This window comes from Carettochelys insculpta, chromosome 3 (assembly GCF_033958435.1).
Source record: "Carettochelys insculpta isolate YL-2023 chromosome 3, ASM3395843v1, whole genome shotgun sequence".
NCBI classification, from domain to species: Eukaryota; Metazoa; Chordata; order Testudines; family Carettochelyidae; genus Carettochelys; species Carettochelys insculpta.
Window position 1 is genome coordinate 195983348 of NC_134139.1, and position 144179 is coordinate 196127526.

The 144179-nt window shown below is 47.4% G+C and overlaps 1 protein-coding gene across 1 annotated transcript; it reads left to right on the plus strand.

Moving 5' to 3' along the window:
* Positions 1-42756: 42756 nt before the first annotated feature.
* Positions 42757-106694, plus strand: LOC142010739 (adhesion G protein-coupled receptor F5-like). The gene is made up of 17 exons (XM_074989152.1): positions 42757-42765; positions 44219-44282; positions 46411-46526; positions 51724-51782; positions 52264-52412; positions 53060-53272; positions 56237-56452; positions 59620-59784; positions 59893-60040; positions 60457-60655; positions 71625-71804; positions 73497-74900; positions 84298-84339; positions 84439-84498; positions 85542-85626; positions 105012-106042; positions 106128-106694. The coding sequence occupies exons 1-17, from the start codon at positions 42757-42759 to the stop codon at positions 106692-106694; spliced, it is 4707 nt and encodes a 1568-aa protein (XP_074845253.1).
* The last annotated feature ends 37485 nt before the right edge of the window (positions 106695-144179 follow it).

Genomic DNA, 144179 nt, shown 5'->3' on the forward strand with positions numbered 1-144179 from the left:
CGAAATAGGCGCAGCGAGGGAACGTCTACACGTCAAAGTAGCACACATTGAAATAGGGATGCCAGGCACAGCTGCAGACAGGGTCACAGGGCGGACTCAACAGCCAGCCGCTCCCTTAAAGGGCCCCTCCCAGACACAGTTGCACTAAAGAACACAAGATACACAGAGCTGACAACTGGTTGCAGACCCTGTGCCTGCAGCATAGATCCCCAGCTGCCGCAGAAGCAGCCAGAAGCCCTGGGCTAAGGGCTGCTGCCCACGGTGACCATAGAGCCCCGCAGGGGCTGGAGAGAGAGCATCTCTCAACCCCCCAGCTGATGGCCGCCATGGAGGACCCAGCAATTTCAACGTTGCGGGACGCGGATCGTCTACATGGTCCCTACTTCGACGTTGAACGTCGAAGTAGGGCGCTATTCCTATCTCCTCATGAGGTTAGCGACTTCGACGTCTCGCCGCCTAACGTCGAAGTTAACTTCGAAATAGCGCCCGATGCGTGTAGACGCGACGGGCGCTATTTCAAAGTTGGTGCCGCTACTTCGAAGTAGCGTGCACGTGTAGACGCAGCTAAGGGGATGTACAGGTGCATGAGCCCCTGATGGTGGACTGATGTGGTTAGGTCCAGTGAGTGTCTCTAGTACAGATATGTGGACAGAGTGGGCAACCGGGTTTATTATAAGGATAGGTTCCTGGTTTAGTATTTCTAACTCCATTGCCCCTTAATCTTTCTTATGTGGCCGAGCATAACAGAGATGACACCTCTGGGCTCTCTTGGGCTCTCTTATTAGAGTCTGTATTACATTTATTTTTAAAACCTTCTCTCCTTTTAAAATTGGCAAGAAGTATGCTTACTCTTCCCAGAGGAACTACACACTTCCTGAACCCTGTTTTCAGTATCCACAATTTATGTGGTACATAAGACAGGTTCAGGCTTTCTATCACAGGCAGCTGCTTTAAAGGGACAAAGTCCAAAAGTATTCCACAGTTCTTAAATCCAGTAGTTTTTCAAAACCCCCATGTGCTTTTTTTCTCCTACAACCCACTTTTTAACAAAACCTATTAGCTTATGAGCACATTCGACAAGAGTACAATCATTACACAGTTTACGTTTTCTAAACTTAGCTCAATAAGATTCAGGAAGGAACTTAAATTGCTCATTTTTAAACAGCACATAATCTAAGGCTTCTTGTTGCTTTAATTCTTGAAATTCTTCCCTGGCTTTTCCAGTCAAGGTGCTCAACAGCATAGACATCTGCTGCTTGTCTGGGACACCATCCATAGTGCATACACATTCAAAGATAGACAGAAATGCCTCTGCAGCCTCAGTATCTTCATAGATGGGGCACACCCTTTCCCAATTTTCTTTTATTTGCTGGGGGGAAAGCAGAGTTCCAGGTGGCAGTGCTGAGTAACACCTGGAGCTGACATTTGGCATGTTCCTTTTTTATCTTGGCTACGTCTACACGTGCACCCAACTTCGAAATAGCTTATTTCGATGTTGCGACATCGAAATAGGCTATTTCGATGAATAACGTCTACACGTCCTCCAGGGCTGGCAACGTCGATGTTCAACTTCGACGTTGCTCAGCCCAACATCGAAATAGGCACAGCGAGGGAACGTCTACACGGCAAAGTAGCACACATCGAAATAAGGGAGCCAGGCACAGCTGCAGACAGGGTCACGGGGCGGACTCAACAGCAAGTCGCTCCCTTAAAGGGCCCCTCCCAGACACACTTTCATTAAACAGTGCAAGATACACAGAGCCAACAACTAGTTGCAGACCCTGTATATGCAGCACGGACCCCCAGCTGCAGCAGCAGCAGCCAGAAGCCCTGGGCTAAGGGCTGCTGCCCACGGTGACCACAGAGCCCCGCAAGGGCTGGAGAGAGAGTATCTCTCAACCCCCCAGCTGATGGCCGCCATGGAGGACCCCGCTATTTCGATGTTGCGGGACGCGGATCGTCTACACGTCCCTACTTCGATGTTGAACGTCGAAGTAGGGCGCTATTCCCATCCCCTCATGGGGTTAGCGACTTCGACGTCTCGCCGCCTAACGTCGATTTCAACTTCGAAATAGCGCCCGACGCGTGTAGACGTGACGGGCGCTATTTCGAAGTTAGTGCCGCTACTTCGAAGTAACGTGCACGTGTAGACGCAGCTCTTGTGAACCCAGTCCCGCTGCTTCTGAGCTGTCTTCACATCATCTAGATGTCCATGTGCCTCATAAAGACTCCTTTCTCTCTTTCCCTGGTTTCCTTCCCACATCAGCTACTTTCTGCTTTTCCAGTAAATTAAAGTCTTCAAGTTTCTCCTCAAGTTCAGTCTGTTGCTTGAATGCCACCATTTGCATTCCAGACGCTTCATTAGTAGCAGGTAGGGACTGTGCCGCTGCTTGCTGGTCACTGGCCACTAGAAAGCCTTCCAGTTCTTGTTTTGGGTCTTTCTTTCTCAACGTTAGCTTCTGTTGTGAACGCTAATCTTCCAGGGTTTTTCTGTCAAGACCCTCATATCATGTGCACTCATTGTAACAAATCATAGCCTTGAAACTCTCTAATATCGAAATTAACTTTTGACAAGAGTGTGGTTCTGATCCAAAACCCCAGTTAACCTGAGGTAATTTGTATCCTATCCAGACTACACTACTGGGATCAGGGTCCCAGGGGAACCTCCTGAGGTCAGTCTACTAGGGTGAATTGCAAAGAATGGGACAGCCATGCTCCAAAACTGGTAGTTATACTAATACTTAGATTTATCACACCAGCACAGAACAGTCTCTGCTATATGTGCTAGTTACCCAGAAGCCAACTGTATCCTTTCCTCAAAGCAACCCAGCCTTAGGCCTTGACTGAAACACCTAACAAATAAAATTATCCTAATTCCAAAGGATTGGACATATTACCACCCCAGGCCATGCATATTTTAAAACTTATCCCCAATCCACACTTACAGTCAATTCTTATTAAATAAAGTAACATTTATCAAAAATGAAGTGAGAGAGAGCACTACCTAAAAGATCAATATACATGCAGATGTGAGAACCATTTGAAAATCAGATTCACAGTACAGAGGGCAAGCTCTGTAGTTACAAAAGCTGCGTATACACTACAGAGAACACGTCCACATCTAATACAGGCTCCCTCTGTTGACTCCTTCTGTTGACAGAGAGTGCCCAGACTCCCTGACTGCTCTGTCAACAGAGTAGGCTCCAATGACCTGGAATGCAGGGTTACATGGACACCGAGCCCTCCCTCAGCAACAGCCCAGCCCACCTTTAAAGGGTATCCCCGGGCCACATTCCCTGCCCATGCTGAGGCTTGCATACCTCTTGGAGGGATAGCAAAGCTAGTGCAGGGCTTCCTGGCTTACTGAGAGACACTTTGGTCTTTCCAGTTAACTATGCCACCAGAGCAGACCCCGGGCTTGCTCTGGCCACACCCATGGCTGCTGCAGCTTCTGTGGCACATCATCTCTGCCGTCCTTCTCCTCCTCCTCTGGAGGAGGGATGAGCCTGACGTGCCATTGTTGCTGCTGTCTTGCTGCAATGGTGCCTTTGCCCCCGAGTCATCAGGCACATCTGGCACTACACCACCAGCTCAGACTGTTGGGACCAGCTGGTGATCAGCAAGTGGGATGACCAGCATGGTGTCCAGAATCTCTGCACGTGGAAGGACACCTTTCTAGAGCTATGTGCTGGGCTCACCCCCATCCTCTGCAGGGAGCACACCCACCTCTGCTCGTCATCTCCCTGGAAAAGAGGGCAGCCATCACCCCCTGGAAGCTGGCTACCCCCGACAGCTACCAATCTGTCAGGAACTGGTACAGCATGGGGAGGTCCACCATCAGCACCATCCTCATGCAACTAAGGTGCTCTGGGGCTGCAGGCTCTGCCTGTGGGGAGAGGGGTGCTGGCCCAGGGAGATTCTCAGGGAGCAGGTGCAGAGGTGTGAGGGGATGGAATGGGAGGGAGAGAAGCCCCATCCCAAAGGCACCATGCCGTCCCATTGACTCACAGCCCTGGTGCATGGGGGTGACCTCATGGGAGGGGGCCTGAAAGGGTGGTGTAGGCCAAGGGCGATGGGGAACACCCTGGGACCAAGGTCCTGACTACCCCAGTCCCTCACCTGTGTGCCCCACCTCCTTCCACCACAGGTAGTGAGGGCCATCAACTCCCTGCTGAAGCGGAGGGTCATCTGCCTGTATGATGTAGACACTGCAGTGGCTGGATTCGAGACTCTGGGGTTCCCAAACTGCTTCAGGGCTATCAACAGGACCCACATTCCTATCCATGCCCCGGACCACAGTGCAGCGTGGTTCATCAATAGGAAGGGGTACCACTCAATCGTACTGCAGGCCCTGGTGGACCATTGTGGGCACTTCATTGACATGTACGTCAGGTGGGCCAGCTGGGCACACGAGGTGAGGGTGTTCCAGAACTCCAGCCTCTTCCGGAAGATGGAGGCAGGCAACTTCATCCCCCGCTGGGAGCTGGCTCTCAGAGATGTGCACATGCCTATGTGCATGGGGGGATGCTGCCTACATACTAGTACCATGGCTCATGCAGCTCCAAACCAGACACCTGGACCCCACCCAAGACCTCTTTAACTCGTGGCTGAACTAGGCCTGTTTGCTCGTAGAGCATGCCTTTGGCCATCTGAAGGCCCCATTCCGGTGCTTACTCACCCTGGACATTGGGGGGGGCAATGTACCCCAAGTGGTGGGGGCCTGCTATGCTCTCCACAACCTTCTGGAGGGGTAGGGGAAGGCCTTGCTCCTGCTGGGGGGCCTGCCTGCTGGCCACACCTTTTAGGAGCCTGGCGCAGCCCCCATTCACCAGACCTACCAAGATGGGCTGCGCATCTGGGATACCCTGTGTGAGCAGTTCTCCCAGGGACCCCATAGCCCTCCCCTGCCTCCATGGCACCCTTGTGGGGGTCTCAGGCCCGCTGTCCCACCCTGGCCCCTCTCTTTGCCTACCCAGCCTTAAACGGCCCCTCTCCAATAACTAGAGACACAGGGGTTGTGAACAAATAAACCTTGACTTTTAACAGAGGAACGTGTGCAAAAACAAGCAAACAAAGAACTATTTATAAAGTGCAGGGGGGACAAACTATTTACAGTGAGATAGGGCCTTGGAAAGGGGAGTGCAGGCCTCACTCTAGGCAAGGGGTGGTGGGCCATAACCCCACAGGAGAGTGAGACCCCAGCAGCCCTGGCCGCAGGATCCTCTACCACCACAGGTTCAGGGTCCTTGTTAGAGCAGAGTAGGGGCTGGTGTCATGGGGAGGTGTGGGTCTGGAGGGGCTATGGCAGGGTCAGGCTCCGCTGTTGTGGTCAGGGGGGAAGGGGGTTCAGGTGTGGCTGGAGGAGTGGAGGGGTCTGAGGGGCAGGGAGTTGTCTGAGGATAGGGTCCATTGGGCAAGGGCCAGGACAGCTGAGGGGAGGTTTGGGGAGAAGGGCAGCTGGGGCCAGGGGAGTGGGAGCTTCAGGGGGAAGGAGAGCACGGGGGTGGGGGCAGTGGGGAGTGGGTGACTGTGCCAGCTGGTCCCACTAGATGACAGTGCCACTGTCCTGGAGGGACGTCAGCTGGTCCCATGCCTGAGCCTGTCATTCCCAGTCCCTTGCCCACTTGACTGGCCCTGGCTAACAGATGGGGACGTCCTGGCCTACCAATGGTCCAGCTGGAGTGGGGACAAGGAGGCGAGATGGTAATTCCTTCCCTCCACGTGGCCCCTAGGGCCTTCCCACCTCCCTGCCCCTGCACACATGAGGCTCAGGGCACGGTCCATGGGTGTGGGTGCTGCTTGTGTCCTGCAGACATGTCTGCAAGCAGAGGGTCACAGTCCCCAGTGGTGTGTCTGGGGTTTGGACCTTGCCCAAGTGTCTGTCCCACCCACAGCCATGTCAGGGCAGGCAGTCCTTGCCCCCGCCCCAGGGCCCTGTGGCCTTTTCAGCCTCCCCTGGGGCTGGGAGTAGGCCAGTGCCTGTGCCCTGCAGCTGCATGGCTGGACTGGGTGGACTATGGTTCTGTGAGCACATGTACAGGTGCTGGGTTCATAGGATGGGATCCCACCTGATCTGGCCCAGTGGTGATAGTCGCATACCCCACCCTTGCCTGCCCTCCCCGGTCCCTGGAGAGTGTGCCTCATGTGGTACTCACCATCAGGGATCTCGAAAAGGTCCAGTGAGACCCTGGAGGTGTCCTGGCTGGAGGAAGGGCCCAACTCCATGCTGACGGCCAGGGTCCCCTCAGTAACCAGAGAGGCGGTGTTGCCCTTGCCCTCGGGCTGCTGCTCCCCCAAGTGGAACTCTGGCTCCACTGGCAGCAGGGCTCCCCAGAAGTGTCCAGGAAGCTGGGTGGCGTGAAGTGTCCTCCACCCAAAGGAGCATTTGGAGCTCCCTGTTACAGTGGATATAGCCACATCCCTTTAATTTTGGCCTGGACCTACTACATGGTCCAGGCATGGTGACCCCGGTCTGCCATGGCTCTTGCGACCTGGTTGTAGCCTGGGGCATTCCTCCTCGTGGCTGCCAGGTCTAGGAGCACTGTCTCCTCCACCCAGAGGCTTATCATGTCTTGGACCTTGGGATCCATGCAGGACAGGGCACACTTTCTCCTGGCCGGAGGTGAATTCTGGAGCTCCTCTCCCTGCTCCCTGGTGGGCTGGGCTGCTGCCATGGCTTTGGAGTGGCTGCAGGGCATGGCTGTGTGCAGACTGCAGGCACACATGCTGCCTGGGCTGCTTGCGTGCTTCCTATTTCCTGGTATGGGGTTTCCAGGGCTGCTGTCCCTTTAAGGCTGGCTGGAGGAGCAGAGCACAGAGCTCTGCTTGTGGTGGAGACAGCATCTCCCAGCCCCAGATGGCTGATGCCACAAAGGACCCCTCTGTCGACAGAAGAGTGTCTATGCTACTATTCTGTTGGCAGAATCTGTCTACAGAAGTACTATGTCTCAAACTTTCCAGAAAGAACTCTGCTGGCAAAACTGCTGTGTTCTGTCAACAGGTTCTAGACAGAACACGTTTGTAGTGCGGACGGTCCCTAGTTTTGTTGACAGAAGGACTCTTCTGTTGACAAAACTTCGTAGCATAGACACAGCAATAGAGTTCTTTTAGAATTTAGTCCAAAAGTTATAACTGAATGTCCAACGTCATATTCAGGGTGTACCAGTTTAGGACTGGGATCTCAACCCTTAAGGCTTAGGTTTCCCTGAAATGAAACCATAAACAGATCAGACATGACAGGATCAGGACTCAATGACCTTCTTATACCATGAAAGCTCATACTGTGATGGGACAGACCCATCAGATGGATCTCATTTCCAATACAGACTGACATTTATCAGTACAGAGGACCAAATTTGAATTCAACACGTTAACACATGGTAGGGACAGACACATCAATTACCTCCCTCATTACAAGAATGCTTCCCTTCCTTTGATACTCATAATTATCTCGGGCAGGACAATTAACATCCCCCAAACCCTCATCCCCTGCCTATGTATTTGATTTGTCAGTTTTTATTGTAATTTTTTTGTTGGTCCTCAGTACTTATAAATACCAGTCTGTATTGGAAATGAGATTGATCTGATGAAGTGGATCAGTCCCACAAAAGCTCATCACCAAATAAATTGTGTTAGTCTTTTAATTGCTACATTTCTGCTGTTTTGTTTTGTTGGAGTGCAGACTAACACAGCTACCTCTCTGTTATTATACCATTTCCTGCCAGCCTCTTGACCATACAATCCTCAGCGAACAATAGGCTTTTGATGTAACCTTCTGTTTCCTGAACATCATGGTGTTTAACATAAGGTAATTTGTCCATTAAACTGTTTATCACAAACTTTAAAGAGACACATAACCAATGAAATTATTTCACCCAAGAGTCATTTAAATCATAGTTCCTTTGAGTTTCTATTCAACAGCTATAGTAATAGACAGGAACTGTCTGCTTACAGGGCTATCATCTAACAAGATATATAATTAAATACACACAATTACGTTTGCATTTCAAAGTTTTAACCTATCTAGCATTGAATGGCCCTTATTACCATTGACATACTTTCCTAACATGTCTTTACAAGTAAATAGTCTCAGAGGGGTAACTCTATTAGTGTGGAGCATCACGAAGAAAACAGACACAAGCAGTCCTGTAGCATCTTAAAGACTAAAAATTTAGTCTTTAAGGCACCACATAACAGCTTGGGTTTTTTATGTCTCTACAAGCTTACTCTGGGTCACTTAGCCTGCAGGATACTTAATTCTTTCTGGCCATGTGTCACACTTGGCATTAGAGTGTTGCAATTATATAACAGTGTGCTTTTATGGTCACATATTCAGCTCACAAATTCCCCCTTCCTCAGCTCATACAGCAACAGTCATAACAGCCAGAGGGCTAAATCCCAAAGTCACACTGAACCACTGTTGAGTAAGCGGAAGTAGGTTCTTTTTCTTCCCAGCTCAGCTTGTTATTCCGCTATTTCACTCCAACACATTAATTAAATGTTCCTGTTAGGGGGGACTCAAAGGTCACTTGGAATAGACAGTTCACTGCACTGTCCCTCTGGGCACTGTGTGGCACTGAAGCTATTGTGCACTGAGTGCCTGCCAATCTAGAGGTTTATGTGACCCCCTCAAGCATCACTGTATATGAGCACCCAAATACTGAGCATTGTTCCCCTGATACAGCCAGTGAGGTCGGCACATGCTATTACCCCCTTATGCCCATGGTCCCACAGGAAGGCTGCGGTGGAGCAGAGAATTGAAGAGAGATGCTCTGAACCCATCCCTGAATCTTCACTTCTGCTATCCTAGCTCCCAGCAGAGGTGACTGACACCAGCACTGAAACAACAGCTCTGCTCCTTGCCTCTTTCAAGTCCCGTTGGGCAGTAATTGGAGCCTCCGGAGGGAAGAACTGCAGGAAGATGGCTGCCCTTTTTGCAAACACTGTGGTGCTAACCTGTGTCCCAGCCATTACACTAGGGAGGGACGTGCTCACTTGGGGCTCTGAAGAAAGGTGTGGAGAGAGCAGGTCTTGCTGTATTCCTTGGAAGGTGCAAACCCACCACTTCAGCTTTGCTGCTGCCAGCTGATGTGCAGGAAAGAACAAGGACCATTTCCTTTCCCTGAGCTAGCACATTGCTCTGAGCTGGTAACCGTTGCCAGTGGCATGAGCTCGTGCCATATTGTGAGAGTACTGCATGGATGCATGTGGGATAAAGGGGACTACTGTCTGTCTTTCTTCCACTAATGTAGCTGCACCCAACTGGGCAGTGGATGGGCTGATAATGGAAGACCTGACCTTTGATTCAGGTCCAGTTTTTGCCTTTGTCCAGCTTTCCTGAGTGCCCTCGGGCCTGTCACTTCTGCTTTCTTTGCCTCGTTCTGTGACAACACAATGAAGTGTCCTCTTTCCCACACAGCTGGCTGTAGGAGATGACTGACTTCTGGTTTGGTTCCTTTGCTGGGGAAGGCTGTAGTAATACCTTCTCTACACACTAGCTCGCTGGGTGGTGTGTCTTCATTTTTTTTCTAGTTGCACCTGTAAATCAGCCTATAAAAGAGACTGGGGAATGTGCAAGTGCCAGGAATAGATCTTACTTCTCTATCTGCCACTGCTGCTAAAACTTCTTTGCTCAGGGAGTCATAAGGATCCTGCTCAACCACTCAATAGCCAGGGCCTATTTAGTGCCTTAGGAAATTCCTTGGACAAAGTTGAGCTTCCTGTCATTGTTAAAATACAAAGGAAAGGGTTCACTAGAATTCTTTCTTTAACTCATTTCTATGGCAAGAAATACAATGCTAACATTTTACAAAGCTTCCCTAAATGATTTGTTTGAGATGTTTCATACAGCTCTCCCTTGGGAAAGTCACAAATCCCTGTGAGCCTCAGTTCTCTGTCTGAGAAATGGAACCAATAGTGCTTTCTTTCCCATCCATCCCATCTTAGCTCTGGGGTCAGGATAGTTTCTGACTGTGTTTTCACAGCGTCTTATACGTTGGGGTCCTGATCTCAGTATGAAGTTTCTACATGCAGGAAAAAGTTGTGATGAGGGAAATTTATCAAAATGTCCCACTCTTAGTGATGCTGGCTCAGCTCTACCCATGTTGGAAACTATTTATTATCATTATTATTATTACTATGACACTTGGAGCCCCGGTCCTGGACCAAGGCCCATTGTGCAACATACTATGCTGACATGGAACCAGAAGATGGGCCCTTTCTCAAGGAGATTACAATCTAAGTACGAGATAGAAGACAACAGATGGTAAGCAATAGGGTACAAGGAGACCACTGGATACTATAGGTCAGCATGGGAGTCTGTATCTCAGCATATCACCAGCCTAACTGGTGCCAAGCTTTTAGAGCAAGATGTGACATTGATAAAGTGAGCGTAGCCCAGACTGTGTATGTGAGACAGTGACACAGAGTGTGTGTGCTGGCTGCTGATGGGTAAGTTTCTGAAAGTAGCCACCTTCTATCTCTTTAAGGAAATTTGTCCTGCTCTGTTGTCTCCATCATCCCCTGCTCTGCACTCCTGAGTCCATTCCTATCCATCCTCTAGACTGAAGCAGCTTTGCTGTTTTTCTCCCTTTCCCTGATCCCTGCTCTGCAGAGATGGGACACAGGAGCAGAGGAACACCCAGCAGTATCCTCTCACTTCTCCTCTGTCTCCTGCCTGGCACAGGTAGCAGGAGAATCCTAGCAGCAGCTCTGCTGCAGATGGAACAAGGTGGGAGGAGCAGCAGCTGAACACATGCCGCTGGCTGTCAGTATGCATGCTCCGCTAATCAGGTGGGCAGGCTGGAAAGAAATGCTTGGTGGGCCAAATCCAGCCCCTGAGCATGATTTTGCTCACCCCTGGGTTAGAGGGATCACAGCAAAGAAAAGATTCCAAGAGGCTTTTTGGAGGAGGAAGATAAAACACTAATATTGCAGATATGTTTGCAGAGCTTTTACTAAGCATGAGAGCCATCATGGGAGAAAGCACAATGGTGTGTGGTAGAAAATTCTTGCAGTGGATAGTAGAGGCTGGCATCATGGGCTAATCAGAGGCAGAACCTGACAAATGAATAGAGAAAAAGAGAGGACTCAGATATGGATAATTAAGGTCATGAGTAGAGTTACTTATGTCACAGAGAAATCAGAGATTTTTAGTGGGTTAGTCATAGCCTCAGTAGCAAATTTTACAAATGTGTTCCTAAAGTATATATTAAGAAGTTAATCTGCAAACATCTGGATGATAATAATATGATAGGTAACAGACAACATGGGTTTATAAAGAACAAATCATGTCCAATCAATCTGATAGCTTTTTTTGATTGGATAACAAGTCTTATGGATAAGGGGGAAGTGGTAGATGTGGTATACCTAGACTTCAGCAAAGCAATTGATATGGTCTTGCATGACCTTCTTATCAATAAACTAGGGAAAGGTAACATAGATGGGGCTACTGTAAAGCATGTGCAAACTGGCTGAATAACTGGTTTCTCCCCAGATATTTTTCCAAGACACAAGAAGTGATCCTTCCACTCTACTGATTAGGCCTTGACTGGAGTAGTGTGTCCAATTCTGGACACTGCATGTCAAGAAAGGTGTGCAGAAATTGGAGACAGTCCAGAGAAGAGCAACAAAAATTATTAAAGGTCTAGCAAATATGACCAGTGAGGGAAGACTGAAAGAACTGGATTTGTTTAGTCTGGAAAAGAGAAAACTGAGAGGTAACATATAGCAGTTTTTAAGTACCTAAAAGGGGTGCTGTAAGGAAAATTTTTCTCCTTGACCTCTAATGACAGTGTAAGAAGCAATGGGCTTAAACTGCAGAGATGGAGGTTTAGGTTGGACGTTGTGAAAAACTTTTTAACTGGAAGGCTATGTCTACACGAGCCCCTTCTTTTCGAAAGGGGCATGGTGACGAGTAAGGTCGGAAGATGCTAATGAGGCACTGCCATGAATATACATCGCCTCATTAGCATAATGACTGCCACGGCAATTTGAAATTGCCACTTTCTAATCACGCGTCGCCCGTGTAGACGGGGTCTTTTCGAAAGGACCCCCCACACTTCGAAAGCCCCTTATTCCTAAAACCAGATAGGAATAAGGAGCTTTTGAAGTCCAGGGGATCCTTTCAAAAGGCTTGCATCTACATGGGCAGCACATGATTCGAAAGCAGCACTTTCAAATTGCTGTGGCTGCCATTATGCTAATAAGGCGCTGAATATTTATGGCATTGCCTCATTAACATCTTCTGACCTTGCTCATTACCAAGCCCCTTTCAGAAACAAGGGGCTAGTGTAGACATAGCCTCAGAGTTGTTAAACACTGGAATAAATTGCCTAGGGAGGGTGTGGAATTACCATCATTGGAGATATTTAAGAACAGGTTAGATAAAGAGCTAACAGGGATGATCTTGATAGTGCCTGGTCCTGCCATGAGGGCAGGGAACTGGACTTGATGACCTCTTATGGTCCCTTCCAGTTCTAGTATCCTCTGATTCTTTCATTCTATATAGGGCCTATTACTACTATAGTTACCTTTGTAAGTCACCCTGGCTAAGGGAATCTGCTAAATCAGGAGTTCCCACATTTCTTTTGCTAAGACCCCCTTTGAAAATATTATACACTGTGACAACCCTCCCTCCCAAAGTGACATCCCTCCCCTCCTCTGCCTGCCCCTGTACTAGAGGCGGGAGCCCAGCCAATGGCCACCACTCTCTGGCCACAGCTCTGAAGGCAGCACATGAGTAAGGGTGGCAATATCGTGACCCCTCCCTCCTTACAATAGGCATGCCATCCACTTTTGGGCTAGACCCCTCCCCCATCTGAGAAACACAGTGCCCGTTAGTAGGCTTTTACCCTGTTGTATAGTACAGTGTAGGGAAACAAGTACACAAAAGACCAGATTTCAGGGAGGTGACCAGATTTCAGTCTGTAATGTGTTTTTATGGCTGTGAACTTGGCAGGGGCCTAGTCATAAGTGACCTTAAAGTGAAGACAGCTTATGACTGATGTGTCAGAGCAGGGGGAGACACTGAAGAATTGAAAATAGAAGGGTGAGCAGGTCAGAGCCATGGGCACCAGTTGGAGGCCTATTGTCAGTGGGCTACTGGCTCTCAGAACTGTTTTTATCTCCTTGCGTCCTACCCTGCTCACAGCCAGTCTGCCTGCCACCAGGCTTACAGTAGGGCCTACGGCCAGCTCTCTGTACAAGGGCTCCCAATCTCTCTAACACAGGTGGAGTCGCATCCCACTTAGCAGCAGGCAGGCTGAGCTAACGTCAGCAGAGCAGCTAGATGCACTTAACTGAAATGTCGGGTTCTGATTCACCCCTGTGTTACTCCAGTTTCACAAAAGAGTAACATCACTGACTTCTTCCATTCAGAGCTCAAGGGCCCTACTGAAGTCAAGCGCTTTAGAAAGGGCCAATGTAACACACTGGTGAGTGTGTTAGAGGTCCCCATCTGTGCTCATCCACAGGGGACATGCAGGCTGTAGCCACACTAGCCCCTCCTTTCAGAGGGGTTATGGTAATATAGCACATTGGAATATGCTAATGAGGTGCTGCTATGAATATTCAGCCCCTCGTTAGCATAATGACGGCCACCCGTGCTTCGAAACTGCCAGTATCAAGGTGCACACCACCCGTGTAACCGGGAGCCTTTTGAAATGACCCCCCTGATTTTGAAAGCCCCTTCTTCCCAAAACCAAAAGTCAAGAAGGAGCTTTCAAAATCAGGGGGGAAGTTTTGAAAGACCGCCGGCTACACGGGTGGCATGCGTTTGGAAACGGGCAGTTTTGAAGTGTGCACAGCCACTATTATGCTAATGAGGTGCTGCATATTCATAGCAGTGCCTCATTAGCATATTCCAAAGTGCCATGTTAGCATAGCCCCTCTGAAACAAGAGGCTAGTGTGGCCACAGCTGCACTGTTCTAACGGTGGGTAGACCAGAAGCAGTTCATGCCTTTAGCCCTGGCAGTGCCTACGTCAGTGGTGTGCTGGCCAAGATATGGTTTCCACACAAATATGTTGCCTGCAGTTTTAATCCACAGGAGTCCAGGAGGCTTATCTACAGGGCACAGTAGTGTGTGCTACAGGAGGTATAATTTTTTACACACTCTAACATACTAGACTCTATTAGTCCATCTAGATCCTTCTGGTGGGCACTAAAAGTTCCCTATTTATCTTCAACATTGTTCCTTCAGAAACAGTACTATATTAAAGTGATGTGGAGAGCCTATAATGCACACCAGCAGGGTCTGCATGGCCCAGCTAGAGCCCCGTATATTAATGCATGTTGGAAATCCCACCATTGCCATACCATGCAGACAAGCCCTATGTTCTAGAGCCAGGGCTATTCTCAGGGGTGTTCTCGTGGCATAGAATTAGAATACCACAGTGGTGAATCACTAACTGATCATATACTAAATGTCATAACCTGCCTCAGAAATTTCCATCCTACAATGACTAAGATAGAAACAACAGCTTATAGTATAAATAGACCATGAGACTACTAAACCCTTTGCCTAAACCATTGGAAGTGCTGTGACTGTGTTTACCATATCCAAGCTATTCTGTACAACTCCAGGCAGAAAGCGAGTACGTGGAAGGCATAAGAAGTTGTTCTGGACTTTCAATTCTGGTTGCTGGGTGTAATAGCCAACTCCTTCATGCAGGATACTTCTTCACCATCCGGAGTAGGTTATGTCAACATGAAAATAGATTAGCCACTTCCTACAAAGCTGACCATAGCCAGATGCATTTGTGTGTTTCAGCAGCTCCCATGCCATGAATAGGGAAACAATCAGAAGGTTAAAAGCTTAACAAGTTGGAAACATCCAGTCACTGGGCTTTCTAGGACTTCAACGGGTAGGAAGGAGTAGCTTGTATCTGACCGAGTGTAAGAACATGAGCCAGCAGCCATTAAAGTCAATGGAAGTTTAACTTCAAAGGATATTATTAGAGTCTGCACATGAGAAGAGAGAATAAAAAAGGTTCTCAACTTTCTTTGTGCTCATGCACATGAGCCATGATGCTCCCACTCCCAGTCTCTGCAATTCCTGAGCACAAGGACTGTGAGATACTGGGTCAGCCAACATCTTTGAACGTCCAAATTGTTACAAGGAGAGCAAGGGAAAGTTCTTGGTTGGAGTTGTCTGACCACAATAACCAGCAGAGAAATGCCTGTCTAAGGTAGGGTGATGTGCTCTTCTAGAGCGGCTCCCAAAATGTTACGCTCAGATGACATGGTGAGGGGCAACTTAGCAGAACCTAAATAACATAGAACATAAGAATGGCCATACTAGGTCAGACCAAAGGTCCATCGAGTTCAGTATCCTGTCTTCCAACACTGGGCAATGCCAATTGTCTCAGAGGAATGAGCAGAACAAATAATTATCAAGTGACTTCTCCCCTGTTACCCATTCCTACCACCTGACAAATAGAGTCTAGGGACAGCATTCCTACCCATCATGGCTAATAGCCATTGATGGACCTATTCTCCATGAATTTATATAGTTCCCTTTTCACCCCTGTTAAAGTCCTGGCATTCACAACATCCTCTGGCAAGGAGCTTCTCAGGTTGACTGCATTGCATGAAGAAATACACCTTTTCTTTGTTTTAAACCTGCTAACTATTAATTTCATTTGAAGACCACTAGTTCTTGTGTACCAAGTAAATAACTTTTCCTTATTTCCTTTCTCAGCGCCAGTCATAATTTTATACATCTCTTCCAGTTCATAGAAACATAGAATCATAGAACACTAGAAATGAAAGGGACCACGAGACGTCCTCAAATCCAGTTTCTTGACTTCACAGCAGGACCAAGCACTACCTAGACCACCCCCCCAGTAGATGTCTCTTAAATATTTGCATTGATGGAGATGCCACAACTTCCCAAGGAAATTTATTCAAGTGTTTAACCAATAAGACAATTATGAAGTTTTGCCTAATGTCCATCTTAAACCTCCCATTCTGCAGTTCAAGCCCATAGCTCTTTGTCCTATCCTCAGACACCAAGGAGAACAATTTTTCTCTGTCATCCATGTAACCCTCTTTTAGGTACTTAGGTTCCCACCTTAATCTCCTCTATTCTAAGATGGAAAGTGACAGTCCTTTTAATTTCTTCTCATATGGCAGCCATTCTAAACTCCTAATTGATTTTGTTGCCCTTTTCTGAACTTTTTCCAGTTGCAACATATATTTTTTGAGATGAGGTGACCAAATCGGTGCACAGTATTCCAGATTTGGGCATGTCATGGCTTTACATGGGGGCAATAAGATATTCTCTCTCATTCTCCATCCCTTTCAACACGATTCTTAATATTTTATTTGATTTTTTTGACTGCTGCTGCACATTGAGTGGATGTTTTCAGAGGACTATCCACAGTGCCCCCAAGATCTCTCTCCTGAGTGGTGACAGCTAATTTAGTCCCCATCAGTTTATCTGTGTATTTGGAATTATGTTTTCCAATATGCATTACTTTGCATTTATCAACATTTAAATTCATCCGCCATTTTGTTGCTCAGTCACCTAGTTTTCTGAGATCCTCTTGAAACTCTTCACACTCTACTTTGGATTCAACTATCTTGAAGAGTTAAGTATCATCTGCAAATTTTTTTACCTCCCTCTTTACCCTTTTCTTCAGATCTTTTGTGAATAGGTTGAATAGGACTGATCCCAGTACAGATTCTTGGAAGAAACCCCTCTCCAGTCTGAAAACTGACCATTTATTCCTACCCTTTTTTCTGTTTCTTCAAACTAGTAACCAATCCATGAGATGATCTTCCCTCTTATCCCACGACCGCTTCATTAAAAGCCCTTGTTGAGAGGCCTTGTCAGGCTTTCTGGAAATCTAAGTACACTCTATCCACTGGATTTCCCCTTGTCCAAATGCTTGTTGATCCCCTCAAAGAATTCTAGTACAGTAAACTCCCAACATATGTGTAATTGAGTTGCTTGTCTCAGGTTAAGGCAACTGCCACCTCTGACAGAAGCAGGAAACTGCTCCTGTCAGGGGCGCAGCCTGACTCTTGGCTGCTGTCCGTGACAGGAGTAGTTTCCCAGTCCTAGCAGTGACGGGGAGGTGTGAACCATGGGGCATGTCTCCTGGCTCCCCTCTGCTTGCAGACCTGGGAAACTGAGCAGGGCAGGAGCCCTCGTCAGTTACCTGGCTCCAAGGAGTGGAGGGGACCAGGGAGCCAGGCTGCCTCTGGTTTCTGGCTCCCCTCCACTGGCTGGAACCAGAAAACTGAACAAGGCTGCTGCCCTCGTCAGTTTTGCATCTCTGCAAGGGGAGGGGAGCTGGGAGCCAGGCTGCTGTCCCGTTCCCACCTCCCTGCTGCTGATGGGACCTGCTTGGGAAACCCAGCTCCCGACCACTTAGCTGGTCAGTTTCCTTGGTCCCCCAAGCAGCAGGGAGCTGGGAAACAAATGGCAGCCTGGTCCCCATCTGCTGTGCTTATGGCTAGTCAGTTTCCTGGGTCCCACAAGCAGCGGGGAGCTGGGAACCAGGCTGCAGCAAAAATTTGAGCTATCGGGGTGGGGAATGTTTTTGGAAAAGTAACCTCCCAGTAATTCAAGAGTTTACTGCAGATTAGTGTGGCATGATTGCCCTTCACAGAAGCCATATTGATTTTTCCCCAACAAATTATGTTCATCCACGTGTCCAACAATTTTATTCTTTGCTATTGTTTCAATTAATTTGCCCAGTACTAACATTAGACTTATTAGTTAGTAACTGCCAGGATCATCTCAAGAGCTCTTTTTAAAGAACATAAGAACGGTCATACTGAGTCAGAACAAAGGTCCATCCAGCCCAGTATCTTGTCTGCCGACAGTGGCCAGTGCCAGGTGCCCCAGAGGAGGTGAACCGAAGACAATGATCAAGCGATTTGTCTCCTGCCATCTGTCTCCAGCCTTTGACTAAAGGCTAGGGGCACCATACTTTACCCTTGGCTAATAGCCATTTATGGACCTAACCTCCAAAAATTTATCAAGCTCTTTTTTAAACTCTGTTAGAGTGCTGGCCTTCACAGCCTCCTCTGGCAAGGAGTTCCACAGGTTGACCGTGCGCTTTGTGAAGAAAAAATGTCTTTTATTAGTTTTGAACCTACTACCCATTAATTTCATTTGGTGTCCTCTAGTTCTTATATTACGGGAACAAGTAAATAACTTTTCAGTATTCACTTTCTCCACACCATTCATGATTTTATATACCTCTATCATATCGCCCCTCAATCTCCTCTTTTCTAGACTGAAAAGTCCCAGTCTCTCTAGCCTCTCCTTATATGGCACCCTTTCCAAACCCTTAATCATTTTAGTTGCCCTTTTCTGAACTTTTTCTAATGCCAGTATATCTTTTTTGAGGTGAGCAGACCACATCTGCACACAGTACTCAAGATGTGGGCGTACCATAGTTTTATATAGGGGAAGTGTGATATTCTTCATCTTATTCTCTATCCCTTTTTTAATAATTCCTAACATCCTATTTGCTTTACTGACTGCCGCGGCACACTGTGTGGATGTTTTCAGAGAACTATCCACTATAGCTGTGTCTACACGTGCACGCTACTTCGAAGTAGCGGCACTAACTTCGAAATAGCGCCCGTCGCGGCTACACGCGCCGGGCGCTATTTCGAAGTTAACTTCGACGTTAGGCGGCGAGACGTCGAAGTTGCTAACCTCATGAGGGGATCGGAATAGCGCCCTACTTCGACGTTCAACGTCGAAGTAGGGACCGTGTAGACGATCCGCGTCCCACAACGTCGAAATTGCCGGGTCCTCCATGGCGGCCATCAGCTGTGGGGTTGAGAGATGCTCTCTCTCCAGCCCCTGCGGGGCTCTATGGTCACCGTGGGCAGCAGCCCTTAGCCCAGGGCTTCTGGCTGCTGCTGCGGCAGCTGGGGATCTATGCTGCAGGCACAGGGTCTGCAACTAGTTGTCAGCTCTGTGTATCTTGTGTTCTTTAGTGCAACTGTGTCTGGGAGGGGCCCTTTAAGGGAGCGGCTTGCTGTTGAGTCCACCCTGTGACCCTGTCTGCAGCTGTGCCTGGCACCCTTATTTCGATGTGTGCTACTTTGGCGTGTAGACGTACCCTCGCAGCGCCTATTTCGATGTGGTGCCATGCAACATCGAAGTTGAACATCGACGTTGCCAGCCCTGAAGGACGTGTAGACGTTATTCATCGAAATAGCCTATTTCGATGTTGGCTTCACGTGTAGACGTAGCCTATAATTCCAAGATCCCTTTCCTGATCTGTTGCATCTAAATTTGCCCCCATCACATTGTATGTATAATTGGGGATATTTTTCCCAATGTACATTACCTTACACTTACCAACATTAAATTTCATTTGCCATTTTGCTGCCCAATCGCTTAGTTTGCTGAGATCTTTTTGAGGTTTTTCACAGTCTACTTTGGTTTTGACTATCCTGAACAGCTTGGTATCATCTCACAAACAGTGGGGTCACATTAGTGATTTTCTTGTCATTTGTTGCAGAAGATGATTTATTGGATAGGTGACAAGGTACAGTTAGTAGTTCCACAATTTCTCATTTGAAATGTCTGCCATTTCTCCTCCTATTTTTGTTTGTCTCTTTTTAACCCTGTGTCTCCTCCTTTTTTTCCCACAGACACCTACAGTAAAAAATTAGCTGAATAATAGCATTGATTGGGAATCTTTTAACGAAATGATTTTTTAATCCGAAAGTTCCTGTTTGTTAAAACCAAAATGGTCTGGGTGAAACATCAATTCTGATGAATTTTCTCTTTGGAAAAATTGAGGAAAAGAGCTTCAAACTTGCCTAAATGGAAAGCTTTCATATATTCTCAATGAAAAAGTTTTGGGTTTCACGTCAAAACTATAGTTTAGAAATTTAAAGTAAACAATTTATAGTAAATTATATTTTTTTTAAAAAAAGGTCTAAAAATGAAGTATTTTGACAGCAGAATAAAATAGTTTAATGACCCCAGTCTGCTGTTGTTTTTTTCAGTTAGTCAGATCACTAAAATATTTTTAAGATTTTGACTTTTTCACCTGATTTTGAAAGAGAATTTTTTTCAAAAATGTGGATAATCATTTCCTACCCAGCTCTATTTTCAAGTTGAAGAGAGATCTAAACCACGGATTATAGGCTGGGTTGAGAATGAAGCAAATGAGCTGCCTGTCACTTCTAAGTGACACTATGAAGATTGGCTCTGAGTCGCATTGTCAAGAGTCATTATGATGGGCTTGTCTAATGGTCATCACACATATTCTTAGAGAATTGCCACATGGTTCATGGCTATGTTTCTGACAGCATAGCTTCTCAAACTACGGCCACTGCCTAAATTGCTGATGTTCCACTGGCATAACTAACTAACAAAACCATTTATAGTTCCACAGAGTTTAAGCCCAGAAGTGACCATTAGGGCATGTAGTCTGACTTCATCAGTCATTGAATTTTGCGCAGTTACATCCCTAAAAATCCCAATTACTTCAGATAGTTAAGGCATTTCTGACTTTAGGAGATAAAAAATTGTTCTGTAGCACAGGGACACACAGGTGCTGCCAACGTCCGTGATCCCTACAAAGACTGGAAATTGATTAGGTCAGATGTGCCCACAAGGTCCCCACAGAACTACTGCAGGGAAAGGTGAAACAAAACAAACAGACCCAGGGTCTCTGACAATGTGACCTGAGGAAAATCCTTTTAGACTGTCATAACTGTTAGATCCTGAGCATGTGAGCAAGATCCAACGGCCAGACTCTACACGGAGGATTCTCTCTGCCACCACAGGGCACTGCTCCACTGCGATTCCAGCTGTGGCTATCTCTGGTGCAGGGCTGCTTCCCCACTCTGACACTCTGAGTGCAAAAATCTTAAAAACCTTAAAAGTACCTTGTCTGTAAAGTTCCTATTTAAAAAATTCCTCAAGGTGACAGATTCCTTAACCCTGGGATGGCCAACTGCCACCAGCCAAGTGAAAAAAAAAAAACTTTAACCAAGAAAGACACACTTGGGATGTCTCCCTATGGGGTACCCCAAGCTCTTAAACCTCTCTCAGGAGAGAGCTTAGACATAAAGAGCTGTAATCTGCTAGCTGACATTTCTGAGTAAGGCATGAACATACACAGACCCTTCTCAAGACACAGGAATGAGATCATTGACTTAAAAAAAAGTAATTTATTCACAAAATGAGAGAAAATAACTCAAACATACTGGTTGCGGCACAGAGAATTATTTCCCTAGGATTCAGCTGAGAAGTTACAAAGTACAGGGGAAATAAATCATTAATCAGAGCGACTCCCCACCAGGTCCCAAAATAACCAGTAACTTGATCTTATCTAACTGAACATTTCTCTTCTACTTACATATGTATGGCTGATTGTGAGATGGCCAGGATATTTACTGGATTCATTCCAGCTGCTTAGGAACAATAATTTCCCTCTGTCCCCTCTGCATCAGCCACATAAATACCCCTCAGACTGCAATTGTTGTCAGTTTAAAACAATTTCTCTTCCTCCCTTTGGCTTACCTGACCACTCCTGATTAGAGCCCTCAGTTAAGCCTTTACTGGCATGACTACCCCTCAAATTACAACAGTAGTGGACGTCAGTCTCCCTCCAAACATACCCCATGCACACACGCTGTTGAATTTCTCCCAAAAGTTGCATTAAAGCATATCATTTAATATGATATCCCAGCTCATCTTTAAGCCTCCAAGCAATGATCAGTCTACCTCCTCCCCGTTCAAACATTTAATCACTTGTGCTGCTAAGAAGTTCCCCAATTTCAAAGTTGAATGTATTTAACTTCAGCTTCCAGACACTGGATCTTGTTATGCTTTGTCAACAAAGTTGAGAAGCTCTCCTTCTCTACTCTCTCCCCTCCTTGGCCTTAAATCAGATCTCTTTTCTATGTGTAAGGACCTGCACACAGTGAAACTGCTTCTCCGGGAGGCAAGCTCCACAGCCTGTGGTCCTGTTCCTACTCCACCCCTGTTCCACCCAGGTCCTTCCTTTTCTGTGCTCAGCTCCACCCTTCTCCCCGTGTCACTCTTCTCTTCCTTCCCCATCTGTGTTCATCCCTTCAAGCCAAATCCCCAAATCCAAATATAGCAAATATTTGAAAAAAAAGCCTTTCAATTTTGTTTCTAAAGAAAGTGGAGCATACCTTTCACTGCATGCCAGATTGTGAAGGCCAGACATGCAGATTGAGCCTAATTAAAAGCACAAAATTGGAAATAAAAATGTCAATTGCATGTTTTTTCACATACCTTGAAGTCTGTCAAAGATTTATTTGGAAAAACTTCATAGTAAGGGCAAGTCAGCTGTCTTGCTGAATACAACATTCAATATTATAGAATACGTAATGCAGCTCCTCTCTTTTTTACATTTTCTTAAGCAATATTTTGAAGCTGATTTTGTATTTTAAATGTACTCTTAAGCCTTCATAAAGTAACCATTCCAGATAACCACATATTTAACGCACTGAAGAAGACATTATTTTAAAATAATCAGTCAGAGCAGTTTAGTGTGTTCACTGGAAAGTTCATTGCTTTTAGAAACAGGGAGCACAACAGTAGTCCTTTGATTTACGTGAGGTATCCTCTCCTGCGCATCCTCGCATAATCCAAATTTCGCATAAGTTGGAGGGTGGCTTTTTTCCCCAGCAGAAAGCACATTCTGTAGCTGGGGAAGCAACATGAGCACCTGGAGCTCCTTTAGAAGTCCTGAGTTGGGGGACCATTAAGCCTGGTGGTTTTTTGGGGCTGTGGGAGGGGAAAGGGGGTTTAAGCCCGGGGCAGGTTAGGGCTGCAGGGAGGCAGCAGGTGGAGCTGAGCCAGAACCACGCATGGGGGGAGTGGTTGAACTGGGGCAGGGGACACTGAGCTAGAGCCACGTGCTGGGGTGGTGAGCTGGAGCCATGCTCGGGTGGTGAGCCAGGCTGCAGGGGGTTTGAAGCTGGGCGGGGGGAAGTTGAGCTGGAGTTGTGAGTGTGGGTGGTGAGCCAGAACTCTGCTTGGGTAGTAAGCTGGCAGGGGAGTAGAACCAGTGTCGGGGGGCAAGGGGTTGAGCCGGAGGCAGGCATGGGGCTGGAGGGTGGGCTGGAGCCATGTGCCAGTGGTTAGCAGGGCTGGGAGGGGTTGAACAGGGCTGGGGGGTGGGGTTGAGCCATAGGGATTTTGGGTTGCGTTTAACTTGCATTAATAGAAGTTAAGCACAACTCAAACTCATGTATTTTGAGGGTTTAAAGTCATTTATTTTGTGTGATCTTCATAACAATTGACATGTTTATGAAAAATCACCATATATTTTTGTTAAAAATACATGTCCAGAGATTTTAGGCACAGAAAAGGATTCTATCTTGGTAAGGTACGGGTTTTGGTGGAGGCATCCCTTAGAATTAGTTCATTAAATAGTCAGAAGTAAAAAAAGGAAAACTCATTTGCCCAGCTATCTGGAAGAAAAGGAATATTGTCCCTTTAAGACAGGGGCAGGGAACCTATGGCTTGCAAACTTCTATCTGTCTGCAGGGGTGTGAGCCAGCACCAGCACTTCAGCCATGCAGGGGGTTACCATGGCTGGAGCGTAAGTGCCAACCAGCTCCACCACTACGAGGCGGGGGGCACCCCAAGCCTCATGGGCCCAATTCAGGCAATCTGTGGTTGGATCCAGATTGTGTGGAGGGAGGAGCTGGTGGTGTTCTCACTGGCAGGTGGAAGAAGCTCCTGTGTTACAGGAAAGTGCTCTGTGCAGGCACTGCCCAACCATCATACCAATTGTCTGAGTTGGCCCCCATCCAATGCCTGCATCCTGAGCTTTACTTCTCCCTTCTGCACTCTCCCTCCCAACCAGACCCCTCACGCCTATTGCTCCTGAACCCCCTTCCAGACCTCCCCAGCCCCAGCCCACACCTGCATCCTCCCTCCTGCCCAGACCCCACACCCCCACCTCAATCCACTCCCTGGCAGCCCCTCCCATGCATTGAACCCTTCATTTTTGGCCATACCCAGAGCCTAGCATGGGCCTACAAATCTACCACCTCCAGTCCTCCTAGGCCCTTGGATTGAGCTTTGTGGGTAGTGAGGTGAATACCTTTTGTGTCTGCTTCACAGTCGGGGAGTGGATCATATTTGTGTCCCTGACTGATTTTTCTTTGAGTTACTGGTCTCTGACCCAGCAAAGTTTCCCCATCACTGCTTTAAGAGCTCTCTTCAACAGGAGGGCAAAAGGAACCTCTTTGGAAGCAAGTTTTTGTAGCATAGTAATTAAAATGTGTATTTTAGACAAGGGTGCCCTTTTGAACGATTTATTTAAAAATCTATGTGTCTGAAGGTCCTAGTCTTTAAGGCTAAAGCTGAATATTCAGATTCTGCATCTAAAACTCTAGGCACAGATTTTTAACAGATCTGATTTTACTAATTTCAGTAACAAAATAATGAAATATTTAGAGCAAATTCTAAGCTATGGTCCTGTAGACATAGCAATGTGCAAGTGTTTTTGTCACTAAATTCAGGATTGGCACATGCCTGTTAAATATCTTCATTGACGTTTAAAGGTTCTTTCACAGGTTCAATGTTATACTAACAGGTCTGGCAAGCTGGAAGGCTTTTCACTTTTACATTAAGAGATTCCTTTTCGGGGGAAGAGTCACCAGTCTGCACGCTGCTACAGTCTGCTCTGGGAGCCTTCAGTCACGCTCAAAACAGGGTTAGGAACAGGTGAGTGGTTGAGCTGTTACCAGATTTGCCTGTTACTTTGGGGTATGCTCATTTATTTGGGGTTGCAGAAGGATGAGGTGAATAATTCTATCAGTGTGCTGTTTGTGACACTAGTGTTCCTAAAGGAGCTTTACTTCTCCCTTCTGCTAATTACCTCCCAATGGAGCTATTCTGCCCAACCCCAGGTCCACAGGATTAAGTTCTTCCCTTTGCTCAGGGGGCTGGGTTGCACAGCAGTGCCAATCTGTGGCCGTTATGTGCCCTTGGACTCAGTGGCTGGGTTGAACAGACTCTCAGCTGCCACCCTCATATGCCACCCGGGTGAGCAGCCCCTCCCCATCCCCACTTTCACAGCACAATCATTCTACTAGTGACCCACTCAGTGGGCAAAGCCCACTGGAGTTCTGGGCACCAAAGGGATCTTGTAGCATAGGTACAAGAAGTGTTGTTGCACAGTGAATGGGGCAACCAAAACAACACCCCTGAGGAAGAGTGAGCCAGAAAGGAAGAAAAAGAGAGAGAAGCCACCAGTGTAACAATGAAAGTGATTTATTTCTAGTTAGTGAATATATATTTAACAGTTACAATAGTATATAAACTGCTTACAAATGTTAGGGCTAGCAAACCATATAACTTATTACATAAAACAATGGTTGGAGGCTATGCCTGGACAGAGAGAGAGAGATGTCACCACTCTGTGGCGCTTCCACGGATCGAGGGTCCCAGATGTTGATGGTAGCTGGGGGTCCAGAAGGCAGAAGACAAGCAGAACCCCCAGAACAATCAGGCAGGAGATGATGAGGTCTCAATGGTACTGATGTAGGGTTTTCATCCAGGAATCAGAACAGTTTCTTAAGCAAGGACAGGTGTTTTTGTAGAGCCAGGACAATGGTTGAAGAAGAACACTGGATTCTATTGTGGGTAAACAGAGGTGAGACAATACAGACAGATCATGACTGGCTAGGGGTGATGTTCCTTAACTAGCTCACAATGCAACTAGACAGTTTCAGTATTTTGAGTATCAATGGGATCCATTATAAGAGTTGGGCTGATAATGACTAATTTGGGTGTGAGCAGGCCTGAGTTCATTAGCATCTGGAGCATAGATTTTCCATCAGGCAGTGCTCCTCTGCCCTCGGTATCCCATAGTTTAGTGTGTTCCTCCTTTGGAAGAGCTCTTCTCCATTCATTATGTTAATGGAGAGGTCTTTCTGTTCCAGCTTCAGTGCAGAGGAGATTAGTGATGTGTCCTTAAACCAATCACCCTTGGTAGGATTTAGGTGTGTCCAACTCTGCCAGGTTCAATGCTTTGTCTTTGACTCAGGCAGAGGCCTGGGGGAAGGGGATTTGTTTTCTATGGGTGTCACTACTTGGCTCCCCAAGAGCACAGAGTTGACAGATGGTCATGCTCTGGTTCCCTAAAAACAAGAGCTGGTAGGTAAAAAAGCACCGTGACCCAGGGCAGTCACTGCCTTCTCTTGTCTCTTACACCCACCACCCCTGCTGCTGCCCTGGGCCTTTTGAATGCCTGAACTCTCTCCTGTATTTCCAAATCTTTCCTGAATTCTGGATGCTATTGTTTTATCAATGTTATGTTCAGAAACAAGGTCCCTTCCTACTTCTTCTTGTTATTCCCCTTTCCGTATCTCCAAGGATCTCATTAGCCCTTTTTGCCCTGCTGGGTTGTACAGGAAGTTTACATTTTGCTGGTGTAAATCTGCAGTAACAGTAATAATTAGATCCTGTGAGCTCATTTTCAAAAACTTGGAACAGAAAAATCACAAACTACTTTTCTTACCCTCTCAATCCTTATCACCAAGAAGTTCTTGATTAATATGTGTTTATACTGTGTTTTTTTTCTCACTGAGCTGTGTTATCTGAAGTCAGTGCAGCTTCCCCCATCTGCCCTTACAACAAACTCTGTCATGAATTATTGTTTCTGGGAATGAGAGTGTGTGTCAAAATGCTGTGTTTTTGAAGCAAACAGTGTCTACTCACCAGTCATATTATGGCCCTGTTAATGGTCATGTTTTAGCAATGCATAATAGCATGGAAGCAAAGACAATCCATATTGGCAGTCAAGCAAGAACTGTGAACAGTAAGAGAAAGTGAACAATGAAAATATGGCTTTAGGCTCTGGCAATCTGATCTCTTAGAACAAATGCACAATTGATAGTTGTAGACTTAAAGACCTCAGGCTGGATCTTAGGTACCTCCAGTGATGCCAAATAAGCTATGAAGAGTTACATGAGCTATGAATTCAGTCCCTTGCTCCAACAGTAAGCTACATCAGGTTGTCGGCAACTAACTGATGTTCCAATTTGATGGTCAGACCAAAATTTTTTTTAAAAAATCAACCCCAATTTAAATTTTGTAAAATTTTCAGTGAATCAAAAAGTGGCAATTAAATTAATTTCAGCAGAACAATGAGGTTTCAGTCATCCTGAAGTGAAGCATTTAATATTGATTTCAAGTATTTTTAGTCTAAAGAAAAAAGAATAAGGAAAAGGAAATTAAGAAAAGAGGAAGTGATGCTCATGCTTTCCTTACACCCAAGACGCCAACAATTAGACCCTTCATTGGGGATGTGGGAGACAAAGGGTTAAATCCCCATTCTGAAGCGGGGACTTGAATCACTCACATCCCGGGTGACTAGTAACAGAGAGGAAGCTGTGCTAGTCTATATACTATCAAAACAAAAAAGCTGCCAAGTAGCACTTTAAAGACTAACACAATAATTTATTAGGTGAGCTCTCGTGGGACAGACCCACTTCTTCAGACCATAGCCATACCAGAACAGACTCTATTTAAGGCACAGAGAGGTCACTGACTATCAGGGGGAATCTGCTCTTCCTTCCTCTTCAGTTTTGTGAATGGCGCCAACATCCCCTTATGACACTGTCCTGGAAAATCAAAATATTTCATTTTGTAAACATGAGAATGGTTCATTCCAATATTTCCAAAGCTTTTGGTTTGTTTTCAACTGAGCCAATTCACCAAACTCAACACATTTGCATGAAATGTTGCAGTCAACCCGAATCTGCATGTTTAGGCAACAGAAAACCTTCTGCTGAAATTTTTGTACCCCTCTTGTTACAACCATTTATGTAGGACAAGCCAGATTTAACAGGTATTTAGGCAACTAAAGATTTTACTAGGCAATTAATGTGATTTATTTCAGTAGCAACCCAGAGTCTAAGTCCCACCAATTTCAATTTTTGTGAGAGGCAGGCACCAAGGCATGGTTGAAAATTCCTGTAGACATCTATCCGTGTGTTAAGTGCCTCAGAACCTTCAGAAATATGTCTTTAAGTTTCTAGCTTCTAATTCCTCTCTCCCTGCTTTTCTTTCCTTTTAGGTGCTGGTACCATAGGTCAGGTCTTCACTAGACAGTAGGTTGATTGTAGATATGCAATTTGAGCTGTCACAGTTGCATTGCTAGAATCAACTTATCTGCAATCAACCTACCTGGCTATTCTCACAGAAGTAGGTCGGCAGAAGAAGCTTAATAACTACCCAACAAGCATGCCAGCAAATAGGCACTTTGATACAAATGGTGCTTGGTATCTCAAAAAACAAATGGACAGTCTCTCTGAAATCAGAACACTGGATGTTGTTAGCACAGCTGGCATGGGCATAGATGCAGCATGCTGGTTATCCCTATGAAAGCCAATGAGAGACGAGGGCATGTTGGAATGTACTTATACATTTCAGGCTTTATTCATACAACACTGGGTCCTTTTGAATGGTGAGCAATAAAGGGTAGAGTAGGTGTTAAAAGATGGCGAGAACACTTTAGCAACCTGCTGAACAGACCATCGACCATGAATGGAGGTCCTCAATGAAATTCCACAACAACCCGTCCTGACAAATCTTGACTTTCCACGCACTATAGATGAGATTAAGAAAGCTGTTAGCCAGATGAGTTCAGGAAAAGCTCCTGGAAAAGATGGGATACCAGCAGAGATATATAAAGCGGCAGGTCCAGCAGCACTAGCAGTGTTCCATAGCGTGATCATCAGCATCTGGGAGGATGAAAACATACCACAGGACCTCCGCGATGATATTATTGTCTCCCTTTTCAAGAATAAAGGCAGCAAAGCAAAATGTGGAAACTACAGAGGCATATCCCTCTTCTCCATTGGAGGGAAGATCATCACCCGCATCATCTTGAACCGCCTAACAGCCAGTATTTCTGAGGCAAATCTACCTGAAAGTCAATGCGGTTTTTGACCTGGCCGGAGCACAGTAAACAAGGTGTTTGCTGTCAGACAAATACAAGAGAAGTGCATTGAACAGAACATGCACCTGTATGCTGTCTTCATAGATCTGACAAAGGCGTTTGATACCGTCAACAGGGAAGCCCTTTGGACCATTCTAATACGACTTGGCTGCCCAAGAAAATTTGTCCAGATTATACGCCTTTTCCATGATGGCATGACAGGTGATGTACTGTCTGATGGAGCCACATCAGTCCCCTTCAACATCACCAACAGCATGAAACAAGTTCTTTGCATTCGTCCTTAACCATGTTCTTTGCATGCGTCCTTAACCATGCAATGAGAGATCTGGACCGAGGTATATACGTGAAATACCGGCATGATAGTTCACTTTTTGACCTCCATCGCCTGAATGCAAAGACTAAGACAGTGCAGAATCTCCTTTCTGAGGCACTCTTTGCAGACAACTGTGCCCTTAGGGCTCACACTGAAAACGATCTTCAGCACATTGTCAACAAGTTTGCTGAGGCCTCGCAACTGTTCGGACTAACTATCAGCCTTGGAAAGACAGAAGTTCTCCATCTCCATCCATCATCCATTCTGGGATGCACTAACAGGTGTGTTGTGAACAAGACACGAGAAGTCATTCTTCCACTCTACTCTGCGCTGGTTAGGCCTCAGCTGGAGTATTGTGTCCAGTGCTGGGCACTGCAGTTCAAAAAAGATGCGGAGAAACTAGAGAGGGTCCAGAAAAGAGTGACAAGAATGATTAAAGGTCTAGAGAATGTGACCTATGAAAAAAGGTTGAAAGAATTGGGCTTGTTTAGTTTGGAAAAGAGAAGATTGAGGGGAGACATGATCGCAGTTTTCAGATATCTAAAAGGGAGTCATAAGGAGGAAGGAGAAAACTTGTTCTTCTTGGCCTCTGAGGATACAACAAGAGGCAATGGGCTTAAACTGCAGCAAGGGAGGTTTAGGTTGAACATTAGGAAAAAGTTCCTAACTGTCAGGGTGGTCAAACAGTGGAATAAATTGCCAAGGGAGGTTGTGGAATCTCCATCACTGGAGATATTTGAGAACAGGTTAGATAGATGTCTATTAGGGATGGTTTAGGTAGTATTTGTTCCTGCCATTGGGGCAGGGGGCTGGACTCGATGGCCTGTCAAGGTCCCTTCCAGTCCCAGTGTTCTATGATTCTATGATCAACCTGCACCTGGATCAAATGCTCCTGTCCCGAGTATCTCCATTGACAGCACTCAGCTTAAAATAGTGGAGAACTTTAAATACCTGGGTAGTGTCATATCCAGTGATGGATCACTGGATAATGAGATCAATGCGCACATATCCAAAGCAAGCCAGGCACTTGGCTGTCTGCGTGTCAAAGTTCTAAGCCAACGCAACATCCGGACGTCAACAAAACTGCTTGTGTACAGAGCTGTTGTTCTCTCATCTCTTTTGTACGGGTGTAAAACATGGACATTATATAGGCATCACATCAAGCAGCTCGAAGCATTCCACACGCACTGCCTCTGTAACATCATGAAGATCCGCTGGCAAGACAAAGTGCCCAATCTTGAGGTCCTCGAGAGATCCCAGATGACAACCATTGAAATGATGATTATGAAGTCACAACTACGTTGGACCGGTCACGTCAGCCGCATGGATACCAACAGAATCCCTCACCAGCTTCTGTATGGTGAACTTTCCCAGGGCATCCGACGTATAGGTCGTCCACGGAAACGCTACAAGGATACCATCAAGGCCAATCTGCACTACAGCAGTATCAAACCTAGGGACCTTGAGGATGCCGCCAGTGACAGAACACAGTGGCGTGCAACAGTCAGCAATATCTGCCTTGCCTTTGAGGAAGACCGCTGCCAGCGTCTACAAGAGGCACGCGAACGACGTCAGAGAGCATCAGCAATGCACAACCCACTGATTGCGAACTTCCCATGCACCATTTGTGGCAAAATGTGCACCTCTAGAATTGGCTTATGCAGTCACCAGAGGGCACACCATGAGACCAATAACAGATGATCTGCACAGATTTGTCATCATTGGATCGATGGACTACCATTAGAGGTCAGCAGGCTATGCCATCATTTTATCAGACTATGACGGCCAGTTATGGAATGTATGTGACAGGGCTCATGAAACATTCACTTGCCTTAATACCTCCATGTAAGGGCTGATCATACTTGCAGGGCTTCCATTTTGGTGGGTGCAGGGATTGCATGAAGCTAGTATGGACAGCACCACTAGACACCTGAAAGAGGACAAACAATGACCTATCTCTCCTCCATGCAAGCCAAAAGAATTGGCCAGTCATGGAGTTTGCAAAGCAAGTTGCAACTCTTAACAGTTGTAGCTGAAAGTGCTCTTCCATGCTTCTTGGGATTCTCTAGGAAGCATAATGCTTCCCACTAGGCTGTTCTGACCAGGTCCAGAGGTGACTTTATGCCAGTTACACATGTTTCTGATAGAAGCTGGCTGGAAAGCAGCTTTTCTCTGTCCCAGGAGAAACCAATATTTTGACGTTATTTTATTCCAAATCAGAACAAAATTGTAGTCACGGAAAGGCACGTTAATAGGAAATATTTTAATAGTGGTAAAGCATTTCATTTCCACTTCAGCATCTTGATTTTTCTACAATATAAAAATATAATCAATCCAAACACATTTTGTTCTAATTAAAATGTAACATTTCAATACTTTTCCAGCAAAAAAAAGGGGCAGCCTTTTATCGTTTATCCCCAGTGGAACACTGTCAATGGGAGAGATTGAGGGAACCCCACATTAGAATATTCCAGACTCTGGGGGAAATTGGGATCTGGATCCTGTCAAGAACTTTACAGCCTAGATCCTTCATAGGGAACCCTTCCAGAGGCACAGCAAATAAAGCATCACCTGGAATGCCCAATCTCACTGATTTGTGCCAGAGGAGACAAAGGAAAGCTAGGCAGGCTAACAAACAGCTAAGACTATCTTGGCATTGAAAAAAAGTTCAGAAAGGGGAAAGCAAAACAACATCTGTCTGGAACAGCTGCCATATGAGGGGCAATTGAAAGGTCTGGGACTTTTCAGCTTAGAAAAGAGGAGACAAAGGGGGGAACAGGAAGAGATCTATAAAGTCATGATTGGTGGGGAGAAAGTGAATAAGGAGAAGTTGTTTACGTGTTCCCATAATACAAGAATTAGGGGTCACCAAATGAAATTAAGAGGTAACAGGTTTAAAGCAAACAAAAGGAAGTATTTCTTCATGCAACACACAACTCCTTGTGGAACTCTTTGCCAGAGAATGTTGTAAAGACCAGGACTTTACCAGGGTTCAAAAAGAACTAGATACATTCACGGAAGTTTGGTCCATCAATGGCTATTAGCCAGGATGGGTAGGAATGGTGTCCCTAGCCTCTGTTTGTCCGAAGCTGGCAATGGGTGATAGGGGGTCGATCACTTTATGATTATGTGTTCTGTTTGTTCCCTCTGGGGCACCTGGCATTGGCCACTGTTGGAAAACAAGACATTGGGCTAGGCAGACCTCTGGTGTGAGTCAGTATGGCTGTTCTTATGTTTCTCTTTTCTTCAATAACTACCCAATAAGCAGCAACGAAGGGTCCTGTGGCACCTTATAGACGAACAGAAAAGTTTAGAGCATGAGCTTTCGTGAGTTAACTCACTTCTTCAGATGCTGGTCCTGGAAATCTCAGCATCTGAAGAAGTAAGTTAACTCACGAAAGCTCATGCTCATGCTCTAAACTTTTCTGTTAGTCTATAAGGTGCCACAGGACCCTTCGTTGCTGCTACAGATCCAGACTAACACGGCTACCCCTCTGATACCCAATAAGCATGCCAGAAAATAAGACACTTTGATGCAATGGTTTTGTGTCTTATATAAACAGTCATTCACGCTTTGCAAGCCTGAGCTAAAGCCCAGTGAAGTCAATGTGCTTGTTTCACTGAGCCTTGGAGCTGGACCAGCCTGATAAAAATCAAAGCATTTGCAGCCTCTTTCTTTCCTTCCTTTAATAGAACACAATGAATTATGTTGCACGTCAGCAAATGTCTGGGCCCAAAAACAGCAATTTGAAATCAACAAATAAAAGGATTTGGCAAATACTAGGCAAACTAGGACTGATACAGTTCCCACCCCAGGCTCTCTGATTGTGTGTAGTGCTTCTCATATCAGCCTTTGGAAGACAGAGGCTTTTTCATTCAGTTCATGCACCACACTACTTTAATTTCTCTTTCTTGTTCATGGTCAGAAAACCTGGATGGAACCAGTTTGTTAATGAGACGCCTGTCTGCTGCTGGCCAGCACTACTTTCATCAAATCACCCATTAGCTCATTCTCCCTAAATAGCTGGTGGTCCAAATTAACCTATCTAATCATCATTAATCTATCTAATGATGCCCAGAGGGGCAACAGTGAAAGTGATGGCTGGTACTTTTAAGTCCCTCAGTTAATTAGTGGTTAAAGCACAGTTGGACCCGAGTGTCTCAGAGAGACTGATTGAAGAACTGAAAGAGATATCTCCACTGAGCATCAAGAGTGAGAGCGGTATTTTGAAGGAAGAAGTAGAAAAAGCAGTGGAATGACTAAAGAACAACAAGAGCCCTGGAAATGATAAGAGCACGGGAGAGATGATCAAATACATCAGAGAAAGTATGATTCAGGAAATACACCAAGTATGTAATATAGCATGGAAAGAAGGGAAGGCGCCTAGGGAATGGACAAGATCCATGCTAATGACAATACACAAGAAAGGAAGTACGTTGCAGTGCAATAACTACAGAATGATTGCCCTAACAAGTCATCTAGGCAAGGTGCTGATGATGATACTGATGGAGAGACTAAGATCACAGATAGAAGAACATATAGCAGAGGAGCTACATATAGCAGAGGAGCTAGCAGGGTTCACGAAAGATAGAAGTACCACACAGCAAATATTGGCACTAAGACTGATAGCGGGCAAAGCTGGATGAAAGAACAAGAATGTATACACTTGTTTTTGTAGATTTTCAAAAGGCATTTGACAGTATAAATCAGAAAGTGACTTGGGCGGTGTTGGAGTCATATGGAGTAGACAGCAGACTGATATGGTTGTTGAAGGAGATCAATGACAATGCGGAGGCAGTGGTGAGAACATGCGGGGAGTTGGGAAGTTGGTTTAAAACAAGTAGAGGTACGAGACAAGGAGACCCAATATAGCCAAGTATCTTCATCGCACATCTGGAGAGAGCAATGGACAAGATCAAGGAAGAGATAGAAGGGATATCTGTGCACGAGAAAAGAATTAACAACTTGAGGTTTGCGGATGATATAGTTATCATTGAGGAAGGTGAGGAGACGCTACCAAGAATGGTGCAAGTGCTAAACAAAGAAAGGAAGCGGTACAGACTGGTTATGAACATCAATAAAACAAAAAGAATGGTATTTGGAGACAAGGAAATAGGAAGGAAGATCCGTACGGATGGTAGTGAACTATAAAATGTAGAGAAGTTCACACATCTGGGGAGCAACATAACATACGATGTAGACTAAGAAGGAAATAACGACTAGAATAGAGAAAGCAAGAGCGAGTTTGAATGTGATGGATAAGATCTGGAAAAGCAAAGCAATTAGCTTAAGAATGAAGGTGAACATCTTGAAAACGTGTATTCAGCAGCATGTTGTATGGATGTGAGACATGGGTGATAAAAAATTCGAAGAGAAGAATATTGGCATTCGTAAGGAGTTGTTATAGAAAGATTCTGAGAATAGGATGGATGCAGAAGGTCACCAATGAGGAATTATATAGAAAGATACTGCCAAAAGAGAACTTGCTGCAGAAGGTTATAAATGGAAGATGCAACTATTTGGGCATATTTGCAGAATGAATGATGAACAAAAAATCAAGACCCTGGTGCTCGGCATAATGGACGGTTCGAATAGGAGAGACAGACTCCACAGAGAATGGATAGATGATATAGTAGACTGGTGTGGAACTAGTCTGCAGAAACTAAGCCACTCCGCACTGGACAGGGAAAGATGGAAGGAAATAGTGAGAGAGGCATCAGACACCAACGGGTGCTGAGCCCACGGTTATTGATGATGATGATGAGTGCAAGCAATAGGGGCTCTGTCCCGTATATGCTGTCCAAAGGTTCATGCAGGTCTCCAGGCAACCACTTTGGCTGCCCATCTGGACCAGTTCCATAACCTCTGCTCCCCCTGGAGATGCTACAGGCCCAGTGGCCCAGTGGCCATGCTTCACTTCATCCATGCTGCTGTGACACTTTTGACTGTGCACATAGAGATGAAGGGCAGGTAACTATTGCACCAAACAGTAAAACTGACCCAGCTGTGCACAGTGGTTGAAGATGAGGCAGTCAGCAGCACTGTGTCCCAAAGGGTCTTTGAGACAAAGGGTCTTTGAGAACCAGGACGTCTGTGCCAAGACAAAGCTTCTTGTATACCATGCAATGGTTGTTCCAACACCATTGTACGCATACGAAACCTGGACAACAAACAAGCATCATCTGAAGACACTTGAACAATATCACCAATGCTGCCTCAGAAGAATCCTAAATATCTCTTGGGAGGATAGGCACCTGAACACTAGTGTCCTGGAAGAGTTGAACATTACCAGAATTGAAGCCATTATCTTTCACCAACAGCTTTCTTGGACTGGTCCCGTGGTCCATATGTCTGATCAGCAACCCTCAAAAGAGATTCTGTGTTCCAAGTTGAAGGTAGCACAAAGGAGCTTTGGGGGTCCAGAGAAAGTGATTTAAGGACAAGCTGAAGGTACACATGAAAACGTATGGCATTGGTGTCAAGACTCGGGAGAGCCTTGGCCAAGATAGTCCCCATTGGAGAAGAGTAATCCATGAGGTGGTGGAGCAATTTGAGAGGTCCAGCCACAGTGCAAATGAGGAGATGTAGTAATAACTCAAGAAGTGGGTCTGTTCCACGAAAGCTCATCACCTAATAAATTATTTTGTTAGTCTTTAAAGTGCTACTGGACAGCATATTGCACAGAGTTCTGCCCTCTGGGTTTTATTAGTATTGTTAATAAATACTCTTGTCTATGTTTTGAGGTTTTATGCATATGCCTACACTTAACAGCATATTCCTACACTTAACTGTATAGACCTAAAAGAATGTGGGAGTGCAGGCTCATAGGGTATGAATGCAGCCTACAGAGAATCTATCATTAACAATCATCTTTATGACAAAGTGGGTCTTTATCCATGCAAGCTTATGCTCGAATAAATCTGTTGGTCTATAATGTGCCACAGGACTTCTAGTTGTTTTTATGAAGAACAACAAAGTACAGGAGTTTCCAAAAGATGTGAGCTGAGTTCCACCTATTTTTTTCCATCCATAGGCAGAATACATTTTTTTATGTGCACAAAGGCATGGGTGGATGCGCATCACCTTTAGAAACATGCTGCCCACTGTGAGTGGCTGTGGGTGCTCTGCTAGTCGGCTGGGAGCTCCCTGAATCTCTTCTAGGTGCTGTCCAAGCACTCAGCTCACAGTGAACGCTGGATGTGAGTTTGTGTGGCCAGGAGCCTCACCGTGTGGTGGGCCTCGCATACTCCCAAGCCAAGCAGGTCTGGACTAATTCAATAGTGGGATGGGAAAGTCCAAACACTTCCCTAACATCTCATGAAGTGGGGCTTGCTGGTCAGCAGGGAGAACTCTGCCCTTGCAATCAGGACTGAACAGAGGTCCTGCTTTGCTGTGAAAGATGATGCTTCCAATAGTGGTATTGATGTAGCGCATGAGGCACTGGGCTGGGCTCATCTCTCATGATTTCCATAGCGTCTGCAGAGAAGGAGCCACTCAGAACAGCAGCTCCTCACCATCCATAGGACAGAATGGCAAGCACGTCTGTATAGTTGGGCATCACTGGCCCCAGCTCTGTCTTACCAAAGTAAGTGCAGAGTGAGCTGTTCCAGTGGAGTGACTCTGAATTTGTACCAATGTGACTAGCTCTCCCCCCGCACCCACTCCCTCCACACCTGCTCTCACAGAAAGCAGCAGTGCTAGCACCGTCTGACTTCCTACACTGAATTAATTCTCCTCACCTTCACTTCTGCCTTTTTCCAGCTAAGCAAGCCAGCTGCTCCCCCTTCATCCACTCTCATGCCTGCAGTCCCACCTTTGACTCGCCCCTCGAACCCTCTCTTCCTCCTGCCTCCACTTTGTGTCCACACAGGTTGTCACCAATTCCTTCCAAAAGACATGATCTGCTCCTCCCTGCCTTCCCCCTTCACCTCCTACAGCTCTCTCCTCCTTCTTCCCTGTCAGCAGCACAGACGTTTCTTAGCAGCTCTCTTCCTATCAGGGCCACTGATAGGGTGGGGCAAAGGAAGCAGCTGCCCCAAGGCCCAGAGATTCAAAAGGGCCCACGGATCCTGGTTTCCAGTGCTGCAGTGGAGGAGGCCACCACCCCAGACTCTTCAAATTGCCAGCAGAGGCTGAGTAGATGCACTCCAGTAAGTATGTAAGTATAGACATACCCTAAGTACACAAGAGTGGGAGGTGAAACAGAGGTGAGGTGAAAATAGCACTTCTCCGTGGAGTTTATGAATGATTCTCACTATATAACTCAATAGAAAAAATCCTCACCTTTTGCTGTATTTTTCATTCAGGTTCTGCAATATTGAGTGAAATGCCACCCCTGGGCATTACAGTGCCCTGTTTCCTACTTCTAATCATCACCACATCTTCCCAGGCTTGGTTGGACTTCAGTTTTCGCCCATTTATCCATTACACAGTAAGTAACCTTCCACCTTGAGGGTGATTTTTAGGTCATATACAGCAAGGCTTAACTTGTGTGGAGCACTTTTCCTTCCGTCAGTCTCAAAGGAGATCAAGATCTTATGTCTCCATCAGATCAAGCAAGAACAAGAGGAGGTGCTAAATTTCCAACATGTATAGTGAGCTAACAATGTTTGGAAATCTCTGCAAAACAGAGAGAGATAAAGCCATCTGCTCCCTAAAAGCAAAGAGGTCCAGCTCACCCCACTGTATTTTAAGTTGGCTTTCTGCAAAGGACTTGAGGCACTTTCCTTAGGGGTGAGGAGCACCAAGTGATCCTTTAGGATGCAATGCGACAGCTTGATATTTTTACCCAATTTTCAATACACCACACCTATTATTCACATAGCAACTTTAATCCAGAAGGATCCCAAAGTGCTTTAAAAACAAGCCACTTTACCAGTTCCTGAATTGCGTTCTCTTCTTGGTGCAACGTGTCAGTTGGTTAGCAGTGCCCAGCAGAAAAATGATCCTTTAGGAATGCAAGAGGTCTTTCTCCACTTCAAACTGAAAGAGGAAGTGGAGCTTACGTAATCATCAGGTAACTGTTAGAGCTGCAATGCAGCCAGGAGAAGGGAAGAATCCCTATTGGTGCAGCACAATTTGTGCTGGGAATCTTTACAATTAGCACTGATGAAATCTTAGAAGGAACAAGCTCTAATCACACTCCAGATTGTTCCTCTGTGTAAGTTGGTGTTTTAAGAGTTGCTAGGCTATTCGCCAGCTCTGTAAATAAAGGTTTTAGTTAAGTTCCACGTACTGGCAAAGATGCAAATTACCTGCTTTTGTGTCACTGCTTGTTTTTTTCACCCACCACTGAGAATGGTGCCAATACATTTTCGCGCACGAAATAAAATTAACGCATGCTGTCCTGTAAGCTCTGTGTCTCCTGTGCCATCTCACCTCTGGCTAACGTATGCTAGTGATGGCCTGTGAAATCGGTGTCTGAACTGCTACCTAAACTGAAGCAAAAAGGTTTCAACTATCTGAGATGCCAGGTGGTCCTTCACTTGTGAGGATCCAAAGAGAGCTGATAAAACCCAGTATTCCTGCCATAGGGATGGGAAAAACTGGACTCCAAGATTTAAAAAAAAAAAATCTGAGTGCCAATAGCCTTAGCTCCAGTTTCCTCTCCTGGTCCCCCACTGAGCCCCTTAAGACCTTGGTCAGTGTTCCTATTTCAGGGCATTTCTAGCTATAAATTTAAGTCAGCAGACAGCAGTCTTAATAGCTATAGCTCAGTGGTTTGAGCATTGGCCCGTTATATTGAAGGTCGTAATTTCAATCCTTGAGGGGGCCTTTTAGGGACGAGGGTAGTTTAAAAAATGGTGCTTCATCCTGCTAAAAGGGCAGGGGAATGGACCTAATGACCTGCTGAGGGCCCCTCCAGGTCTATGACATGCATATCTCTCTCTATATATATACACTGCCTTCCTTATATGTGCATCTTCACTAGCAGTGCTTGCTTCGATACAGAGAGCAGTGCACCATTGGTAGCTAGCCCACTGTGCAGCCCACCAGCATCTAGCACCAGGTGTTATAGAAAGGCTTCATGGGGGAAGAACGTAGCATGGATGTCCCATGATGCACTTTTCTCCCTCCCCTAATTTCATCCACTGCTACTTAACCTTTGTACTCTGTAGGGAATACAGGTCATTTACAAGTCTCCTCCACTTCACTCTGTCTTGGGACAAAACTTCTAGCTGACTCCAGGAGTACCCCAGCTGTCTTTCAATCTCAATAGATCTCCACTTTGCCTGAAGCCTTCCTCTTTTGTATTTTCCTTGCGGGTTCCATGTGAGAGCTTGACGGACTATGCTGGATGATGGTTTTCTGAGGGCGTGGCCTAGCCATCTCCACTTTCTTCTCTTGGTTTGAATGTTAAGTGGCTCTCATCCTGCTCTGTTCCAAAGCTCCTCATTTGTGAAAAAGTCTTGCCATTTGATGTGAAGCATGTACCTCAGGCATCTGTTTATGAATATCTCTAGCTTGTGCTTTCAAGACATTTTAATACGTCAGTTCTCGCATCCATCCAAGAACACACTCTTCACATTTGTGTTGACGATCCGCAGTTTCATATTTGCAGATATTATTTGTGAATTCCATATGGGATGGAGAGTCTTGAAGGCAGGGGAGAGATGGCTCAATGGTCTGAGCACTGACCTTGTGAGCTCAATCCTTGAGGAGGCCTTTGAGGGGTCTAGGGCAAATAGATTAAAAAAACCTGTCAGGGATGGTGCATGTTCCTGCAGAGTGGGAAGGGGAATGGACTCAGTGACCTCTCAAGGTCCTTCCCAGCTCTGTATTACCTAGAGACGTGGTTAAATCTCCATCCATAAAGGTTTTTAAGTCCTGGCTTTACAAAGTCCTGGCTGGGATGACCTAGTTGGGGTTGATCCTGCTTTTGGCAGGGACTGGACTCAAGGACCTCCTGAGATCCCTTCCAGCCCTAGAATTATATGAGTCTATTAATGCAGCTGTTGCTTTCCTTATTGTGGCATAGCTATCCTTCAGATAATTTCATCTGCGTCCCATAACATTTCCTACGTCCTATCAAAAGCATCCACCATCTCTAGACAAGAATGAGCAAGGAACTGGAAGCTGTAGAAACAAATAATGTTCAGCTGCTGTTTGCAGTCACACAGTAAATGAACATGATGGAGCACCACTTAGTTCTGAGAAATGAGCCCTGATGGGTGGAGTTGCATTGTTATGAAGGTATGGGCTGAGGAGCAGTGGCTGCAGAATTTCCATATGCACCAGGCCACTTCTCAGCAACTATGTGAGTAGCTTTCCACTAGCTCTCCAGTGCAGCAACACCTAAAGGAGAACTGCACTGATAACAGAGGAGTGAATGGTGGTTGTTGAGTGTAAGCTCTCAATACCAGAGTTCTACCATTGAGTCAGGAGTCCATTTGAAGTTGAGATATCTATCTTGGAGGAAACTATGATCTAAATCCACAGGGCCAGAAACTGCCTTCCGCTAAGGACTGTGATGCTGGGCAATATGCAGTAGACACTGGATAGTTCCTAAACTGTGGTGGGGTGATAAATGGCACACATATCCCTACTTTGGCACAAGACCGCTTTGCCACATGGTACACAGGAAGAAAAGGCTATTTTTCCATGGTGTTACACAAACTGGTGGATCACTGGGGACAGTTTCACTGACATCTACATGGAATGGGATAAGAAAGTGCTTGACCTTTAAAAACACAGTCCTGTTCAAAAAGCTGCAAGCAGAGACTTTCATTCCAGACCACAAAAATTACCACAGAAAATGTAAAAATGCCCATACTGATCCTGGGAGACCCAATCAATCCCTTGCTCCCCTGGCTCCGAAGCTGGGCACTGGACATCTGCACAGCAGGAAGAAGCATTTCAACAGGTGCAGAATGATGGTTGAAGTGCCTCTGGCCATTAGAAGGGGTGTTGGTGCAGTCTGGTTACTAATTTAGACCTCACTGAAAAAAAAATCCCACAATTATAACTGTCCACCATGTGCTTCATAGCATCTGTGAAAAAGGGAGAGAAATTTTTGCTAGCCTGGAGAGCAGAGTGGATCACCTGACTGCTGCTTTTGAGCGGTCAGATACCATGAATACAAGAAGAACTACACAGGGATCTGTACGGCTTGTGGTGCTTTGAGAGATTGTTTCAATAATGATCACCCCAGCAATGTATGTGTTTTCCTGTGTTGTTCCTCTCACTCTGTTTTTGGCACCCTTGTCTGAACTACACTGTGAGTGAATCATGGCAAATGCACTGCTTGCTATGATCTCTGAATGATATGCTCCCCAATCTCCTCCCTGCTGCCCTCCCGGAGCTAGGAGTTCAGACTCCAAGCCTTCATGCCCAGTACACTAAGTACTCCCTGGACAGAGCTAGGCAAGTCTCTGGCCCCAGCAGCATGAGCAGAGGAGGTGTGGCAGGGTTCACACTCGAGATGCTGCATGCTGATGAGCTGGAGCCTCTCTGTGCTCATTGCTGGTCTCCTCCAGCCTGACTTAGCTCTTTGGCTGCCAGTCAGCACTGTGCCAGGTCCCTCTGGTAGCTCTTCCCCCATGATCTAAGTGCTTCTAAATGTCCACATTTCTTCAGCTAGATCTGAGCTGTGCCTGCTGAGGCCCTTCTCCCCACAGGCCCAGGCCATCCACCACCTCCTGTTCTCTGTAGGAGAATGTTTGGAGCACGGGACCAGCATGCTCAGGTGGGCACTTTCTAGGTCTCCACACCAACTGAACAGGAAATGATCATTAAAAATTAGCAGTCCTGACAAGGGTGAGGGGAAACACAGATACGGTGGTGATGAGACCACATAAGATCCTTACATACATAAGTGGGGAGGATTATTGTGAAGTTCTGTAACTTTAAATGGACAGTTTTATCCTATTTTGTCCATAGGGTGTGAGTAGAGCCATCCCTGGTGTTCTGCGTTTCCAGCCGTTCCAGGTGCATGGCAGAAGATGATCTGATTTGAGCTGTAATAAAAATGAGATGGCATTCTGTGTGTCAATTGTCTGACACTGTCACTATTGTTTGCCATTGTCTGACAGGCTGGAGGCTCTCAGGTTACAAGGACAACCTGCTTGGTTGCTCATAGTTGCTAAATCCCTTTCCATCTAAACTGCACATACAACCGTGAGCCCAATGCTCCTTGCAGTAAGGCCAATAATTTTTGCTATCAAATTTAACGAGAGTGCGAGCAAACCTAGTCACACTGACCTTTCTGTACAAAACAGGTTTTTTTGTATCATAAATCTTTATGACTATAAATGATCTAAGATTTACCAACAAAAGTGGGTTACATTACCATGAGTGTACAATCAATGGAACACTAAATACTGTAGTAAGTACAGGCCCAGTATGAGGCCTTAGGCCTGAACCAGAGTAATGGTCAAGACTTTGCTAACAGAAAGCAAAGTTCAGCTGTGAGCTGAAGGAATGCATTGCTCACAGAAGTTGGCAAGAAGAGGGTTGGTGTTGCATAAACATATCTACCTAGCATATTGAAGTACGAACATGGTACCAGTACACCCAGCCCTGGAACATTCCACAGATAAGAAAGAACAGGCCGACCCATCCCAATGACAGAGGCAAAAGGGTAATATGATGGATAGAGTTGTTTTGTTCGAACCAACATGTACAAGGTGAGAGGCGGCACCTGACTACGTAGAAGGGTTGTACCTCAATACGTCAGGAGTGATGTGTAAATTGTTTGTACCTGTGTATAAGAATGTACTCCTGGGGTGTGGTCTGGGTCCGGCCAAGGGGGCAGTGGAAAATCCTACCACTGACTGAGCCAAGTCCATTGAGCGTGGGTGCTTATTTGTAGTATGCCCTGACTTAGACTAAGAAGTCTACAGGGAACTACTATTGTGTCCAATATGGCAATAAACCTGGCCGATGTGCCTTCGCACCTTACTAGACTCTGTGGTCATTGGGGGTTCTCTTCCGGTCTGCTGTGTTGGCTATCTGCAGAGCTGGGGCAGCGCACAGAGGGAACACACTCACGCAGCCGAGTGATACCAACATTGGAGAGAGCAGAGCACCACACTGGTAGCATCTGACAACAAATACAATCACATAGTGAATAACAGCATGATCTTATTATTGTAACCCTTGTTGCTCCCTGCCTCATGACCTCATGTTGCTTTTTAAATTAGGCCATAAAACTCTTTGGCTACATCTACACTACAGCAGTCCTTCGAAAGAAGTTCTTCTCAATGATCTCTTCCAAAAAACTTCTTTTGAAATAGCGCATCCACACACAAAAAAGCAGATCGAAAGATCAATCTTTTCTTTCGATAGAGAGTGACCACACAGCCCCTGCTCTTTCCAAAGAATGAGCCAGGGGTCAAATAATCCAGTGCCATGAGGACTGTTCTTTTCAAAAAGAGTCCCCCTCCCCCCGAGTGGTGTCTAGTGTCTACACTATTTTTTCCAAAAGAATCTTGCAGAAAAAAGGCACTCTTCCTCATCTGGGACAGGAAGATGGTCACAGGCAGAAGAGCCGTGTCCTTTCAATTTCAGATCAACAGAGAGCATTTGTTTGTAGATGCTCCATGATTTTTTTCAAAAGGGGCCTGGCTTTTCTGAAAAAAATCTTGCTAATATAGACAGAGCCTTTGAAAAAGTGATCATATTTGTGTATCTGTTGTATAAAGTACATAGGATGCTTTCACACTCAAAGTTCCCCAAGACCATGTGCTGAGTCTCTGTGCAGGAGTGAATTTCATCCTGAGACACACTTACGGAGAGTGTGCAAGTAATCAATTAAAATATAAGAGCATAAGCAGAAGTAAGTGTATTAGCATGAACTCACTGGTGGCTTTTTAACCCATGTAAGTGTGTACAAAACACAAAGGATCAAACTTTTAGCTGATACAAACTGGCAGAGTTCCATTGTCCTCTCAGTTTTCACCAGCTGAGGTAAAATAAACACAATAAAATAAAAGCTCAGACAACTGCTTTCTTCTTCCAGCCAGCAAGTGAAAATGGAACAGCCAAGAATGTCCCAGGAGAGCTGCACAGGCAGAAGCGAAACGGTATGTAAACACTGGTGTCACAGCAGGTTTCCTTTTGACATCTCTTGGGATGTCATTCCTAGACATAGCGAGCGGCAATGATCGAGCGAGCATGTGAATCACTGTGGTGCAAGCCTGTGGCCAGTCACAGTGGAAAGTGACTGAACTCATGGTACTACGTAGCTGCTCCCCAAAGGGATGACTTATACCTCCCGCCTTTCCTGACCTTGGTCACGTGGCATAGCTCTGCACTGCACATATGGGCAGCGGGTGAAGTGGCAGTGTGGGGAGGCTAACCCCACCCCCCATGTCCTCCCCTTCCGCCTGAAATCCCACTTCTACCTCTCCCTTTTCATCTCCTCTTGCACTCCCTGACCACAGCCCCCTGAGCCCAGACCTGGAGCACAGGGCAGAGAGTGCCATTGTAATGCCCCTGACCCCAGCCCCACACTGGGCAGTGCCATGGCAGTGCCCTCAACCCCAGCCCTGGAGCACGCAGCTGCAGCCATTCCCAGATGCAACTCTAGAGCACATAGCTACAGCCTGGGAGCACTCAGCCCCAGCCCCCCAGCCCCCAATACCAGCCCTGGAGCACACAGCCACAGCTGCCCCCTAGTCTCAGCCTGGGAGCACATAGCTGCACCTACCCTGCCCCCACCACAAGCCCAGCCCCAGAGTGCAGGACAGGGAGTGCCATCTAGCAGCATCCCCGAATCCCAGCCCTGGATCAGGCACCTGCCAGCACCACGGTCCCCAAGTCCTAGGCAGCAGGCTGCAGGCTAAGCATGGCCAGGGCCACACCAGGCTATCTGGGGGGACACGGCCTTTCCTGGCCTATGACATCTACTGCCCTTGACTGCAAACTAAGGATGTTTTTACATGGCAGCCCTGAGTTGACCTGTGTGCAGTCAACTTACAGCCACCGCAGCAAAATTCATAGAGAGCCACATTACCCTCCATCTGCTGGTGGGGCTCATCCCCCTCAGAGCATTCCACTGACTGAAGAGGGGCAGCGTTGGGGCTGCAAGCTTCATCGCAGCTCCCTGCCCAGAGCCCAGCTGCCCCTGCCTCTCACCCTCCTCCCGGGAGTGGGCAGGTTCCCCTGCCCCTGCTCCAAGCTCCTGCTCTCTCTCCACTGCTGCTTCTCAGTTGCTGCTGCTTCCATGCCACCCCTGGCTGCTGTGTCGCTGCCGTCGCTCTTTGCTGCCCCTGCTGGCTGTTGTCCCTCTGCTGCTGCTTTTCTGCTTCCCCCAACCCACTGCTCCTTGGCTACTCCTGCAATCTCAGGTTCTCAGGTTCCACCACATATCCCAGCTCCTAGAGACTGCAGCAGAGAGGGGGAAACCTCACAGCTGATACATCTTCTGTGTTGTCTTTCACTGTCCCCACAAAAAGTGTGAGACTTAGCTTTTGCACATGCTCAGTATAGACATCAGCTCTACAGGGAAAAAAAATGAAACACCGACTCTCCGTTGAGCTTGTCTGCTCTGCCACTAAATATTGAAGAGAAGCAGAACCAGGGTGACTAGACCTCCTTAGGCAGCCACTGCTCAGCCAGACAGAAACCCCTGGCCCGATTTGCTCTCCTTGTCATGAGGATCTGGTTCCCCCCAGCTCCATGCACAGATGGCATGGCTCATTTTAGGGTGTCTCTCTCTCTCTCAGTACATGCTAAGCTGAGTTTTGCTGCCCTTTCCTCATCCAATCAAGAAAAGAACATTGCGTTACCCTGCATTCAAATATAATCTTTTTTTAAAGCTAACGTTAAAATTATCCAATATTCAGGTTAAGGTAAACAAGGGTTCCATTTCAGGAGGGCAGGGGGACTGCAACCACATGTACCAGGTTGCTGCTTGCTCTGGAATAGTTTGCTTCGACGTAGGGCTACTGTGTAAGTGTAGCCTCAGTGTCCACACAAGACTTAGCTGAATAGTAGCTTTGCACCCTAGTTTGCTATGCGGTAATATCCAGTGCAGACAAGTCTGAATTTCAGACATCCCAAAGGTTCAGGTGTGTTGGATCCAGAGTTCTGTTTGGGGAAGAACTTACTTTGAAAGAATTTGGTTGCTAATGTTTTATTGTTCAAAGTAATTTTGTTTTCTTTTTTGTTTTTGTTTGTCTGTCTGTCTGTCCATTTGTTTTGCTATAGACATTTCTACCATCTCAATAAAAATGTCAGTCAGACTCAATGGCATCTTCCAGGATGATCTCAGGAATCCCTCATCTGAGCTGTACAGGAAATACAAAAAAGACTTGGAAGATGCTGTACGTCTTTGGCTTTTAAAATCAAGCTAATTTGCTAAACCATTTTCTATACAATCTGAGGGCGGTTCATGTACAAATGAGTGGAATTGCTTGTGGGATGGGAACGTTATCTTTAGTAGGAGGTAGGAAGATATAACTGCACTGGTTGGCAATAAGAGCTCTCCACATATCTGTAAGATATTAAAAAATTGGCAATGGGGGAACAAACTCTGGCTTTGGTCAATCATAGTTATAGTAAAACCTAGGCCTTATTGAATCCCTTACCTCTCTAGATCTCAGAGCTATTCACACAGTAGGTCAGCATCTTTATGGCTGCTTTACAAGTACAGAAGCTGAAGCATGCAGAGATTAAGTGGCTTTTTCAAAGTTGCATAGCAGTAGAGCCAGGAGTAGAAATCAGGTTTCCTGAAAGACCTCATCCAGTGCTCTGTTCACTAAGACACACAACCTCCACCGGGCATAGGTGAGGTGTCTGGGAATGGATGACAGTACCTTCCACAGATGATGTATTCAGCTGGGTTAGATGCTCCCTATGTCCCAATGTCACTATATCCAAATATCACTATGTCCCAACCCAGAGGAACACAAAGTTTAAAAGAATTCAGAGCCAGGGTGTTGTTCCACCCTCTTATGCACAGTAAGGCCATTTGAGACAGCTCCAAATCTGAGTTTGAATTTCTGGCATTTAATTTCAAACTCTGGCATTTAATTTCAAAAAGGGGAATTACACTAAAATGAGGAAGCTAGTTAAACAGAAACTAAAAGGTAGAGTAATTAAACTAAAATCCCTGGAAGCTGCATGGAAACTGTTTAAAGACACCGTACTAGAGGCCCAACTTAAATGTATACCCCAAATAAAAAAACACAGTAAGGCTATGTCTACACGTGAAGCCAACATCGAAATAGCTTATTTCGATGTAGCAACATTGAAATAGGCTATTTCGATGAGTAACGTCTACACGTCCTCCAGGGCTGGCAACGTCGATGTTCAACTTCGACGTTGCGCAGCACCACATTGAAATAGGCGCTGCAAGGGAACGTCTACACGCCAAAGTAGCACACATCGAAATAAGGGCGCCAGGCACAGCTGCAGACAGGGTCACAGGGTAGACTCAACAGCAAGCCGCTCCCTTAAAGGGCCCCTCCCAGACACAGTTGCACTAAACAACACAAGATACACAGAGCTGACAACTGGTTGCAGACCCTGTGCCTGCAGCATGGATCCCCAGCTGCAGCAGCAGCAGCCAGAAGCCCTGGGCTAAGGGCTGCTGCACACGGTGACCATACAGCCCCGCAGGGGCTGGAGAGAGAGCGTCTCTCAACCCCTCAGCTGATGGCCGCCATGGTGGACCCCGCTATTTCGAAGTTGCGGGACGCGCAACGACTACACGGTCCCTACTTCGACGTTGAACGTCGAAGTAGGGCGCTATTCCTATCCCCTCATGGGGTTAGCGACTTCGACGTCTCGCCGCCTAACGTCGAAGTTAACTTCGAAATAGTGCCTGGCGCGTGTAGCCGTGACGGGCGCTATTTTGAAGTTAGTGCCACTACTTCGAAGTAGCGTGCACGTGTAGACACGGCTTAAGAGACCTAACAAAGAACCACCATGGCTAAACAGCCATGTTAAAAAGGCAGTGAGAGAGAAAAGGGCAGCTTTTAAAAAGTGGAAGTCAAATCCTAGTGAGGAAAATAGAAAGGAACATAAACACTCCCATATTAAGTGTCATAATGTAGTAATAAAAGCCAAAAAAGATTTTGAGGAACAGCTAGCCAAAAATTCAAAAAACGATAGTAAAATGTTTTTTAAATACATTAGAAGCAGGAAGCCCGCTAAAAAAGCAGTGAGGCCCTTGGACGATAAAGATATAAAAGGAGCGATCAAGGAAGACAGTGCCGTTGCGGAGCGATTAAATGATTTCTTTGCTTCAGTCTTCACGGCTGAGGATGTTACAGAGGTTCCTAAATCTGAGCCAGCCTTTTTAGGTGACAAATCTGAGGAACTCACTCAGATTGAAGTGACATTAGAGGAGGTTTTGGAGTTAATTGATAAGCTGAATAGTAACAAGTCTCCAGGACCAGACGGCATTCACCCAAGGGTTCTGAAAGAACTCAAATGTGAAATTGCGGAGTTATTAACAGTGGTTTGTAACCTATCCTTTAAATCCACTTTGGTACCAAATGACTGGAAGACGGCCAATATAACACCAATATTTAAAAAAGGCTCTAGAGGAGAACCTGGCAATTATAGACCGATAAGTTTAACATCAGTACCAGGCAAATTAGTAGAAACACTAGTAAAGAATAAAATTGCCAGGCACGCAGAAGTGCACGAATTGTTGGGCAAAAGTCAGCATGGTTTCTGCAGAGGGAAGTTGTGTCTAACTAATCTATTAGAATTCTTTGAAGGGGTTAATAAACATGCGGACAAGGGGCACCCAGTGGACATAATATACCTAGATTTCCAGAAAGCCTTTGACACGGTCCCACACCAAAGGCTTTTATGTAAATTAGGTGGTCATGGGATAAGAGGAAAGATCCTTTCGAGGATCGGGAATTGGTTAAAAGACAGAAAACAAAGGGTGGGAATAAATGGTAAATTTTCACAATGGAGGAGGGTAACTAGTGGTGTTCCCCAGGGGTCAGTCCTGGGACCGATCCTGTTCAACTTGTTCATCAATGATCTAGAAAATGAGGTAAGCAGTGAGGTGGCAAAGTTTGCAGATGACACCAAGTTGTTCAGGACAGTCAAAGGCAAAAGGGATTGTGAAGAACTACAAAAAGATCTCAGCAAACTGAGTGATTGGGCAGCAAAATGGCAAATGAAATTTAATGTGGGTAAGTGTAAGGTAATGCATGTTGGAAAAAATAACCCAAATTACACGTACTACATGATGGAGTCAAGTTTAGCTACGACAGATCAGGAAAGGGATCTTGGAGTTATAGTGGATAGTTCTCTGAAGACATCCACGCAGTGTGCAGCGGCAGTTAGTAAGGCAAATAGGATGTTAGGAATTATTAAAAAAGGGATCGATAATAAGACAAAAGATATCATACTTCCCCTATATAAAACTATGGTACGCCCACATCTTGAGTACTGCGTGCAGATGTGGTCTCCTCACCTCGAAAAAGATATATTGGCATTAGAAAAGGTTCAGAAAAGGGCGACTAAGATGATTAGGCGCTTGGAACGGGTCCCATATGGGGAGAGGCTAGAGAGACTGGGACTTTTCAGTTTGGAAAAGAGGCGATTGAGGGGCGATATGATAGAGGTATATAAAATCATGAATGGTGTGGAGAAAGTGAATATAGAAACATTATTTACCTTTTCCCATAATACAAGAACTAGGGGACACCAAATGAAATTGACGGGTAGTAGGTTCAAAGCTAATAAAAGGAAATTTTTCTTCACACAGCGCACTGTCAACCTGTGGAACTCCTTGCCCGAGGAGGCTGTGAAGGCCAGGACTCTATTAGGGTTTAAAAAAGAGCTTGATAAATTTTTGCAGGTTAGGTCCATAAATGGCTATTAGCCAGGGATAAAGTATGGTGCCCTAGCCTTCAGAACAAGGGCAGGAGCTGGATGGCAGGAGATAAATCACTTGATCATTGTCTTCTGTTCTCCTTCTCTGGGGCACCTGGCATTGGCCACCGTCGGCAGATGGGATGCTGGGCTGGATGGACCTTTGGTCTGACCCAGTATGGCCATTCTTATGTTCTTATGTTCTTATGTAAACAGCCCGATGGTTTGGGTGTGTTTGGGTACATCTTTTCACTTGATGCAGGGTTGTTAAGTGGCTTACATAGGTGAGTTAAGTTCCTAGGGAGCACATCTCAGAAGTAGTATATCATTTGGCACAAAGTTCAATATATTAATTCCTTAAAACTTGATATAGTAACTATCTTTCTGGCACTCTCATCACTCCTCTGAGGTTATGTCTATGCCGCAGGCAGAGATGTGACTGCCGCTGCATTACCCCTAATTAAGTTAGCGCTGCTAAAAATAGATGTATTCATGTGGTGCCAGAGGCTTCAAAGTGGTCTCCACAAGCACATCAGAGACTCTAGATACATACCTACATTGCTAGCTCACACGGAAGCACGTGTCTTCAGCTCTATGCTGCCAGTTTGGGGCATGACAGCATGGGTAATGCTAGCAGGTGTGTGTACCCACATGACAGTTGTGTCTCAGACTGCAGCGTAGCGACATCCAAAGTCAGCAGTGTGCCAGTGCACTGGTAGGGTACTCGGAGACACTGTGCTGCTAGAGGGCCACCTCTTAGAAGAGCTCTAAATCATCTTCCGCAAGAGCAGGACTATCAATCACGTCAAATTCCAATGTTGGCCTACAGCTTCCATCAGACACCTGGCCTCCCCTTTTCCCCTGAAAAGCTTAGCAGAGAGTTGCAGGTGCCAAGTGATGGCATTTCATAGGATGCCAAGTTATTCCTACAGGGCCAGAAAACATGGTCTAGTGATTAGGATGCTATCCTGAACCTGGGGTCAAGTCTCTGCTCTTCCACAGACTTGCTGTGCGGCTTTGGGAGAGTCTCTTGGGCCCTGATTTTGCATTTTTTTTTTTGTTAAACATTTTTAAAGGCTCCTAAGCAGCTAGACAGCAGGTGTGACTTGCAGAAGCATTTAGGTGCCTACCTCCCTTTGACATCAGTGCTTTTGGAAAGACTTCTATACAAGTGCCTTTACCTTGAGGAGCCTAACTACCAGAAAAGTCTGGCCTTTGGCTTCTGTGTGCCTAAGTTTCCCATCTGTCCAGTAGCCATAATAACACTCTCTACGGCACTGTGAGGGTAAGTACATTAAAGCTACTGATTCAATAGCGATGCTGGCCAGATAAGCACATCAGATAGATAGATTCTCAGTGGGAGCAGGAACTGGCTTCCTCAACAACAAAATTTCTGTTGACCTCAATTATGCACATCTGCACTAAGTATTTCAGGATCTTTCAGGATAACAGGCACAAAAAATGTCAAATTAATTGTCCTCAAGCTAATCACCACCACGTAGTGTAAATCACAGTGTAGAAGTGAAAGGAGCCTCCTTGTCTCAGAGCCTCCATGCAAACTTTCCATTTGCTGAAATCAAATCATCTCTCCAGTTACCAATGCTAAAGCTGAATCTTACAAAAAAAAAAAAGACATACAGAGGTTTTCCATTGTGCAATATATTTCTTCCATTTCAGTTTACAGCTCAGTACAGATTTTTGCCAGGCTTCATATCAGCAACAGTCACCGGATTCAGGTAAGAAAACCCTTTGCATTGGTCTTGTTTTGCAACAGACATGAACCCTTCTTTCTTTTTGTTGTTTTTTTCCTCTTTCTGGAGACACCAAACCAAGCATAAGACTGAGAGGTCCTGTAGTTACTGTGGTTGCAATCCATACACAGCACCAAATAACAGTATGACAGGCACACTAGAATGCAAACAGATGGAATTCCCTAAAGTTAGTGTGGAAAGTGTGTGAAGTTAGGAGTCTGGGTGAAATTTATCCCTGTGGAGATGGTTAGGCAGCACTTTATCTCTGAAAATAGGACCAAACTCATCTCTATGCTTTTGCACTGACTCTCTGCACAGGAAGGAATTTCACTCAATGGGAAGCAAAGAGTAAGTAACCTCATTAGCATTTCCCAGAGAGGTTGTAGAGATTCATTAGTTAGTGGTTGTTCACTAAGTGCCAGGTATTAGTCTCAATACTCTTTTTACAATTCTTGTCTCTGTTTAGGAATGGAAATGTTACCGTGGATTATGAGGTCAAAGCTGCCCCGAAACTATTCAGCCATATTGAAGATGTTAACAGAAAAGTAGTAAACTCAATAGATGCATCATATAAGTTAGACCCTAATTCTTTTTGTTATTCAATAGAAATACCAGGTAAGATTTCAGCTCTAGTATATGTGCTATGAATTTACTTTAAAGTTTGTGAACAAACATTGGTATTACAAGCAATAATGGGAAGAATAATTAGTAGAAATGCCCAATACTATTAAGCACTTGGAATCAGACTTTCAAAGCAGCTCAGCTCCCATGGAGGAAATGAATGAGCCAGTCTTGCTAACCTGTGCAGCGCACAGCATCTGCTATTGAGAACAAGAATGCTATCATCAAAACAATGAAAACCAGCTAGCCTCTTCTAGGGAGATAAATTGAACGTTGTATTCTTCATTGCAAGAAATCATTGAGGCAAGAACTCACAACCCAATGCCTATCAGAACAGAGTCAGCTCAGCACCTTGGGCCCCAAGCACCTACCTGCTCTGTGCGCATTGCAAATTTCACCATTCTTGCTGTGTATTATACATGTGCCTAGTTGGTGGTCTGCACCCCAGAGGTGGCTGCATGTCATTGTAGATATAATTTGCGATAATATGAATAATGTATAACATACAAAAATGAATAATGAATAATATACAATATGTATAATTTGTGATCTTTCTTAGGCTTCCTTTGAGAGGGCAATTGCTAGGTACATGCCAGCAGAAGTAATAAATAAATAATTCAAGTTTCTCCTTGCTTTGCCAGGTGAAATCAGCTTACTTGAGACCTCTAAGGACATTTTCTCTGGTGACACAGTAATAATGAAATGTGAGACAAACTTGGGCCTAAGGAAAGTGTCCTGGTATCGTTCTGGACATCTCATCTTGAGTAGCAGCCGTCATTCAATACATACAACACATATAAATGAAGTTACAGAGACATATCTGAAAGTAAAATATGTTACACAGGATGATACGGGTACGGTTGGATCCCTCTTGCTAAAGCTGTATAGGCAAGTGCATTGTTTGTAATCGGCAAAGCAACAAAGAAGAACGCAATGATTCTATTTATTTAAAACAGAAGGGCAAAGGCACCTTTTCGTCCTGTATTTTCATTTTCGGTAATGAATCTGCTTCTAAATGGTGGTGCCAGCCTACTGCATTTATTATAGCATAATTAGTAACAGAGTTCCATAGCAAATTCCCTAGTTTACTGCTTGGAGAGCCCTTTGAAAATAGGTGATCTATTAGAGCGTAGTAATATGGAAGCAAAGACTGGACAGGGAATCTCTGACTCTGATCTTCTATGTCACCTTGATCAGGCTACTTCACCTCATCTGTAAAAGGAGGTGATAGTATATACTTCTTTGCAAAGGGCTTTGAGATCTATGGATGCAAACTTCTGTAAACAATTAAGTATCATTAGACAGCACTTTGTATCAGAGTGAAGCAGAGGCTGGATCTGATCTGATCAAAGATACAGGTGATGTGGATGATTTTTGTAGCAGTACATTGGCTGGTGACAGTTCAGGAAGCTGGAGAAAAAGTGGTTGAGGCAAAAGGTATGTTGGCCTGATAGAAGAAATAATAGGGGGAAGATGAAATGTAAAGAAGAAGAGGAGGAGAACTCAGTAGTATTTATTGGAAGGAAGGAGAGATGATAAGTCTGCAAGCTTGAGGGACAGAGAAAAAATTGGAATAACCAGCAATGACAGAGAAAAAAGACAGAGGGGCAGGGCTGGGAGCTCTGGTGCTACTACCACATGGGATAAGAGGCATCTGCAGTACTTCACTGTTCTCCCTAAAGTACAGGCTGAAACTCTGTAGTTCAACAGGCTCTCCTCCAGCAACATCCATAACGTTGTAACGTTGTATAAGAACAAAGGAGACAGAAGCGACTGCAACAACTACCGTGGAATCTCCCTCCTAAGCGTCAGTGGTAAACTGTTCGCTCGCGTCATCCTTGGCAGACTCCAGAAGATTGCTGAGAGGGTGTACCCCGAATCGCAGTGCGGATTCCGCGCAGAGAGGTCTACCGTTGACATGGTCTTCTCTCTAAGGCAGCTGCAGGAGAAGTGCAGGGAGCAGAGAAAGCCACTCTACATAGCCTTCGTCGACTTGACCAAGGCTTTTGACTTGGTCAGCAGGGATGGTCTGTTCAAACTGCTCCACAAGATAGGCTGTCCTCCACGGTTACTCAAGATCATCCAGTCGTTCCACGAAAACATGAGAGGAACCATCCAATATGACGGTGCATTATCGGATGCTTTCAGAATCAGGAGGGCATCAAACAAGGATGCGTGCTTGCTCCGACATTGTTTGGGATCTTCTTCGCACTCCTCCTGAAGCATGCCTTTGGATCTTCAACAGAGGGCATCTTGCTGCACACAAGATCTGATGGGAAACTGTTTAACCTTGCAAGGCTGAAAGCTAAGACTAAGGTGCGACAAGTCCTCATCAGAGACATGCTGTTCGCAGACGATGCTGCTGTAGTGTCTCACACAGAAGACCAGCTTCAAAAACTGCTGGATCGGTTCTCCAAAGCGTGCAGGGACTTTGGGCTTACCATCAGCCTAAAGAAGACAAACGTACTTGGTCAGGATGCTGCTGAATCCCCATCAATCAGCATTGACAACTATACGTTAGAGGTTGTCCACGAGTTCGTTTACCTCGGGTCCACCATCACTGACACCCTGTCATTGGACACTGAGCTAAATAGGAGGATCAGAAAAGCGGCCACAACTCTGTCCAGACTCAGCAAGAGAGTGTGGAATAACAACAAGCTGTACACTCACACCAAAATGCAAGTCTACAGAGCCTGCATCCTCAGCACCATCCTTTATGGCAGCAAGACTTGGACCCTGTATGCCCGCCAGGAAAAGAGGCTGAACGTCTTCCACTTGCGCTGCCTCAGGCGCATCCTTGGAATATCATGGAAGGATGGAGTGACCAACACCGCTGTCCTCGAGCAAGCTGGAATCCCAACCATGCACACCCTCCTCAGGCAGCGTCGACTCCGCTGGCTTGGCCACATCCACAGGATGAATGATGGAAGGATTCCAAAAGACATCCTGTATGGTGAGCTAGCCTCTGGCAAAAGACCTCCCGGACGCCCCCAGTTGCACTACAAAGATGTCTGCAAGAGAGACCTCAGAGAGGTAGACATCGAGCTGGACAACTGGGAAGAACTAGCAGACGACCGCAGCAGATGGAGGCAGGGGTTACCCAAGGGCCTTCAGCAGGGCGAGTTGAAGATCAGACAACTAGCAGAGGAGAAGCGAGCGCACAGAAAGCAGAATAAGGACTCGCCAGACACCCACTACATCTGCAAGAGATGCAGCAAGGACTGTCACTCTCGTGTGGGTCTTTATAGTCACAATAGACGCTGTAAATGAAGTCCTCAACTGAAACTTTAAAGGGCGCGATCCATAGTCTATGCAGACTGAAGGATGCCTACTACTACAGGCTGAAACTCCGTAGTTCAACAGGCTCTCCTCCAGCAACACCCATAATCCAGCATGATTTTAGTACCACCACTTATCATGTGTGTGGCCAAGTTTCCCATCATCCCATAAACATTGTTTACAGCCACCAGTTCTGGCTCTCAGTGTTCTGTGCTGTTATTTAGCTCTAATTTATCCCTTGGTGTCTTCAAAGAGCCCAGTAAGCAGTGGAAGTGTTGGTAATGTGGTACGCAATACTGACCTCCTGTGGTTCAGCAAATTCTCTCATTCAGCACCACTCTGGTCCCAAGGGAGCCAAACTAGAGAGGTTCAACCTGTACCACTGTTCCAGTGGGCGTATGGCACACAGCTCCTGAAGTGGACCCATGACACAAATCTGTAATTGAGCTGGGGGTGAATAGCTGAGCCTATTTTTTGTTGCTTTAGTGCATTAAGAAAGAAAGAGTTCTCAGCTGTAAGATACTGTATTTCCTTTGCAGGTTCTTACACTTGCATTTTGACAAGCCACACTCTGCGCTACACAGTGTCAGTTATAGCAACAAACAATATAACAGTCATGCCAATTAATATTGTGCCATCAAAGAACACTGAGGTTGTATGCAACGGTACCACAGTATCGCTGAGCTGCTGCATTAATGGGGATATACAACTCTTCACTAGAAACTGGAAACCAAATGGTGCAATAAATATTTCAGGTAAGACAGAAAATATTCAGTCCCACATACAACAGGCTGTTTCTTCTCTCAATCTCTTCTCCAAATTTGCAGCTAAATAGAGGTATCTGCACTAGATTTATACACCAAAGGGCCAGATTGTCAGGGACACCCCAAATGCTTATGGCACAAGTCAGAGGGTGCTGTACCAAGCCAAGTTTACACTCGCATTGGCTTAGTGCTGCTGTGCCCATTGCCCTGCATTGTCAGAGCACAATGAGGGATGCTCTAATTTCTGCCACCCCACAAGTGCCGAATGGGGCTAAAAAAACCTATCCCAGCATCAGCACATCATACTGTTATCTAATTGTCTTTAAGATAGGGTGTCTCCCCCTTTTACTGTGTTGGTGACAGATGGGTATAAGGTGTATAAGTCCTTGTGTTGGTTGTTCACCATTCCAGGACTACCTTTATACTGAGAGTACCCTGAGAGTACTCAGCCCTAGCAAGCAAAGTGTAGGGCACAAAACAGCAACAGCACAGCTGAAGGTCAAAGCCAAAACTTGCCTTTCCACAAGCAAGTGTGAATTGTCCAGTGCAAAATGAATCACACCTGATATTAAAGTTACATTTCAGCTGGATTTATAAATAAAGAATAGACATCTATAACATAAGTATGCAACAGACATCAGCAAAATGTGGTACAGGGTTTGCACAGAAGTAGATGGTGTTATTGGTGATTGTAAATCATAAGCTACCTATTGCCTATATGAACTCTATAATATATACAACAAAGAAGTAACCATTTATTTGAGAGATCTATTAACCATTTAATAACCTTTTATTAACAGTATATAAATGGAACTTTAATATGAGGTCTGAGTCCAAAATGAGTAACTGCAAATACACAAATATAATTGCACCTAGATCCAGGGATTTTTACATTGTGAATTACCCAGACATGGGGGTAAAATCCTACCTCCCTGGAGTCGGGAACTTTGCTTTTGACTTCAGTGAGGTCAGCATTTCACCCACGAGTTTTGCCCACCCAATAGCTGCATATTTAGATTTGGTGGGTGTGACTTACGTAGGCAGTTTTGGTAAATTTGTCGCATTATGTCCAGAGCCGTCCTTATGCATATGCAAAATATGCAGTTGTATAGAGCACTTGAGGACATGGGGCTCCACAGTGTTTTAATGTCCACCCACCTGCCTCTTCCTATCCCTGTTCTGTGACCCTACTTCCTCCAAAGAGCATCTAGTTAACTTAAAAGTGAAAAAAACTGCCAGAGCTATAAGCTATTAGCTGTTAACGAAAGAGCCATTCAAGTAGCAATGAACCCATTTAACAAGTTTGCCAAACCCTTTCAATTTCTGAATTTACTGAGACCTTAATTTAAAACAGGAGTGAGGAACCTTTTTTGGGTCCAGACAGGAGGCTCTGAGTCTCAGAAAAATCAGTCAGGGGCCCACATCCAAGTGAGAAGCAAAGTAAAACTGAAAATCCCCACCACAGCAACCAGTAGCCCATCCCAAGTGAGGAGGAGAAAACCTAAAAACCTCACAGATGTGGCTCCCACCTGAGACTCAGAAAAGACATTCACCTCACGACCAGCAGACTCCACACCAGAGTCTAGGGGGATCAGGGCTCATAGATTTTGTGGGGATGCCCTTAGGCTCTGGTGAGGGGACAAAAATGAAGGGCTCAGTACATGGGAGGGGGCTGTAGAGGAGTGGCTTGGGGTGGGGTTGTGGAGTCTAGGCAGGAAGTAGGGTGCATGGGCACATAGCTGGTGCAGCTCCAGGGGGCAGAAGGGTGCACTCATATAGCTCCATGTGGCTCTGTACCCTGCAAGGAACTAACCCCCACTGAAACACACACAGTCCCGCTACTCCCATTGGCTATGCTACAGCCAATCTGAGTGACCAGGGCAGTGCCACGAAGTGCACAGAAGTTGTTTCTCCTCCCCACCCCCTTACCAAGCAAAGCTCGCAGGCCAGAGCTGGCCACAGCTTGCCTGGATTAGTCCCATGCAGGTTGGGACTCCATGGCCCCCAACGTCAGGGTGCAGTTACTGAGGGTCCAGCCATGAAAACTCTCTCCGAAAGCAGGGTTGGAGCGGCACTGATGGCTTGCACCCCTGCAAGGTGGGAGCCCAGCCCTGAGCCTCGCAGGATGAATCAAAACAAGCTGCTCAGGCCGGATCCGGCCCACAGGCCGTAGATTCCCTACCCCAGTTTAGAAATTATTTTAAAAATGCTTCATTAGCGTGTTGCTGAAGATTTTAAAATCACATCTCTAAAAAGTCTTTCCCACCCTTGCTTCAGCAGCCATCGGGCAGGGGGCACGAGTTTAATAGTACCACATAGGGCCCATAAATCCTCAGGACAGCCCTGATTATGTCTAACCCTTCTCTCTTGACACCCAAAATAGAGCTACATGGTAAACCTTCAAAATACTAGTGTTCTGTAGGATAAGAAGATGGCTTTTATATTTGCATTGTTTCCTTGTGCTTTCCATTGCTTACTATAAGAAACACCAAAGCATTCATGTGGCACTTTAAAGACAAACCAAATAATTGATTGGGTGATGAACTTTCGTGAAGCAGACCCACTTCTTCAGATCTGGAAATAGTGCTGTACTGAAAAGAGCGTATTTCCAGATCTGAATAAGTGAGTCTGCCCCACGAAAACTCATCACCTAATTAGTCATTTTGTTAGCCTTCAAAGTGCTACGTGACGCTGTTTTGTTTTGTTAAGATACAGACTAACATTTCTACCTCTCTGTTACTATAAGAAACACCGTGAAATGGACAATACTGCGATTATCTAACTCAAAATACTTCTCTCGGGCTTGAGTCAGAAATGCTTACTAACTGTGACTTCTCCTCACTTACCCAGACAGCGCTCTTGGACTCAGGGAGTATGTGCTGCCCAAGATGAGTAAGGATTATAGAACTGGGCCAATGGGTGTCTTAGGTAATGGGCCCTTTGTCCCAATCCTGAAGTCCTTACTACACCACTATGGATTTTGCCCAAAAAAAGGCTGAGTGTAGACTTCAGGATAGTGAGTTTAAAATGTCTCCCTTTCAAAACTTGTGCCTACACCGAGAGTTTGCATGGCCAGGACAAATCCTGTATCTACAGGCTTTACTTATTGGGTTAGCCAGACAGCGGTGACAGTCCTGGAATTGTTTATTTGATTATAGGAACCACCAGCTTCACAACAAACTGCACTGTGTATACTCTCCAAGCCAATCAGTATCACTGCCCAAGTGACACGTCTGATACCAAGACAACATACACGTGTGAGCTCAGGAGACGAAATGGCACCATCACAAGTAAAAGCATCCAAGTGACCTTTTTACGAATAGGTAAGGAGCCTTTGACAAATGCTGCTAGAATCTGATTGCACACAGATGAGTGTAAGTGCCTTGGGCAAGAGATTGTGGCTCTGTTTCCTCCATATAGCACACTGCTAGTGCCAAGAAAAGAAGTAAAGCAAATGTGCTATTCACACAATTATACAGAAAGCTGCAACTCAGTGACAAATGTCACAGTATTCTGTACCGTCATGAGCCGCATTCAGGATAAGGTCGAAAGTTCATGTATGAGACTAACTGCTATAACAGATAAGAAGAAAGCTTCCTAATTACATACAGCAACTGAACGTACAAGCCTAACATATTTGCCAAACCAAAGGACATTTGCAGTATCAATGGGAGCTGCTTAAATGCAGCAGCATGTGCAGTGAGTAGAGCTGGTCAGGAATTTTCTCTGTAATGTTCTTTTTTGTAGATAAAATGGTTTTCCTAAGAAAAGGTCAATGTTGCTGAAATCTTGAAAACCGAAACAAGGTGTTTTGTTCTGGCACAGTTTGACAGTGATCTCTGATGATATATAAGCTGCCTTCATACTTCATGGAATTTTCATTCTTGTGCCTCATGCCCCTTGTATTCTGCATAGACAGGACTTGCTAGCTCTACTATATATCCCATGATGCAATTCTATTCCTTGTCATGCATTTATTTCTTTTTTTTTAATATAGAAAATAAAGATATGTGCTCAGACAGCCTTGGTGTGGGAGAGCAAGGAAGACAGATAACAAAACCATGCCCCACCTCCAAGGATGTGAGTAACCCCATCAGAGGGAACCTAACCTATGTGTGTATCAACAAAACCTGGAATCTTGCTAGTAACAGCTGCCTTTCTGAACAACTAAATACCCTGCTCAGTGATGCTGAGGTAACAACTTTGTGTTCTTTTCATGTTTTTTTTCTGTTGTGTTAAATAAAGAATAGAAGGTGCGTTCAGTTTGTTTCTATTGTTCAAGTGCGTTAGCCACGTAAAGAGACATTCAGTATTGGAGAAATGCAACTGTTCAATTAAAAGTGCTTTCAAGGACAGGTAATAAATTCTTTGTTCCATTGGCTCTGGGGAGTTATGAGTGGCATTATAATTTTGAACAACCTGATGTGGTGTGTATCAAGGCAATTGAAGGGACGAGGGTTATGAGGCAATGAAAATTCTATTACAACCTAAAGCAAAGAAAAATCTCACTCCCACACTCTCCACACAGCCTTTGCCACCAGGGCCAACTGTTTTCTGTCAGCCTCTTGAAACACACACACACAGAGGCTGAGCGCTGTTTCTGTAAACACACTTTTTTGCATTTATTTCCACAGTAAATATACCAAGATAGTACAAAACTTTTATTCCAAATACTCTGAAAACATGGAGAAATGGTGACTTAATCTGCAAGACAGTAATGTAGCACGTCCAGTTCTCTCTGAGTTGGCATAAAGGTCCTGATTCAGAAAACCATTCCCCCTCAGGACAGCAGTTAAGCACATGCGTACCTTTAGCACATATTTAAGTCTTACTGACCTTAACAAGACTTAAGCATATGGTTAAATGCCTGTTTAAGGGCTGTCCTGAATCAAGGCTTTGTCCCGTGCTAATTATCACAGTCAGTTTGCTGTACTACACAAAATCAACCTTGGGGCCACAAGCATAACCTGCTACCACTTGCCTTAAAAGTGAGTAACACTTAGCAGTTAAGTGTCGGAGGGGTAGCCATGTTAGTCTGGATCTGTAGCAGCAACAAAGGGTCCTGTGGCACCTTATAGACTAACAGAAAAGTTTAGAGCATGAGCTTTTGTGAGTTAAGTCACTTGTTCGGATGCATCTGAAGAAGTGACTTTAACTCACGAAAGCTCATGCTCTAAACTTTTCTGTTAGTCTATAAGGTGCCACAGGACCCTTCGTTGCTGCTACTTAGCAGTTAGTAAAACAAAAAAGCAGTCCAGTAGCACATTAAAAACTAACAAAATAATTTATTTGGTGATGAGCTTTTGTGGGACAGACCCACTTCTTCAGTTCATAGTCATTACCAGAACAGACTCAATATTTAAGGCACAGAGAACCAAAAATAGTAATCAAGGTTGAAAAATCAGAAAAATATTATCATGGTGAGCAAATCAGAGAGCAGAGGGGCAGAAGGGAGGTGGAGTCAAGAATTAGATTAAGCCAAGTATGCAAAAGACCCCCTATATTTAAAGTCTAGAGAATGTGACCTATGAGGAAATGTTGAAAGAATTGGGCTTGTTTAGTTTGGAAAAGAGAAGATTGAGAGGAAACATGATAGCGGTTTTCAGGTATCTAAAAGGGAGTCATAAGGAGGAAGGAGAAAACTTGTTCTTCTTGGCCTCTGAGGATAGAACAAGAGGCAATGGGCTTAAACTGCAGCAAGGGAGGTTTTGGTTGGACATTAGGAAAAAGTTCCTAACTGTCAGGGCGGTCAAACAGTGGAATAAATTGCCAAGGGAGGTTGTGGAATCTCCATTGCTGGAGATATTTAAGAACAGGTTAGATAGATCTCTATCGGGGTGGTTTAGATAGTACTTGGTCCTGCCATTGGGGCAGGGAGCTGGACTCGATGGCCTCTCAAGGTCCCTTCCAGTCCTAGTGTTCTATGATTCTATGATTCTATAATGACCTAGAAAATTCATATTCCGGTTCAAACCACGTGTTAATGTGTCAAATTTGTATATAAAAGTGAGTTCAGCAGCCGTTCTTTCCAATCTGTTGTGAAAATTCCTCTTCAGTAAGATGCAGACCTTCAGGTCATTAACAGAATGGCCAACTCCATTAAAATGCTGACTGACTGGTTTGTGGGTCAGGAGTGTTTTTACATCTGTTTCGTCCCTATTAATTCTTTGTCTAAAAGAGCTTAAAATCTGTCCAATATACAAAGTATCTGGGCATTGTTGGCACATGATGGCATACATGATGTTAGCTGAGGAACATGAGAATGTGTCTGTGATTCTGTGACTAACCTGGTTAGGTTCAGTGATGGTATCTCCAGAATAGATATGTGGCCAAAGTTGGCAACAGGCTTTGTTGCAAGGAAAAGTTCCAGGACTGGTGTTCCTGCAGTATAGACTGTGATTGTTGGTGAGAATCCTCATAAGGTTGGGAGGTAGTGTGTAGAAGAGAACAGGCCTGTCACCTAGGGCCTTCTGGAGTGTGGCATCCTGATTAAGGATAGGTTGTAGGCCTTTAATAATGCATTGCAGTGGTTTGAGTTGGGGGCTGTAGGTAATGACCAGTGGTGTTCTGTTCTTGGCTTTTCTGGGCCTATCTTGGAGTAGCTGGTCTCTGGGTATTCATCTGGCCCTGTTGATTTGTTTTTTTATTTCTCCTGGTAGATAATTCAGGTTTATGAATATTTGGTAAATATCTTGTAATTTTCGGTCCCTGTCAGTAGGATCAGAGCAAATGCGATTGTACCTAAGGGCTTGACTGTAAACAATGAATCTAGTTATGTGTGCATGATGGAAGCTAGAAGCATAGAGGTAAGTATAGTGATCAGTGGGTTTCCAGTTAAGTGTGGTACCAGTCAGGCCACCCTTGATTTGTACTGTAGTATCCAGGAAAAGTATCTCTCGTGTGGAGTAGTCGAGGCATATGTTGATGGTGGGGTACAGATTGCTAAAGTCTCTGTGGAATTCTTCTAGAGTCTCTATACCATGGGTCCAAATCATAAAGATGTCATCAATGTATCATAAGTGAGGAGGGGCAATAGGGGACAAGCACTGAGGAATCGTAGTTCCAGGTCAGCCACAAATATACAAGCATATTTTGGGCCCATGCAGGTGCCCATAGCAGTTCCACTAATCTGAAGGTATAAGTTGTCCCCAAATTGGAAATAATTGTGGGTGAGAACAAAGTTACAAAGGTCAGACACCAGATTGGATGTGGTGACATCAGAGATGGTATTCCTGATCGCTTGTAATCCGTCTTCATGTGGAATATTAGTGTAGAGAGACCCTACATCCATGGTGGCAAGAATGGTGTTGTCAGGAACTTTTCCAATGTTTTGTAATTTCCTCAGGAAGTCAGTGGTATCTCAAAGATAGCTGGGAGTGTTGGTGGCATCGGGCTTGAGGAAGGAGTCCATGTAACTGGATAGTCTGGTGGTAAGGGTGCCAATACCTGAAATAATAGGGTGTCCAGGGTTTCCAGGTTTGTGGATTTTGGGAAGTAAATAGAATAATCCAGGTTGGGGCTCAGATGGTGTGTCTCAGTGAATAAGATCTCAAGTAGCAGCAGGGAGTTCCTTAGAATCATAGAATCATAGAAGAGTAGGACTGGAAGGGACCTCGAGAGGCCATCGAGTCCAGCCCCCTGCCCTCATGGCAGGACCAAGCACTTTCTAGACCATCCCTGAAAGCCATCTATCTAACCTCTTCTTAAATATCTCCAGTGATGGAGATTCTACCACCTCCCTTGGCAATTCATTCCGGTGTTTGATCACCCTGACAGTTAGGAACTTTTTCCTAATGTCCAACCTGAACCTCCCCTGCTGCAACTTAAGTCCATTGCCTCTTGTTCTATCCTCAGAGGCAAGGAAGAACAAGTTCCCTCTCTCTGCCTTATGACACCCTTTTAGATACCTAAAGACTGCTATCATGTCCCCCCTCAATCTTCTCTTTTCCAAACTAAACAAGCCTAATTCTTTCAGCCTTTCTTCGTAGGTCATGTTCTCTAGACCTTTGATCATTCTCGTTGCTCTCCTCTGGACCCTCTCCAATTTCTCCACATCCTTCCTGAACTGTGGTGCCCAGAACTGGACACAATACTCCAGCTGAGGCCTAACCAGTGCAGAGTAGAGTGGAAGAATGACTTCTTGTGTCTTGTTCACAACACACCTGTTAATGCATCCTAGAATCATGTTTGCTTTTTTTGCAACAGCATCACACTGTTGACTCATATTTAGCTTGTGGTCCACCATAACCCCTAGATCCCTTTCTGCTGTACTCGTTCCTAGGCAGTCCTTTCCCATTCTGTATGTGTGACACTGATTGTTCCTTCCTAAGTAGAGCACTTTGCATTTGTCCTTATTAAACTTCATCCTGTTTGCCTCAGCTCATTTCTCCAGTTTATCCAGATCCTTTTGAATTATGACCCTATCCTCCAAAGAAGTTGCAACCCCTCCCAGCTTGGTATCATCTGCAAACTTGATAAGTGTACTTTCTATGTCAATATCTAAATCGTTAATGAAGATATTGAAGAGAACTGGTCCTAAAACAGACCCCTGTGGAACCTCACTAGTTATACTTTTCCAGCAGGATTGAAAACCATTAATAACTACTCTCTGGGTACGGTTATCCAGCCAGTTGTTCACTCACCTTATGGTAGCCCCATCTAAGTTGTGTTTGTGTAGTTTATTGGTAAGTATATTATGTGAGACCATGTCAAATGCTTTACTGAAGTCTAGGTATACCACACCCACTGCTTCTCCCTTATCCACAAGGCTCGTTATTCTATCAAAGAAAGCTATTAGATTGGTTTGACATGATCTGTTTTTAATAAAACCATGCTGGCTGTTCCCTATCACCTTACCACCTTCCAAATGCTCGCAGATGATTTCTTTAATTACCTGCTCCATTATCTTTCCTGGCACAGAAGTTAAGCTGACTGGCCTGTAGTTTCCCGGGTTATTCTTTTTCCCCTTTTTATAAATGGGTACTATATTTGCCCTTTTCCAGTTTTGTGGAATCTCTCCCGTCTCCCACAATTTTCCAAAAATGATTGCTAAAGGCTCAGATACCTCTTCTATCAGCTCCTTGAGGATTCTAGGATGCATTTCATCAGGCCCTGGTAATTTGCAGACATCTAATTTTTCTAAGTAAATTTTAATTTGTTCTTTTCTTATTTCAACTTCTAAACCTACCCCTTTTTCACTAGCATTCTCTATGTCAGGCATTCCTTCAGATTTCTCAGTGAAGACTGAAACAAATCGTTAAACATCCCTGCCATTTCCAAATTCCCTTTTACTGTTTCTCCCTCCTCACTGACCAATGGCCCTACCCTCTCCTTGGTCTTCCTCTTATTACCAATGTATTTGTAAAAAGCCTTCTTGTTTCCCTTTATGCTTGTAGCTAGTTTGAGCTCATTTTGTGCCTTAGCCTTTCTAATCTTGCTCCTGCATGCTCGTGTTGTTTGCCTATATTCGTCCTTTGTAATTTGTCCTAGTTTCCATTTCCACTTAAGTAGTTGTAATTTCTTTTGGCATTCCAAAGTGGGATCAGTGCCCTGATGCTTTGTATGTTGGACAGACTTCAAATTCTCTTAGACAAAGAATTAATGGCACAAAACAGACATAAAAACACTCCTGAGCCACAAACCGGTCAGCCAACATTTTAATGGGGTCGGCCATTCTGTTAATGACCTGAAGCTGTGTGTCTTACTGAAGAGGAATTTTCAGAACAGATGGGAAAGAGAGGCTGCTGAACTCTCTTTTATATTCAAATTCGACACATTAACATGTGGTTTGAACTGGGATGTGAATTTTCTAGGTCATTATAGGGGCTCTGTTATATACTTGGTTTAATCTAATTCTTGACTCTCCTCCATCCCCCTGTTCTGCCCCTCTGCTCTCTGATTTGCTCACCATGATAATATTTTTCTGATTTTTCAACCTTGATTACTATTCTTGGTTCTCTGTGTCTTAAATATGGAGTCTGTTCTGGTATGGCTATGATCTGAAGAAGTGGGTCTGTCCCACAAAAGCTCTTCACCAAATAAGTTATTTTGGTAGTCTTTAAAGTGCTAATGGGCTGCTTTTTTTTGTTGTTGACAGTATATAGACTAGCACAGCTTTCTCTCTGTTAGCAGTTAATAGTAGGACTTTTATCTTCCTTGAGTGTGTATAGCACATATACCATGACGAGCTCTGACTAGTATCTTTGGGCTAGCCATGTTCTTCTGTATCTTCAAAAACAATAAGAAGTCCTGTGGCGCTTTATAGACTAACATATTTTGGAGCATAAGCTTTCTTGGGCAAAGACCCACTTCCTCAGATGCACGAAGTGGGTCTTTGCCCATGAAAGCTTATGCTCCAAAATATCTGTTAGTCTATAAGGTGCCACAGGAGTTATTGTTTTAGCTCTGACTGGAGCATTCATGGCGCTCCATACCTAGTGAGGGCCACCACAAGACAGGACAGTCAGAGGAAGTAAGGCAGGAAATTATCACAAAGACAGACAAGATTCTCCAGGGCTGTCCCACCCTAGCAGAATGCGTGCTCCTTGCCTTTGGTTCTACTGTTGTGCTGCCTGTGAATCAGTGTGCTTTGCTGGCTTGCAACACCCATGAACATGTTCCTGTCCTCTGTTCACACTTCTGTGGCTGGATGGTCTGTCCTGTTGTGACCTTTGCACTGATCGTTAAGAGTGGCCCCTCTTTCCAGGTACGTCCGGCTACACTTCACAAGTAGCTCCAGGCTATCCCTTGCTGTCAGCTAATCCCTGTCTTGAATACTTCCCACTGCAAGGTGTCTAGCTGAGTGGTTGGTAGAAACACGCCCATTTTTGCTTTTGTTGTCATAAACAGCTCCCTATTTTGGGCAGGGGACTGGACTCGATGACCTTCTGAGATCTCTTCCAGCGCTGTCATTCTCTGATCACCTGCCCACAGAAACAACAACAGGCCTGCTGCTGCATTCTTTGTCTTCTCAGGCTGTGTCTACACTACAAGATATATTTGAATTTAACTAAGTTAGCTCAATTTTGCCACATGACTGTCTTCACCGTAAAGACCATTAGCTCAGTTTTGGTTGCACTGACCTTGAGATTACAAAATCACAGTTACCTGACAGGTATAACGTCAAGCTCGAACTCAGAAGTCTGATTAAAGGCCAGTGGGGAAGTGCCGCTTCTTAAAATCAAATTTATTAGCCTCCAGATGTGTTCCATATGTAACCTATAATGCCCCTCTCAGTGCTCTGCTCTGGCTGCTGCTCTCCAGTAACAGGAAGAGTGTGAATTTCCAAGTGCGAGCCGCGAGACTTTAGCCGTGGGCTTATGTTCGTATGACAGCCATAAGAACATAAGAATAGCCATTACTGGGTCAGACCACAGGTCCATCTAGCCCAGCATCCCTTCTCCTGACAGTGGCCAGTGCCAGGTGCTCCAGAGGGATTGGACCAAAGACAACAATCAAGCAACTTGTCTCCTGCCATCCATCTCCAGCCTCTGGCAAACAGAGGCCAGGGACACCATTCCTACCCCCAAGCCAATAGCCTTTTATGGACCTAACCTCCATGAATTTATCTAGCTCTTCTTTGAACTCTCTTATAGTCCAAGCCTTCACAGCCTCCTCTGGCAAGGAGTTCCACAGGTTGACTGTGCACTGTGTGAAAAAGAACTTTATTTCATTAGTTTTAAACCTGCTATCCATTAATTTCATTTGGTGTCCTCTAGTTCCTATATTATGGGAACAAGTAAATAACTTTTCTTTGTTCACCCTCTCCATACCACTCATGATTTTATATATCTCTATTGTATCCCTCCTCAGTCTCCTCTTTTCTAAACTGAAAAGTCCCAGTCTCTTTAACCTCTCTGCATGTGGGACCCATTCCAAACCCCTAATCATTTTTGTTGCCCTTTTCTGAACCTTTTCTAGTGCCAAAATATCTTTTTTGAGGTGAGGAGACCACATCAGTATGCAGTATTCAAGACATGGGTGTACCGTTGTTAGCCGATGGCCAAGGATCTTTGGTGAGGTGCCAGCTATGCCCGTTTTATACCATCCGTGACTTTAACCGCTAGGACGCACTGTCCCTTCGCAGCGGGCAGCCCGGGCTAGGCTGACGGATGCCACAAGGTCCTAAACACCCGTGACTTTAACTGCTAGAGCTCAGAGCCCCTTCGCAGTGGGCAGTCAACACTGACTGACAGGTGCCCCAATGGCAGCACTAAGAGCCTTTCCACACCTGTGACTTTAACTGCTAGAGCTCAGAGCCCCTTCGCAGTGGGCAGTCAGGATTGACTGACAGGCGCCCCAAGAGTTTGCCCCGTGGAGGCGGCACAACTCAACGCTAGGCTCTTAGTACTCTCACCTAATGGCCAGGCTTTATAGCCAAAACGGCTGAGGTTCTTTAATTGTGTTGGCTGCTTTACAGTAAACCAGAGAAACAAGTCAGGCTTATGCACAAACGGTTACCAAAATTTATTAAACTAGATTCTAATCATGTGGTTACAAAATTGCTAGTGCCTACTTATTTAAATGTATAGATGTTACACACACAAACAAGTTACAAAACTGAAGCCACTATCCCAAAGAAAGAAAACAAAGTATAGAGCTCTATGTCAAAATATGTGTACACTAAAGATAGGAGATCAGGTGTGGGTGCTTCTTACCCTCCTTGCATCTCTCGATTCCAGCGGTGCCAAGCCAGGATCGGTCACTCAATTCCGCGGAAAGATGAATAAGGGACAAGGCTTAGGGACCCTTTTAGCTGCAGAAGCCTTGGGAGGCTGTCACTTATCTGACCAGCAGATAGATAGTGAAAAGCACTCAAAAATCATGGTGCTGTAGGTCCCATACTTATACCTCTGTACTCCTTTATTCTCTTTCTCCTTTCTTATGCCAAATTGGGGCTGGTCTGTCTGGGCGACGCCAGCTCTCGCAAGAGTAGTTTATGCTTGCAAGGGAGAGAAACAATAAGTTTCGACTACTGGACATTCCTTTTATTAGGGTAAATATTTTCCCACCTAGGATGTTGGTGTGTGTGCATCACGTTATTTAGTAGGGGCTAAGAGCCATGTCTGTCACAGCTTCTCTGTCTGCTGTGAGCCTAATCGTTGTATATGTTCCCAGAGGCACATTGTAGCAGCACACCTGTGCTTCTCACAGCTTCAAAGGCTGTGCTGGAATTTATGTTAAGTGCCCTGTTGTTTTGGCTCCCTTGTGTTCCCAGCAATGCTGGTCTGAGAGAGGGCTGGCTGTCTGGCTACAACCGTAGTTTTATAAAGAGGCAGTCAAATATTGTGTCATATTTTCTATCCCTTTTTTAATAATTACTAACATCCTATTTGCTTTTTTGACTGCCGCTGAACACTGCGTGGATGTTTTCAGAGAACTATCCATGATAACCCCAAGATCTCTTTCCTGATTAGTTATAGCTAATGATTTTAGCCCGCATCATATTGTAAGTATACTTGGGCTTATTTTTTGCAATGTGTATTACTTATCCACATTAAATTTCATTTGCCATTTTGTTGCCCAATCACTCAGTTTGGTGAGATCTTTTTGAAGTTCTTCACAGTCTGCTTTCGTCTTGACTATTTTGAACAGTTTCGTATCATCTGCGAACTTTACCACCTCACTACTTACCCCTTTCTCTAGATCATTTATGAATAAGTTGAATAGGATTGGTCCTAGGACTGACCCTTGGGGACCACCGCTCATTACCCTTCTCCATTCAGAAAATTTACCATTTATTCCTACCCTTTGTTTCTTGTCTTTTAACCAGTTCTTAGTCCATGAAAGGGTCTTCCCTCTTATCCCGTGACAACCTAATTTACACAAGAGCCTATTGTGAGGGACTTTGTCAAAGGCTTTCTGGAAATCCAAGTAAACTATATCTACTGGATCCCCATTGTCTGCATGTTTGTTAACACCTTCAAACACTTCCAATAGTTTAGTAAGACATAATTTCCCCTTACAGAAACCATGTTGACTTTTGCCCAACAAATTATATTCTTCTATGTGTCTGACAATTTTATTCTTTATTATTGTTTCAACTAATTTGCCCGGTACTGACATTAGACTTACCAGTCTGTAATTAACAGGGTCACCTCAAGAGCCCTTTTTAAATATTGGTGTTATGTTGGCTGTCTTCCAGTCCTTGGTTACAGAAGCTGATTTAAAGAATAGGTTACAAATCAGGTTAATAATTCCACAACTTCACATTAGAGTTCTTTCAGAACCCTTGGGTGAATGCCATCCAGTCCCAGTGATTTGTTATTGTTAAGTTTTTCTATTTGTTCCTAAACCTCCTCTAATGACACTTCAATCTGGAACAGTTCCTCAGATTCATCACCCACAAAGGACAGTGCAGGCAAGGGAATCTCTCCAACATCGTCAGCCATGAAGACTGATGCAATGATATAATTTAGTCTCTCTGCAATGGCTTTATCATCCTTGATTGCTCCTTTTGTATCTCGATTGTCTAGGGGCCCCACTGGTTGTTTAGCAGGCTTCCTGCTTCTAATGTACTTAAAAAAACATTTTGCTATTACTTTTTGAGTTTTTGGCTAGCTGTTCCTAAAAATCTTTTTTGTGTTTTCTTATTACATTTTTACATTTAATTTGGCAGTGTTTATGCACCTTTCTATTTTCCTCACTAGGATTTGACAGAGGAATAGGGGGTTTCTAAATGAAGCTGCACCTACACTACAAGATAAATTTGAATTTATTCATATTCAATTTCTAATTCTAGAATTTGTAAGTTTGAATTTGACCATCCTCACTTCCCACCTGCTGGTGGGGGAGTTACACTTCTCCTATACACTCACAGTGTATCTCAACTGAAGATCAAGCCCCAGGGGCATTGCAAATATGTAACATCATGTTTAACTTCTTTTGTCTTCATAAACAGCTCCCTATTTTGGGCAGGGGACTGGACTCAATGACCTTCTGAGGTATCTTCCAGCCTACAAGTCTATGGTCACCCCCACCCCAGAAACAACAACAGAGCTGCTGCTGCATCCTTTTCTTCTCATTTAGAAATCACCTCTTCCTCTGTACATCCAGGCTGGTGGGGGAGTTACACTTCTCCTATACACTCATATTGTATCTCAACTGAGGATCAAGCCTCAGAGGAATTGCAAATATGTAACAACACGTTTAACTTCTATTCTAGTCTTTGGTGTCTGGCCCTCAAACAACAACACAGATACCGACATATCTTGAGAATCTTCGCAATGGAGCAGTGCAGGTACAACAAGAAATAAACAATTCGCCTCAAAACCTGGGGGCATTAATTACCATCCTGGATTTGGTTTCAGAGAGAGTGACAGGCACAGAACCACGCACAATGGAAGTAAGTTACATTTAAGCCTTGTAGAAGTTGGTTGGTTATTTGGTTTATGCATCAGCTGGGACTATACTCCCTGAATGGTTAATGCATGGACTAGGAAGGAGCTTGGGGAGTGATGAAGTAAAAGGCAGTAAAAACAAATGTACACATGAAGGCAAGATTATGAATGGCCTTGAAGATGAGGTCCATGAACTTCACTTTTATATGAAAAGGCTCATGAAGAGGGCGACACGGTTGAAGTAATGGGAGGGAAAAAGATTACTACCAGCTCACCATAGGAGGTTTACAGAACATAGAAGACGCTGTCTCTGTAACAGAGCTGATAAAGACAATCTTTCAATGACTATGACGAAGAGTGGAGCAAGTAGAGGAGGAGGACAGAGGTTACAATGACGTGGTCACACATTTAATCAAGACGGTTGGGTTCCCTTAAATGTATAAATCAGGAACTGGGCGATTGTTTCTTCAATAAATTATAGTGTTTATAGAGAAGTTGTATGTTACTGGGCAGAGACATGGTGCTTGAAACTGAGATGATGGAAATGCGAAAGGCAGCTGAGGTTAAGAAAATATGTGCATGGCAGATGTAGGAGAAAGCTATGGTGAGGAAGGGTACGTTAGGAGTAGGTATGGGAAAGCCGAGAATGTTAAATGTGGAGGAATCATTATCAGGTCAGGGAAAACAACTGACAATAAAAAAAGGTGAATTACGAGAGCTGAACCAGGAACGGACATGGAGTGGCGTTAGAGAGGACAGGACTGATTTTCAGTAATACAGTAAACCCTCAATTTAACAGACAAATCAGGGAGAGGGGTGTCCATTAAACCCCAAACCCCATTAACTCTGAAGATTACTCTGTATTCGCTCTACCACCCACCCACCACCACCAGACTCCCCAGGTCCTAGTCTTCCCCCACAAAAAAATGCAGGTGACTTACCAGAGCTGATGCCACTCAAGGAGCCATGGCTTGGAGCCCCGCTGGAGCTGTGGCTGGAGACTCCATTGCAGCTTGGAGAGCCACCAATGCCAGAAAGTCCACTGCTGCCGTAGCAGTGGGAGCCACTGTGGCCTCCGTGAACTCCTTCCACTAGGTCTGGGAAGTAGAGTTGAGTGCCATCTGCCTGCATACGTGCTCTGCCCCTGGTGGGAGGAGTGCATGGCAGCTCCAGGAGAAGCAGCTGTGGTATGTTGCCTGACATACGTTTTGGGGGGGTATAAAGGCTGATGGATTTAGGATTTTATGGATCCCAGTGGACTTTGGGAATGGTGGTGGAAGAGCTGGCAGATGTCAGCTTCCCAAATCCACTAAATTGGGGTCCATAAAATCGAGGGTTTACTTTATATCTACCTGGAGGGAATGTCAAGTTTCAAGAGGAGTTTTCCACAATCTGATTCCACTAGCTAAAAAGCCTGGATGTGTGAGGAAAAAGGAGACAAGTCAGAGATAAACACATAGGCTGTAAACCTGGGTGGCAGGGCTGGCGCCACGCAAAAAAGTAGCAGCATTAGAAGGAAAAGTGAACACCTGTTTCCAGTTACTCTAACTTGAGACAGGACATCCAGAGGGAACGTCTGAGGGATTAGTGGACAAAAGAAGAGGCCAGGCTAGCAAGACAGATTTCAGAACATGTCGACATTATTGTAGGAGCAGTGATCGTAAAAAACTTCATTAACACCAAACCTTATCTTACAGAATTTCCTCTCTACAGTGGACGTTATTGTCAGCAGTTCCACAATAGATTCCTGGAAAAAACTGAATAACCAGGAAATACAGAAGAGTGCCAGGTTACTGAATTCAGTGGAGAAATTTTCCCAGTCCTTCCAGCCAGTTAATAACACTATTCCTCCTATCAACAACACCAACCTTCAGCTGCAAGGTACAGTTATCACAGAAAACAACACGTCAGACTACAATCCAACCTTTGTATTCCCCAGTTCAGCAAACCTCAACGGTAGTGTGTTAATTAGTGGAAAAGAGAGTCAGAGGCTGGGAGCAAACACAACCATCATCAGTGTGGCTTTCTCAACACTCAAATACATTCTGCCCCAATCGAATGAGACAAATGTTGTGAATGGCTTGGTGATGACAACAACAGTGAACAGAAACCTCCCGCAGGACTTCCAAATCAAGCTGATCTTTGCCAAAAGCAATGCTTCCCTGGGAAATCCCAAGTGTGTGTTTTGGAACTTCTCCCTCTCAAAAGATGCAGGAGGATGGGATGACACTGGCTGTCAGTCTATGGATAACGGAAGCAGTGTCATTTGCACCTGCAATCACTTGAGTTCATTCTCAATTCTTATGTCACCCAACATGGATTCCAACTCAACTGGATATTCTAATGCAACTGAACAAGCACTAAGTTACATTACCTATATCGGTCTGTACATATCTGTGACAAGTTTGGTGGTCTGCATTTTAATTGAATCCCTGGTATGGAAATATGTGACCAAAAACAGAACCTCCTACATGCGTCATGTCTGTATCTTGAACATAGCTGTGTCTCTTCTGATTGCAGACATCTGGTTCATTGTTGCTGCCTCCACGCTAAATGGAAAGAAGACAGTGAATGAAGGTGTCTGCATAGCTGCCACCTTTTTCATCCACTTGTTCTACCTCTGTGTCTTTTTCTGGATGCTTGCCATGGGCCTCATGATCTTCTATCACCTGGTCTTCATTTTACATGACACTAGCAAGACCATCCAGAAAACTGTAGTATTCTCTTTGGGTTATGGGTGTCCTCTCATTATATCAGTCATCACCATAGCGGTCACTCAGCCACATTACACTACCAAGAGGGAACACGTTTGCTGGCTCAATTGGAAGGAAAGCAAAGCTCTCCTTGCCTTTGTTTTACCTGCACTGATCATTGTGGCTGTGAATTTGATCACTGGTGTTGTTGTCATAGTCAAAATACTTAGGCCTGTTATTGGGGACAAGCCAAGCAAGCAGGAGAGGAGCTCCTTGATTCAAGCCATCAAAAGTGTTGGCATTCTGACACCACTATTAGGCTTCACCTGGGGATTTGGACTTGCAACCATGATTGAAAAGAGCCCAGTAGTATTCCATGTACTATTTAATCTCCTCAATGCTTTCCAGGTGAGTAACATGTACGCACTGCTTTACTTTTTCAGGATCACTTAACACAGACTTATAGAAAAAGAAGACAGGGAAGACTGAAACACTCATGCTCCTGAAGACACAGGGAATTGATTATTTTTCTGACTGACAGGTTGCCGATGAAGGTGACACTCCTAATTCTAAAGTCTCTGCCAATACATTCTGCAGTAATTCTTTCCTCAAATTAGGCAAACCGCTCTACGTTGTGCACGTGAGCATGATTTGTTGTGGTTAAGGAATTACTCCAATTTATTAGGTACCAACAGACTCCACTTTCTCCAGTGCTACTTTAGGAGGTTATCACTTCCAAATAGTTAGGGACTGTAGAATGTTCGTCCAATGTTATAAGTTGATGAGAAATAGTAACAAGGACAAGCAGGCCTGCTGATGGGGGTGAGGCAAAGGGTATACTTGCCCCAGGGCCCAGTATGGGCTCTAGGGCTTTTTGAACTTCCTCAGCAGCACTGCTCTGGCTGTACAGCCTGGGGGTGATGGGAGGAGCAACACTGAAGTCTGAGTGTTGCTGACTGCTGACTGCTCTTAGCCCCAGCGCTACTGGGGCACAAAGCTGGAGCCTCCCTCACACTTTGCCCTGGGGCCTAAGGCAGCTTTTGGTGCCACTGCTGGGAAGTAAACAACTGAAATGGGCCAACCCATCTGACTATTTTCTGCCAATCATGAGATGAGATTTTTACTTGCAGTATACGTTCTAACAGTTAGGCTACATCTACACCAGCCCAAATCTTCAAAATGGCCATGCAAAGATTACTAATGCAGCACTTCAAAATTGCTGCAACTTGCTGCTGCGTGGCTCATCCAGACAGGGCTCCTTTTTGAAAGGACTCTGGGAACTTCAAAATCCCCTTATTCCTGCCAGCAGACAAATTCCTATCAGCAGATAGGAATAAGGGGATTTCGAAGTTGGCGGGGTCCTTTCGAAAAGGAGCCCCATCTGGACAAGCCACGCGCAAGCCGCAACAATTTCGAAGTGCTGTGGCCAGCATCATTCTAAAGAGGCGCTGAATATTTATTTGGGCTAGTGTAGACACAGCCTTAATGAGGTAACGTGGGTCTAGGTCCTCTTTCTGCTTTTGATTCTGCCCAGGGCTTTCTGCTCCATGGCATACTCAGCAAGCAGATTCCTCTGGAGCTGGGACCATGTTCCCATTCATGGAGCACTTTGGAGTTTTTGGTTTCTTTGAAGATGAAAAAATACCTCAAAATTTTGAAATATGAAATGCGCCAGGAAATGGAATTCTCATTCTCTACACGGCTCTGCTAACAAATAATTCAAATGTGTGAAGCACTCAGGTTCTCCTAGAGAAATGTCTTATAAAACAGAAATGGTACGTCTACACTAGCCAGCTACTTGGAAGTAGCTGGCACAATGTCAAAATAGCACTCATTGCGTCTACACGCGCCGTGCGCTATTATGACGTTGAAATCGACGTTAGGCGACGAGACGTCAAAATCGCTTTTCCTATCTAAAGACGGGAATAGCTCCCTACTTCAACATTCAATGTCAAAGTAGGACGTGTGTAGACGATCCGTGTCCCGCTCCATCAAAATAGTGGGGTCCTCCATGGCAGCCATCAGCTGAGGGGTTGAGAGATGCTCTGTCCAGCCCCTGCAGGGCTCTATGGTCACCTCATGCAGCAGCCCTTAGCCCAGGGCTTCTGGCTGCTGCTGCTGCAGCTGGGGGTCCATGCTGTGTGCACGGGGTCTGCAACCAGTTGTCAGCTCTGTGGACCTCGTGCTGTGCAGACCGAGTGTGTCTGGGAGGGGCCCTTTAAGGGACCAGCTTGCTCTTCCCCTGGAAGGGCCAGTCCAGCCTGTGACCCGACCTGCAGGCTTTGCTGGCCCCTTATTTCGATGGAGAGTGCTTGTGTGCGTGGATGCTCTGCATTTCCTTCCGGGGCGGCTCCTTTCGATGTTCCCTGTTGCTACTTCAACGTTGAACGTCGACGGCACCAGCCCCAGAGGATGTGAAGATGATACGCGTCGAAGTAGCCTATTTCGATGTTCTTACTTCGAAATAGGCTACTTCAACGTAGTGTGCTAGTGTAGACATAGCCAAAATAACATAAATAGGCATTTGAGGGAGGAGCAGAAAGGAAACTTTTGTAATAAAAATTGTGAGGGTTGTTTTTAACTTTATTTGCCTAGTATGGAAAATTTGTAAATTGTGGGAAAAATTGAAAACGGATTATTGTATGGAATATGTTTCTCTGAATGAACAATGAAATAATTTTAGAGTCATGTTTATAAAAATATTATTACTTTTGCCATTGTGGTTTGCCAAATATTTTCTAATAGTAAGTATTTAAAATGAGCAAAATATTTTTAGGCAAAAGATGCACCTAAATACCTTGGGCTGTGTCTACACTTGCATTCCTCTTTTGAATGAGGTATGCAAATGAGGGAAATAAAAATGCAACTGGGGCACAGATTTGCATATCTGACGCCTCATTTGCATATTCTTATTTTGAAAGAGCTTCTTTCAAAAGACGAAAACAGTGTAGACACTTCTCTTTCAAAAGCAAATCCCATCTTTGAAAGAATCTTTCTTCCCATAAAAAAAGGGAACAAGGATTCTTTCAAAGATGGGGTTTATTTTCAAAAGAACGGTGTCTACACTGGTTTTCTTCTTTCAAAAAAAGCTCTTTCGACATAAGAATATGCAAATGAGGTGTCAGATATGCAAATCTGCACCTTATTTGCATTTTTATTTCCCTTGTTTGCATACCCCTTTTAAAAGGGGAATGCAAGTGTAGACACAGCCTTGTTGTGCAGCTGAGACTCATCAATATTTCTACATGTATTTGTCATTATTATCTGAATAAAAACAATATAAATTATAGTTATTTATTTCATAAATATACCAAACAGTAATTTTTAGTGTGGTAACTAAGTTATACATATACAGGGGGTCCTTGTTATAAGTCACATAGCTGTAAAGCATTTCACATATACGTAATTAACTAAATCATGGAAGCAGTTTCATTATAAGTCACACCAATAGGTAGATGGGGGAGCTGAAGAAAGCCAGCAGGAACCAAAGGTGGGTTGCAAGGAGCTGGTGGGAAGTCGATGAGCTGTGGGAAGCCAGTGGGGACCTGGTGGGGAGATGGCAGGGACCAGCAGGGAACTAGCAGGGATCTGTACAGAGCCAGTGGGGAGCTGGCAAGCTGCGGGTAGAGGGTGGGGAAGAACTGTGGTGAGCCAGCGGAGGACTGTGGGGAGCTGATGGGGAGCTGCAGGGAACTGGTGGGGAAGAGCTGCAGGGATCTGGGAGAAGTCAGGGTGGAGCTGGCAGGTAGGCAGGGGGGAGTCAGCAGGGACTGGCAGGGAGCCAGCAGGGAATTGGAGGGGGCTGGTGGAAAACTAGCAGGTAGCTGGGGGTGGCCAGTAGGAAGCAGTGGGAAACCAGCAGGTGGGGGGCTGGACTGGCAGGGAGCCATGCAAAGCCAAGGGAGCTGGGGGGGAACTTTAGGGAGCCATGGGGAGCTGGCAGGGAGCCAGGGCTATGGGGAGCCAGGCTCGTGGCTGTGAACAGCTACAGGATGCCCATATCTGGGGGTAGGGGGAAGCCATGGTGGATGATGGCTGCTAGGACCCAGGAGCTGCCAGAAGCTGGGACCTGCTGCCAGGACCTTTTATCAGTCAGTAGCCAGCTGCAGGGGCTGAGGAACGATGACTTTCTCTAGCCCAAAAAATTCTCTTATCCAGCTCAGGTCAAGTCCCAAGTGCGCTGGATTAGAGTTACAACCTGTACTGTACTCCCCCATCCCATCTCCTTTCTCCTCTGTCTAACTCTGTTTAAGTGTCCCTGCTTCCATCATCAAGCACATCAAATCAATTTACAAGGTAAAAATAGTAACATACTCGTCTGATCTATTTATATTTATAGTTTTTTGTGGGTTACAGATACGTTATAGTACCACACATGTGTGAACAGTATGTGTTGGGAATGTATCTCAAGCTAATTACATTATTCGTTATGGATACTAATTCCCCTTTATAAGTCATTTCAGTATAAGTTGCATTATTTAGGAATGTAACCGGGACTTATAACAAGGAACCCCTTTACATTTTGCATTTTTACAGAACTAAATCAAATTTAATTTTAATAAGCAAGTAACTACTGCAGCTATTCTGATTTTTCAGAAAATTTAATTTTTGAAACAGAGGAGAAAAATGTATATTTTCTCATGTTTTCAAAATTTTATATCTCTATCCACTTTGCTCATTCCTTTATGTTGACAACATATTATCTACCCAGTTACATCCTGGAAAAAGAATGATAGCTGATAATGTGGAAACACTGAATGGCTACGTCTACACGTGAAGCCTATATTGAACTAGTCTATTTCGATGTTGCGACATCGAAATAGGCTATTTCAATGAATAGCATCTACACGTCCTCCAGGGCCGGCAACGTCGATGTTCAACTTCGACGTTACGCAGCCCAACTTCGAAATAGGTGCAGCGAGGGAACGTCTACACGCCAAAGTAGCACACATCGAAATAGGGCTGCCAGGCACAGCTGCAGACAGGGTCACAGGGCGGACTAGCGCTTCTGGGGCAACAGCTAGCCGCTCCCTTAAAGGGCCCCTCCCAGACACACTCAGCCTGCACAGCACGCGGTCTGAGGAGCCATAGGCACACAGACCCCGGGCGCCGCAGTCATGGACCCCCAGCAGCAGCAGCAGCAGCAGCAGCAGCTAGAGGTCCACCCAGCCCTCCCGGCAGGAGCAGGGCTTGCCCTGGCCCATGCCATGTGGGAGGCAGCTGACTACCTTCTTGCCCCAGGGGAGGAGATGCCCCCAGGGCAGCAGGGCTCAACCCCTACCCCTGCAGCACCCCGCTCCACCCCCCGCCTCACACGCCGGCGGCTGTGGAGCTACCCCACCAGCACCGACTGGTGGGAGCGGCTGGTGCTTGGGGAGTGGGACGACGACCACTGGCTCAGAAACTTCAGGATGACCCGGCAGACATTCCTGGAGCTGTGCCAGTGGCTCACCCCCGCACTCAGGCACAAGGACACTGCCATGCAGCGAGCCCTCACAGTACAGAAATGGGTCGGCATCGCTGTCTGGAAGCTGGCCACTCCGGACAGCTACCGATCCGTGGGACAGCAGTTTGGTGTCGGAAAGGCCACCGTCGGGGCTCTCTTCATGGAGGTAAGCGAACCCACGGGGGGAGGGCAGGGCAGGGCAGGGGGGCCAGAGCAGGGCAGGGGGGCCAGGGCAGGGGGGCCACAGCAGGGCAGGGCAGGGCAGGGCCACACACACCCTGCTCACCCCTCATTGGGGCTGTCCCATGTGCTTTCTCTGCAGGTTGTGCTTGCCATCAACGCCATGCTCCTGCACAGGCTTGTGAGGCTGGGGGACCCAGATGCCACCATCACCGCCTTTGCCACCCTGGGCTTCCCCAACTGCTTTGGGGCTCTGGATGGGACTCACATCCCCATCCGCGCCCCGCATCACAGTGGCGGACGATATCTCAATCACAAGGGCTACCATTCTGTCATCCTGCAGGCCTTGGTGGACAGCTGGGGACGTTTCCAGGACATTTATGTGGGCTGGCCTGGCAGCACCCACGACGCCCGGGTTTTCTGGAACTCGGGCCTGTGCCGCCGGCTGGAGGCGGGGACCTACATCCCCCAGCGGGAGATCCCTCTGGGGGACACCACCATGCCCTTCTGCGTCATCGCAGATGCGGCCTACCCCCTCCGGCCGTGGCTCATGCACCCCTACACGGGCCATCTCTCCGCTAGCCAGGAGCGCTTCAACGAGCGCCTGAACCGTGCACGCCAGGTGGTGGAGCGCTCATTTGGCTGCCTGAAGGGACGCTGGAGATGTCTCCTGACCCGCCTGGATGCGGGCCCCAACAACATCCCCCAGATTGTGGGTGCCTGCTGCGCCCTGCACAATTTGGTCGAGAGCAAGGGGGAGACCTTTCTGCAGGGCTCGGCTGTGGAGGCCGGCAGAGCACACGTCCAGCCACCTGCTGCCCCCAGTCGGCAGGTGGACCCCGAGGGGACCCGGGTCCAGGAGGCCCTGTGGGCCCACTTCGACGAACAGGTCGCGGGGTGAACTCTGCCCAGGCCCCCTACTGCCCGCCCCTTCCTCCCCCACACTCCTGCCCCAACGCCCACACCATGGAGCACCCCACCACCCCCCACCCACTTGTCCTGGACAAATGACAGCACGCACTTGTGGCTGAACGTAAATTTTTTTTTTCTTTCCGAACCTTTTTTTTTTTTGGATATAAATAAATATGTGAACCACAAACAGAAAACTAGGTACAAATGTTCAACAAAAGCAATATATACAAAAATAAAACAATCCAAAGAAACAACTGTGTGCCATAAATAATAAAAAGAAAAGCAGGGAGGAGAAAGGGGAGAACTATTTACATGGGGGGGACGGGGCAAACGGGGGGACCAAAAAAACAGGGTCCAACTATATACAAGGGGGGGGGCCACGTCCCGGGCCCCTCGCCCCTATAGCCCAGCACTGGGCGTGGCCGGCCGGGAGCCCCGCCACGCTCGCAGCCTGGTCCGTGGCTGGGTGGGAGCGCGCTGGACCGGAAGGTATGGGGGCCGGCAAGTGTCAGGTGGCTCCAGGGGTCCCTCGGTGATCTGGCCCTCGCGGGTGGGTGGCGGGGCGACGGTGGATGGGCCGGCGACGGGCGGAGCAGCTGGTGGTGGGGCTGCAGGAGCGGACAGGGCGGGCGATGGCTCGGCCGGCGCGGCATGGGGGGCCAGGTAATCAACCAGGCGGTTAAATGTCTGCATATAGGCCCCCCATGCCTCCTGGCGCCAGGCCAGCGCCCGCTCCTGCAGCTGGAGGTGCTGCTCCGCGACCTCCAGCTGCCGACGGAGGGTGGCCAGCAGCTGGGGGTCCGTCGCCGGCGGCGGTTGGAGGCGCGGGGTCCGCCGTCTAGCCCGCCGTGGGGCCGGTTGGTCTTCGGCCGAGGGGCTGCCCTGGAGTGAGGATCCCGGAGGGCTCTCCGGAACAACTGACGCCTCGCCGGCGCTCTCTTCCGGTCCTTCTGATGGTGCAGGTGCAGGACACAGGACAGGAGGGGGGGAAGAAGAATGGAGACAGGCGTTAGTGTGGGCCCCGAGCTGTGGCCTTTGTCCCCCCAGCCCTGTGCTGCAGGTTCCCCATCCCCGTCCCCGGGAGATGCTGCTGTGATAGATGGGGTTCAGGGGTCCCCCTACCCTGCACCCTGTCCCCTGGTGGGAGCGACTCTCACTTCACCCCGCAGGGTCTGAGAGCAGGAGAGCTTTCTTAGGCCACAGATGGCCAGTTTCTGGCAGGAGTGACAGCACCAGCTGTCGGAAGAGACAGTCCTTCCAACCCGTCGTGGCGAGAAGACCCCAAGGGGGGCCCCTCTGGGATGCAGATTTCCCCCTCCTCTGGCTGGCTGCCTACCAGCTCTCCCTTCCCCTAGCCTCTACCTGTGGCCCCCGCCCTCGCCCCCCAATTCCAAGCCAGCTCGGCTCCTCCCTCCTGTTTGTTCAGGGCAGAGGTGTCACCTGCCAGCTGTAGCGCCAGGATCCTCCTTTGGCCCTGGGAGCTCTTTGGCTCTTGTGGCTCATATGTAGCCTGAGTCTCCCTTTGGCACTCGCCCCACTCCATCACATGCTGCTGCTGCGGGGTGTCCCACCCCCTCCTCCCGGGGGCCCCTCGAGGTTCCGCTCCCCCCTGGCCCGGGGATGGGGCATGGCACTGTCATGAGGGGTGGAGGGGGGCAGGGGCTGATGGCTGCAGTGCTGTGAGGGCCATGGCCCTGGTGTCCTTGGGGCCATGGCCATGTGAGCATGTGGGGAGCCCTGGACACACCTCTCTTACCCCCGCCCCTCAAGCCCAGGGGTGTCCACCAGAGAGGGGTACCTACCTGTGGGTCCGTTCCCACGGTCCGGAGATCCCCAGGGGTCGGAGGCCCTGCTGCTGCTCCGGTATGGCAGGAGGAGGATCTGCAGGCTGGATTCTGCGGAGGAGGAGCCCCCCTCCTCCTCCTCCTCCTCCTTCTGCCGCGATGTCCCGGGGATGGCCTCCGGGGGGGGCCCCCGGGGTGCGGGGCTTGCCTCCGGGACGGACTCCGGCTGCAGGGCCTGCTGGGGCTCGTCAGCCGAGGTGTCAAGGGTGGCCGGAGGGGAGGAGGTGTGCCGGGAGCCCAGGATGTCCCTGAGCTCCCTGTAAAAGGGGCAAGTGATGGGGGCGGCCCCAGATCGGCTGGCCGCATCCTGGGCCCGGGCGTAACCCTGCCGCAGCTCCTTCACCTTACTCCTAACGTGGTCAGGAGTGTGGGCAGGGTGACCCCGGGCAGCCAGGCCATCGGCCAGCTGAGCAAACGCATCCACGTTCCGCCTCTTGCTCCCCATTACTTGGAGCACCTCCTCCTCGCTCCAGAGCCCCAGCAGATCCCGCAGCTCAGCCTCCGTCCAGGAGGGGCCCCGCTGCCGCTTCCCAGCCTGGCTGGCCCTCTGGCTGGGCTGGCTGCCCTGGCTCCCCTTGGGGGGGGTCCCCTGGGGGCGCTGGGGGGGCTGCTGGGCGGCCATTGCAGCTGTCAGGGGCTGAGGGTGGTGCAGGCTGGCCGCGTGTGCAGGCTGCAGCCTGCACGTTCCCTCAGCTTCCTGCAGAGGCAGGGCGGGGGAGGGGACCTTTAAGGGGCCGCTCCACGCGGCCACCAGTGAGCTGAGGGGCTGGAGAGAGCGTCTCTCAACCCCCCAGCTGATGGCCACCATGGAGGACCCGGCAATTTCGACGTTGCGGGACGCGGATCGTCTACACTGTCCCTACTTCGACGTTGAACGTCGAAGTAGGGCGCTATTCCCATCCCCTCATGGGGTTAGCGACTTCGACGTCTCGCCGCCTAACGTCGAAGTTAACTTCGAAATAGCGCCCGACGCGTGTAGCCGCGACGGGCGCTATTTCGAAGTTAGTGCCGCTACTTCAAAGTAGCGTGCACGTGTAGACACAGCTAACAAGTGCTACTGCATTATAAATTCACAATGGGATATTTAACTGAGCACCCTCTTCTCAAATGCCAGGAAAAACAAGATTATCTGAAGACTCAAGAAGCTCCACAACCTGAAAGCTACGAGTCTATATTGATCTGTGTCACTTCTGTGAGCTGAATTATTATTACTATCTACATTACAGCAGTGCCTACAGACCTCAAACCAGATTAGGAACCCATTGTGCTAGGATCTGTACCAACACATAGCAAGAAATGGTTCCTGCTATGAAGACCTTCTAGTTTAAATTATCAAGGCAGAGAAATAGTGAGAAAGGAATGCTCTAGTATGGTTAAATATGGACAAGTATATATATTTATATTTTAATATAATATTTTATAGGGACTATTCATTCTGCTGTTTGGAACACTCAGGGACAAGAAGGTAAGAATTCAACTAATGTGCTATACATGAGACAAATATGAACTTATTATTTGAATTGACTACATGAATTAACCGATTGATTCTGTTTGTAACATACAGGTACAAGAAACCTTACTGAACAAACTTTCATCTGGAAAATGGAGTGTTCAGCAAACACAGGTAAATCCTAAGAATGGATTTCAAAGTTACTTTATAATACTCTTCAGTGCCTTATTTTCTAGACATCCTCAAAAATGTAAAGTTTTGGGTATCAATTAATGATATTTGTAAAAAATCCCCTTTTAAAATTAAAAGATTTTGACCTATAGTTTATCCAAAACTATGGTTGTGGAAATTTGATCAATATTTTCCTTGTCAAAATATATTTTAAATTTGGGTGTTTTTTTTTCAGTTCAAAACATTTCACCCAACTGTATTGTTCACACAGAAAGGCCACAGAAACAAATGCAGTGCCTGAGGCTGGGAGAAGTGTCCACTGACTACAAACAGGGAGCAAAAGAATTTCACAAGCTTCAGGGAGTCAGAGAATTTCTAAGGGTCCATGTTAGTGAGCCTTGCCTAAGCACCTTACAAATAGCCTGTAGATATAGCTTTGGCTTTGCAGCTCAGGTTGGAGCTCAGGCTCTCATACCCACACCTTCCCATCCCATCCCTTCCAAACTGACAGCCTTTGCTCCAGCCTGAGTCACAAAGTATACTCAGCTAACTCAGACTCCCACTAGCACCAATCTGTGAGCATGGGCTGGGAAGCTAGCTCCCAGATGCAATGCAGATATGCCCGGACTATTCAGAGTCAGGGGGAACTTTCCCATGAAGCAGTTCTATCCCATAATTACCTACTGTGAAGTTTTCTCCTCCTCTTTCTGTAACATTTAGATACTGGACTAGATGGACTATAGAGCTAACTCATTCACCGGTTTGGTCTGACTTTGCAAGTGCTTTTTCTGTAGCCCGTTGTAAAATGAGATGTGTCTAGATGAGCTGATGGACACCAATAAGACCTCTGCCTCACCACAGGGATACATATACCCCTGAATGAGAACCACTGGTTTAAAAGGGCCTTTTGTCTATCCTGCCCCACATCCCATTTACATGTGTCTTGTGTGCCCAGCTGAACAGCAATCTAGACACACAATGTCTTTTAAAGTGTAGATAATGCAAATGATCCTGGATTTTAACTAAAACTGGTTTCCCTCTTACAGTCAGGGACGCTGGATGTTTCTGCTCCTGTGTTCTCCATGAGCTCTCTTTTCTCAGAAACACTAAACAACTTCCGTGGGAAATCAGGTATGTGACAGTGGCTACGTTCTAACAAGAACAACAGATGAGATTTTTTGTTTTCTTTCAAATCTTTTTCAAATAGTGTCTCTCTATGTAACTGCATATGGTAGTTCCACTTTCCAGTGGCTGAAAGCAGTAGAATGGCTGGATTTACAGTAGTATAACTGGGAGCTAGACCTGACTTACTAGATTTATTTAAATATTTATTAGATTACATTTTTCTAAAGAAATCCATCATCTCAAGCAGCTTATGTGCCTCAGAGACTCAATACAGGCTCTAGAGACCAGAACAGCTGAACTCTGGAGCACATGACCTATGAGGAGGAATTGAGGGGTTTGGGCTTATTTAGTTTGCAGAAGAGAAGACTGAGGGGTGATTTAACAATAGCTTTCAACTTCCTGAAGGGGTGCTCTAAAAGGGATGGTGAGAAACTGTTCTCAGTGGTGACAGATAGCAGAACAAGGGGTAATGGTCTGAAGTTACTGAAGGAGACAAGTAGGTTGGATATTAGGAAAAACTACTTCACCAGGAGAGTGGTGAAGCACTGGAATGCGTTGCCTAGGGAAGTGGTGGAATCTCCATCCCAAGAGGTTTTTAAGCCCCAGCTTGACATAGTCATGCCTGGGATGACTTAGTTGTGGTTGATCCTGCTTGGGACAGGGGGCTGGACTCGATGACCTCTGGAGGTCCCTTCCAGCTCTGTGATTCTATGATTCTATGAACTCAAGAGGCTAAGGCAACAAAGAAGTACATCTTCTTCTTGGACAGAATATGAACAGAGGGAAAGCCGTGCTAGTCTATACACTATCAAAATTTAAGGCACAGAGAACCAAAAACCGTAATCAATGTGGACAAATCAGAAAAAAAAATTATCTAGGTGAGCAAATCAGAGAGTAGAGGGGCAGTTCCAGGACTGGTGTTCCTGCAGTATAGACTGTGGCTGTTGGTGAGAATCCTCATAAGGTTGGGAGACAGCCTCCCAGTCCTGGAACTTTTCCTTGCAACAAAGCCCACTGCCAGCTTTGTCCACATATCTTTTCTGGAGATACCATCACTGGACCTAACCAGGTTATTCACAGAATCACGGGCACATTCTCATGTTCCTCAACTAACATCATAGCTGTGTCTACACGTGCACGCTACTTCGAAGTAGCGGCACTAACTTCAAAATAGCGCCCGTCACGGCTACACGCGTCGGGCGCTATTTCGAAGTTAACTTCGACGTTAGGCGGCGAGACGTCGAAGTCGCTAACCCCATGAGGAGATAGGAATAGTGCCCTACTTCGACGTTCAACGTCGAAGTAGGGACAGTGTAGACGATCCGCGTCCCGCAACGTCGAAATTGCCGGGTCCTCCATGGCGGCCATCAACTGGGGGGTTGAAAGACGCTCTCTCCAGCCCCTCAGCTCACTGGTGGCCGCGTGGAGCGGCCCCTTAAAGGTCCCCTCCCCTGCCCTGCCTCTGCAGGAAGCTGAGGCAACGTGCAGGCTGCAGCCTGCACACGCGGGCAGCCTGCAGAGCCCTCAGCCCACCACAGAGCAGCGATGGCGAGCCAGGAGCCCCCCCAGCGCCCCCAGGGGACCCCCGCCAAGGGGAGCCAGGGCAGCCAGCCCAGCCAGAGGGCCAGCCAGTCTGGGAAGCGGCAGCAGGGCCCCTCCTGGACGGAGGCCGAGCTGTGGGACCTGCTGGGGCTCTGGAGCAAGGAGGAGGTGCTCCAGGTAATGGGGAGCAAGAGGCGGAACGCAGATGCGTTCGCTCAGCTGGCCGACGGCCTGCCTGCCCGGGGTCACCCTGCCCGCACTCCTGACCATGTCCGGAGTAAGGTGAAGGAGCTGCGGCAGGGTTAAGCCCGGGCCCGGGATGCGGCCAGCCGATCTGGGGCCGCCCCCGTCACTTGCCCCTTTTACAGGGAGCTCAGGGACATCCTGGGCTCCCGGCACACCTCCTCCCCTCCGGCCACCCTTGACACCTCGGCTGACGAGCCCCAGCAGGCCCTGCAGCCAGAGTCCGACCCGGAGGCAAGCCCCACACCCCGGGGGCTCCCCCCGGAGGCCATCCCCGGGACATCGCGGCAGGAGGAGGAGGAGGAGGAGGAGGGGGGCTCCTCCTCCGCCGAATCCAGCCTGCAGATCCTCCTCCTGCCATCCCGGAGCAGCAGCAGGGCCTCCTACCCCCGGGGATCTCCGGACCGTGGGAGCGGACCCACAGGTAGGTACCCCTCTCTGCTGGACACCCCAGGGCTTGAGGGGCGGGGGTAACAGAGATGTGTCCAGGGCCCCCCACACGCTCACATGGCCATGGCCCCAAGGACACCAGGGTCATAGCCCTCACAGCACTGCAGCCATCAGCCCCTGCCCCCCACACCCTGCATGACAGTGCCATGCCCCATCCCCGGGCCAGGGGGGAGTGGAACCTCGAGGGGCCCCCGGGCGGAGGGGGTGGGACACCCCGCAGCAGCAGCATGTGATGGAGTGGGGGGAGTGCCAAAGGGAGACTCAGGCTACATATGAGCCACAGGAGCCGAGGAGCTCCCAGGGCCAAAGGAGGATCCTGGTGCTACACCTGGCAGGTGACACCTCTGCCCTCAGCAAACAGGAGGGAGGAGCCGAGCTGGCTTGGAATTGGGGGGCGAGGGCGGGGGCCACAGGTAGAGACTAGGGGAAGGGAGAACTGGTAGGCAGCCAGCCAGAGGAGGGGGAAAGCTGCATCCCAGAGGGGCCCCCCCTTGGGGTCTTCTCCCCACGACGGGTTGGAAGGACTGTCTCTTCCAACAGCTGGTGCTGTCACTCCTGCCAGAAACTGGCCATCTGTCGCCTAAGAAAGCTCTCCTGCTCTCAGACCCTGCGGGGTGAAGTGAGAGTCGCTCCCACCAGGGGACAGGGTGCAGGGCAGGGGGACCCCTGAACCCCATCCATCACAGCAGCATCTCCCGGGGACAGGGATGGGGTACCTGCAGCACAAGGCGGGAGGGACAAAGGCCACGGCTCGGGGCCCACACTAACGCCTGTCTCCATTCTTCTTTCCCTCCTCCTCTCCTGTGTCCTGCACCTGCACCTGCACCATCCGAAGGACCGGAAGAGAGCGCCGGTGAGGCCTCGGTTGTCCCGGAGAGCCCTCCGGGACCCTCGCTCCAGGGCAGCCCCTCGGCCGAGGAACGACCGGCCCCGCGGAGGGCAAGACGGCGGACCCCGCGCCTACTACCGGCGGCGGCAACGGACCCCCAGCTGCTGGCCATCCTCCGCCGGCAGCTGGAGGTGTCGGAGCAGCACCTCCAGCTGCAGGAGCGGGCGCTGGCCTGGCGCCAGGAGGCATGGGGGGCCTATATGCAGACATTCAACCGGCTGGTCGACTACCTGGCGCCCCATGCCGCGCTGGCCGAGCCATCGCCCGCCCTGCCCGCTCCTGCAGCCCCACCACCAGCTGCTCCAGCCGTCGCCGGGCCGTCCGCCATCGCCCCACCACCCACCCACGAGGGCCACAGCGCCGAGGGACCCCTGGAGCCCCCTGAGACTCGCCGGCGCCGGTACCTTCCTGTCCAGCCCGCTCCCACCCAGCCGCAGACCAGACTGCAGGCCCGGCGGGGCTCCCGGCCGGGCATGCCCAGTGCTGGGCTATAGGGGCGAGGGGCCCGGGACGTGGCCTCCCCCTTGTTGTATATAGTTTGAATGTTTGTTTTTGGTGCTCCCGTTTGCCCCGTCCCCTCCATGTAAATAGTTCTCCCCGTTCTCCTCCCTGCTTTTCTTTTTTGTTGATGGCACACACTTCTTTGCTTTGTTGTTGTATATTGTTTTATTTGTGCACATCTTGCTTTTGTTGAACGTTTGTCCCTCCTTTTTGGTTTCTGTTTCACATATTTATTTATTTACAAAAAAAAAAAAAGTTTTGTAAAGAGGAAAAAAAAGTTTACGTTCACCCACACGTTCGTGCTGTCATTTGTCCAGGACAAGTGGGCGGGGGCGGTGGGGTGCTCCATGGTGTGGGCGTTGGGGCAGGAGTGTGGGGGAGGAAGGGGCGGGCAGTAGGGGGCCTGGGCAGAGTTCACCCCGTGGCCTGTTGGTCGAAGTGGGCCCGCAGGGCCTCCCGGACCCGGGTCACCTCTGGGTCCACCTGCCGACTGGGGGCAGCAGGTGGCTGGATGTGTGCCCTGCCGGCCTCCACAGCCCAGCCCTGCAGAAAGGTCTCCCCCTTGCTCTCCACGAGGTTGTGCAGGGCGCAGCAGGCACCCACAATCTGGGGATGTTGTTGGGGCCCGCATCCAGGCGGGTCAGGAGACATCGCCAGCGTCCCTTGAGGCGGCCAAATGAGCGCTCCACCACCTGGTGCGCACGGTTCAGGCGCTCGTTGAAGCGCTCCTGGCTAGCGGAGAGATGGCCCATGTAGGGGTGCATGAGCCACAGCCGGAGGGGGTAGGCCGCATCTGCGATGACGCAGAAGGGCATGATGGTGTCCCCCAGAGGGATCTCCCGCTGGGGGATGTAGGTCCCCGCCTCCAGCCGGTGGCACAGGCCCGCGTTCCGGAAAACCCGGGCGTCGTGGGTGCTGCCAGGCCAGCCCACATAAATGTCCTGGAAACGTCCCCGGCTGTCCACCAAGGCCTGCAGGACGACAGAATGGTAGCCCTTCCGATTGAGGTATCGTCCTCCACTGTGATGCGGGGCGTGGATGGGGATGTGAGTCCCATCCAGAGCCCCGAAGCAGTTGGGGAAGCCCAGGGTGGCAAAGGCGGCGACAGTGGCATGTGGGTCCCCCAGCCTCACGAGCCTGTGCAGGAGCATGGCGTTGATGGCACGCATGACCTGCAGAGAAAGCACATGGGACAGCCCCGATGAGGGGTGAGCAGGGTGTGCGTGGCCCTGCCCTGCCCTGCCCTGGCCCCCCTGCCCTGCCCTGGCCTCCCCCTGTGGGTTCTCTTACCTCCATGAAGACAGCCCCGACGGTGGCCTTTCCCACACCAAACTGCTGCCCCATGGATCGGTAGCTGTCCGGAGTGGCCAGCTTCCAGACAGCGATGCCGACCCGTTTCTCCACAGGGAGGGCACACCGCATGGCAGTGTCCCGGTGCCTGAGTGCAGGGGTGAGCCACTGGCACAGCTCCAGGAATGTCTGCCGGGTCATCCTGAAGTTTCTGAGTCAGTGGTCGTTGTCCCACTCCCCAAGCACCAGCCGCTCCCACCAGTCGGTGCTGGTGGGGTAGCTCCACAGCCGCCGGCATGTGAGGCGGGGGGTGGAACGGGGTGCTGCAGGGGTAGGGGTTGAGCCCTGCTGCCCTGGGGGCATCTCCTCCCTTGGGGCAAGGAGGTGCTCAGCTGCCTCCCACATGGCATGGGTCAGGGCAAGCCCTGCTCCTGCTGGGAGGGCTGGGTGGACCTCTAGCTGCTGCTGCTGCTGCTGGGGGTCCATGACTGCGGCACCCGGGGTCTGTGTGCCTATGGCTCCTCAGACCGCGTGTTGTTCAGGCTGAGTGTATGTGGGAGGGGCCCTTTAAGGGAGCGGCTAGCTGTTGCCCCAGAAGCGCTAGTCCGCCCGTTGACCCTGTCTGCAGCTGTGCCTGGCATCCCTATTTCGATGTGTGCTACTTTGACGTGTAGACGTTCCCTCGCTGCTCCTATTTCGATGTTGGGCTGAGCAACGTCGAAGTTGAACATCGATGTTGCCGGCCCTGGAGGACGTGTAGACGTTATTCATCGAAATAGCCTATTTCGATGTCGCAACATCGAAATAAGCTATTTCGATGTAGGCTTCATGTGTAGACGTAGCCCATATGTGCCATCATGTGCCAACAATGCCCAGATGCTTTGTATATTAGACAGATTTCAAACTCTCTTAGACAAAAAGGTAATGGGCACAAAACAGACATAAAAACACTCCTGATCCACAAACCTGTTAGCCAGCATTTTAATGGACTGGGCCATTCTGTTAATGACTTAAGAGTTTGCACGTTACTGAAGAGGAATTTTCACAACACTCTTGAAAGAGAGGCTTCTGAACTCTCTTTTATATTCAGATTCGACACATTAACATGTGGTTTGAACGAGGATGGGAATTTTCTGGGTTACTATAGGGGCTCGTTTGTATACTTCATCATCGTCATCAATAAATGTGGGCTCAACGTCCGTTGGTGTCTGATGCCTCTCTCACTATTTCCTTCCATCTTTCCCTATCCAGTGAAGAGTGGCTTAGTTTCTGTAGACTAGCTCTGCACCAATCTACTACGTCGTCTATCCATTCTCTGTGGGGTCTGCTTTTTCTATTCAAACCATCCATTATGCCGAATACTAGGGTCTCGATTTTTTGTTCATCGTTCATTCTGCAAATATGTCCAAATAGTTGTAGCTTAAGTTTTATAACCTTCTGCAGCAGGTTCTCTTTCGGCTGTATCTTCCTATATAATTTCTCATTGGTGACCTTCTGCATCCATCCTATTCTCAGAATCTTTCTATAACAACTCGTTTCAAATGCCAATATTCTTCTTTTTGAATCTTTCGTTATCACCCATGTCTCACATCCAGACAACAAGTTGCTGAATACACATGTTTTCAAGATGCCCAACTTCATTCTTAAGCTATTGCTTTGCTTTTCCAGATTTTATCCATCGCCTTCAAACTCGTTCTTGCTTTCGCTATTCTAGTCGCTATTGCCTTCTTACAGTCCAGATCATACATTATGTTGCTCCCAAGATACGTGAACTTCTCTACATTTTCTAGTTCAATACTATCGACACTGATCTTCTTTCCTATTTCCTTATCTCCAAATACCATTGTTTTTGTTTTATCGAAGCTCATAATCAGTCCATACTGCTTTCCTTCTTCATTTAACACCCGCACCATTTTTGCTAGCTTCTCCTCATCTTCCTCAATGATAACTATATCATCTGCAACCCTCAAGTTGTTAATTCATTTGCTGTGCACAGATATCCCTTCTACCTTTTCTTTGATCTTGTCCATCGCTCTCTCCAGATGTGTGATGAAGATACTTGGCGATATTGGTTCTCTTTGTGTCCTACCTCTACTTATTTTAAACCAACTTCCCAACTCCCCACATGTTCTCACCACTGCCTCCGCATTATCATAGATATCTTTCAACAACCGTATCAGTCTGCTATCCACTCCGTATGACTCCAACACTGCCCAAGTCACTTTCTGATCTATACTGTCAAATGCCTTTTGAAAATTGACGCAGCAAGTGTATATGTTTTTGTTCTTTCGTCGAGCTTTCTCCACTATCAGTCTTAGTGCCAATATCTGCTGTATGGTTTTTCTATCTTTTCTGAACCCTGCTTGCTCATCTGCTATATGTTCTATCTGCGATCTCAATCTCTCAGTCAGTATCATCATCAGCACCTTACCTAGATGACTCATTAGGGCAATCGTTCTGTAGTTCTTGCACTCCAATGTACTTCCTTTCTTGGGTATTGTCACTAGCACAGATCTTGTCCATTCCTTAGGCGCCTTCCCTTCTTTCCATGCTATATTACATAGTCAGTGTATTTCCTGAATCATGCTTTCTCCACTGTATTTGATCATCTCTCCCATGATCTTATCATTTCCAGGGCTCTTGTTGTTCTTTAGCCATTTCACTGCTTTTTCCACTTTCTTCTTCGAAATATCGGTCTCACTGTCGATGCTCGGGGGAGATATCTCTTTCAATGCTTCAATCAATCTCTCTGAGACACTCAGGTCCAACTGTACTTTGTATAGATCGGTGCAATATCTCGTCCATCGCTTCACAATCTTCTCCCTGTTCATGAGCATTTCTTCATTCTCATCTTTGATCACCATCTGCTTCGGTTGCCATTTCCTATTAATATTCCTAATTGTCTTATATACCTCCCTGGTCTTACATTCACCATAATACCTCTTGATATCTTCACATTGCTCCTCTATCCATTTCTCCTTATCTTTTCTGTCTGCTTTCCTTACCTCATTGCATTTCATCCTATATTGCTGTTCTGTCATCTCAGAAATATCTCTTCTAATCTTCAGCACTCTTTTCTCTTGAACCAACTTCAATATCTTCTGGGTAATCCACTTCTTATTGATCTTTTCTTCTTCTGGAATAGTCTGCTCAATTGCCTCTTCTATAGTGATGACTGTCCCTGTGACTCTCTTATGTAGGTCTTTCTCTGTGTCAATATTCTTTATCTTCTGTTCAAGTGCTGTGCTGTATGCATTCCCTGTTTCTTCCTCACATAGCCTCACCACATCTCTTCTTTTATTAAACTGTGTCTTACATTTTCTTTTGAGTTTTATCTTGATGTTTGCGATCACTAGAGTGTGGTCTGAGTCTATATCCGCTCCTTGGAAAGTTCGGCACTGCTGTACTAATGTTATCTATCTTCTTCTTATCAAAATCATATCTATCATGTTCTTGGACTTCCCGTCATTTGATCACCATGTCCACTTCCTACTGTCCTTATGTTGGAATCTCGTGTTGCAAATCACCATCTCATGCTCTGTAGCAAACTCTAACAGTTTCTCACCTCGTTCATTTCTCTCTCCATATCCAAACCTTCCCATGACTCTCTCCCAACCTTCATTGTCTGTTCCAGCCTTCGCATTCCAATCTCCTCCGATGATCAACACATCTTTCTTTAGTGTCTTCTCCTCCATCTTTGTCAAGTCTTTATAGAATAGCTCAATCTCTTCCTCCATACTGTCCGACGTGGGTGCATACACCTGAATGACTGAGATGTTGAACGGTTTTGCTTCGAATCACGTGACCATCATTCTTGCACTCACCGGTTTGTATCCTAATAATTCTCTTCTAGCTGTTTTGCTAAGAAGGAATCCAACTCCTGCTTCATGCTTCGTTTGGTTGCCTGACCAAATGACTTCACAACCGCATATCTCTCCTGATTCCGTCCAACGCATCTCTGCCAGTCCAAGTATATCACATCGGTATCTCTCCATCTCCTTCTGAAGCAGCTCTAATTTTCCAGTTGCCCACAGTGTTTGGACGTTCCATGTTCCAATGGATAGCATTTGTGTTAGGTGTAATTTTCTTTCAGTAGCCAACTTATTGACCCAACTCCGATCACTTGATTGGTAGCGGACCTTGTTTATCCGGGTAACGTCCGAGCCAGCATCTTTTAATATTTAGTTGTACTGGCATCAGATTTCATTTGTGGTGTTGTTTCATGGTCAGTGTGTTGTCATTCATGTGACCAGCCCTCCTTCATCCAGGCTTGGGACTGGCATGGAGCTCTCAGCAGCATCATGGCGGAGTTCTTTGTATACTTGGCTTAAATTCTTGAATTCCCCTGCCCCCCCTTCTGCCCCTGTTAGCCGGTGGCCGGGTAATGTGCAGTGAGGTACCAACTATGCCCTTGTTACCATCCGAGTCTTTAACTGCTGGAGCACTGGGCTCCTAGCACTCTCACCTATGGCCAGGCTGTGGTAACCAAACGGTTAAAGTTCTTTTGATTGTGCCAGCTGTGTTGCAGTGACAAAGAGTAACAGCAGTCAGGTTTAGATCTTAACTAGTTACAAGTTTATTAAGCTACAATTATAAGCATGCGGTTACAAAAGACTATTGTCTACTTCTTATATGCTAGCAGAGTACAGGTGTTATTAGGTTACGTTACAATCCAATACAACAACATCTTAATACAATGACAGCTATCTATAGAGCTCTAATTCTTTAACTGTGTACACTAAAAGGAGACCTTAACGTGGGTACATCTTACCCTCCTTGCATCTCTCGATACCAGCGTAGCCAAGCCAGGATCGATCACTCAATTCCGTGGAAAGACGAATACAAGGTTGGGCATCCCCAGTTGTGGACCTGGGGAGGCAATCACCTGACCCAACCAGCAAGTAGTTGGTAGTTGGTAAAGTAGTTGGTAAAGATGCACTCAGAGAGTGCTGCTGGGCCCATCTTTATACCCCTTGGGTCACATATGCTCTTTCTTATCTATGGTGTCAGATCGTACTGGTCTGTCTTTTGTGACGCCAGTTTTTACAAGGACAATTCTTACTTAATTTGCACTTGTAAGACAGGAGATAAAGAATTTGGGAGTACAGAACATTCTTTTACAAGGGCGGAGATTTCTCTTCTGGGATAACTGTGTGGGTGCATCACTCCATTAATGCCAGCTGAGGCCCTTCGTTAATGGTTAGCCTGATAGCCCTCTATCTGTGTTTTCAGTTCCTCAGGGTCATGATGAGCCAGCACATCTGGGCCCCTTTAGGAAGGCATCAAAGACTGTGCTGTTTAACTGCTGTTCAGTGCCCTGTGTGCTCTGAGGCACCTTAGAGGGGAGGCAAAAGCTGATCTGTAGTGGGGAGGTTTTCTCTGGCTACAGCCCGTCTACTTTCAGGTTTGCTCACCTTCAGCTACACAAATTCCATACCCGAAGCTGACATACATACTACGGTGTTTTGCGTGCAGAAAGGTTGATGGGGGCTGCTCTTTTGTCAAATAACAGTTACTCTTCTCATCCTGTTAGAGTACTGTTGTTGATAGGAGCAAGCTTGGAGATTGATTTATTGTGTCTAGAGGAGATGCAATAAACTGACAGCCAGAGGGGCTATCGCTACAGTGTCGATCCACTGAATAGTGGAGACAAGGCCTCATGGAGGTATTGGCCTAAATTAAATTCAGAATAAGTTGGTCCCTCTAGATGCAATCTCTTTAATTCAGCAATAGGGCTCAGAGAAGATCAAAGAAGGTTTGGGGTGAAAGCAGTAAATCAGGGTTCTTAACAAATGGCGGACATTTTTGTTTTAATAGTAACAGAGAGGAAGCCCCCCCTTCAACCCCTCTACTCTCTGATTAGCTCACCTTGATCATTTTTTTTTTGATTTGTCCACACTGATTACTGTTTTTGGTTCTCTGTGCCTTAAATATTGAGTCTGTTCTAGTATGGCTATGGTCTGAAGAAGTGGGTCTGTCCCACGAAAGCTCACCTAATAAATTATTTTGTTAGTCTTTAAAGTGCTACTTGACTGCTTGTTTATTTATGTTTTAAAAGTGTCTTTTTAGTCACATATTGAGGCCTCCTGAAGCCACAGAGTTGCATGAGTACAACTGAACAGAATTTGTCCTATGTTTTTTTAAAAAGTCCAGCCATGATTTTGCAAATGAATGTTTAAAATTATGCTCCCACACTCATATTCCAACACCTCAGTAAGTGGCCTCCTTGCTTTCTATGGGAGCTGCTGGGTGCTTGGCACTTTGAAAATCCAGCCACCTATTTAGCTACCTAAGTATTCATATCCTTTAAGACCAGACAGCATGATTAGATCATCTATATTTATCTCAGTATGAATTGAGGAATTTATTATTGGACACCCACTTTAGAGTCCTGGCCTTAGTCAGTTTGAAGAAGTGTAACAAAGAGCAGAATTTATATCCGTATCTGGACTGCGCACAACAGAGGTCAGTGGTCATTTGCGAACAATCTAATCTAATCTGAGTCAACATAATCTGCCTCTATTAGCATCTCATACAAATTACAAGTCATGTTATTTTTGTGGCATATAGCGCAGTCACAATGCCGATGGAATCATTGCTATGGATAGATGGATCTATGTAACATACTTGGTTTAACAAGATTAATGACTCCTGTATTGTGTCTCATGTCTGAAATATTTTGTTTCTCTTTTCAGGAAAATACTCGGTTTCTTCCACAGAAATATTTTCATCAACTGAATACAGCTCCAGCACATATTCTCTGATTCAGTGATGCATTGCAAATGTCAAACAAAGATCTGTGAGGGGACCTGGATCTTTTAGTGATCCATATATCAAAAAAACCCAAACAAACAAAAACAAAAAAAAAACCTATGAACCATAGAGAAGTGGACTTCACCCAGACTGTGCTGTGCTTTGTCATGTTCTTTAAGAAGCATCCCTTCTCTTTAATATATGTGGAAGTTTCATGGTGTGGAATATTAAAGGGACAATTAATGCAAAAGGCAAATGGTTACTGAGAACTCCCTTTGGCCCACACATGGGTGGCTTGGAGTCTGGGTCCAAATGCATGAGTGCAAGCAGGATTACAAGCTCCCTCCCTCCCTCCTTTTCTGGAGCATGTGGCATCAGATGCTCAGAGCCTTGGGTCCACCAGTCCAACTTCTTGGCCATCATAACCAAGTCAGCAAATGAAGTGCGGCAAAGGTGGGAACTGTGACGTAAAGGAGTATTAGCCTTGACATAGAGTTCCTCTGTGCCACCTCTTGTTCAGGCATGTGCCTAAAGACCAGATTTAGCCCATCAGCTGTAAAATGCTTTGAGATACTCCAATACAAAAGGCACTATGTCCTGTAAGACATATGTAATCTTTATCATGGTGACTGCAGTTGATTGTGTTTGAAGCTAATGGCTAATGATTGGCTTCTCTCATCAGTTGTCTGTAAAAGACATTTCCCTACATGGAACTCACCTACAGAATTAGTAATCCCTCAACAATGCTGGAGTTTATACACTGTAAAATTCACCTTTCATTTCTGTGACCTCAAGACTGTTGAGCCACAATTTCTTCATTACACTAATATATATTAGCCATGTAAGCTTTGTGTAGTTTTGTTACATTGCCCCAAGGAAGTTACACTTATCCAACAGCTGCATTTTAGAAAGGTAAGTTTGTCAAGAAAAAGTATAACCCGTGTTTGAAAGTCACACAGTCTCTCAAGGACTGGCATAAACTAGCAGACAATGTTGTTAGAAAATGACCCAACGTCAATATGGATAATCCAACCTTCTTTCCCTAGATGAAGTCTAAATTCAAAAATATACAATCACATATATTCAAAATCTAGGAGAACTATAACCACTCCCCATTCCATTGTTTTAAAATTTTTTTCTTTGGGGCAAATTCCAGCATAGCTTCTCTCAGTGTTAGTCCACAGCCCTTCATCTTTTTAAAGATGTAGTTGTTCATGCCTTCCCTTTGTAGGATAATGTCTATAATACTTTCCAGTGAGAGCACTTTATTATTGTACTATGATGCTCTCCCTAATATAAGGTTTGTATCTTAAAAGTGTAAAAGAAGGAGGCAGTATCCATGCTTTCTGTGCACATGTATATCTTACAGTGCTAAATGTTAATGAAAGCTGCTTGCATAGAGCTCAAAGGAGATTGAGGTGTGTGGGCTTGCAATGCTCAGTATCATGAACTATGGTCAGGAAAGCTCAGGTTATATGTCTGTAACTGCAGCAGAGATGGGTAGTATTTAAAGATGACAGCTGTCAGGACTATTGTGCCTTTGATCAGAGTGCACAAAATGGGCAGCAGGCCCCCGCAGGTGGGGGTGAAATTTCCTAAGGGGAGGCACAGCATGATTGGCTGCTCAGTTTCAGGCTCTTCCATCTTATTAAAAATGTTGGAATGTTACTGTTTTATGTATGTGTATGCACTTTTATATAACCACTAATAGAGCGTTTATATTCTACAAACTCTCTTTCTTTCATGTGCTGAAAGGTTTTTTTTTTTTCATATGAACAAAACCAAAATTTCCATTGGTTTGGATTACATTAGACAGGTTGGGGGGACCCTGCTAATTGCGGGGATGAGAAGTGGGTCCTGACGTAAAATGTTTGCCCACCCCTGCCTTAGATGCCTTTCAGTCCCCCTTGAGTGTGTCCCACAAGGGACACACTTGGCTCCCTGCCCTAGCCAGGTGTGTCCCACAAGTGACAGCCAGGTCTCTCTTGGTGTGGAACCATGTCCACACTGTCCACTCACACGCAGACTGGATCTCCAGGCTGCAGTCCATTTTTGCCAATCGTGCCAATGAACAGGCTTCATTCATTTTTGGCCCTTGTAAGAGTTTCCCTTCAGGGACCCAGGACAACATCCATTTGCAATGACACCATCACTGGACCTAACCAGGCCAGTTACAAGATCAAGGGCTCATATTATATATGCCATTATGTGCCGGCAGTGCCCCGCCACTATGTACATTGGAGAAACCGGGCAAACTCTTCACAAAAGAGTGAATGGACACAGCAAACATCAGGAATCTCTATACACATAAAGCAGTCAGTGAACACTTCAATGGAGTGGGCCATTCTGTTAAAGAACTGAGAATTTGCATCTTACAGCAAAGAGGCTTTAAGAGCAGATTGCATAGAGAAATTTGTGAACTGGAGTTCAGACTCAAATTTGACACGTTAACACTTGGTATGAACAAAGATAACGAATACCTCACCATTAAAAGGACTTCTTCCCTTCCTTTGATGTTCCTAATTATCTCAGGCAAGACACTTAACATCTCCCACCCCTCATCCCTCTCCTTCACTCCTATGTACTTGATTTGTTAGATTTTATTGCACTTTTTTTTTTGGTCTTGTGTACTCATAGATGCCAGTCTGTACGAGAAATGCCATTGAGCTGATGAAGTGGGTCTGTCCCACAAAAGCTCATTACTGAATGAACCATTTTGTTCGTCTTTCGAGTGCTACATTACTGCTGTTTTATTTTACCAAAACAGAGTAATCAAAACAAATCATGATTTGTTTATTCCTCAAAAGGACAAAGCATTTAGCAATACCAGAAAAGTCTTAGACACAGACCTCCTCTCCTCTGCTCTCTATCTCGAGCTTGGGAGGTACAGTTTATTTCCATCCCATCCCATCCCATTATTCTGCCCTCAGGACAGCCCACTGTCTGAGACCCTTCTACTCCCCCGCCAGCCTCTGCCACTCACTCTCTCCCATCCTCACTCATTTTCACTGGACTGAGGCAGCGGCTGGGGTATAGAGGAAGCTGTATGAATCTGGCTGGGGGAGTGGGATCTGGGTGGGGCAGAAATGAGGGGCATAAGAGAGGGCTCCAGGCAAGAGAAAGTTGGGGTGTGGAGGGGGGGGCTCTGTCTTGGGGTGTAGGCCCTGGGGTGGGCCCAGGAGGGTTTAGGGTAAAAGAAAGGGTTCCAGGCTGGGGCAGGGAAATGGGGCCTGTGGGACAGGGCATGGGCTCTGGTTGCGGGGCGGGGGGGGTGAGAACCCCAGATGAGGGTGTGAGAGGGGATTCCTGGTTTCAGTGGGGGCTGGGGTACATGTGGGTGCTGGGGGTACAGTTCCCAAGTAACACTAAGGCTCCCAGGAAGTGTACCATAGGTTCCTGTGGCCACTGGGTGCAGGAGTGATCAGGGGGGCTCTGCACACTCCTTTTGCGCTTGCAGGTGCTGCCTCTTCAGCTCCTCAGTTCCTGGACAATGACAGCTGCAGAACCGGCAGCTGGAGCAGGGGCAGCGCATAGACCCAGGCAAGGGCTATTCCCCTGTCAACTGCACTTCTGTTGTTTCCTCCTGGAGTCCCAGCTGTGTCATGGTTTTAGTTTCTGTGGGCCTCTCCCTCAATCCCCACCTGGGAGTTTACTCCTGACATCCAGGCAGGTGAGGCTCAAACATAACATGAGGGGCATTGGCTATTATTAAAAATACTGCACGTAACAGCCTGCTTCTCCACAACTGTGTCTAACGTTATTGGTCCACAGCACTGCATTTACTGGTGAGGGGAGTGCGGGTCCAGGGTTTTTGGTTCATTTCAAGGGGTTTCTTGGATGGAAGTCTTCAGTGCTCTTCCGCATGCTGCTTGTAGGTCAGGACAAGAAACACACAGAGATCTTTGAATCTGTCACCTTGCAAAGGTAGGCTTTTACGTAAGCTGACAACTCAGCAGTTTGCAGCAAGGTCTATGATAAGCCAGACAAATATAACCAGCAAACCTCTTCAAAGCCTGAGATTCATCCATAATCGGATCATGTGTGTGCAGCCTTGCCTTCTCACACCCGTTTTTACCTCTTCCGCCCACAGCCTGACCCTGATCTGCTACATCTACACGTGAACGCTACATCGAAATAGCTTATTTCGATGTAGTGACATCGAAACAGGCTAGTTCGATGAATAACATCTACACGTCCTCCAGGGCTGGCAATGTCGACGTTCAACATCGACGTTGCGCAGCACCACATCGAAATAGGCCCTGCGAGGGAACGTCTACACGCCACAGTAGCACACATCGAAATAAGGGTGCCAGGCACAGCTGCAGACAGGGTCACAGGGCGGACTGAACAGCAAGCCGCTCCCTTAAAGGGCCCCTCCCAGACACAGTTGCACTAAACAACACAAGATACACAGAGCCGACAACTGATTGCAGACCCTGTGCATGCAGCATGGATCCCCAGCTGCAGCAGCAGCAGCCAGAAGCCCTGGGCTAAGGGCTGCTGCACACGGTGACCATAGAGCCCCGCAGGGGCTGGAGAGAGAGCGTCTCTCAACCCCTCAGCTGATGGCCGCCATGGAGGACCCCGCAATTTCGATGTTGTGGGACGCGCAACGACTACATGGTCCCTACTTCGACGTTGAACGTCGAAGTAGGGCGCTATTCCTATCCCCTCATGGGGTTAGCGGCTTCGACGTCTCGCCGCTTAACGTCGATGTTAACATCAAAATAGCGCCCAACACGTGTAGCCGTGACGGGCGCTATTTCGAAGTTAGTGCCGCTACTTCGAAGTAGCGTGCACGTGTAGACATGGCTATCCTGAGCAAGGGAAGGGCCACAAGAGTTATTCCATTGTTTGCTAGAGACTTGGTATCACCCCACTACCCTCTCACAATGGCTTATTAAACTGAGACCACATTGGATGCTTTCCAGCGTGGGGGGTTAATGGTGAATGCTAGTGTACATAATAGCAGGTATGAAGTGTTTGGGCTCATACCATTATACTTGCCTGCTGGATTGTGGGAGGGGGAGTGGCGTTTGCCCAGGTGGTTTCTTCAAGGGACGGGCTGTAAAATAAGCTTTTGGCTCTAGAAGAGGTTTAAAATGAGATGGAGTCTCAAGATGGGATCAGGGCTTCAGTTCAGATTCAACAGTACAGAAATCTCAAAAGATTCTGCCCCCTGCAAAATAAGCTGGACAAGTGGCTCCTTCTGAGGTTTGGCTCTGATTTGGACTGCAAACAATACGATGCAGGCTGTAGCGAGGTGCTGTGGCCTCCTCCTGACTCAGAGGCAGAGGAGGCCGCTCAGAGACCCTCATGGGCGGGCTCAGAGCCAGAACACCTGGGCCCCGCCCCTCAGAGGGTGGTGCCTAGAGCCAGAAGGACCGGGGCGGGGCTCGAGGCCCATTAAAGGCCGGGCCTCCAAGCAAGGTGGAGGGTCCTGACCAGGCTCCTGGGCACCAGGAGCAAGGGACCCACCGCCAACCAGCCCACCGGCAAGAGTTGCCCCCAGCTACCCAGACCAGCCTGGGCAGCCACAGAGATGCCTGCCATTGGGCTACTACCCCAACTTCCTGGATCTACCGGGGCACTTGCATCGGTGGAGGGCCCCCTCCCCCGAGGCCCTGCCAGGACCAGAGAGGCTGCCCAGGGCTAGTTACCCTGAGCCCACGGTGGTGTGTTGCAGTCTGGATTCCCACTGCCAAGCTCAGGGTGTGAACAGCCACTAAGGCCCCGGGCTGGGTCGCAGTGGAGTGGGAGGGCCTGCAACCCCCCTACCCCGCCTCCCTGGAGGGGTGACCCCCCCTTGCCTCTCTGAAGCCACCCCCATCTAGGGGATAGCGATGGGTCTGCTGCCCCACCCTGAACTAAGGGCTGGGTTTCCAAACCATTTGTGTGACTGCTGCTCTGCCCTGAACTAAGGGCTGAGGCCCCCAAAACATTGCTTGGCCACTGCCCCACCCCGGACTGAGGACTGGGCTCCTAAACTGCCTGCTTTCCTGCAACCCTGCCCTGAACCAAGAGCTGAGCTTCCGAAAGGGTTTGTGTGACTGCTGTCCAGCCCTGGATTGCGGGGGGTGGGCTCCCAAGCTGTTTGCTCCCCTCCAGACGTCCCTTAAAGGGGACAAGGCCCAGGGTCAGCCAGACACAGAGGAACAAGCTGTGTTGGCCCATGCTGCTTAGAGGGGGCGTTGCCGTGAGCCAAGGTCATTACATGTGGTGGAGAATGTGCGCATTCGATCCCAACCCCTGACGCAAGGGATGAAGAGTGTGCCTCAGTAGTTCCCCCCCCCACAAATATACATATATATATATATATATATATATATATATATATATATGTATGTGTATAGCTACACGCTGATTTTCTTTTTCATCCTACATGATGGAGATCGAGAAGCTGCTGAAGTACCTAGTGGACAGCCAGCAGAAGCAGCAAACTGCCCAGCCACAGCAGCAGCAGCTGCTCCAGCAGCTGGGAGCACAGCAGACGCAGTGGCTGAAGGAATTGACATCCCAGAACCAAGAATATCAGAGACAATGTCTGCAACAGCTGGCAGCGCTGGTGCCACTCCTGGCAGAGGTGCAGCCGGGAGCCCCAACAGGGGTCCATGTGGCGATGCTGCTGGTGTGACTTACAAAGATGGGGCCAGCAGATGACCCTGAGGCCTTCCTGATAACTTTTGAACGGGTGGCACTGGTTGCCCGCTGGCCCCAGGACCAGTGGGCCATGCTTCTGGCCCCTTACTTGACTGGAGTGGCCCAGAGGTGCTATCAGGGCTTGTCTGCTGAGGACGCATGGGATTATGACCATGTGAAGATGGCCATCCTAGATGCCCCGAGACCTTCCACCAGCGGTTCCAGACCCTAACCTATCCCCCAGGGGCCTGTGCACAGTGCATGGCGCAAGAACTGAGGGACTCATGCCAGCAGTGGTTGCAACCGGAATTGAGGACTGCCACAGAGCTCACAGAGCAAGTCATCCTCAAACAGTTCCTCCACATCCTCCTGCCAAGAGGGTGGGCTTGGGTTCTGCGCCACCAACCTGCCACCATCCAGACAGCCGTCACGCTCATGAGGCCTTCATGGAAGACTTCCTCACTGCCGAGGAGCCAGGAACACGTACAACCCAGGCCCAGTTGCCATGCCCCACCCGCCTTGGGCCCAAGAAAAGAGAAGACCCTTGTCCTGAATCCCCCCGGGCTTCTACGGGAACCAACCAGCTCCCATTGGGGTCCACACCTGAAACAAGGGCTGAGGACCCCACGGGGGGGACTTATGGGGGCTGCCTGTAACCTCTCACCAGTTCCAGAGGGACACCAGGCCTGGGTAGGCCACCATGGGCCCGGCCCCTGCTTCACCTGTGGGCAGTGGGGGCACCTCCAGAGGGACTGCCTGGAACAGCTTTGCAGCTTTGGCCAAGTGTGGGCGGCTAAAAGGAGAGCCCAGCCCCCCCACCAGCACCCACAATCACCATCCCAGTGGTTGGTGGGATGGAGGCCATGCTGGCCTTAGTGGACTCGGGATGTGGCCAGAACCTGGTCCGCCAATGATCTGGGCTGAAGTCTGACCCCACATTGGGCACCATCCATGGGGATGTGTGACCCTATCCGAGTGTGCGGGTGCCCATGACTGTTGCCAGGGTGACCCACCAGATGGTTAGCCTAGCCCCTTGACTGGCCTATCCTGTGGTGCTGGGTCGGGACTGGCCAGACTTCACCAGGGTCCTTTGCCCAGTCCCCTGGACTCAAGCAGGGAGTGACCCCAGTCCTGGAGGGGGATACCCCAGATGCCCAACCCGAGGAAGAGCCGGTGCTAGGCCCAGAAGCATTTGCTGAGGAATCAGCCAAGATCCCGGGGAGGACCAACCACGATGCCAGTGGGACCTCCAACTTCTGCCAAGACCAAAGGGAGGACCCCACACTAAGCCAGACATACGGCCAGGTTGCCACCATGGACGGAACAGTGACAGACACCCACCTGGTGGCCCAGTGTCTCCACTTTCAGCTGCACCAGGAAAGTCTGTACCGGGTCGACCAGGATCCCCGCACCAGGGAGCAACAGACGCAGCTGCTTGTACCTGAGTGCTACCATCGGGCCATAATGAGGCTGGCACATGATATTCCCACCGCCAGCCACATGGGCCAGGAGAAGACGCTAGCCCAGATACTCTTCCATTCTTTTTGGCCAGGGGTTCACCAGGAGGTTAAAAATTACTGCAACTCCTGTCCCACGTGCCAGCTCGCTGACCCACCACGGGTCCCTAAGGCTCCCTTTATTTCGATGCCAGTCATGGGGATCCCTTTTGAGCGAGGTGCCATAGATCTGGTGGGCCTGCTCCCGAAGAGCCTTGAGGGGTACCAATTTGTGCTGGTCCTTGTGAACTACGCAACGTGCTTCCCAGAGGCTATCCCGCTGTGCAGTAGCACAGCCTGCACCATTGTGGGTGAACTGATGAAAGTTTTTGCCAGGGTGGGCCTGCCCCAGGAACTCTTCACGGACCAGAGAACCAATTTTACATCCCACCTGATGAGACACGTCTGCGTGCTCACAGGCATTAAGCAGCTACATACCTCCGTGTACCACCCCCAGACGGACGGCCTGGTGACGTGCTTTAATCGCACCCTAAAAGACATGATGTGCAAATTTCCCCCACAGGACCTGCGCTGCTGGGACCAGTTGCTACCTCCCTTGCTCTTGGCCATCCGGGAAGTTCCCCAGTCCCGCCACGTGCTTCTCCCACTTCGAGCTACTGTATGGACGCTGCCCACGGGGAGTACTCATCCTCATGAGGGAAGCCTGGGAACTCTTCCCCCTCTAAGCCTCTTCCTCCTCTAAGGAGCTCCTGGAGTATGTCTTCCAGCTCCAGGAGCGCCTGGAACAGGTGGGGGCCCTCGCCAAGGAGAACCTGAAGGCAGCGCAAGAGGCCCAACCCCAAACATACAACTGGAAGGCACAGAACCACAGCTTCGAGATGCGTGACCGGGTTCTGGTCCTCCTGCCCTCCAGTGAATCCAAGCTACTGGCTCAGTGGCAGGGACCGTACGAGGTCGTCCGAGCTGTGGGGCCAGTTACCTATGAGATCCATCAACCCGACCGGTGGAAGAAAACCCAGCGATACCATGTCAACCTCTTGAAGCCATGGCGGGACCGAGAGAACTTCCTGATAAACCCCTGCCCCCCTGAACCTGAACTAGGACCACAGGTGCCGAGAGACGAGGACCCAGCAGAACCGTCTATTGGATCAACTCTCACTGAAGAACAACGTAAGCAGGCCCAGTGCCTCCTTCAGGCCTTTCGGGACAATTTCACCACCCTTCCTGGACACATCTCTCTGGTCAGTCATGTCATCCTCACGGAGCCAGGGAAGGTCATTCGCGAGGCCACCTGCCCGCTGCCCTTCTGAATGCAGGAGATCATGGAGGAAGAGGTACAGGTGATGTTGGTTCGAGGGGTCATTGAACCATCCCAAAGTGAGTGGCATAGACCAGTGGTGTTAGTGCCCAAACCCAATGGCTCCCAGTGGTTCTGCATTGATTTTAGGTAAATAAACGCCATCTTGAAGTTTGATGCATACCCAATGCCCCATGTTGATGAACTATTAGGACACCTGGGGAAGGCCCAATGTTTGAGCACCCTCGATCTTAGCAAAGGGTATTGGCAGATTCCCCTAGCGCATTTCTCCAAGGAGAAGACTGCCTTTGCTACTCCCTCAGGTCTGTATCAATTTACCTAGATGCCCTTTGGCCTCCATGATGCTCCTGCAACCTTTCAGTGACTAGTGGACCAGGTCCTCCAGCCCCACTGGGACAATGCGGTGGCATACCTTGATGACATCATGGTGTATAGCTGCCACTGGGAATCACACCTGGACCGGGTTGCTGTGGTCCTCCAGTCTCTACGAGCAGCTGGCCTAACAATGAACCTAAAGAAATGCTGCACTGGGTGGCAAGAGACAACATATTTCAGCTACACCATAGGAGGAGGACGTGTAAAGCCCATTAAGGACAAAGTGCAAGCACTGGCCACCTGTCCTCCACCCACCACCAAGCAACAGGTACACCAGTTTTTGGGACTAGCAGGCTACTATCGGTGCTTTATCCTCCAGTTCACCTCAATTACTGTCCACCTGACGGAGCTATTGACCAAGAATAAGCCTCAAAAGGTGGTATGGACTCCGGCTATGGAGAAGGCATTCCGGACCTTAAAATCTTGCCTGACCCAAAAACCGGTCCTCTACAGCCCTGACTTTGCCTGCCAGTTCATCCTTCAAACAGATGCCTCTGGGGTGGGCCTAGGGGCCGTCCTGTCCCAGGAGGTTGACGGAGAGGATCACCCAGTGGTCTACATCAGCCGGAAACTCTTCCAGCAGGAGAAACACTACGCAATGATAGAGAAAGGGGCACTCGCTGTAAAATGGGCCTGCGATGTCCTCAGGTACTATCTTTTGGGGGGCCCCCTTCACTCTAGTCACCAACCATGCCCCATCACAGAGGCTGTCCAGGATGAAGGACAACAATGCCAGGATTATAAACTGGTATTTGGCACTGCAGTCATATGCCTACAATGTGCGTCATCGAACAGGTAAGGACCATGCCAATGCTGACTTCCTATCCCACCTGGGGGAGATGAAGGAGTCCATCCCCACAGCGTGGGAAACAGACTTGGGGGTGGAGAGGTGTAGCGAGGTGCTGGGGCCTCCCCTGGACTCAGGTGGAGAAGACCCCTCAGAGACCCTGGTGGGCGGACCCAGAGCCAGAACACCTGGGCCCCACCCATCTGAGGGTGGCACCTAGCGCCAGAAGGACCATTAAAGGACAGGCCTCCAAGCAGGGTGGAGGGCCCTGACAAGGCTCCTGGGTGCCAGGAGTGGGGGACCCACTGCTGACCAGCCCGCTGGCAAGAGTTATCCCCCAGCTACCCAGACCAGCCTGGGCAGCTACAGATACACCTGCCATTGGGCTACTACCCCGACTTCCTGGATCTACTGGGGCCCTCACATCGGTGGAGGGCCCCTTCCCCCAAGGCTCTGCCAGGACCAGGGAGGCTGCCTGGGGTTATTTACCCTGGGGCTCCAGAAGAACAAGGTCCCAGAGTCCTGCCTTATGCCCACAGCACTGAGGCCTCTGATCGTCTGGAGCCCACAGTCCTGCCACCGGTGGACTATCCAAACAACATAGAGATGTCCAACTGGCCAGAGCCATGAGGCGGTCTACCCAGATGAAACCTACCAGCCTGGACCGGCCGCTCAAGCCAACTGGGACCGCACGCCAATGGAGATCAAGGTAGGAAGTGGCCCCAGGAACGCCCCCCCCGAGCCCATGGTGGTGTGTTGTGGTCTGGATCCTAACTGCCAAGCTCAGGGTGTGAGTGACCACTAGGGCCCCAGGCTGGGTCGCCGTGGAGTGGGAGGGCCTGCGACCCTCTACACTGCCTTCCTGGAGGGGCGACCCCCTCACCTCTCCAAAGCCACCCCGGTCTAGGGGATAGCAATGGGTCTGCTGCCCTGTTAGCTGATGGCTGGGTAATGCATGGTGTGTGTGTTATCACATCTCAGTCTTTAACTGCTAGGACTGCTTGTTCCTTCACAGCGGGCAGCCAAAACTGACTGACAGATGCCCCAGAGAGCCACCCGAGACTTTAACAGCTAGAACAGACTGTCCCTTTGCAGCGGGCAGCCAGGGAGGCTGACAGGAGCCCCCAAGAGTCTGTCCTGTGGAGGCGACATGACTCAATGCTCAGCTCTTACTGCACTTCACCACCGACCAAGCTGAATATAGCCAAATCGGCTAAGGTTCTTTGTTTGTGTTTGGCCGAGTTACAGCAACTAGAAGGACTCAGGCTGAAGCTTAAACAAGGTTACTATTTATTACAAAGCAGAAATGAAAATCTTAATGGTTACAGAATTATATAAAGTCTTAATGGTTACAGTTGCAGTAGAAGTTAGATAAAATCTTAATGGTTACACTGTTATTCCTCTATTTACTTAACTACCAGTAGGATGATGCAAATGACATGTCAATCAGAAGAGTTACCCATCTGAGGACCAGACACCTGAGCCTAAACAGATCGTACTACTAAATGTGCACAAAAAACATTGCAGGTATAATTCTCACCCCTGCGTCCTTCGACTCCGGCGTAGCCAACATTGTTCACTGAATCCCTTGGGAAGAACAAATACGAGGAGAGTGTCCCCTCCATCCTCGGAAGGCAAAGACCTTACCTGACCGGCAGATGTAGGTAATTGGATCTCAGTTAGAGTAGGCTGCCAGGCCCCTCTTTATACCCCCTTGGGGCACGTATAGTCTTCCTTATCTATAAGGTACCAATTATACTGATTCATCTTTGTGACGCCGCGCTTACAAGGCAGTTACACTTGTAAGACAGAGATAACTAGATTGATAGAAATGGGGCAAACTTTCACACAGGCAGCAAAATTCCCCTCCCGGGACAAAAGTGTGGGTGGATCAATTATCAATACCAGCCAAGGGCAGCTTGAAGCCCCAAGGCCATCGGCTAGACCGTTAGCCCTCTTATCGGTATTCTCCAGTCCAGGGTCATGCTGACATAGCACATCTGTGTTTGTGAGGCACCAGCAGACAGTGTTTGAGATTAGCGCATCTGTGCTCTCAAAACATTCCAAGGCTGTGCTGTTTCTTTGTGCTGTGTGCTCTGAGGCACCGAAGAGGGGCAAGATGGAGTAAAGCAGGGGGATTCTGTCTGGCCACATGCCCCACCTTGAACTAAGGGCTGGGCTTCCAAAACGTTTGCGTGACTGCTGCCCCTCCCTGAACTGAGGGCTTGGGTCCCCAAACCGTTGTTTGGCCGCTGCCCCACCGTGGACTAAGGGCTGGGCTCCTAAACTGACTGCTTACCTGCAACCCTGCCCTGAACCAAGGGCTGAACTTCCAAAATCGTTTGTGTGACTGCTGCTCAGACCTGGACTCGGGGCGCCCAGGCTCCCAAACTGTTTGCTCGCCTCTAGACGTCCCTTAAAGGGGACAAGGCCCAGGGTTGGCTGGACACAGAGTGACAAGCTGTGTTGGCCTGCACTGCCTAGAGGGAGCGCTGCTGTGGGCCAAGATCATTACACAGGCTGTCTAAGGTAATACCAGTGCTTCATAAAAGGAAGTTTGGATGTAGGATTCTGATTGTTTCACGTCTACTCACCCCGCCTCCCCACAGCCCCATACAGAAAAGTAGGCAAGAGGCAGAGGTTAGGGCCATAATCTGTTAATTTCCCCTCACTGTATATTGCAGTGCTGAAATACATGCTAGTAACAGCCAGACAGACGACTCTGTTAACTTATGTGACCTTCATATTTTAGCTCTGGCTTTCTACTGCCATCTACTGGGAAAATAAAATAGAATACAGGGAAGAAATTAAAAGTGCTGAATATTGCTTAAGCTACATGTACAATACAACCTGGATGACGCTCTGAAATCCATCCACTTGTAGCTGATTTAGCAGTGCTAGTGAAGACCTGTCAAATCGACTGCAGAGCGCTCTCCCATTGAACCTGCTATTCCATCCCAATGAGAAGAGTAAGGGAAGTTGAAGGAAGATTTCTCCCGTTGACACCCCATGGTACAGAGATTGCAGTAACTCAGTTTAAGGTACGTCAATGCCAGCTACGTTATCCATGTCACTAGAGCTGCATTGCTTACATTGACTCTCTGCAGTAATGTAGCTGTAGCCTTAAGTTTTTAAATGGGAGCTTAGCTCTTTGGATCACATCATGTCCCAGTGGTGGGTGATGAACACTTGCAAATTCAGCCCCTGTGGGGACTGACAAAACAGCCTTGTGCTTCTGGGAGCTGGCAGATGTTGAACCAGCAAAGGCTCCAGCCAGCCCCCAGCCTCTGTTGCTTCCTGGAACCCCAGGAATGCATGTTCACATAGATATGTGAATAACGCACATCTAGGATTTCCCTTTAACATTCACTTGTTCATTTCAACTCACCTTAATCCAATAAACATGTAAATCAAAAATCTGGGTAAACTGTGTAAATCTGGGTTTTATCGCAGTGGTTTTTAACCTGGGGTTCACACACGCCCTGGAGGTGTGTGATGCCCTTCCTGGGGGTGCAAAAGATGTCAGATTTTTTTTGAAGATAAATCATCAAAAACACAAATTAAGCACACACGTAAGTACAACTACTGTTTCATCAAACCTATGTATTTATTAACATTATAAATTTTTTAAAGATTACTGTAACATACAAAAAAAATGCAGTGCACTGCCACGTTGCAGGGTATTTCTTAACATGTGCACAGATGATGATGTGGTAGCACAGTGACTTTGTTTTAATTCAGTTTGCTGCTAACTGTTAGCACATTGATTACAGTTTACTTCCACTGCAAAACTCCACAACATTTCAGTAACCCTTGCCCTGTTAAAGAAATGCAAATGGAACAACGACTGTGTTCATTACCGTTTCACTTGTACAACAGAGAAGGATGGAACTCAATGACCACAGTTGTGTACTGTGCAGCTCATTATTTTCAAATGCCCGTTTCAAACCATTGAATCTCTCTGAACATTTCAACAAACAGAATGGTAATGCAGCTGCTGGACATGACCCTTGACGCCCTGAAGTCTAAGAGTGCACAATTTGATCATAGCGGAACCAAGAGAACATTTAGGTTTGTATCACTTGAGAAGCCCTTGTTACAAGCATCCTATCGAGTTGCATATTTGTGTGCCATGGAAAAGAAGCTTCATACAACAGCTGAGGAATTAGTGAAACCTTGTGCACTGGAAATGGCAAAAATTGCATTGGGACCAGATGCACAAAAGAAGCGCCAGCAGGTTCCCTTGTCAAATGACGTGATCCATTCTAGAATTCATGAGATGAGCCTGGAGATGTTGCAGCAAGTGATAGAAGATATCATAGTGGGTATGATATCCACCAGGATATCCAAGTGGGTATCCAGCTTGACAAGTCAACCGACATTGACAGCTGCAGTCAGTTGTTGGTGTTTCTGCAGTACATAAAGGAGAAAGAAATCTTAGAAGAATTCTTGTTCTGTGAACCATTGCAATTAACTACGAAAGGAACTGATGTGTTCAATCTTGTCACGGACTTCTTTTTGAAGCACAAGATAATGATTGACATGTGTGGATCTAAGTGCACCAATGGTTTTAATGTAACATGTTTTGAACCAGGATGGCAATTTTCTAGCTCATTATAGGGGCTCTTTTACATACGTTGCTTTATCTAATTCTTGACCTCCCCCCCTCCACTGCCCCTCTGCTCTCTGATTTGCTTACCTTGATAAGAATTCTTCTGATTTGTCAGCTTTGATTACTATTTTTGGCTCTCTGTGCCTTAAATATTGAGTCTGTTCTGGTATGGCTGTGATCTGAAGAAGTGGGTCTGTCCCACGAAAGCTCATCACCTAATAAATTATTTTGTTAGTCTTTAAAGTGCTATTGCACTGCTTTTTTGTTTTGATGGCTTTACAACTGCAGCTGACCCATCTGCTTTCCCTTCTGAGTGCAGAGTGCTAAATGTACTTAACAATGACCCAGACGCAACTCACTTCTATGCCCCTCTGGGGTCTCTTAAAGATGTATCACTCCATTAGGTACAGGGGTTTCACATGCATGTCCAGGAATGTGGCGTTTTGCATCTGAAGAGTCTGCAGCTGCTGCTCATCATTGCAAATCTGCATCCCAATGCAAACCGATCAGTCAGTGCTCATGTCTCTGGCCCGGCACCAGTGCTCGAATGTCTGCAGATCTGCAAATACCACCAACAAGATGTAGTTGTTTTTCCATTATGTCCCTCAGTAAACTGTCCTCAAAGACAGCCTCATATCCTTAGTTGTGGTTCTTCCTGAGGGCCTGGAAATACAGGAGAATCATGTGTCCTGTCTTTGGGACAATCAGGAGAACAGTGCAGATCTCTATGGAGTCCGGGCTTCTGTCGGAGATGACAGAAAAGTACCAGGCAGGTTTATGGGTGTTTTTAACTAATGGCATGAAAATTATGAGCTACGAATGGTACTGTGGATGGAGAAAGCAACATACTGGGAACTTGACCCTCAGCTCACAGAGATCCCTGAATAAGTCATTAATATATCATAAAACATTGTGAAAATGTCCCAAAGGGGAATTACAGCAGCTGGTGAAGCATGTCCCAGTGGGATATGCACCTGCAGTGCACCACACGTGACGTCGGAGGTGGGGAACACTTTTGAGATTGGGGGCCAATGACCCACAGATAAATCAGTCAGGTCTCATGCAAGAGAGAAGAAAAAAAAACAGCACCCAAACTGGTATGGCCCCCAACTGATAAGCAAATAAAGAAACTCTCGCCTCACTTGTATAACTCGGGGTGCTAGGGTTCTCACATTCACTCCCCATGGTGGGGCACTGAAGTTCAGATCTTTCTCCCCAGGGCTGGATTAACTCTTCTGGGGATCCCAGCTCAGTAGATTTTGTGTCACAGCCCTTGGACCCTTCTAGCCTCAGAACACAAATCTGAGCTCTCGGAATAGGTGCAGAAGAGTGAAGTTCCCCTCAGTGCTACAGACACAAAGATCACGGCTCCTCCCTGTTGCTGTCCAATTTCCCCAATCTCCACTCAAATAAATGGACATCATGAAAACTGCTCCCAGGCTCTGGCTGCAGAGAAAGCAGGAGGGGAAAGCCAGACATGCACTGGTGTAATTCTTAGACAGTCTTTTTCTTTTCCTTTCATACCTTTCTGTCCTCCCCACCCCACTGCCCTGTGTCCTGCAGCCTCCAGGTTTGCCAGTCTCAATATTACAGCACTAACCTTAGCTTGATCTTCCTGCAGCCAGGTTCTTTGACCCCTATGCCAGAACCATGCATCCTGCATTGATGGGAAACTGCCCCTGCGTCCACTTTAGCATTGGCATCACAATCATACTACTGTGCCTCAAACCTCCCTCCCCACAGCAGGGTGAGTTCAGAGCCCAAGCACATCTCCCCCAGGGCAGGGACAGTGGGAACTAGGGGATGGGGATGAGTTTGCCAGGGCTTTCATCTCCTACTGCACCCCAAGAGTCACAAGACCTGGCTCTAAGACCCAAACAAGTGGGCAACCCTAGGCCAATTGAGGGCTCAAAAATCTAAAGCCATGGCTTTGCTGGCACAGCTACTGACCTCTGCCACTGGCAAAACTGGCAGGTTGAGCAGAGCCCATGACTGACCTTATCAGCGTGGGCCCTTATCCTGTTGCACGACAAGGTAAATGTCTGCAGCTGCAGTACTGCCTGCCACCTATGCCTCACTCATAGCCTTTTACCTTTTGGTACTGATGCCTCTCCATCACTGGCCAGGCTGTATCTGTCAAACATGACAGCTCCGCGCCCTCCCTATACAGTGAGGAGGAAGTGGTGTCTCTGTGAAACATTGTCTTGCCTAGGCATCACTCCCCTACCAAAGGAATGGACCAGCTACAATCAGTGATGCCTCAGTGGCTCCCAGCCTGGCCCTTCAGGGATCCCTGGGTACCTCTCAGAACTTACCAGCACAACAATAATGTCAACATGATGCTCAGCCCTTTTCAAGGCACAGTCCAAATTCATCTCTGGATGTTTCTGAGCATCAAACAGAGTGAGACGAGCTCCTCAGTGATGATGTCTCCTATGATTCATCACACACTCAATTGCAGCTCTCCTCCTTTGCAGTTACACTGTTGTTACCACCTCCATGTACAAGCGATGACTTCAGAATATTACAATATCTCTTTAGAAGGGTGGTCGACATGCTGGAGACTCCACTAACATCATAGTCTGGTACCAAACATAAACTCATGAGCATACCCTATGCTGTCAGCAAAATTGGCATTACCCTCATGTGGCAAACACCAGCCACCTTTTGCCAGTGGTCATCAAGGCAGACAGAATACACGTCTCTTTGCAGGGTGTGGAGTTCCTCTTTACATACACCCCTACTAATTCCCTCATGGCTGCTGCTGCCAACCAGAGGGATAAACAGATTCTAACTAAATCCGCTTCTCCCGTTAGGGAGTGGTAGCGACTTGATAGCTGGGGTAGAAAGGCCTTCCCCTCTGCTTTCCTCCAGCTATGTATATCAATCTATGCATCATTGCTGGCAAAATACATGCACACATTTGAACAACAGCCTACCTTTATTGAATCCACTCTAGATAATAAAAGAGAGCAATTTACAGCTAATACTAATGGTGGCTCATTCATAGCGAGGACAGCCCTATAGTCTCCTTTGAGTCTGCTTGTACCACCACATGTTCCCAAGCAGTGGAAGTAGTTATGAAGAGAGCCTCATGGCACCACGTTTCTGATTTTCCAAAGGTGGATCAGACTAGACTGGAAGACTCCCATTTCGAATGTCCAAAACTCCTGTGGAGTCCACAGACACTTCCTTGCACTCCCTGAAAAACTCCAAAACTATCCTTTACCTGCTGGGCATTCAGGTCCCTGTGTAAGACAGAAACAAAATAAGAATAACATCCTGTTTATACCTTACATATGAGCTGCATCTACACTAGCCAACTATTTCTAAGTAGCCAGCTCAACTTTGAAATAGCGCACATTGCGTCTACATGTGCTGTGCACTACTTCAAAGTTGAAATCGACAGTAGGCAGTGAGATGTCAAAATCGCTATCCCCATCAGAAAATGCGAATAGCACCCTACTTTGACATCTAACGTCAAAGTAGGGTGTGTGTAGATGATCCGTGTCCCGCTACTTCAAATAGCAGGGTCCTCCATGGGGGCAATCAGCTGAGGGGTTGAGATGTGCTGTGCAGCCCCTGTGGGGCTCTGTGGTCGCTGCATGCAGCAGCCCTTAAAGCACCACAGACCCGGATATCCTGTTGCAGGAAGCTGAGAGCATGCAGGCAGCAGCAGCCTTATGTGTTCGCCCTGCACACCCTCCAGAGGCCCCAGTTTGACCACCTAGCACCCCTGGCAGCTAGCCAGCCCCCTGAGAGCCCCCAGGGCACCCCCCCAAGGGCACCCAGGGCTGCCAGGTGTCCAGCCGGGGGAGAAGAGGTGGTGGGGCCCCTCCTGGATGGATGCTGAGCTCTGAGACCTGCTGGGGCTCTGGGCTGAGAAGGAGGTGCTACAGGTAATGGGGAACAAGTGGCAGAATGCAGAAGCGTTCGCCCAGCTGGCTGAGGGCCTGGCCGCCCGGGGTCACCCTGCCCACACTCCTGACCACATCAAGAGTAAAGTCAAGGAGCTGTGGCAGGGTTACACCCAGGCCTGGGACATGACCAACTGAGCTAGGGGCTGCCCCCAGAGCTTGCCCCTATTACAGGGAGCTCAGCTGTATGAGCCTGTGGAGCAGCAGGGCATTCAGAGCACGGACCACCTGCAGGGGGAGGACATGGGCACCCGTGAGAGTGTCCAGGGTGTGCCTGCCCCCCACAACCCCCTGGGTTTCCCCTCCCCTAGTCCCCTCTTTCCCTCTTCCCCCTCCCCTGTCCCCTTCCCCGGGTTTCCCCTCCCTAGTCCCCTCTTCCCCCTCCCCTGTCCCCCTCCCCAGGCTCCCCCCTGGGCTCCCCCTCCCCTTCCCAGGCACCCATTCCCCAGGCCCCTTCCCTGACTCCCCAGTTCCCAGTGAGTCCCCAGCTGGGCCTCCTTACCTCCATGACAACAGCTCCAACTGTGGCCTTGCCCACACCAAATTAGTGTCCAACAGATTCCAGACAGCAATGGTGAACCTTTTCTCCATGGTGAGGGCGCACTGCATGCGGGTGTCATGGTGCATCAGGGCGGGGGTGAGCCACTGGCACAGCTCCAGGAATGTCTGCCAGCACATCCTAAAATTCCAGAGCCAGTGGTCATTGTCCCACCCCTCCAGAACCAGGAGCTCCCACCAGTCTGTGGTGGTGGGGTATCTCCATAGCTGGCGGAGCACCCAGCCGGGGGAGGGAGGGGGACTAGGAGGACCCCATGGTCTGGGGCAGCCCCTTCATCCCCCGAGGAGGGCTCGCTTTCCAGGAAGTGCTGGGCGGCCTACTGTGCAGAAAGAAGCAGGGCGGCTCCACCTTGGTGACAGTCCTGAGGGCTTCTGGCTGCTGCTGCTGCTGAGGGTCCAAGGCTGCATGCACAGGGTGTGTGACTCTGGTGTCAGCTCTGCTGACCTCATGCTGTGCAGGCCAAGTACGTTTGGGAGGGGTCCTTTAAGGGAGCGGCTTGCTGTTGCCCCGGACGGGCTAATCTGCCCTGTGACCCCATCCGCAGGCTTTCCTGGCCCCTTATTTCGAAAGGGGCAGCTTTTGCGTGTAGACTCTCTCCTGAGCGGCTCCTTTTGATGCTGCACATCGCTACATTGACATTGAATGTCGATGGCACCAGCCTCGGAGGATGTGTGGACACTACGCATTGAAGAGGCTTATTTTGATGTCACTACTTCGAAATAAGCTACTTCAACATAGCATTCTAGTATAGATGTAGCCAAAGGTGACATTAGATAATGCAGCTGCTGCTGTTCCAGCTGAAAGCTCTGCAACTTCTAAACCATCTAAAAACATCAATGTAGATGCTAACAGGGAATCCCCCCTCACCTAAAAGAGGCTGATTCCACAATTTCAAGCCTGTTTTTCTCCCTGTGAGGGTTCCAGTCAAGAGCTTGCTGGAGCCACCATCACCTGATACGCCCCAGACGTTGCAAGTACTGGCTTCCGTGTCCAAGTGGATGGGCAAGCCTAAGACTAATGTATCTCAAAAACCTAAAACCATCACATCACTGGCACAAACATCATGCCCTGCTATTGGCAAAATAGCTGGCCCAACAAATCTGCATGCTTGACCCCATCAGCATGTGTGCCTATCCTGCCACTTGGCAGGATAAAGGGTCCACAGCTGCAGTACTACAACTGGCTGATGACTCAGCCTTCAAGATGTGTATTTCCATATGGCCATCCAGTCCGTATACAGGAAATACCTCAGATTTATGGTGGGTGAACAACATTTCCAGTACATGGCACTTTCCTTTGGCCTCTCCACTTCACACAGGGTATTCTCCAAAGTACTAGCAATAGTGGCAGCTCATCTGCCCAAGCAGAAAGTATGTATCTCCTCATATCAGGACAACTACCTGATAAGAGGGGACTCCCTGCAAAACACACAGATTGTAAAGAAATAAAGCAGACATAGCAAAGAAAAGTAAAAGTTTCCTACATACACATGTCACACCATCCTTTGAACCACTAGCCACTACACCACCACAGTACCTATCTGTGAAGGTGGATCTCTCAGTAGCAGTGTGGAACAAACAAAACTTCACTCTGGGTTTGGTTAGAAACTGTCAGAGACTCTTTATTAGAATATAGAGGCAGCTGCAGGGGAGAGCACCAACTAATAGAGTTTCCCCTACCCAGTTAGAGGTGTCTCCCCAAATACAAGTTTGGGCAGGTAAATATACCTTTAAAAGAAAAGAAAACAACAGTTTCATGACTTAGTAACAAATAAGTTTCAAAGCTTATTCTCCTAATTAATGGGAGTTTTGTACTGCCTGGGTCTGGCTTATCTCAAAGGTGCTTGACGTTATCAGTATACTAGAAGCTGCTGCGTCTCATCTCTTGCATACCTTCAGCATAACACCTATCATTCCTTTCAGGCCAGGCTACAGCTTGACCAAACTTTTGCTAGGCCTCTGGTCTTTTGCTTCCACAGCAGTAACATCAGCAAGCAGGGTACCAGAAATTGCAGCCCTCATAGTGGACCCTGCTTTAACCATTCTCACTGGAGACAAAGTGGTATTCAGGCCTCATGCAAAGTTTCTCCCAAGAGTTTTATTACTTACCCTTGATGCAAGGTGGGCAGTTCCATTCTACCTTGCAAGACTTAGAGCAATCAGAAAATTGGACAAACTCTTTGTGGCGTAGTCGGGGCCTCATGCAGGAACGCCTGTTTCAATACTTTGGCTATGCAGGTGGATTGCAGGCTACATACACTGTGCATGCCAACCCAGAGGCAAACAGCTGCCACGGACACACCTGGGGTTTCTCTCCAAAGTTATGTCTGATTTTCAAGTAAACTAACCTATATACTTTGCTACTTATTTTCCTAAGCCTCACTCTTCTCCCACAGAGGCTGTATTTCACACACTCTATGTTAAAAGTGCACTTCCTTTTTACCTCAATAAAACCAAACTAAACAGGTAAATCTGACAAGCTCTTCCCAGCACAGTAGGGGCCCCCACAGTGCCTATCCAAGTGGACTGCAGATTCCATTTGCGCTGCATACAAACTTGGAGGCAAGCAGCTGCCACAGATTATTAGAGCCCACTCGACATTAATGATGGCTGCAACAGCTGCCTTCCTTGGTAATGTCCCTCTGGTAAACATCTGTAGAGCGGCCACTTGGTCCTCACACCATATGTTTGCAAAGGATTATGTGCTGCAGAAAGAGCCGATACCTGCCACTGCCTTGGCACATGCCATTTTACACCATTCCACTTAAAGACTCCAGTACCCACCTCCAGCCAATGGGTACTACTATGGTGTCACCTACGTGGAGCAACCACAGGGAGCACTCAAAGGAGAAGGAGAAGTTACTCACCCTGGCACAGTAAGGATAGTTGTCCAAGATGTGTCCCCGCAGGTGCTCCATGACCCTCCTTTCCTCCTCTCTACGTGGAGTCCCTAAGAACTTCAGTTAGAAAAGGAACTAAGGAGGGCTGTGCCACACGCTCTTTCCCCAGAGCAGTGATGTCATCAGCTGGCTCCTGCACATGCATGGCACATGGGGCAGTGTGGACTGCCCTGCAAAGCTTTCTGATCTGCAGCACAGGGATTTGCTGACAGCTACGTGGAGCACCCACAGGGACTCATCTCGGAGAACTATTGTTACTGCACCAAGGTAAGTAACTTCTTCTCTTCCACCAGCCCTAGATGGGAGAGAAGCATTGTCCTCACAAGCACTCCCTACCTCTGACCAGGCACTTTCAAGCAGTGAGGGTGAAGGGGGTTCTGTCTGTCCTGAGGGGCTTGTTCGTGACTCAGGAGCTCAGAAAGGACAGAAACAGTCCAGACACTGAATAATGTCCCTGTCTAGACAGATAAAGACACCTGGTGACAGCCCACTTGGCAAGCTCCATGATCAATAACTCAAGATACCCCAACCCCCAGAATAGTAATGGATCCCCAATGACGGCTGAGGCTTGGGGGATCCATTGCTATTCTGTTGGGACAGAAGGAGCTGAGGGACCAGCTATAGCTCCTCTTCCACCATGTCTCCAGCAGAGGGACCTGGGGGAGAAAGACTCCTGGCCCAGTGGCAATTGGAAGCTGACAGGAGAAGGCTGATGGGGCTCTCTCTCCTTCCCTCCCATTAGAACTCAGCACTAGGGAACTTGGCAGCTTAGCTGTGACCATCCATCAGTGACCAGCCAAGCACATTGACTGGCTGGCCGTAGTAGTAGGCATCCTTCAGTCTGCATAGACTATGGATCGTGCCCTTTAAAGTTTCAATTGAGGACTTCATTTACAGCGTCTGTTGTGACTATAAAGACCCACACGAGAGTGACAGTCCTTGCTGCATCTCTTGCAGATGTAGTGGGTGTCTGGCAAGTCCTTATTGTGCTTTCTGTGCACTCGCTTCTCCTCTGCTAGCTGTCTGATCTTCAACTCGCCCTTCTGAAGGCGCTTGTGTAACCCATGCCTCCATCTGCTGCGGTCGTCTGCTAGTTCTTCCCAGTTGTCCAGCTCAATGTCTACCTCTCTGAGGTCTCTCTTGCAGACATCTTTGCAACGCAACTGGGGGCGTCCGGGAGGTCTTTTGCCAGAGGCTAGCTCACCATACAGGATGTCTTTTGGAATCCTTCCATCATTCATCCTGTGGACGTAGCCAAGCCAGCGGAGTCGACGCTGCCTGAGGAGGGTGTGCATGGTTGGGATTCCAGCTTGCTCGAGGACGGCAGTGTTGGTCACTCTGTCCTTCCATGATATTCCAAGGATGCGCCTGAAGCAGCGCAAGTGGAAGACATTCAGCCTCTTTTCCTGGCGGGCATACAGGGTCCAAGTCTCGCTGCCAAAAAGGAGGGTGCTGAGGATGCAGGCTCCGTAGACTTGCATTTTGGTGTGAGTGTACAGCTTGTTGTTATTCCACACTCTATTGCTGAGTCTGGACAGAGTTGTGGTCGCTTTTCCAATCCTCTTATTTAGCTCAGTGTCCAACGACAGGGTGTCAGTGATGGTGGACCCAAGGTAAACGAACTCGTGGACAACCTCTAACATATAGTTGTCAATGCTGATTGATGGGGATTCAGCAACATCCTGACCGAGTACGTTCGTCTTCTTTAGGCTGATGGTAAGCCCAAAGTCCTTGCACCCTTTGGAGAACCGATCCAGCAGTTTTTGAAGCTGGTCTTCTGTGTGAGACACTACAGCAGCATCGTCTGCGAACAGCATGTCTCTGATGAGGACTTCTCAAGGGATATGATTTACCAGCTCTGCAAACTGCTGCCACACCACAGCTAAGAAAACCCAGCTGGGAAGCACTATAGGGAGATACACATCTCACAGATCTGGAAGAGACCTCAGGAGGTCATGGAATCCAGTCCCATGCCTCTTGGCAGGGTCAATCACCATCCCTGACAGTTTTTTTTTTAATCTCTTTGCTCTAGACCTCTAAAGGGCCTTCTCAAGGATAGAGCTCACAGCCTTGGCTAAACCACATAGCTATCCCTCATTGAGATACTCAACAGAAAGTGACTCTGACAGAAGCCAGGCAATGGGACCCCAGAAAAAATTCTCCACTTCCCATCTCAGACTGTCCTCCATTAGGTAATGGGAGCCCTGTCAAAACGCACCATATCCTCTGAGACTGACCCCCACTGCAGACAGCCCTGCTATTCTGTGGGCCCAGGGGTGCATTCTATGGGAATGGAACAACACGGCCACCCACATGAGGCAGAGAAATCTGCCAAAGAGCAGATGCTAAGGAACAGCTGTCATAGGTAGGCAGAGGAATAAGGGCAGGAGCTCCTCCTGCAATGGGAGTGGGGAAGTGTCTGACACTGCAGATCACTAGAGAGGAAGATGAGTCCATCCCAGGGTGCCAATGAACCCCCTGATTCCTGGGGACATTAAGCCCCTGACAGGTCCTTGTTCTCTTGAGACAGGAGGACTTCAGAGCCAAGGTGATGCACCAGGTCTGCTCCATCAGACCCTGTCTCCAGGTGTCTGAGGCTCTGCAGGGACTGTGCCCCTGATGGGGTATAGAGCCCAAGATTCGGCCAAGAGGAGTTAGAACACAGGTCTGGGCTTCTGGGATTTCACTCCCTCCTGCCCCCCCAGAACTGTACCCTTGCAACATGTCTACCTCTTCCCCTAGCTTAGTGTCATCTGCAAATTTGCTGAGGGTGCAATCCAACCCCTCATCCAGGTTATTAATAAAGATGTTGAACAATACCATCTCCAGAAAAAATGCTAGGAACATTCCACTTGAAACCAACAGCTAACCACGCATTGAGCCATTGAGCCCGATTGGGCCTGATCCTCTAGCCAGCTCTCTCCATTTATCCAATCCATACTTCCTTAACTTGTGGACAAGATTATTGTGGGAGACTGTATCAAAAGCTTTGCTGAAGTCAAGGTATATCACATCCATTGACTTCCCCAAAGCCACAGAGCCAGTTACTTCATCATAGAAGCTAATCAGGTTGGTCAGGCATGACTCACCCTTGGTGAATCCTTGTTGACTATTCCTAATTAGTTTCCCCTCTTCCAAGTGCTTCAGAATGGATCCCCTCCATGATTTTTCCAGGGAATGAGGTAAGGCCGACCAGTCTATGTTTCCCTGGATTGTCCTTCTTTCCTCTTTTAAAGATGGACACTACATTTGCCTTTTTCCAATTATCTAGGACCTCTGTTTATCTCCACAAATTTTCAGAGATAATGGCCAAAGGCTGTGCAATGACATTTACCAACTCCCTCTGTATCCTTAGATGCATTAAATCTGAACCCATGGATTTGTGTATGTCTAGCTTTTCTAAATAATTCTTAATCTGTTCTTTCCTCACCGAGGGCTGCTCACCTCCTTCCCATACTCTGCTGCCTAGTGCCATAGCCTGGGAGCTGACCTTGCCTGTGAAGATAGAGGCTAAAAAAGCATTGAGTACTTCATCATTTCCCACATCATCTGTCACTAGGTCACTTCCCTCTTCCAGTAAGGGCCCCACACCCTCCCTGATCTCCCTCTTACTGTTAACAGGGCCTGTTGAAACCTTTCTTCTTACCCTTCACATTCCTTGCTAGCTGCAATTCCAGTTGTGCTTTTGCCTTCCTGACTACTCCCCTGAATTCTCAAGCAATATATTTATACTCCTCCTTAGTCATTTGCCCAACTTTTCACTTCTTATAAGCATTCTTATTGAGTTTAACCTCACCAAGGATTTTCCTGGTAAGCCAGGCTGGCTGCCCCGCCTCCTGCTGTGGTCCCCCAGAAACTAAAATTTCAAATACAATCACAGAGCCAATATTTATAAATTCACAAATAAAAATGATATAAACAGTATAAACAGATTCAGCAAATCACCTGCTTTCAGTAGACACCTCACTTGGCCCACTTAGTATAAGATTTGGTGCAAACCTAGAACAGTGGTTGCAAAAATGTTTTTCCCATTCACCTCAAAAGCCAATAACATCAGACCAGCGAGCAGCCATTACTCTCTCCCCACCTTACTTGGAAGTCAGGGCTGCTACCAACAATAGAGCAGAAGGACATCCAGCATGGTGTGGTATTGCAACACTTTCATCTGCACCATGGCTGGTTGCAGCACTGCCTTCCACATCGGGTGACCAGAGAGCATGTGCCACTGGCCATGTGCCTACATGAGAAGGCAGTGCCAGTGCCAGCAGCAAGGCAAAAGGAAGGGTGGCACCATATGGTATTGCCACTTCCTCTATGCCACTGCTGGCGGTGGCTCTTCTTTGCAAGCTGGGCAGCCAGAAAATCAGTGCTGCCACCAGGAGCACAAAGGAAGGAAGGGTGCCACAGCATGGTATTGCCTCTCTTCCTTGTGTGCCACTGCTGCTGGCAGTGCTGAATTCCACACTCGGAGGCTGCAGAGCAGCAGCTTCTGGCCAGGGACCTAGCTCGAAAGGCAGCACTGCTGGTACAGAACATAGGCCATGTCTACACTGGCACAAATCTTCGAAATAGCCATGCTAATGGCCATTTTGAAGATTACTAATGAGGCACTGAATTGAATATTCAGCACCTCATTAGTATAAGGATGCTATGCTTTCGGCACTTCAAAAGGACAGGCGGGAGAAAAAGATGAGGAGTTGTAATCTATGTGAGCAGTATGATTGCTCAGAGCTCCAGTAAGAGGGAGAAAATCCAGTTGAGTGTCTTTGGGTTAAGCTTAGAGGCAGAAGTAACAGAGGTGATGTTGTAGTTGGTGTCTGCTATAGATCCTCAGATCAGGGAGATGACATAGATGAGGCTTTCTTCAGGCAGCAAAGTGAAGCTTCCAAATCACTGGCCCTGGTTCTCATGGGAGACTTTAATCATCCAGACATTTGTTGGGAGACCAATACACCAGCACACAAACAATCCAGGAAGTTTTTGGAGAATGTTGGGGATAACTTCTTGGTACAAGTGCTAAAAGAACCAAGCAGGGGCTGTGCGTAACTCGACCTGCTTTTCACAAACAAGGAAGAACTAGTAGGAGAAATAGAAGTGGGTGGAAACCTGGGCTGCAGCGACCATGAGCTCATAGATTTCAGGATCCAGACAAAAGCAGGAAAGGTGAGCAGTAACATACAGACCCTTGATTTCAAAAGAGCAGACTTCAATTCCCTGGGAGAACTGATGAGCTGGATTCCTTGGGAAAAGAAGATGAAGGGGAAAAGAGTTCAAGAGAACTGGCAGTATTTTAAAGAAGTCTTACTGAAGACACAGGAACAAACCATCCTGCTGCATAGTAAGAAATGCAAACTTGGTAGGCAACCAGCTTGGCTTAACAGGAAAATCTTTAGTCAGCTTAAACTCAAAAAGGATGCATACAAGAAATGAAAATGTGGACAGCTGACTAAGGAGGAGTATAAACATACGGCTCGAGAATGCCGGGGAGTAATCAGCAAAATGAAAGCACAATTCGAATTGCAGCTGGCAAGGGATGTGAAGAGTAACAAGAAGGGTTTCTACAAGCATGTCCATAATAAACGGGTTGTCAGAGAAGGTGTGGGGCCATTACTGAATGAGGGAGGAAATCTAGTGACAATGATGTAGGAAAAGCTGAAGTACTCGATGCTTTTTTTGCCTCAGTCTTCATGGACAAAGTCAGTTTCTACTTGATGGTCCTAGACAATGCAGTATGGGAAGGTGGCAGGCAGCCATCTGTGGGGAAGGAACAAGTTCTGAGCTGTCTAGAAAAACTAGATGTACACAGATCCATGGGGCTGGATTTAATGCCCCCAAGGGTACTGAGGGAATTGGCAGAGGTCATTGCTGAACCTTTGGCCATTGTCTTTGAAGACTCTTGGAGATCGGGGGAGATACTGGATGACTGGAAAAAGACAAATGTAGTGCCCTTTTTTAAAAAAGGAAAGAAAGACAATCCAGGGAACTATAGACTGGTCAGCCCTACCTCATTCCCTGGGAAAGTAATGGAGGCAATCCTCAAGGAATCCATTCTGGAGCACTTGAAAGAGGGGAAAGTGATCAACAGTAGCCAACATGGATTTACTGGGGCAAGTCCAGCCTGACCAATCTGATTAGCTTCTATGATGATGTAACAGGCTCTGTGGACATGAGGAAGTCAGTAGATGTGATATACCTTGACTTCAGCAAAGCTTTCGATATGATCTCCCACAACATTCTTGTCCACAAGCTAAGGAAATATGGATCGGACACTTGGACTATAAAATGAATAGAAAGCTGGCTTGACGGTCGGACCCAACGGGTAATGGTCAGTGGCTCAATATCTGGATGGCGGTCAGTTTCAAGCAGAGTGCCGCAAGGCTCGGTTCTGGGGCTGGTGTTATTCAACATCTTTATTAATGACCTGTATGAGGGACTGGAATGTACCCTCAGCAAGTTGGCAGATGACACAAAACTAGTGGGAGAGGTAGATACATTGGAGGGTAGAGAAAGGATCCAGAGTGACCTGGATAAATTGGAGGACTGGGCCAAAAGAAGTCTGATGTGGTTCAACAAGGAGAAGTGTAGAGTCCTGCACCTGGGGCAGAAGAATCCCAAGCATTGTTATAGGCTAGGGGCCAACTGGCTCAGCAGCAGTATGATGGAAAATGACCTAGGGGTTATGGTGACCCTACAAGTGACACTCCAGCACTCACCTTGCCATCCCCTTTTGTGGTGTGACCCCCAGTGTGAGAAACGCTGCAGTAGGGGATTCCTTTACAACCCTGAGTTCCAACATGGCCAGTATCTCTGGGCAGACCCTTTCCCACAAGTTCTGTGGAAGTGGTTGTAGATTCTCAGAGGAGTTTTCTGTTTCATATATCTGCCTGGATGGAGACTGAAGTACCAAAAGGAGGTCGTGGCCTGGAAATCCCAGATGCACGGTGTGCCTCTCAGACATCCACATCCCTGGCATTAAGTGGCTAGATACTTCTTTATAAATACTTGTGTATCAAGAAACTCATAACTGGCCAACAAAAATATTGTGGCTACCCCCGACTTTTATCAGCCAAAATTTATACAACCAGCTTTTAACTTTGTAGTCTCCTGTTCACCGTATCTTAATTTCCTGGAACAGCCGAAATGAAACTTACTTTCCAATAGATGCTAAATCAATGCAAAATTCTTCATCCCGGAAGCACGGCCAACCTCCAGTAGACCATTATCAGGAGCTGAATAAAAAAATCCTGAGACTGTCTTAAAGTAATGAGATTAAAGAGAAATAAATAAAATAAATAAATGAATAAATAATTCATTTGGTGTCTGGTTTTGTACCTTTGCTTTCTGAGCCATGAAGACACATCTGGACAGGTTTTCAGCTTTTTCTCTGCAAACCTGAGGAAGTGAAACACTTTTTTCATGAGAGCTGATGCAGCATCTACACTCCAAAGACAATGTTGACAGAGCTCTGCCAGCAGAACACCCTACGTTACATGCAGCCAACATACACATAAAAAGTTTTTCTATTGGTATAACAACACCACCTCCCCAAACAAAGCCCCCTTAGACTCCTAACTTGGGCAGTCATGCCTAGCAGTCAGAGCAATGGCCCTCGGAGAGTAGGACTCAGGACCACGGGCCAGAGCTGGGGTCAGGAGGCCAAGAGCCAGCTGAAAGGCAGGTCTCATAGACTCAGACTTTTTACAGCAGAAGGGGCCTTCATGATCATCTGGTCTGACCTGTATGTTGCAGGCCACAGAACCTCATCCACCCACCCCTGTCCTAGACCCGCTATCACTGCCTGGTTACTGAACTCCTCAAATCTTGACTCAAAGATGTCAACTTATGCAGAATCCACCACTTACTCTAGTTGAGCCCAGCCAGCGACCTATACCCACACAGCAGAGGAAGGACCCTGCTCCCATCCCCCAGGGCTATGCAAATCTGACTCATGGGAAAATTCCTTCCCACACCCAAATATGGGCTGATGAGCATTTTGGCAAGACCCACCAGCCAAATACCTAAAAAGAATGCTTGGTAGTAACTTCCATCCCACAAAAAAGGGCAAAGGGCCAGTTGCCCTGGGACCTGGCCATTGAAAGGGGCCCAGGGTTACCAGTGGCCTTAGCCCAGGGCCCTTAAAATAACCACCAGAGCCCGCGGCAGCATAGCCTGGGCAGCTCTAAGGACAGGGGTTGGAGCAGCGTGGAGGGTTAGCTGTCCCAAACCTCCCAGCTGAGGCCACGCCCCTTTGAGAGCATGAACCAGGAGCCCTGTGAGCCGATGCCCAGGTGCCAGCTAAAGGTCCAGTGGGGCAAAGGGGGTGATGCCACACCAGCAGCTACGCTAAGCAGCCAGGGCAGGCTGGGTTCTTTGGTTTGCATTTAGTTTGGGTACAGCAACAAGAGGAAAATTACACTTATTAGAGGCTTTAACAATTACTTTTTATTTATACAAAGATAGAAACAATTTAACTAAGACAAATGATTAAAGTACAACAATTGTGAATTTTTGTTTATAACTTTAGTAGCAGTTAATAGGAAACTGCTGGCAGCGATTTTACAACAGAAGCGGCTGCCGCAAGTACAAAGAAGTTTTGAACTGACCACTCAATTTTATGAATGAAACCAAGATGGCCGCCGAGTTTGAGTGACAGGATAATGATTTTCTTGTGGTTATTGATGTTTACAGAAGGTAATTGCTGACTGCAGCTTGCCAGTTAAGGTAAGGACCCCCCTGTGGTTAGACAGACAAGATAATGATTTTCTACAGTTCTATGTAAAAGATAATGGCTGATCTCAGTTTTCTAATAGATCTAAAGGGTAAATGCATTTTAAAGATAAGATAAAGGCTTCCCACGGTTTGATTGACAGGCTAATGGTTTTTAGCAGTTTATAGCCAAAAACAGTTAGTACCCGCGGTTTTTAAAGGGGAAACAACACAATTTAACTTAAGAAAAGTTCTAGACAAACTAGCTAGCTTAAACTAATACAAGTAAAGTGTACACAAGAAAGGCACGTTGCAGGTGTGATTTTCACCCCTGCCTCTTAGACCTGGTGGAACCAGAGTCTCTCCCTCAATTCCTATAGGAAAGAAGCGTAATACAGGTGTAATTCTTACCCCTGCCTCATAGATCCAGTGTGACCCAGAATCTTTCTCTCAATCCTTCAGGAAAAAGTAGATACAAACCAGATGTCCCCAGTCTCAGGAGTCAATACCGGACCTGGCCAGCAGGTGTAGGTGGTTGGAGCTCACAGGGGGTGGGCTGCCAAACCCCTCTTTAAACCCCTTTGGTCACATAGGCTTCTTCCTGGTCTCAAGTGGCCAATCGGGGAGGAATGTGTTTGAACCCCAGGTTTCCCAGGGAAGGTGCAAGGCTCAATTTGCACCTGTGAATTGTGGACAATTGGGCACCTTTGGAGGTGAAGGGTGGAGGTTCCCCGTTCTTCCTGGGGTAGTGATCAGGTGTGTCAATTACCGATATCAGCCAGAAGGGCGGCCATTAGCTAGCCCATTCACTGTCTGGTTTCTGTGTATGGTAGAGAGTCTGGGTGAGACAGCACACCTGCATTCCCAGGGCATCAAAGGCTGCCTGTCTCCCTCTCTGTCTCTCCCAGTTGCGGGGAGAAGAAGAAAAGGCCAAATGGGGGGTTCACGTCTGGCTACAACCCCCCACCTTGCCTAGAGGCCTGTGCAGGCTGTCAGCTTACCTGAGTAACTTCAAGCCCTTCTGTGATGTTATCAGATTTTGAGATAAACCTGTAAAACATTGTTGCAACCACTAGTCTAGGTTTTCACCAAATCTTGTGCCAAGTGGGCCAAGGGAGGTGTCCATTGAAAGCTGGTGACTTTCTGGTTCTGTTTTTGCTGCTCATATGCAGGTACCATTTTTGTACTTGAAGTTCTAAGTATTGGCTCTGTACTTCTATTTGGAATGTTTGTTCTTGGGCAATCTCAACAGGAGGGGTGGCAATCAGGCCAGCCAATGGGAGAGTTTGGGAGGGGGTGAAGGGGCAATTTCCCCATGCCTGGCACTCTGAAAGAGGCTGGAGCCCTGTCCGCCACACAGCCAAAGCTCCAGGTCCCTTTTAAACACCATGGAGCTCTGTGCACCACTTACTGGGTGGCTCAGAGGGAGCAAGGGGGCAGGGCTGACTGCAACAATTTCCTTTTGCCCTTGGCCCTGCCCTTCTGAAGGCTGTAGAAACAGGCCCCCCTCCCACCTTGCCCCCCAGGCCCACAGCCCTTCTTGGCACTGGTGTTGGCAACCTGTTGTGAAAGGGTTCCTAGTCAACCGAATCAGCACTTAAATGACAAAAGGCCTTAACAGCATCTGAGGAACTTTGCTGGAGACGTTCAGACCAGGACACAGGCAATGGCTGATTGCCTAAGAAGGACAAAGACTGTCTGTTCTTGTGATAGGCTCCATCTTGGACCTGCTTCCACACAGCACAAACAATGGAATTCCCTCTGTGTGGGCAAGCGTTTAAAGTGGACGCTGGGGTTCCTCTGTCTTTGTCTTCACTCCAAGTCACCACATCAGAAGCATCTTCGCTATGAACTTGGGTCTGGAAAGACGGAAAGGATGTGTTCCAGAGACTGTTAACATTGCAGTCTCTTCCACCTCTGCTGCAAGCCTGCATCAAGAACGTTGTGACTCGTGTACACTGCTTTTCAGATAGGAGGCGCAATTTGGCCCCCAAGGTAAATTAGAGTGCTGGGACTGAACATGCCCAGATCCACACCACCCGCATTATTGAAATGATCGTTAGGAATGTATCACTAGAAAACTCAAGAATTTACTGGTAGTCAGTACTGTCTGGTCAAAACATGTGTGGCAACATTGTGCATGAAGTTATAAGATGTCACTGTATGGTGTTATTAACACACATTCCAAACCCCACAGCCTGGCCTAAACAGAGGTTGGCGTACAGGTCTGTCCTAAACAAAGGAATGTCTTCTCTGCTCATTGGCATTTAAGCACTAAATGGTCATCAAGCAGGAAAGGAAATAAAGAAAACCCAAACAGTTGAAAAAAGCCAGCAGGGAACATCTTTCCACACAGACCAGTCTCCTAGCGCCCAGCTGGGCAGGTTTTCAAGAGAGGGAAAGAAATGACAGAATGGCAGAACAACCCAGTGGGCCGACGGTGTAAAGGAGTGGGTGGAAAGGAGGCAACTGCCCTTGGCCCGACAATTCAAAAGGTCCTGAGGATCCCAGATGCTGCTGCTGCTGCTACCATGGCAGCAGTGGTGGTCGGAGCCCCTGGTGCTTTAACTTGCCACCAGAGCTCCACACGGCAGGGCTGTGTGGGGGAAGCTAGCCTTAGACCCACCCCTTATGTCTCAGGCTCCACCCTTCTGGGAGCCCAGAGCCACCCACTCTCCGCCTCGCCCAGGACCCTGATGACTCTGTTGGACAATGGGGACAAGCACCCTCCCCCTGCCTATCACAATCACTGTCCATGACATGACATAGGGCCCATTTGTTGCACTCTGGGGGAGAGATCCTGGCCTACAGGCTTTGATTAGTGAGACTGCAAAGACTGTGATGAGAAACTTTGCTCAAGTCTAATATACAAGGGCACCCAACAGCAGGCCTTTGCTGTCTGTCTTTTGCCATTAACCAAACCAGGCAGCTAGGCTGGTGTTGACAGCACAAGCCCCACCCATTTCCCTGACTATCTAAATGTTTTATTGTCCTATCTGGCACATGACCCAATTTGATCACATAAATATTAGTAAATGTCTTATCTTTACTGTCCTTGCAACCTTTTCTGACTAAAGCCTCCTCATGTGTGCTCACTTAAAATGTCTCTTCGTAGTTAATAAACTTGTTTGACTGTTTTAGCTAATCCAGTGCATTGAAACTGAAGTGTCTGAATAATTATTTGAGATAACAAACTGGCATATTATTCCCTTTAAACAATAGCAGACTGAAAATATGTTGTGGTATCCAGGAAAGGGCTGGGCAGTGCAGGACATATATTTCTGTGGGGGTGAGGAGAACCTAGGACTGGGGCAGTGTTTCCCCAAATTTTTTCCATCCTTGGCTGGAATAAATTTTGTTATGTGCACCAAAGCACGTGTAAACGTGCACCACCAATAGAAACACATGATGCCCATTGTGGGTGGCTGGGAGTTCTCTGTTAATCATCTGGGAAGCACATGAATCTCTTCTGGGTGGCCGCCCAAGTGCTCAGCTTACAGGGAACACTGGTCTCGGGTGTGTTGGGGTCACTCTGCAGTGTAAGCATTCCTGATAAGAGTCAGAGCATACACCTGTGGCTGGCAGATGGCAGTTACATGCAGCACTCAGGGTGTGGCTTGCATGCTAGAACACTGTTTGTGAGCAGCCCATACTTCAGCAAGACATTCCCAAGGTTGCAGGGCAGGGGTAACGCAGCTGCTCATTAGTCTGGATTGTACCTTAATGAGTTACAAGCACCTTTGGGGCTTGTTAGCTGCTATCACATTTCTACAAGGCTTTACGTTAATGCTAAAGCAAATTCCCTGTAGGCTTTTACCTCATACCAAGCTTGTGGTCAATTGTGTCTCCCCCGAATTCTTGGCTCCTATAGGAACAGATGCAAAATAGACGGTGCAGGCACTAGAAATAACAGGGGACTAGATAAGATAACAGAAAATAAAGGTCTGTGTTAAGATAGTGATATCTAGTGTAAAAATGAGTCGATACCTTTGGAAAAGTGAAAGCTGCAAATGTGTTCCAAGGCTGGGTAAGGTATTATCCTTTTCTGTACAGTGCTGATCTAGTTTGAATTAATAAACGGACTGAGCTGAGTCAACTGGTGGCTTATTGATCAATAATCTAATGCAAAGCCTCCACAGCCTGCTGTAACTTACTCCAGCTTGCAATGGCCCTCACTGGTTCATCGCACATGGCTGGAGCACAGTGTACTTTGGCTAAGTTTCCACACTAACATATCCCTCACTTGCTTCCTAGATGAGAGGCCTGGGAGAGGATGATGTAGTGCTGAGTAATTTAGAGCTCCTTTACATTGCCAGAGTGAGGCCCAAAGTGCTGCAGTGCAGGTTTGGAGCATGGCCTGACACCTTACACCTCCCCTCTTATGAAAATGGGACAGGATGCAAAGCACAAGGGAGCCTCACGTTTCCTTCTACAGGTACTATTTAAATTCCACTTTGCCTACAAGAGAAAACAACCAGGAAAGCCTGCCGCAATGCCTCCTTCCAACGCCCGTCAGTTCAATGGTCTCTGTCGTGTTCCACATAGGCTGGTGGCAACATCACAGATGGTTTCAATGTGAGGGGGTGCCCTCACTGGCAGACTCAGCAGGGCTGCCCTACTGGGTAGCACACTAGACCAGAACTTGGAAAACCTGATTCTATTCCTGCTTTGGCTGCTGGGTGACCTTGGGCAAGTCACATGTCCTCTCCATGCCTCAGTTTCCCCTTCCATAAAAGGGGTGAAATGATGCTGACCTCCCTTTGTAATGCACTTTGAGATCTACTGATTAAAAGAGCTATGTAACAGCAAAGAATCTATTGGAGACTAAACTGCAGTGTGTTTCCTAGTGCGGTCACTAAGATCAGATTGAGGCCCCTTGCTGGGAAAACCAATGTGATCCCCCTCTCTGCTTTAACTAATCTTTCTCTCTGCAGAGGACTTTGGCCTCCTGCTCTGCCATGTCAGCCATAAACTTGCTTGCCTCAAGCAGAAACAATAATGTTAATGGTAGCAGTCTTGCCTGCAGCATGGGCAGTCCTGGTTCATGTGGTTTGCTGAGGTGCTTTCCAGCCCTAGGAGTCTATCAGAAGTTCTCACACTACTGCTCCTGGGCCCCTAATTAGCAGAGCTGTTCTTGTCTCCAAAGCATGTTTCTTCCACCATGTTACTTTCTTTTCCTCCATCCATGCCTATTTGCTCACCACTACCCGGCATTTTTTGTTTAGTAAGCTCATCCTGGGAGTTTAAAACTACTAACTCATAGACCTAAAATCCTTGCTGACATATAGCCAGAGAGCCCATACACTTCCATATGGCCCCCAGGAGAGTTTCTGCCCTACAGGGGTGAATTTTATTTTTAAAAAGTATGTTCCCACCAGAATGCTAATGACATGAAATAGACAGAGTGATATTCATTAGTCCCCGTTTATTTCAGTTCACTGTTTGAGACTTAACCCCATACAGCAAAGTAATTGTTTGGTATTTGCTCATGCTAAGTTACAAGTCCATTTTTCCTTGATTCATAGATTGTTAAGGCCAGAAGAGGCTCATTGTGATCACCTGCTCTAACATCCTGTTTGACACAAATCTTCCCTGCAAATTAATGCCTATGTCAACTACAATAGCTGTGGTTGAACCAGAATATAACTTTAAAAAATAGCCAATCCAGAGTTTGAAATGCCCAGTGAAAGAGACCCACCATCACCTCAGGAGGCTGTTTTAATGACTGATTACTCTCACTATTAAAAATCTGCGTTTATTTCAATTTATCCAGCTTCAACTTCCAGCCAGTAGATCTTTGTCTGCTAGACTGAAGCACTCTCTACACAGCCATCCTATCCATAGGATGATTTGGGGCAACTGCCTGAGGCCTGGTTCTTTGAGGGGCCTCATGGCAGCCACCTCCACTGTCCTATGGACGAGACTCACAGGTCCCAGGGCAGCCTAGGGAATTACCTGAGAGGACTGGCCATGTGTGGTAGCAGAGGTCAGGGCTCACCACATCAGCAGGAGCCTCAGGAAGTAGAATGGTACAGCAGCCTGCTCCTTTCTGCTGCCATCTCCCAGCTGGGTTGTTTCACTTTAATGAAGCGGCAGGAGCTGGAGCACCCTGGCCCTGGCCCCAGACCATTCCACTCTCCCAAGTGGGATGACTCAGGGGAGTGGAGAAGGCTGGAGTTGGGGCTCACCTCTGCCTGCTCCTACAGTGAAGCAGAGCAACCCCACTGGGAGATGGTGGCAGGGCGGAGCATCGTTCTGGGGCTATTCCATTTCCTGCAGCTCCCATTGCCACAAAGAGTGTGGGGGCTCCCCTAATGCTGCCCCAGGCCAGACCCCCTGGAACATCCCAGGGCACATCTCTTGGGGAAGCAGGCTTCAGGAAAGGGAAGCAATAGGTGCAGGAAGGGACAGAACAGGGTGAGAAGAGGAAGGAGGATGGAGCAGGGGTAGGGTTTGGGGAAAAGATGAAGTGGGTGCAGGAAAAGGTGGGGTCTGGGGCAGGATGGTTGCTGTGGGCCCTGTACCTGCCATGGGGGAGGTTGCCCTCAATGCCGCATCCCCTGAGGTATGGCCTTGGTTTTCTATTATCAATTTTTTTCTTCCCCATGTAGGTGCTCACAGACTGTGGGCAAGTCACCCTTTAACCTTCTCTTCCAAAAGCTAGCTAACTAGATGAAGCACCTTGAGCCTGTGACTTAGACGAGTTTTTCAGCCATTCAGTCCTTCTCAAAGACCTTCTCTGAACTCTCTCCAATTGCTCACCATCCTTCTTGAGTTGTGTCCACTGGAACTTGACACAATATGCCATTAGTAGTCTCACCTGTGACAAACGTTCAAGACAACGTAACTTCTCTCTTCCTCTAGAGAGTCCCCTGTTTATACATCTATGGATTAGTTAGCCCTTTTGGTGACATCATACTACTGAGAATTTTATAAGATACACACAGTTTGATTTTTGTCAGGCTGCTGCTCCCACCCATAGTTATCAGCGCATTATGCACTTATATGTGATCAGCCACTGCCAGTACTTTCCTATATGGAAACTTGGTGTCTGTTGCTGACTGAGGGTGAAATTCCTCCCTGTGTAAAAGTTCGGTACAAGCCCTAAGTACAAATCATACTCAAGACAGTACTAAGTGGAACTTCACTAGTGATACTACCGCCTCTCACAATTTGCAGGCTAATGAGAGCTCTTTGGTTAGAACATGTTTACAAGCAATTCCTTTCTATACAGTTGTATCAGTCTTGGAGGTTTCCGCAGTGTGTTTTGAAAGAATAACATTTCCTAAGTAGCTCTTAATATTTTTTGTTGCTTTATTCTTGGTGGACTTAATCATGTAACCTGAGAGGCTGATAGACGGTAATTGCATCAGTATGTTATTATAAAGGGTAATCTCAGTCCCAGATGGATAGCTAATGGTAAAACAATATTTGTTTGGATTTAATTCCAAACCAAGGGAACAAGATAGATAAGGAGTGGTTACATTTTATAAACATAATCTCAGTTTTTCATAGAGATTAAATTTAATCTCTTAACTTCTACATATCCTTATTGTCTTCATCACTATTCACTTCCTGATAATGTCATAACCATATACACCTGCTTCTTTAGGTGGCTAGTCTACATGTACAGGACCAATTTCTGCTCTCTGTCTCACCATCATGAACTCCAGATCAAAAGCAAGTGTCACAGAATAGAATCTGGTCCATAACTAACTGTTCACACAATAATTGTACATGCTTGTGACAAGGGACACTCTCCTCTCAGGAGAACCACGTGTTATGGTGCTGCAATATTTTTCCTCACAGAGCCCTCTGTAGGTTGTTGACCTCTCTAGGCAGGTCTTCAGTGGCTTGGATCTCTGGCTAAGTCACACACTCAACAATAGACAACTCTACTTCTAGGGTATTCAAATCCAAAACAAACACAAACAAAAGCCTTCCAATCTTCTCTCAAGCTGGACTTAGCTGCTCTTTTCTGAAGGTACCTTCTCTCTTCAGCCCCTCAGAAGCCCAGACTTCTGCTCTGGTCTTACTGAAGAGTGCTTCTGGAACTGTTGGCCTTGACTCATGAGCCCTGACTCTGGGCCCCTTTAAACTAGACCCTTTTGGGGCTTTTAAACTAGGCCTGTCACCTTTCCAGGGCTTCGGGTACTTCAACATTAGCTGCTGGGAGGACCCAGGCCCTCTCACTAGTCTGTGTCCTAACCCGGGGCGCTATATATACCAGCCACATACTGATTCCTTTACTTGATTGTTGCTACATTCCCTGGGCCACTTCATGTCTGTCCACTTCCCTAAGACTAAAGGTTTCAGGTTCTCTTGCTCCTCGATTGAGCAAACAGAGACCCTCAAACTTCCTTTGGTCAGAGTAGAACCACCTTCCCCCTCTACAGGCCCCAACTGAGCCTGCGTCTACACTATGAGATAAAGGTGAATTTAAGGCAGTTAGGTCGGTATTACCCAGTGACTATCCCCACTGTAAATGCCATTAGCATGGTTTTGGGTGCACTAATTGCGAAATTACAAAATCGCAGTTACCTGACAGACATAGTGTTAAGCTCAAATTCAGAAGTTGATTAAAGGCCAGTGTAGAAGCACTACATCTTAAAATCAAATTAATTAGCCTCCAGAGGTGTCCCGTATGTAACCCGCACTGTCCTTCTCACGGCTCCTCTTTGACGGCTGCTCTCCAGTAACAGGAAGAGTATGAATTTGCAAGCGGGAGCAGCGAGCATTTAGCTGTGGGCTCATGTTAATATGGAAGCCTACAAAATGTCTTTCTTTCTTTGCTATTAGTGCTGTGAGCGCATCTGCCCATTCAATTAGCCCTGCAGGGAGTTCGTGGCTCTGTCTGTAAACTTATTTTTTTCTGCGCTGCCTGGTGCCAGCCGCTGCCCCACCACACCACGTGGCAACAAGGCTGTGGTGGGGGTTGTGCTTGGATAACACCCCGAGAAACTTCTTTTCAGTAGTTTACATTTGTGTGCAAACCCCCTTTCCTCCCCCACTCCCAGGCACTACACAGTCTGGGTCTTTCCTGCACTCACTCCCATCACATGGGTAGCCCCCAACCCAGTAAAAGGATATGCCTTCTGTTCAGTGCTGATCATGCTGCCAGTTTCCTGTTTAGGGCTCCAAGGGTGGTAAAGATATTTGGGGGCTTGCTGCTGCCATGGGGAAGTATCTCCCAGCAGCTAAGATACTGGGTGTTTTGCTGCTGCCATACGGAAGTGTCCCCTGGTGGCTAATATATTCGGGGGCTTGCTGTCACCATGGGGAAGTCTCTCCTGGTGGCTAAGGTAATGTGGTCTTGGCTGCTGCCATGGGAATGTCTCCCTCAGTGGCTAAGATACTGGGGGTTTTCCTGCTGCCATGGGGAAGGACCGCTTCAATTGGCCTCCCACTGAACCCCCTCATGCCTATATCAGGGCTTGTTGCTGCCACAGGGAAATCTTATGAGCCCTCAGCACTTACCCCTCCACCCCCAAAACACAAGCTGGCCCCCACATTAAGGAGATTTGGGGCTTCCACCATCACTTTATTATACCTACAGTGACATTCTTCTGTTCTGTTGTTCTGTTTTGGTCCAATGATCCCATTTGAGAACACAGTCATTGCACAGAAGCCTTACAGTGCGCCAGAAAGCCAAAGACTCTCCCCAGCAGACATGTAATGAGCAGAAAAAACAAAAAATTCTTTTTTCCTACACTTTTCTATCCTCTTTCTTCTAACTTTAAAATGCAGTCTGGGCCCCTGTTTTATTTTCAGGGATCACATGCATGCAAAGATGGGAGGTGGGAAGCTCAGTGGATGGCCAGTTGAGAACACAGTTGTTGCAACCATGTGGGCAATATAATGGGTGCAGAAACCAAAAATTCTTTTTTCATACACTCTTCTATCCTCTTCCTTCTAACTTTAAAAACACTCTGGGCCCCTGTATTATTTTCAGGGATCACATGCAATGATGGGAGGTGGGACACTCAGTGGATAGCCAGCTGAGAACATAGTCATTGCACAGAAGCCTTATAGTGCACCAAAAAGCCAAAGACTCTCCCCAGTACCAGTAAAATGAACGGGGAAACCAAAAATTCTTTTTTCCTGCACTTTTCTATCCTCTTTCTTCTCACCCTCTATTGTTTCAGGGATCACATGCACACAATGATAGGAGGTGGGAAAAGCGGATGGCCAGTTGAGAATACCATCGCTGCATCCGTGTTGGCAACATAATGTGGGGAGAAACCAATAATTCTTTTTTTCCTAGATTTCTTTATCCTCTTTCTTGTAACATTGAGGATCCCTTCATTATTTCCAGAGATCAGCATATTTTCAGGGATCAGGAGGGGATTGAAGAAAATGCAATGTGGGACGATGATGTCAAGACCAGGGATCATACCCGGAATGCTATGAGGATGAGGGAACTGAGATAGCTTCCCTCAAGCATTACTGCAGCAGATGACGTTAGCCAATTTGAGTGTGACAGCAATGATGCAACTTTGTGAGGAGCACGTGGGAAGTGAGGATGGTCAAATTCAAACTTATAAATTCCAGAATTAGAAAATCAATATTAATAAATTCAAATTTATCTCATAGTGTAGATGCAGCCTTGGATGACAGGCTCAGAACAGGCATATTTACAGTTATAAAGCAATACTTATGTATCATCTTTGTAGCATGGGATACAGAAATTGCAAGTGAAATTTACAGCTGGTGTAACTTACAAGAATTCCCGTAGACATTGAACACATTTGTATGACTATCTACACTACACAGCTTTTAGAAACCCAGCACTTGGATTTGGTTGCAGTCCCCTCCCACATATATTTGTAGCTCTGTTGTAAAAAAACTCTCACTCAAATTTTTACACTGGAGAATTTGGGGGGAAGGTTTAAAAGTAGGAAAACCCAACTTACATACATATTCTTATTGTTTTACAACTTTTTCCCATTGGAAAACGTCGTGTGTGTGCGCGTATGTTTTAAAGTGGTGTTTTATATTTTTTAAACTTTTCTCTTCTTTTTTCCAGTATGACTCTACCAGAATGTGTACTGTATCAGACCTTGCAGGCCAGTTGGACAGAAGAACTCCAGTCTTCCTGAAGTTGTGCATTCTGCTGGAGCTTTGATATCTAGACATCCAGAGGGAGGCTGAAGCGTGTATGTGTAAGCAGGGGAACAGTTCCACCACTGAAGGGACCTTTTCTGGCTTCTATGTTACCTTGGTGAAATGGGCCAGTGAAAGGATCTAACTCCCACTTCCTTTACTCAGAGGCCTCCTTGACCTCAGCATCTCCCCTTCCACTCTCCTGTGAGTCCTTCTACCCCAACAAGGCTGGACCCAGGTTTTCTGGGGTTTCAACCTATTGTCGTTACCTAGGGCAGGAGTCATGGTGTCCCCACTCTGGGGTGCTCTCTCCACACTGGACGATTCTCTGACCCACCGAGGATTACATATAGTTCTAGCAAATACAGTTTATTAAACGATAATCAATTTTTAAAGGGAATAAGGAAAAATGGATTAAAGTTAATGAAAAACACTTAATTCTTCTTTGTGGCACAGAGACGACAAACAGTGTCTCTGGAATGTAAGAAAAGTTCCTGTACCTGTTCTTTGTAGCTCCCAGGTCTCCTTCTCAGGGACTGGCTGTGCTGCAGGGATGCTGCAGGTCAGATGCTTGCTCTGGGTGGCAGGACCCTTCTCCCACAGCTGGGATTTCGATCCCCCTGCTCTCCCCTGCTGCTCTCCACAACCAGCCCCAGACTGCTCCAGAGCCTGCTCCTGGGCTCTTTCTCTGACTCCTCTGATTCAGTGGCTGCAGTTCTATCAGCATGGCCCTGCCCTTTGTGCTGGGTCTCAGGCCCTGCCCTCTGCACTGGGGCTGAGGCTGTCTGGCTGACACAGCTCTGCTCCCCAGCTCAGCCTCAGGCACATGCTGTCTCCTTACCTCTCCCCCCTCACTCTGACCCAGGCAGATTCCACTGACAGGGAGGAGGATGCTCCCCCTGCCCCCAGCACTGCCCAGACAGCTCCACACAGGGCTCTGATGGCAATTTAAAGGGCCCAGGGGTTCCCGCTGGTCCTTTGAAATTGCTGCTCCCATTGGCAACTACTCTCTCTACCTCCCCCTGTTGTCAGCCCTGAGTAGCACAGCTGCCAAGTAGATCTGCCCTCAGGGTGCACAAGGTAAGATGTTGCTTAGCATGAGTTGTTAACACATATTTCAAGGGATCACTCAAGGGGCCCATTAATATCCTGCAGTCTGTGGATGGGCAGTGGAGGGACTATGGGGGAGAAGGCAGCTGGGGGAGTTGTCAGTACCTTGGGCTGTGTCAAGACTGTGGGGAACTATTGGCAAAAGGCGTGGAAATTGTGCACTGCAACTTGCCTATCTTTTGCTGACAGTTCCGTCGGGAGAGGCTTTCCCAGCATTTGGCCCATCCACACCAGGCCACAAGTTGGGAAAAGCCCATCTGCCAGGATATCCCTTCAGCCTTATGGCACAAGGTGTACCAGGACTGTCAGCAGAACATGTCCACTTTTCTGAGAGAGGTCTCGGAAAAGCAGACATGTTGTTTGGACATGGCAGACTTCTTCCAAGAGAACACAGAAAAAGTCTGCAGCCTACGCATAGCCTTGGGGATTGCTGTTATTACCCAAGGTGGCTGGAATTTCAAGTGAGGGAGTGGAGGAAATTGTGACAAATTCTTTCATTTTTGCAGAGATCAAGGAGATACATTTCTGCCAGTTAGTGCCCCAGGCAAAGGTACTGGCTTGTGACCCACCAACAAAAGGCTGCTTCCCTCAGCTCAACGGGAAAGGAAAGAGGTGCTGCCAAACTGGCTGGGATTTTTGTAAATTAAATAACACGGTGCTGTATTCCTAATCTCACTCCTCTCCGACACATTCTGCAGCTCTGCTCCAGCACTGTTATCCTGAGCAGAAGCCACTCTACAGTGACCAAACAGCGTGCACACCTACTGACTCAGGAAGACGTGGGAAAGGGAGGAAAAAGTCTGTGAAGACCCTGTTTCAGACAACAGTGAGTAATACAGTAAACTCTCCTTTAATCAATATTCAATGTACCAGAATTCTCAAACAACTGGCACCAGGTCCCATCCCGGAGCTGAGGCCTCCTTCTCCAGAGGGCTGCACTGCTTACAGCCACCTCTGCCTCCCACTCCTCTGTTAGCCGGTGGCCGGGTAATGTGCAGTGAGGTACCGACTATGTCCTTGTTACCATCCGAGTCTTTAACTGCTAGAGCGCAGGGCTCCGTCGCAGCCTGAGTTAGGACGACCTTCCCTGGGTCTTGTGGGTGCGATGGAGGGGGCCTGAGCAAGGGTAACCTTCCACTCAGGCTAAATGGGTTTCTGAACTATAGGTTTATAGGCCTGTTCCAGACTTTAGAATTCAAACTGGGGGTCTTAGCAGAATACCATAATCTGCCTTAGAAATTGCCATCCTACAATGCGATGGACAATGAAGTGGAGTTGGAGGACAAGATGAGACAGATGAGGGTTGTCTGGGATGTTGGCAAGACAAAACCTCTTCTTGACCCCAGAGGGTTCCAGCCAGACCCAGCAGTCCATCTGTGACATGCATAATGTGGGATAGGGGAGTTCTGGTAAATGCTTATTTTGCTTTGATGCTGCTCAGCTCAGTGACGTGAAGTAGAGCTTCATTATATGCTTGAACTGGATTAAGGGATAGAGAGGTACAAGACCAGCTGTGTTTGTGTCTGTTTCACATTCCCTTATGCAGCTATGCAGTGGGGGGCCCTGCAGAAAAAGTGTGTTAACAAGCACTGAGATTTTAGGGAAACAGTCTAGAGCAGTGTTTCCTAAGCTATATTCTGCGGGACACTGGTGCTCTGTGACCAACACACAGGTGTGCCGTGAGCATCTGACACTTTTTTAATATCATACACTGATGGTCTATATTTCTGTTATTAAAACCAGGTACAATGTTACTTCTTTATTGCTATGATACCTGATTAAATGGCTCCATTTTGTTTTTTGCTGTATATGTTGCTGTTTGGTGTTTTGGGTCTGACAATAATTTTTTTAAGAAAATTTTCATGAGTACTCTGAATAAAAATATTATTGCTTGGTGTTCTGTGGTCTCAAAAAGTTTAAGAAACACTGCTCTCAAGCGATCTCTAGGAATCTTTCCTCGAGGTACGCACCAATTCTTGGTCAAAAATTCCTTGGCAGAGTTGCTTTGTTCCTTCCCCTGCTGTAGGAAACTTTCCCACACCGATCAGCAATCACTTGTGCAGGGACCAAAGCAGCACACAAGTGAGCAGAGCCACATGCATGCAGAAGGTACACCTTCTCCTCCTTCCTAACCCTCAGGATTAGCTCCAATTACTCCCATCTATGGAAAACGGTGGCAGAATTTAGAATATTGTCCTTAGTTGCTGGCAGTGATCCCCTTAAAAATCTTTTACCTTATCCTGAGCACCCTTTTCATCTGGACAAACTGATCATGTGTAGGGCATAAACTAAGCTGCATGCTTGCCAAGGGATCATGCGAAAGAGCTGTATTCAACTAGTGTGATTCAGTGCTGTGAGTGCCCTCACAATCATGCCTGTTTAAAATGCGCCTGTGGCCTTGAAAGGAACTTCCTGCACTCTGGTGCAGCACCTCTGCCAGATAAGAAAGTGGACCCATGGGACTAAGGAAGGCATATTTAAAGGGGTGATCGAATGCTCTGCTGCTGCAGCTCACAGGGCCTGTTCCCATTTCACCCACTCCCATGAAAACATCCTGTTCTCATTCCTTTAGGGTGCCCGTATTTCCCACTCATCAGAGCTCTGACTGATTCCCATGTGAGTGCTGCCTCCCCATATTCCTGAAATATATATCTATTCCCAAGACCTGAAGATTCTGGAAGCTGCCTAGGTAAATCTGAGCCCCAACCCCCTGCCCCAACTAAGCCTCCCTTGCCCTGAGCACCCTCCTGCAACCCAAAACCTTCCCCCATCCCAGCACCTGTACACCCTCCTGTAGACCAATTCTTACCCCAGAGCCTGCATTCTCAGTCAGTCCTTGCATCCCAACCCTCTCATCTCCAGCCTTGCACCCTGACCCTCTGGCCCAGCTCTGGGCCCCTCAACCTCAGCCCTACCACAATACCTGCAGCCCAAGCGGGAACCCTCTTAATCCACACTCTGAACCCCATGACCCCAGTCCCATTGCAGGAACATTGTAATCTGCACTGATATGAAGGCAATATGTCGTACATCCACTCCCCATTGGTGCACCTTAGAAAATTGATTCTGCTCAGGGATGGGAAAATTTAGCAGGAAGACCTGCCTCCCCCCGAACTGTTTGGGGCTGCACAATCCCAGCACATTCCTCCACACCCACTTTTCTACCAAGAGTGACCATTTGTTTTATTTGCTCTTGTTGACTTGGCCAGCTGGCAGGAGCAAACAGGAGACATGACTGTTTTTACCAAGAAAGTTGGGACAGAGTCTAGAAAAAGGACTGCCTGACCCAAACAGGCTGTATGGTCACCCTACATTCTGCCCGCTCCCTCTCAGTGCCTTCTGTATGCTGTGGAACAGCTGATCCCTGGAGGGCGGGAGGTGCTGGGAAAGAGGGGAAGAGTTAATCAGC

What these genes read in the sequence shown, in the direction of transcription:
- LOC142010739 (XM_074989152.1), top strand. An exon ending in TTATTCAATAGAAATACCAG is followed by an intron (nt 52,413 to 53,059) that starts GTAAGATTTCAG and finishes TTGCTTTGCCAG; the next exon opens with GTGAAATCAGCTTACTTGAG. An exon ending in CCCTGCTCAGTGATGCTGAG is followed by an intron (nt 60,656 to 71,624) that starts GTAACAACTTTG and finishes CTTCTATTCTAG; the next exon opens with TCTTTGGTGTCTGGCCCTCA.